At 41.4% G+C, this 110375-nt stretch overlaps 3 protein-coding genes across 4 annotated transcripts; all 3 read left to right on the forward strand.

Annotated features, from left to right (window-relative positions):
• The first annotated feature begins 10751 nt into the window (after positions 1-10751).
• Positions 10752-62993, forward strand: aqr (aquarius intron-binding spliceosomal factor). Its single transcript, XM_080480356.1, has 36 exons — positions 10752-10845; positions 11632-11736; positions 12247-12303; positions 12533-12573; positions 12674-12709; positions 12819-12939; positions 13056-13196; positions 13616-13684; positions 13849-13949; positions 14072-14148; positions 15037-15101; positions 19326-19442; positions 19540-19653; positions 20209-20312; positions 23074-23176; positions 25096-25216; positions 26006-26147; positions 26775-26953; positions 27678-27845; positions 30434-30603; positions 31568-31809; positions 32093-32242; positions 32724-32793; positions 33781-33891; positions 34270-34379; positions 37882-38017; positions 39259-39468; positions 41632-41769; positions 41916-41987; positions 43240-43427; positions 43527-43698; positions 48532-48702; positions 54984-55069; positions 60052-60226; positions 61538-61648; positions 62505-62993. The coding sequence occupies exons 2-36, from the start codon at positions 11653-11655 to the stop codon at positions 62790-62792; spliced, it is 4440 nt and encodes a 1479-aa protein (XP_080336482.1). The 5' UTR covers positions 10752-10845; positions 11632-11652; the 3' UTR covers positions 62793-62993.
• A 12026-nt stretch (positions 62994-75019) lies between these two features.
• LOC308120250 (actin, alpha cardiac muscle 1) lies at positions 75020-79958 on the forward strand. Of its 2 annotated transcripts, none has more exons than XM_080480749.1 (7): positions 75020-75110; positions 75597-75735; positions 76142-76466; positions 76544-76705; positions 76923-77114; positions 79265-79446; positions 79527-79958. In XM_080480749.1, exons 2-7 carry the CDS (start codon positions 75607-75609, stop codon positions 79668-79670), a joined length of 1134 nt encoding a protein of 377 aa, XP_080336875.1. In that variant the 5' UTR covers positions 75020-75110; positions 75597-75606; the 3' UTR covers positions 79671-79958. The 2 variants fall into 2 exon arrangements, with proteins under 2 accessions (XP_080336875.1, XP_080336876.1); XM_080480750.1 differs by having other exon boundaries at positions 75022-75110; positions 75567-75735.
• Positions 79959-81000: 1042 nt separating this feature from the next.
• Positions 81001-83522, forward strand: LOC308120281 (gap junction delta-2 protein). The gene is made up of 2 exons (XM_080480794.1): positions 81001-81380; positions 82194-83522. The coding sequence occupies exons 1-2, from the start codon at positions 81310-81312 to the stop codon at positions 83035-83037; spliced, it is 915 nt and encodes a 304-aa protein (XP_080336920.1). The 5' UTR covers positions 81001-81309; the 3' UTR covers positions 83038-83522.
• Positions 83523-110375: the final 26853 nt, after the last annotated feature.

Below are 110375 nucleotides of genomic sequence, written 5' to 3' on the forward strand. Positions count from 1 at the left end.
TGGATAAACTAACTTTTTTTTTTTTTTTTTTTTTTTAAATATATACTGCCTCCGATTTATGTGTGCGGTCATCCACAACATAGGTAAATTTTAGCAATGACACGTTATCATCAGATTTTCCATTACGGTGTTGGTAAAAGTGAAGATTTTATAAATGTTATCGGGTCATTGGTAACTGGAGCAAAAGCCGCTTTCTTCTCCACCCTTGACAAGCAATTTTTTCCCCCCCTTGATTATTGACTGCACAGGCTGCTTCCCTTAAACCATCGACTGACTCATCATTTGGCTGGAATCCGTTACCTTACAATGCATGCACAGCTCAAGTCCTCCAAGCCCGCCCCATGGGCGTTTTTATGGGTCACAGCCAATGCTCATCGGGTGATGAATCCAAAAAGTCAAAGGAGGAAAAGTAACACCTCGGGCGTTAGCCACCACGGCCTCGCAACTGCCGCCTTCAGACAGACGACACGGGGGCAAAATGTGACTGCACACCCCCCCCACCCCCCCGCTTTCATTTACTTGCGTTAGGATTCACAGCTGATCGACGTGACATATGGTTCAAATGAAACCTTTAAAACATCTTGTCTCAACTTGTTACTTACGATAGAGAGGTTCCCTTCAGGACGGGACCCTGCGAGCCAACAGAAACTTCTACTTAATAAAGTCGCGGGGTATTTCCGTGTTTTACTCAATGGATTGGATTTAACTGCTCATTGCAAAGTATGCTAATTGAAAAAAAGAAACTACAGGTGTGATGAAATTTGCTATATTTATCTTAAAAATAAACATTAAAAGCTGTTGAATGTACACCAAAAGGTTGCCATTAGACATCTACTGTTGTTTGGAAGTATTTGGACCTGTAAGGATTAACGTGATTGGATTCAACAAGATCCGCTCATATTCTATGATCTCAAAATAAATGACATTTCATGTAGACAGTGAGCTGTAAATAGAGCTCATCATTTCAATATTTACTCTAAAAGCTGCAATGTGACATGAAGAAGATACATGTCATATATTGACAGTGTTACGAAATGATTAATTCATTATTGGTATTAAGTTAAATTTAGGATGTAATGCAAGATGAAAACCACAGAAAAATGAAATAAAATTTAAGTTTCTTTTAATTGTTTTTATTGTTTGTCTGCCATCAAATTTTCCTAAAATGTCGGTTTGCGAGAAAACCAATGTGTTCGTATGACTTATATGATACCACAGAATCATGATATGTGTATTCACTGCTTTTTATCAATCGCAGAGCTGCTTTGAAGAAAGGTGAGGCAGCGCCCTCCTTCTGAGTTCCTCTGGCTCCACTGCACACCCTCAGTCCCTCGGCCTCCGCGTTTATTCTCCTTGGACTAAATTACCAATTTTCACGAGCCAACACTTGCTAATTACCACCTCGTTTACCGGTTAATGTGACCAGTTTGGGAGTCAGTGTAGCACAACTAAAAACCACTGGCTCTGGGCCTTGGCCACTGCTTAAAAGCCCCATAAACCCAGCAGGCATCGTCCATTCCACACAGGGCAAGCCTTTTCTTTGCTTTCCACCACACTTCACCGACACCCCGCCTTCTCTTCACTTAGGCTTCTCAATATTTATATATATCTCAATCTGTGCAAACAGCAACAAAAAAAAAAAAGAAAAGAAAAATTATAATAATGCTTGTTAATGTTTAGCGTGAAAGGGTAGTTTGTGGACATTAGTGATGGTCTGGTTTTTAAAACACATAGATTTAACAGCTTTTCAGCCCTCTGTGTTTGCTGTGAAGCAGAATAATGGCTGGTCCTCTTGGGTAGATGGTTAAGTCTCATCTAATGCTAATGTGATGGCTTTTTGAGTCTCACAGCCTCTGACCACCGGGCCTCTCAACAAGGCTCCCCGCGTCGCCCAAAGGAGGGAGGGGGGTGGGGGGTGGGGGGGCAAGAGACACCATGGGAAGGGGATTGCGTTTGTAATGGGATGTGCTCGTAGGATTTGTTGTGGATTTTACTAAAGCATTTATCGAGATTGGAGAAAAGAAGTCTGTCTTTACACGCTTTTCATTTAAAAAGAAATTTAAAATTTAAAAAAAACATACTGAATTGCATGGTCATTCATGTCACCTTAACCCCCCCTCGTGTCTCTCGTTCACACATGTATTCATGCCCGCATGCACAGACAGCGGAAGAGAGCCAAAGCGAGGGTGCAATTATTTCCTATCGGCCGGTACAAAGATTAAAACATCCTGACATGAAACAGGCCTGGGGAGCTCAAGGTATGATGAAGGGTGCGTTTCTTCTCTTAATGAAACCATCCTCTGTCTGTGATCTCCCTCGCTCGTTCAGTTGTCAGCGAGCCATCTCCAGAGGATCCTGCTTCCCGGGGTATGCTACATGCTCTGATAACACATATTTAGGCTTTTAATGCCCTTTAAAAAAAAAAAAAAAAAAGGCCTGCGTGCAAGTGGGAGCATTTTAAGCTGCAGCACATATTAGCTAATTAGGGTGTCGGGACTCTTTGTGGGAGTGTTTGGCGTGCTGGGTGTGCTTCAAATGAAAGAGAATGAGCTTTTTTGAAATGATGTTGGACTGACCTTATAATCTTTATGTCTTTATGACCATGTCACTTTTTTTTTCTTTTTTTTTTAAATAAGTTCACACACAAGTCAGATAGCAGTCCTAGAAGATTGATTTACTGGTAATTGTCTTACAAATTGCAATTTCCTTGTAAAATATGTTGTAAATATATTTAAGTTTATACTTGGAATAGTTTTTTTCCCAAATCGTGTTCCTGTATTGTGGAGATGCCTGTCCACAAAGACCACACCCAAGTCCCTTCCAACATGCTGTTAAATCAAAAGAAATCAGACAGGACAGTCAGCCATGAGACAGGAACACTTGTGACCAATTAGTGCACACAGCACAAGAGGGATGGAGCTAAATCCCAGCTGGCTGCTGCTAAATAGACAGCCTGTCATCAGGACCAGGCTCTGAGACACTCAATGAATTCTCACATGTCCACTGTCTGTCTGTAGTCCAGCCACACACAAACACTCATGCATACACTAACAACATGTCTCAGCTCCAGTAAAGCTGAGTGGCAGTCCCAACACAGCTTCCTAACATCCCAGCTCAGCAGGAGCAGAGGATCCATTCCTCGAGATACTCCCAACAAGCTGCTCTGTTGTCCAGAAGGGCAATCCCCCCCCCCCCCCCCCCCCCCCCTTTTCCTTATGTGTGTGTTTGGTTGTGTATAGATTGGTGTGCAACATTAGGAGGGGGAGGCTTGAGTTCAGGCCTTGCTGACCATATGTCCGCACTGCAGGAAAATGAATGGGGTGGGAGGGGGGTGAACGGCCACAATCTGCCAAGTATTTAAGAATGCCAATAATTTGTAAACATGTCCCCCACTCTCTGGTCAAAGGGGTTAAGTGCAGCCTCTGTTCTGGGACAGCCCCAGTGGGGAAAGCTATATTAGAGGCTAGTGCCCAGCTCCAGTTAAAGTTCTCATGAAACTAACACCTCCCTGTTCTTTTGCCCTCACCTCCTAATCTCTCTTCCCCACCTCTCCGTTTCAGGACTTGGGGAAACCTTCAAGCGCAGTCTGGCTGAATCCAGTCCAGCCGTGGCCCCGGTTCCAGTCCTGGACTTGCCTGACTCCCAGATCCTCCACCTGTCCTGCTGGCTCAGTTTATAGAACCACAGCCAGAGTCAACAACCCAACTCCAGCGACCCACAGCACTGGAATTCAGTGGGGCTTTTTTGAAGGAGTGCCTCTGACAGCCCATCACCCAGTGACTTACAACATGGCGTCAGCTGATGTGGGAAAGAAAAAAAACTGCATATCCCCACATTCATAATGGCCGTTTGCTACGGCTGATTGTTGAAAACGCAAAGCTGTCCACACGTGCCCTTTCATAGTGTTTAGTTTTGAGGATGTGTTTATTCCATCTCGCACCCCAGAACGCAGGCCTGTAATCCACTTTGTCATCCACAGGAGTTTAGGCTGCAGCAGCTGCTACTCTACCTCACAGACGAAGCTCGTGGAATGTCTTTAACCTACAGCTACATGCCATCAGACTGAAGACCGCAGTCTACAAAAAGAGACAGCAGCAGTGTCTCATTCCACGAGGCGATAAACTGTATCCCCTGATATCCCACCGTTTCGGGTGGAATTTCTCTTAGCACGCAAGCTAACACCCCTCGTAAAGGCCTAGCACCACCGCTGACACCATCTGTTCAGTTGTAAACCTATAGATTTACTGTGTGACTGCTTTGTGACCGTGTGTAATGTGTCGGGATGAGCCGAGTGTGTGTTCTCCCTCTCCCTCATGCTTCATGGGACTCAAGGTGTGTTATTATTGTGTAATAGGCAATCAGCAGCAAGCACCTGAAAAGATTAAGCCTCTTTATGTTTTCTATTGATTTTGGTGCAGCCTGGTTAATGGCAGCAGGGGGACACTGCCACACACAGCTGCAGGGCCCGTGTGGGTTTCTTCACTGCGTGTGTGTGTGTGTGTTTGCGTGCGTGCACTGGAGGCATCGTCAGCGGACACAGAAAATAACACAATTAACCATTGCTCCTGGAACATTTCTTTTCTCAAAGATCATGAACCGTATTGATAATCTGAGTTGGAATGCATCTCCACTCGGGCTATTCTCTTCATCGCACTCGTGATGGCACTGGAGTGGAGGGAGCTATTGATCCTCGCCCGCCGCCGTGTTGTTTTGAGTGTTGTTATCAAAAATTGAACAACAGAGGCAGCCAATAGAGCCTGGAGATTTTTTTTTTTTTATTCTTATTTTTTTTTTTTATTGAGCCCTGAAAAACACAAACAAGCAATTATTTATGAGAGGGAGCAAGACAATGCCCCATAAATATACAGTGTGTGTAACACCTGTTTTAAAGGGTCGCACCAGGCAGATTCTGATCTTTTGATTGATGCAGCTATAAGTGTTGTTGATGGAGTGCCTTTATGATGACGCCTATATGTCATTCATCAATTCTAATTGTTTTTAGCTCTCTTATTTCACTGCAAGAAGGTCCCTACTTTGACTTTAGGCTTCGAGGGCCCTTCCTGTGTGTAGTTTGCCTGCTCTGCCCATGTATATGTGGCTTCGGTCCGAGGACGCCGTTATCCTTTCACGGTCCAAAAAGATGAATTTCAGGTCTTTCTCTCTTCATTTTGTCTGTGATGGATCTTCTCCAGTCAATATGGATGGATCTGTATTTGATCATATTTTCATAATAAATTAATAGCTTTGCAGAAATTGCTTGTTTTAGGAAGTGTTCTTTATAAAAAAAACATTTGTCTACATCAGGAGTGTCAAACATAAAGCCTGTGGCACAGAAGAAGCTCCAATCTGACCCGCCAAACCATTCTGCAAGCTTCAAAGAAAACCTTGACTTGAGACCCGAGATGAGAATACGTTTTTTTAATTCTGGACATTTCACTGTATTTCGGACATTTCACTGTCAAACATAAAATGTGTTTGACACCCCTGAACCTAATCAACCTAAACCACTTTTACCAAGCAGCCTAATCGAGTGTGTTCAGAAACCTTGCATGTCCTCTATTAATTCTTAAAAGATATTTATCACTGAAAAATATGTAGAGGACCTGGATGATTACCTGGGTCATTAATACATTATAACTGAATCTGGGGACTGCAATCCTAGCCCACTCCTACCAAGAATGGATTTTGTGTGTGTGGGTTGTATAACCTATGTAGAGCATGGCTGGATGGATGGATATCTGAACCTGCAAATGTTCCAAAGTATTTCTGATGGTGGAATAACAGCAGAAATATTCAAATGGAATCCACAAGTCACAAAACATTTTATGAAAAGGATGAGCCCTTTTGTAAATACTAAGAAGCACCGGGGCTGGAATTCATTGCATGTCGACCACTTGTCAATTACTCGCTAAAATATTACATTTTGTTTTTGAGAAAGCGTGTTTTCATACTGACACGAGCAAAGCCACAAGTATATCTTCACTGCCTCATCGTAACCAATGTGATGGCCTCTGGCAGACACATCTCTTTGTGTCCTTACCACTGTGCCTCCTCACAAAATGAGTAAAGACAGGGTGACATTTATTTTTTTTTTTTTTCATGTGTTTTGTCAAATGTACATTTTTCCACAAAGCTGACCTGCAACCACTCTGCAAACAAACTGGCTGCTGTGGCTAATATTGTCCTTTGTGTGCAGTCTGAAAGCCTGCGGCTCTTGTCATTGTGGCCTTGCACATGGACTTTAACTGTGTGTTTCTTCCTCCAGGCAAACCCAAGCTGATGTGTGTGACTCTCTTTCCCCCATAGCGACCAGCTACAGCAGGGGAGCCAGCTCAGGAGCAGCCTCGCCACATGAAACGCCTCCTTACATTGTGGTCTGTGTGCCTCGCTGAATGTGGTTTTGTTTGTTTTCATCTTTCAATCCATTTTTTTGTTTGTCTATTTGTTTCATAATGTATTGTTTTCTTACCCTGACATTTTGTGAAAGCATGTCTTTATGGCCACAGCACTGACTTAACCAAACTTTGTCAGTCTGCTGAACTGGTGAGCCAACAAATGCCATTGGGCGGTGTTTGCTGACCTCTTGTGGTCAGTGTAAGAAGTGCAGTTTCTACTTAGGAGCGCTCAGTAACATTAGTACAAATTAATTCTTGTAAAAAATTTTTTTTAAAAAAGTCATATTCTCTCTACAAGAGTTTATGGATATTTTGTCTAAATTTAAACATGTGAAGGTTGTGCTTTACTAAATATTTATACATTCGTCAAACAAATGTTATACAAATGTCACAACTGGTTATTTCATTCTTTTCAGTGAAATGTGTGGGTATTTATGTTCAGTGTAGTAGTTCTCCTTTTGCATATTTGGGCTTTCTGGCAATCCAGTATCTCCCACAGTCCAAACACACTTGATACTTGATGATGACTGTGTCTGGATGGCGGATGGACGGGAAACTACATTTTCTTCCACAATTCGCGACACTTCAGGTTATTTCATCAGCCACTCTACTTGCTTTATCAAGGTAATAGTAACAGATTGAGAATATACCAACACTGTGTGAAACCCTGGAACAGCCCAATTCAACAGCTGATCACAGCTATAGGCAATTTAGAGTCACCACTTAAAATAACAAGCATGTCCAACCGGGACTTGAACCAAGGACCACTACACCACACTTAATCTAATTAATAATCAAAGCATAAAACCTGTGCTACTGCATTATAGCACATATCTCACAAACAATACTGGTGATATGGCCACAGACTATATTCAGAATTAAATGAATTTATATCATATCAGTCACTTCCTTTTACTCCTGGTACACAGCATCCTTGTTTCCATCTCGAATCATTAGAAACTCAGTCATGGCTTCAACAGTGGAAGCGTTAAGCAACAACTACTTTTCTTCCTTCCATTTGAATTCAAACGTTCACACTTTCTCCTTTTGTGCTTTGAACTGGCTTGTTACATGTTTTAACCCCTGCGAGGACGATTTATAGTTTCAGTGAAAGGATCAGTGTCAATAACTGTCAAATCCATCTGATATAAAAATTTCAACGAGATTTCATAGTGCTTCATATTTTATACAAGGTAGTTTCCGACTCAAATTGTAGTACAAGCTGATTTATGCTCTCGAGTTAATATGAAACTTGTGTATCGACACTGAAAAACATTGTAAAACAATATCAATAGTTATAGATAACAACAGTTGCAAATATATAAAAATAACACTTGTCTAAAAAAAATAAAACAGCCTCATAGATGAATGCTTTTTCTCTTTTTTACTCACAGGTGGCTAAACATTAAGCATGTTTGTAACAAGGATGGAGTCAGACGTTAGTGTTTCAAAGTCTACAGCACAAAGTAAAAGGGATTGTTAAAAAAAATTTTTAAATTAAAATGCAATTTCTGGGAAACGCTTAAGCCCAATTCTTTAAACGTGAGAACACTAAAGACTAAACCAAGCTTGAGAAAACGTTTCAGAAGGAACTGACTCAGATCAATACACAAGCTAAGCAACGTACAGCAGAAGTTCAGCTTCTCAGGACTTTTCCAAACAGAACTAAACTGAAAGAACACGAAACAGCATTATGTTGTGAATAACAATCTCACCTCACACGCGCTTTGAATTCAGGCTTTCAGGCCTTTCTGCGCTGCGTTTGCATGTTCTCCCTGTTCACGTTTGCATGTGTGAATGCTCTAGTTTCCCCGCACAGTCCTGAAACATGCTTTTGGGGTTGATTGGTGACTCTAAAATTGCTCCAGGTTTAAATGTGTACGTTTGGTTGACTGTCTCTCTGTGTTCGTCCTCTGGATCTCCATCCTCAAGCCAATTCTGGGTAAAGCGGTACAAAAAGATGAACGGATGGAGATAGGTGGCATAGGAAATGATGATGGAAAACATTAAAACAGGGTCCACCTTTAAAATCCTTTCAAATAACACTATGAGAAGAAACAGTGAAAACATTCATCAAAGCACCTCAATCAACGAGCTGATATCCAAGAATCACTGTTTGTCGTCCATCTCTGAGAAGTAAATTTCAAATATTTGGTTACTCACTCTACGATATGACAGAAGGAGCAAACGCTTCATATAAAAGGCTATGAACACAGACTGCTTAACATGATCTATGACTATATTCATACAGGAATGTTAAATACCAGCCAACTGCTGGAGAAGTGCATTTAAAAGCTTGCTTGCCGAGTTTGAGTGTGGATGCCGGAAAAGAGCAGTGAGAGACACAGTCTGCCTGTGGTCTTCATCAGACAATAGACAGAGAAGAGCGGGCAGTGCCAGGAACAGGCTCGAAAAAAGGAGAGTCGGGATTAATGAGGGGAAAGACAGAAGCAACATTGTAAACACACTACGAACTCCCACAGTTATTCATTCACTTCTGAGCCTTCCCTTTGAAATAAATGAGCTGGTTCAGGAGCCAAACAATGCAGCTCCACTTTTGTCACGACAGTCTATTTGTCTGAAAGTCACAGCAAGCGGTTAAGTGATGCCCTGATCCGCTCTGTGTTTGACATCCGATGAAGTCAAACCGTGTGAATGATGCGCCGCGTCTGATGACGGGACTTCACTGAAATGTTTGTTCTGCCTCAAAACAACTGTTTAAGCTTTAACCCTTGAAGAGACGAGTAACCATATATAGTCACTTTCAGTTTGTCTTGCTTATTTACAGCAGACTGATGGGAGTTATTAACAATTACAGAACGCTGATTGAAACAGTTTTTTTTCTGCAGGACACAAGCACCATGTGGAGAACAGGACGAGACATCAGGATGATGGAAGCTTAATGAAGACGTACGATGACTATCAGTTGTGAACTACAATGTCTTTTCAGTCAGTTTACAAGTTAAAATTTCCCCCTAAATTTGCATATAATTAACTATATTTGCTTTTTTTTTGAAGGACTAAGTCCACAAACTGAAGAAATTCAAAAAAGTACATCTTTGAATATTCTCCATTTCTAAATGTTTGACCTATAAAGGGTTATGGGATATTTGTGTGACCCTTAACCTTTAAAACATATTATCTTATTCACAGATGTGTGGGAAAATATTTCCTATTGCATGTACATTTCAGAACATACTAGCTGATAATCATGATGACTTTCTGTAATTTTAACGTTAAGTCTGAAATACCCTGTTTAAATTATGACAGTCTTATATAAATAACGATAGTATTATGTATATAAACAGGTTTTTAAATCCAAATGAATTAAGGAAGATATCTAAAACCTTTGGTGTCAGAGGATATAAAGATGTACTTTTCTGGAACTATATTGAAAGGGAAAAAAATACCTATTTTTCCAAAGACATTAAGTCATTTGGTGTTGCGTGTGCAACTGAGTTGAGATAGCCCTTAATCAGTTTTAATCAATGAGTGATAAAAACGTGTTTTAATTCTAATAAACTCATTTGGTGACTTTGTGAAAGTTTCTAATTATTTTCAGGACCTTTTTTCTTGACGCTGGTCCGTCTCGGTTTCTGGAAAGCTTGACCTCATACACCCGAACAGTGAATGTCAACTGGGCCACAGACAATTGAGAAAAAGTTGCTTGAAAAGAATCGGCAAACCCAAACTTTTCCTCACAGAGTTTTGACTTTTTTTCCATCAGTATCCTGACATTTTTCCTGACATTCAAGTCTTTGGCTGTCACTGAAATAAACAAAAACCTTTTTATAAAGAATTATGTCTATACATCCATTTTTATTTTTAAAGTGCTTTCACAAAACCATGGTTGAAAGTTGAAACATGAGGAGTATAACGTCAAAGAAAAGACATAAATCAACATAAGGAAAACAGTTATAGAATATAATGGAGACAGGAATAAAAAGACTAAACGAAACGTAAAATCAATAAAAAAAATGAAAATCAATTAACACCAGATCAATATCTGAGTAAAAGTAAGTATTCAGATGCATTTTAGAAGTACAGAAATAAGATGTCTGTATGTCTATATGAATTGTTTTGTAATTCTAAATTTAGTTGAATGTTAATAAATATATGTAAGAATGTGGGTAACTGAGCTAATATAATAATAAAAACACACGGGGATATTGAAATTCAACTTCTACCTACTCGTTTAATAACTTGTTTCTAAGTACGACTCGAAATAAAGTCATTAATTCATTATCACTTCATCCATTCATTTTATTTTTTTTTATTCTTTTTTTATTTGACAGACCCCGGAACGGACGACGAGTCGTGTGATTGTTTTCGGGGACGACCTTGTGGGACGTACCCATTCAGGAAGCCCGTCGCACTCGGCGCGTTGTGGTTGCTACATGCTGGTGATCGCTTCAACAACTTTTCTCACTGATGTTAAATAAACATTAAGGTTAGTGACTTTTACTCAGCACTCACTTTCGTGGCAGCATGCCATGGGACCGCCTGTAACGATATTATATATTTAGAAACCTTTTTATACACAGCTGCATCACAGTGCTAGCAATTAGCATAGCTCATTAGCTGCGTTATGAACATGTTGCACGGATAGGATGTTGATAATATCTATTTAGCGTAATTACATTATTACAATGGAGTTGAGCCTCAGTCATATCAATGAACACTACATATACTGCACTTTTAAGCCGAGCTGGATAACGTTTTCACCTCTCGCATGTTTTTAATCTCCACATTTATTAAAACAGTAGTTTCAGTTACGTCTTTCTCTATGTGTCACGGGAATGACTTCAAAATCTCACTCCTGGTCTATAAAGCTTCGAATGGTCTTTGGTTTTAATGAATCTCAGATTTATTTGTTGGAATATGAAACATCCAGACCCCCGAGGTTCTCGGGAAGAGGTTTCCAAAGTGTTTCAGAGTCAGAAGTAAACAAGGTGAAGCAGCTTTTACCCCCGTGGAACAAACTCCCTGAACACCTGGGAACTGCTGACACACTCACTTCTTTTAAATCCGATCTTAATACATTATTATTTGCTCAGGCTCGCCATTAAACAATAGATTTGACTTGTGTCTTAATAAAGATTTGAATTTATTTATTCTCATTTTTATGCCTTTCTCAGCCGCCTTGTTTGGATACATTTATTTTAATTTGGTATAAAGCTCTGTGAGTTACCCTGTGTCTGAATGACGCTCATTGCTTACTCTGTATTTATCGCAGGTGTCACTGAAGTTTGTTGAGATGGCCTCCACAGAGAAGGAGACCCCTGCTAAGAAGGCTGCAGCGCTGTCTGTTTCACAGATAAACGCAGAATATGTCACGCAGGTAATTGTGGGTTCAACTTTGACTGTGCTGTATGCTTTACTGGAGTAATGCCATAATTCACTGATTTATTTTAATCGGGCGAAATTATATATCATACATACAGTCATCCTGGGATTAAGTCAATCTAAAACAGAGAGGTGGTCTATCTCTGACTTGATACATCTTTGGTTTATGGGTTGTTGGTTTGCTTCATTTACATGTGTGCATGTTGATCCTCTTGCATATATAATTCTGTAAGATCATTCAGTTCTTTCATGTTTTCAAAGTGCTGGTTTTGTTTAATTGTCATTATCTCAGGCCCATTTGAAAAGCAGACTATCCTACAGAATTGTGTTTGAATTTACTTTTAGTTTCCTCATGAGGACCTGCCCAAAAATGTATTATGCCTGATTAACTAAACTAGAAACGGACAGTTTCAAACATTCACCAACATGTAATTATTTATGTTTATATCTTTTTCTATGTTCATAAATTGTGTCGAAACATGATTTTCTCATTTCTTGCTTTTAGTTGGCAAACAAATACTGGGCTCCACATGCAAAGAATAAACTACCGTTTGATCCCAAGGTGAGTTTTATACTTTTTGGTGTGTGTGTGTTTATTATTCTTAGTTTAACAACTTGATTGCCTCAAATAAATAATCAGTATACTTAGTGTATTAACAATCTGTCTTTCATTTATTTAACGGGATGAAAATGTTCCAAAAAGTGCAGCAAAGTTTGTCTCGCTTGGTCGTGTTTCCTTTCCTGCTCACCATTTTGATATATATATATATATATTTTTTTTAATCTCCAAGGTGATGGAGGATATTTATGATAAAGAGATTCTTCAGTCCAAGTAAGTTCATTTGTTGCATTTTTTTTCCTGAAATGTCTTTTCTAACCAAGCAAACTTGTTCGTTTGATTTATTTTCTTCTTCTTTTCATGTATTTTTCAGATTTGCCATCAGAAAAATTATGCTTCTTGAATTCAGGTGAAACATTTCAGCACCTCTTATATTCTCAACTTAAGAACATTCCACTCGAAAAGTGTCAACGCGCAATAAAATAGTGAATGTATTGAATCTTTGTGTTGTCTTTTAGCCAATACCTGGAAAACTACCTGTGGGTGAACTACACTCCGAAAGTGTCCAGCAATGCCTTTCTCATGTCCATCTGTTGTATCGTCAATGAGAAGTTCAGAGAAAACGTTCCAGCTTGGGAGGTAACAAAGAAAAATAGCCACTAATCTGTTTAGCCTAAATTTAATAAGCTGACTCCAGGGTATTATGTTCATATGGTTTATTTAAATACTGTGCCCATCTGCTTTACAAATACCAGGTGTTCAAGAAGGAACCCAGTCATTTCCCATTCTTCTTTAAATGTGTTATGGAAGCCGTGCTGGCAGGCGAGGAGGCTCTCCTCACTCTGAAGGAACAGACTGTTCTCCTTGTCTTCTTGGACCACTGCTTTAACAGTCTGGTATGTATCATGACGCCATATTCAGTAACATGACCAAATCTATGTGTCCAGAATAAGTTCAGACAAAGCAATGCCAAACAAAATGCATTGTGACACGTTCAAGATAGTTTAAGGCAATAGCCTGTAATGTCCACTAGGTGGCAATAGTACACAAGGCAGCTCAGTTTTGCCTTGCTCTGCCTCTTCACTTTCATAGCTGCATTGAACCACAGGGAAGCACTGCAGATGTCTCACTTTGAAATCTGCTGTGATGGCCCACTGCCCTTTGATTGTGTCCCATAAAGGCTTCTAAATATTTTAGTTGGAGACTTTTATAAGGAGCTGAAGTGTGATAAAAATCTGTCCTGCGCAGTGTTTTTTGACAACTCCCTCTCTCTCTCTCTCTCTCTCTCTCTCTCTCTTTGTGCTTCCTCCCTTAGGAGGTAGATTTGATCAGAGAGCAGGTGCAGCAGCTCATCTCTCTGCCTATGTGGACGTGCCTCTTACCAGTAAGACGTCAAAATATTACCCTAATTACGTTTGTGTGCTGGTTGGTGGCACACCAAGTAATGATGTTGTTTGATGATTTCACAGGAAAGAATTAGCTCCTTGCTGTCACACTAATCCTTTGTTCAACTGAGTGGGTCCTGATTAGTTTTTGTCATTTTCACAGTCCAGACTCCAGCACGAGCTGAAGAAGGTTCCAAAGCTGCAGAAGTTCTGGAATCTAATCAAGAAGAAATTTGATAAGATGGACGCGGAGGCAGCACAGCAGTAAAAATATTTTCTTCACTTGCTTGTTGAGAAGTTTTTGAAATACAGTTTTTATTTATTTTTTTCTTTATTCTTTGAGTTTCAAGACTTTGTCTGAATTACTTTCTTTGTGTCTTCCTCAGGGCAGTCAAGGAGAGGACCTTCCTCTCAGCTCTCATTAAAAAGTTTTTCGGAGTGCTCACGTCTATCCCCCCGACAGGTAAAAACAAAAAACCTCTGATTGGCCTCAGGATATCGTGCTCTCTTGCACAAGAGCATCTTAACAGACAGTGCCATGAACAAGGAATGATTGTTATATTTTGGTTATATTCTTATTTAGGAGAAGTTCATGTTGGTGTTTATCTTCAGTCAGTTATTTTTTTACAGTTTAATGTTTCTGTGTGCCTCTGAAACTTGAGTACAAATGTAGTTCTTAACATTCTATCTTGCCCGGGCCTTTTTAAGAGCTGGGAGAGTGTTAGATTCTGCCCCTATGAAATGCAAACAATCCTTTTCTCCTCACTGCTCGAGTTGCACCGCTTCCTCCTTATACTTTACGATTTGAGCAGCTGCCGAAGGAGCATGTGCTCCAGCTGCCGTGCAGCCACTGGCACTGAATCCTATGCTGTAATCCAGGCCGACATACAGGCCCCCCACCTGAATGCTAAAAACAGAATATGTGTATTTGTGTGTTTAGATAGAATTCAAACCTGACAGATTAGATTACAATCTCAAACCCAGCAGGAGCCACATCACTCTGATGCTTGCTGCATGCCTCAACTTTAAGCGCGCACACACACACACTTCCACACTTCCACACACCAGCATGCTTAATGAGGGCTGAGGTCCCAGCGTGCTGCTGTGCCGGCCATGCAGCCTCTCATAGTGACGCTCACGCACTCAGCATGTCACCTCAGTGTTGTCCACACGCGTTTGCTGTCCTCATGTCCTTGGTGAAAACGACTCCTCCTTCACACCACTCCATCCACCACATCCGGTCTCTCTTTGACCTTGTACGCTCACCAGATTGTGTTTTCCACTGATAACATCCATGTATTGATCCAAAGTGAAATGATAACTTTCTGATGCTTCCATCCGTTTTCCACAGGAGCTGTGTCTATGGACAAAGTGCATTACTGTGAGAGATTCATTGAGCTCATGATTGATCTAGAGGTAAGACGCTTCCTCCTCTCACAAAGACGACTCGGGAAATATTTCAGCCTTTTGCATTTGAGTTAGATCCATATCTGCTGTCTTGATGTCCACTATAAAGTCTCCACTGTCATGCTTATTAATGGTACCTTCATGAAGGAAGCGGTCTAGACCTGGATTTCTGCTGAGCCCATTTTCCGTTTGTCCTTCACATTTGGAACAACTCGGTTCAACAGACAGAATAAATGTCCAGTCACCGCTCCCCTCAGTTTGCCTCTGTCATTGTTGTCTGCAACTCTGTGCACTATTTGAGACAAGCAGACTTTGTGTATGGGAGAGGTTATATTCACCCTGATGACTTTTGGCATGTGCTCTGAAGTTTAATGTGCAGTGGCAGTTTGACATATTGGTAAGAAGTTGACATTAATTTTCCTTGAGGGATAACGAGTGTTTGACAAAACAGCTTGTAAAACGGGTTTCTATTATTGTTAATGACTTTGAACTTATTTGGGAGTGTTTGATCTGAAGGTTGAAATGTAGATCTTACCCGTGAAATACTCAACACATTGTTTTTAAAAGCCATTTTGAAACACTTGTCATTAGTATTATTAACTTTAATTTCTTTGGCTGTACAAAATGTCCTAAAGTTATTGTTCAAATATTTAAAATAAAAGTGATTGAGAAACAAAAATACCGCCCAGTCACAGCTGGTGTAAATTAGGCGTAAAGATCCCAATGCATAAAGACATGAACGTCATCTAATAAAGTGATTGGAGATCTTTGAAATCGTATCGTTATCACTACTTGACAGCATTATCGCATCTTTACCTCATTTTGTGTAGTCCCACGTTAATTATACAGGCGATCGCAATCTTAATCGAGACCCGTTTCAGACAAACATTCAAAATAACCTTTTGTTTGAAAAAGACCAACATCCAGTTTACATGTGTAGTAAAATAAGATTAACACAGTAAATTTAAGGACAAGTTTTAAATGCTACTAAAACATGAGTAAGCTCTGAAAAGTACTAAAATTAGATCCAGTTGTAAATTGTTTAAGGTGAAAGAAGCAAAGGGAATCTGGTAGTAGCTGTTTAAATATTTCTGTTTCTGATCTTTATTTCCGTTCTTTTATGTTGCTGTTCTTGGCCAAGCCCCTTTTATTAAACTTTTTCTTTTCTTTTTTTTTTCTCTTTTTTTTTTATCTCGGACCAGTTTTCCAGCCGATAAGCAGTTTTTAAATAAATATACAAGCTTCGGGATTTTTAATCTGCACAGTCTTCATAGAATTATTAACAAAACACACTTCTGAAGATCAGCCTGAGCAACACAGTGGGGATGTTCTCCCTGTGCATGTGTGCGATTTTCTCTGGCTACTTTATTTTCCCCTCCCACAGTTAAAAAGCTTGCACCCAAGGTTAATTGGTCATTCTAAATGTATCATAGGTGTGAATGTGTGTTTGGTGTCTTTCTGTCTGCGTGGGTGTGCGCAGCCTTTGCCAATAGTCAGCCATTCTGCAATAGATAAAGCAGTATAGAAGATTTGCGTGAAGACGTGATTAAATGTCGCCTCATATGGTCTGTTTTCTATCTGTGGTTGAATCTAAAGAGCGCTTTAAAAGCACGTCTTGGAGGGCGCAGCTTTCCTGCACTAGATTTATGTTCTGCATTGGGATTCATGATGCACTTCGGCTTTGCGGCTGAAGAACCGACTTGTAAACATTACGAGCTTTGATGAACCGTCAATACGTTGGTACGTTTAAAAAGAAACGATTAAGCAACGCCAAAGCTTGAGGTCGTCTTTCATCGAGCTCACCCCGCTAATGATGGCGCGAGCCTTCAGACCCAGTTTCACATGGAGTTGTTATTCCTGCCGCCGGAGCGGATCTCCTGTTACTAGCAAAGGAGCTCAATAGATTTCATCTGGCCGCCGCTGACAGGCCGGCCTTGCTGTTCCTGGCAGTGGCGAGTGGCCGGCCAGCTGACAGTCCCTAGAGACATCTCCTGTCCTTCAGTGCGATCCTTTTACAAAGCCTCAGTTGCATGAAATCCATACTTCCCCTCTCTGATGACGACCTGGAAATTAATGCAGAGAAAAGGATCCCTGTTATCATGCCTGTTTTATGCTGCCTGTCAGGGCTGAGTCGAGATCAAAGATGGCAGCGGGATATAAAGGTATCTATTCTCCCGGTGTTTAGGTATCACTTGCTGCACCTGCTGCCTTTGAAGAACCGTTTTCAAAGAATAAAATAGATAGTTCGTTTTGTTTGTGTTTTGCATTTGGGTAATCCATTTCATACTTCGGTTTCACAAAGCTGTTTTTCAGTTCTTCCAGTGTGGATCTGTAGGCATCGCTCACCCGCTCCTTCAGAATGCCGGTTCACCAACGTGTTCAGACTTTCTTTGTTATATTCCCACTGAGGCTGCCCTGTTATTTCACTTTGACAGCTTTCGTCTGTTCTTGCCTTCATGCTATGTTAACGTGCTCCAGACGGCAAGCAATCAAATAATAACTGTAGAGGCAGCGCCTTGCTGTCAGTTTGCCTTATGCCGTGTTTCAAAACAACCACAAGACAGGAAAAAGACACATATGGATAATGATACATACAGATGCGAGGAAGTAAAGTGGTTGTTTTTTTGGTGACCTCTGAGAAGTCCCAGCTCACCCAATACCTGTTTTTGTAAGTCAATTAATATTCAAAATATTAATCCAGATATAAGATGAAGCTTATTTATAAGGGCACTTTCACACCAAGTGGATCAGAGTTCCCCTCCTGGGATAGTCCACAACGTTAGTGCAGGTGGGAAACCTCATCCTCATCCGTGCTCTAGTATAGAACCAGGGAACTCTGGTCCAGCAGAAAACTGGACCTTGGTACATGAGCAAGTGACCTTGTGTACTGTGGGAAATGCCTGCGCACTATCCAGCAGAGCAAATGCAATAAATGGACCGAAGAGGGTGATGTAGAGCTCGTGGTGTATTTTGAGTAAGAAAAAAAGCCAACAGTCATAGCCGGAGGAAGCTGAGAAAATCAAAGAAATAGTTAGGAAAACATCTTGTGGGCAGACGTGGACTAATGGCAAGGTGACTATTTATCTAATGACTATTTATCACAGTTGGTTTTGGCCACCAAGAAGATCAATGATGTTTTTAAATTGCTCTGTTGTTTGTCGCTTGTGTGTTTTCGGGGGCGCCTGAAGCAGGCTGAATGGATGGGTTTCCATTTTCTGTCCTGGCCAATCAATGAGCCGGATCCTCTTCTTCCTTGTGCTTTTTAGTTTCCTCGTCATTGTTTTATTGGGAAAGAGCGCCCCCTCCACTAGCAGTTGTTGTAACTGCATGACCTTGTTGCAGCTTGCAAAAGTGCGGTGGCAAAGTGAACCAAGAAATTAACCAGCTCATTCCTTCTCCAGATGCAGATTTTACAGTTTCCCTGATACTAATGGAGCACCTTGTAAAAGTTAAGGCTTCTTTGGAGTGTGGAGTCACTTTCATGACATGGATTCTCTTTCAGAGTTTTGACTTTGTTGCTTCTTTTTGTGTGGAAAATTTGACTACATATCGTGCTGTAGCCCAGACTTATTGTATACATATTCCTTTGAGATACTCAAGACACCATCTTGTGGTGAAAACTTGTATTGCAGGACTAAATGAGCTGTGGCTTGTTGGAAAACTTGCAGCAGCACTTTACAGAATCATGTTTGATTTGTGATATCATGACTGTTGTTTGGCTTCATTTGATTAATTATGCTATGGTATACAGACCCTCATTAAACAAAAATGTATATTGCAATTTTGAATGATTAAAAAATTACCTTGAGGCTTCAAGGTAATGGATAAAAAACTTAAGAGCGGGAGTGAGAGTGTTCCCAAAAAAGAGAATTTGTTGCATGAAGCGGTCATTAACTTTTACATGCATATATGTTTCCTACTAATACACAGAAAAAATGTCACGATGACATATGTTGGCATATCTGATGACTTTAAAATGTCCATCATCACAATTAGATTAATTAGATTTAGTCATTTAGATATAACTACCGTGGGTATAAAAGGTGTGTGTTGCCAAATTAAAGCCTGTCTCTCATAGAAATAATTAAGGTGACATTAGTGATATTAATTCATTCTAGCTGCAGCAGGTCTTCTCTGGGAATTGCATGAATCATGAACGTGATGGCTGAATAGCGTGATTTTTAACATGAGCATGCAGCGCAGTACTGCTAACATGGTGTCCTGTGTGTCTAGGCTCTGCTGCCGACCAGACGCTGGTTCAACACGTTGCTGGACGACTCCCATCTGATGGTCAGCTGTAACCTGTCCAGCCTGAAGCTGAGAGAGAAGGAGGGGCACCTCTTCTGTCAGGTACAAAACACAACCAGACGTGCATGTGCAAAAGAAACAATGGCATATTCTGTAATTTTCATGTGTTTAATTTCTAAATGTCATCTCACATTTGCAGTTGCTGGACATGCTGAAGTTCTACACTGGTTTTGAGATCAATGACCAGACAGGAAATGCCCTGACTCAGAAAGAGATGACCAACCTGCACTATGACAAAATCACTTCACTGCAGGTAAATATACAGGAGCTTTTTAAAAATTCTTTCAAAGTGTCTTGCCGGTAAACTCACCTGCAGAACATTAAAATTTGGGACATGGTTGCTAGGCAACACGCGAGCACTCATTTGGTTAGATTAGACTTTGGCACAATCCCCAGTTATCTTACCTAAAAATCTCATCTACAAGAGGAAATTTTGCAAAATAGTGATTTTAAAATGCCAACACTATATCTGCAGATTTTAACATTTCACATTGTAACTACATGCTTTCTGTAGTTTTTTATTTACCACTCGTGGCATTTATTGAAATAATTTAGAATTCAACATTTTAACACTGCAGAATATAAGTTTTTGTTTTTACTTTTGGGGATTTTTGAAGTTAGTAAAACACAAAACATAGTTCTTGGCCATTTATATTGATCTGGAACTTCAGCAAAATCCTACATATTTGGTGTTGTGAAAAAAAAATTAATACCTGGAAAAGGTAAGAGATAACTTCGTCCATGTTCCGAGTTCTCATATTTTCCCAGTGATGGTTTGCATTTGTTTTACTCTCCTCTTGTCTTGCAGAGGGCCGCCTTCGCTCACTTTCCAGAGCTGCAGGACTTTTCTTTGTCCAGTGTGGCGGCAGTAGACACTCGAGAATCCTTGACCAAACAGTTTGGACATCTCAGGTAAATATAAATCGCATACCTAAATGACTGCTAATTAATTTGGTCGGCATATTTAGCGTCATTTAAAAAAATAATCTGCCTCATGTGCTTCTGATGCTTAGAAGCTCCATCCGACAATATAAAAAAAAGTGCAATAGGCATCTTAAAGCCTAAAAGTGCATTTTTCCTTTTAAAAAAAAAAAATACAAATTGATGTTAAAATGTAGACAAACACAGAATTGTCTTGCTCCTGTGTTGCACTGTAGCGGCACCACCACCGCTGCCTGATTTCCCTGCTAAACGGCTGCTAGTGAAGCCCTGAACAGGCAGCTGGTAGCAGCCAGAAAGAGGCACGCCTCATTAATTTAATCGATTTGCAGTGGCTTGAGAATAAACTCTTTGAACAGCTGTGTTTGTCAGATCATATTAGCTTGCCAAAGAGCCAAAAAGCGCCCTCACTTTGATGAACTGGCTCGTCCGCGTATGTGTGTTTTAACGTGCACACGAGTGGCTGGGAGGGAGAGCGCATTGATTCATTGCTAATTTGTAATTACTTCAAGGTCTAACCTTTCCTGGCGTCTGATATCATAATGACCCGTTAAAATTACCACCCGAACTGGCTGATTTACTCGATTGTTTGTACTTTGACTAACGTCGTTTGTCTCGGTTGCTCCGCTCGGTTTCCAAAACTCAAGACTTCCTCTTCGCTGTCCATGTGTTCACATCCATATTTTTTTGACTTCTGCGGTGGATTATAGACGCTTAAACCCCACAGTAAGTTTCTTTGAGTCAGGAAGAGGTTGATGAGCCAAGCTGAGCTGAATCAGGTAAAGACTTAGCTGAACCGTTTCATGTATTTCTCGGAAGCTCTGCTCCTTTTCCCAGAATTAGCTTTTTGAATATCGCAGGAACTTTATTGTTGCCTGCTCCACAACTGTCACCAAAGAGCTCCTGGGTGACTCCAAATATGCCGATCAGATTTAACGAGGCACTTTTCATCCAAACAACTCGCACTAATGCCAGTTTATTCCAGCAGTGCTACCCGTCGGCTAAGCTCCCAGTCACCCGCGGCTCTGAATTTATCCGCTAAGTCCCCCAAACGCACAAACGCAGCATTATTGCACAGCCTGCCCTCACTTATACACACTCATTCACTCACATGTACACCGACTCATCTTTCAGTCTCGCAAAACATGCCGAGTGTCATTTGAGGGCACAAAATGGGTGCGTGATCAAAAGCGTTGCTGTGAAATACGAGCGAAAACTGACGAGTCATTCAACACGAGAGGAAATGTAAAAATAATTGGCGTAATTGGTGTAATGGAGCTTTTTTTTTTTTCCACTGTAGTCTTGTCATCTGGAAGGATGTGTACAGATTTTTCATTCCGCTTTTCAATGAACTTAGAATTTTAAGCTGGAAACTTCGGAAAAGAAATGAAAAACGGTTAAAAGGATCTGCAAGCTTATAACGTCTGCATATTGAGGCGTCATAGATAAGATTTTAGACGCATTTTGTTTTGATTTTGTTGATTAGAAAATCTGTTTATAAAACAAGGGTGCGAGCGATGGTGTGGTGGTTAACACTCTTACCTCACGGTGCCAAAGTCCCCGGCTTTTAAATCTGTTTTGGGCTTTGGGGGCTTCTCTGTGTATGGTTGGAATGTTTTCCTTGTTTCCTCCCCGTCTAAAATCAAACATTGGTGACTAAATTCACCATAGCTGAAAATGTCATGATTGTTTGTCTCTCTGTGTTTGCTCTGTGATTGACCGTAAGTTTAATAAAGCAGATGAAAGGTGGATCAATAAAACTTTGGAGCTTCTCAGGTGGTTTGATATGAACAAAAGTGCTAACCAGACCAGTAAATTATACATCAAATGACCTTAATGAAATGGAGGTTTATCCAAACTTCTGGTCGCAGCAGCCTCTTTCTGGCTGAGTAAACTTATTGTAGTTTCTGTTAGATCTCCATCCCCACCTCACCCTGTCCGTGGCTCAGCTGTCAGCGGTGACCTGGTCCAGTCATCTCCATTACTCAGGAGTGAGTTGTTATGCTGCAGTTATTTTGTTGCTAAGGGAAGAAACGTCTACACGACCAATGCCAGGTCATCCACTGGGCCACCAAACTGCAACATTGGCAGAATTGCCACCCCACTGCCCAAGCGTGGCATCAAAGTAACCGAACGGATGCGCAGACACGGTTCCAGTTGGTCAGTGCCACGTGTGGCTGTCCAGGCCTGTCACAGCCTGTCCCGGCCCCGTCCTTCGCTGTGCACCAGAGCCCGCCTGTGTCACTGTGTGTCAGCCTGATTAAACAGGTCTGTATGCAGAGAGCCACGCCTCAGCTTTCCGAGACAGAGATGGGCTTTGATTTTCATAATCCTGTCTCATCAGGGCATCCCAGCTCCTTAACACACATGCTGACAGAGCAGGAGTGCAGTGTCAGAGCAAACACAATTGCCTTGTGCCGCAGTGCTAATAAGCACAGAGAAAATGATACGGCAGTGTAATTCTCTCACACTCAAAATCTCTCTCGGTAGGTCGTATCCAAAAATGTGCAAACTTGATGCACTGTCTCGACATATAATCTGTATTAAGCTGTCCCTGTCACAGATTCCATCTTCATTATCAGCATTAATAAACCATTGTATTTAGACAACAATTAATTATTACCCCGCGGTTGTCATCCCTGAGTTGGCTGAGACTTTCGGCTAAAAGCTGTAATCTGCAAATGCAGTTTTTCTAGCTGACTAACCCACTTGTTTCTCTATTTCTTTCATGCAGTCCCAACATGCTCCACCAGGTGGCCTCGTATCTGTGTCTGCTGCCAGAGCTGCCTGAAGGGCAGGACACCACCATTGAGAAAGAGGTTCTCCTTGAGTTGCTGGTAAATGTCATGTTAGCTTCACTTTCTGTTTAAGAATTTGAGTTTCTGATCACGAGTCCAGAATGGATGCTTCAATTATACAAATTTTAATTTGAAAAGCGTTTTTACAAAAGTTTTTACAGCTAACGCCATCTTTTTTTTTGTGCTTTCCTAAATTCAATACTCCGGGCAATTCATGCATTTTTCAATGCCTCACACCTTAATTGACAAAGCCATACATCAGGCATTGATTGTTTGTCAACCGACAATGTAAAAGATGTATAATTGGTGTTGTTGAATAGTTATTTTCCATAACATTAACTGGCCACTCAGCGTTACGGCATAATAGGTTTTGTGTTTCACATTTGAAGGTAATTAATTTAAGCCCTTGACCTTGGAAAATGTGTAGCATCCCTTCATCACTGCCCCCGTCCCTCTTGAATTTGCCTTCTTATCCAATTATGACTTTATGTGGCCATTTGTATGGTAAATTGAAGACAATGGCTGATGAAAGAGGGCTGTTTATTTTATTCTTTTTTTTTTTTTGTAGTATCTCTCGAAAAGCTTGAGTTAATTTGATTGTCCTCTCCAGTTGCCCTTCCTCTCACTCTCCTGATTTTGTTTTTGAAAACCTCTTCAGGAATCTGTTGGGCCCTTGTCCTTCCAGCCTCCCCAACACACACTCACACAATGCACTGCAGGCCTCTTCATCAGAGTGGGTGTTTCAAGGCTGTCCTGCAGTTATTCATAATTATCCATGAGAAGCGATGGAGAAGAGCCGTTTTGCAATTATCTGATTAAGTTGTTGCGGGAGACTATGTTGGGGAGGGGGGAGGGGGTCATTTGTATGTGCCCGAGGTTGCCCCAGACAACGAATATCTCTGACTGGGTAGATTTATTAGAACGAGACCACGCCGCAGGGCACATGTATCAAAACAATCATCCGTGCTATGGAACACAGTCATAAACACGCTCAGGGAGGACGAACTATCTTTTTTTTTTGCCTTTAGACCAGCTTTGCTGTTTGGGTAGTTCACTTTTTTTATTGGAACAAAAAAAGACTTAATGTGATTTATGTTGTTGCATAATGAACAGGATTTAATATGAGGGCATTGGTACAGCTAATGTCCGGTAAGGACAGCTGATATTGGACAGTTTGGTGGGAGACTAAAGGCCTAAACAAACTTCCTTTACATGAAGTGTCTTTCAAACAGTGTCATGGTTGTCGAACGATGTCGAGCAGAAGGCAGTGGAAGTTGTTGGTTTCATGTTGAATGTTTCAAACCCAAACGTCAATGAAACGGATTCAAAAATGTTAAAACTAAGTACTCGTGTCGAGAGTAGTATTTACATTTTCTGGGTGGATAATTTGTTGCCTTGTTTTCAACTTTGCTAGTGAAGACATCTGAAGCTTCTTTGTGAAGCTTCACAATGTCCCATCAAGGTAACGTCCTAGATGTACTTGGGTCCTCTCACACACTCGCACAGGGATCGTCATTTTCCGCTATCTTCCATGTTCTGTTGTCTCTTTTGTTCCTTTCGCTTGTCAGGCATGTGCTATACTGCACAACACTGCCCTTCACAGGTCACCAATGGTACTACTCATGCAATGAATACAGATGACAGAACGAAGGCTCCGTCCGTATACGTAAATGTATTCATCGTTGAGCACATTCGAGCCTTAAGATGTTGTCTTGCATGAACGAGAGATGATAGCTATGTAGAATCAAACAATGTGGAGAAGAGTAAGGCAAATGAGATGGTTCCAGGGATGTATTGAGGGGAGACATGCAAGTCATTGACTGAATGAAGTGTTGGATCAATATGATCCACTTTAGTAACCCCATGTCCGAATAAAAATGCAGAAAGACAAGAAAAGTGCAGTTCTCTTGGAACATTCAACACAATTTTCTCTCTCTTTCATTGTTTTCCACACACAGGTCTCCCGTCACGAGCGAAGAATCTCTCAGATCGAGCAGCTTAACTTGATGCCCCTTTATCCAACAGAGAAGATCATCTGGGATGAGAACATTGTCCCAACGGAGTACTACTCGGGCGAAGGTGCGCATTGTATATAGATTGTCACATGTGATTGTGTTACTGATTTGTCTAGTAGCTTTAATGAGCAGCAGAGCTCATGTCTACATACAGGGTCAGCAAGCATTGAGAAAATTAAAACTATTTCAATGGTAACCAGTTACAACTGATAAGAACTTGATGTGAAGAGGCGCAGGCAGTCATTAACATGCCAGGAAGTCCATTTAGAAATTTACTTCTGTTTCAACATTTGACTTTGATTGTTTCGTAGATATTTTCTTGATCATTTTGAATGAGGGAAATTTGTTAAAAATCACACCCGCTAAATAATTTTTTTAATATATCATCATTTTGGTATTGTTTACACTTTGAAATCATGTTGTTTATAGTATATTGTTCTCAGTTACCTCTGTACTGCCTTATGTTATCTGTTTAACCTTCTTAAAGCACGAGATATGGTACTTTCACATTGAAATCTCCAACTCCTTAATTTACTTGATGAACTTTAAAAAAAATTATTTTTTACTTTTGTTCTTTTTCAAGTACTAAAAATGAACGCCACGCCATGTCAGTTCTGTAAGATTGTTAATATATGCAATATTGACCAAATTCATATTCAATTTATAACGAGATTTGCTCTAAATAGGAAAATCAGTAAAATTTCACAAAATCCTTTTGCCACGTATGTCTTTAAAAGTTCCTGAAGTCTGACGTATGCAAAACCTCTGTCAAAGTTTAGCATAACTACAATATTGTGTGATATTGATTTCTATTCCAGACTGAATTTGCGTCACTGCATTTCTTCTTGTTTAGGCTGCCTGGCTCTCCCGAAGCTGAACCTTCAGTTTCTCACCCTCCATGACTACCTGTTGAGAAACTTCAACTTGTTTCGTCTGGAGTCCACCTACGAGATCAGACAAGACATAGAAGATGTGATTTGGCGCATGAAACCATGGTGAGATGTCCGTAGTGGTAATGGTGTCCAAGACAAGTTGGCTTCTTGTGTTCTGCTTGTTCATCATTTCAAAAAAAAAAAACCAACCAAACAAACACATTTTAAAGGCTTTTCTAAAAGCTGTGATTTGACCTGTTGTCTCTCTGAATCAATACTTAATTTTGTGCTTAGAATCTCCCACTGATGAGATTTTGTCAATCATTACTTCATTTTATGCTACATTGTACAAAGGGGATTTCATAAAATTTGGATTCTGAGATGCCCCAAAGCGCCTTAAATCTCCACGATCACTAACGTTGACTTAAATGAATGAAAATCTGTAATCTGTTTTTTTATATATATATATATATATATATATATATATATCTCCCATCGTAGCACAGCACATTGATCATCTTTTATTAAACGACTATGACATTTGGTACACCACATTTGGAAACCCATTGCTTAACATAATAAGTGCTCCCATTATGTCAAGAAGTGTAGCAACTTGCCTGTGTTGTTCCTCCAGAAGTAAATAAATAAGCAGTGCTGCCACGTCCTGCCCTGAATCCGACTGATTTTCAGTGCTGACAATCGCCCACAGCTCTTGTCTTAACTTCTTGTCGCGTCCGTCCTTCTTCACAGGCAGTCGGAGTACGGCGGCGTAGTGTTTGGCGGCTGGGCGAGGATGGCCCAGACCATCACCGCGTTCTCCATCGTAGAGGTCGCCAAGCCCAACATCGGAGAGGGCTGGCCGGCTCGGGTCCGCGCTGACGTCACCATCAACCTCAATGTCCAAGATCATATCAAAAATGAGTGGGAAGGTAAAATCATTCAGTAGTTTGTTTTCCAAAACCATTTTTTTTAATTCACTTTTCCTAAAGATTGTTTGTGTGAATCTAGACATTTGATACAATTCGTGAAAAGGAATGGCAGACAAATTGATGACAAAATACATAATGCATTATCAGCTCCTGCATATTGCTTTCCTACACCTCCACTCTTCCGGATTTTCATTTTATTGCATCTCTCAATTATTCTCCAGGGTAGTTTATAAGCTTCATGAGTCAGGTCAATAAACTGGATTAAATCCCACCAATTTTTCTTTCACCTATTAAATAAGAATAACCAGCTTCCTTTCCTTTGTATGCCAGAGTGTATTGAGCCAATTATTGTAGAAATTGTTTGCTGAGAAATTATTTATTATCCTTAGATTTAGTTAAAAAAAAAAAGTTGAGAATCGACCCTCTTTTTACAACTACTGTGAGTTTTTCTTTCTTTTCTTTTTTTTTTTGTGAGTGAGTTAAGGAAGTATAACTTCCATACTTTTCTCTCACTCACTGTTTCCCCCACCGGGAAGCTTCATGTTTTAAAGATCAGGCAAGTGCTGACAGGGCGGTTTGTCTCCCATCTCTCCACTCCTCCACACTGCTACTCCATCTCCCATCAAATCTTTCTCATTCATATTCCTGTCTCTGTTTCCCCCCTCGTCTCTCTATTTCTGGCTCCAATTTCTTTTACCCCTCTTTCACTCCACCCTTCCTACAGGCTTGCGGAAGCACGATGTTTGTTTTCTGGTCACTGTGAGGCCCAACCTGCTCTACGGCACACGATTCGACCGGCGGCAGCCCTTCGTGGACCAGACTGGCCTGGTGTACGTGAGAGGCTGCGAGGTGCAGGGCATGCTGGACGACAAGGGGCGTGTCATCGAGGAAGGTGTGTTCGATTGTTCCTCCGCCAACACACACACACACACACACACACACACACACACACAGTGGCACATGGCAGCCAGCTTCTCATCTGACTTGCACGCCATCATCTCTGGCAATTAATCTTGAGGACGGGGGTCAGACTGATGTTGCCATGGCGACGTTCAATGTGAGACCTGAACTGTTCCCATTAAAATACTATTAACCTAAGGTCAACAACAACATCTAAGAACTATGATCCTTGAACTTATCTTTATCTATTGGATTGAAGTATAGATTTGTATGTATACGTTGGTTTCAAAAGCAGAGCTTGAATAAGAATGTTCATTATGGTTCTCAATTCATATTTTGCAATGTATTTGCTTAAAATATAATATTTTTCCACCATATTTTTTTTCCCAATGATTTTCCAGGTGATGAGCTTTTCTTTCTAAAATCCCATGTTTTACATTGTAGGCTTTTAAACGGCTCTTTTTCAAGGCCTGAGCCACAAATTTGAATGCACATGTGCAATACACCAAACACACACAAATACAGAAGAGTTCTTCAGTAGACAATCTTTATATTAATGTAATTCAAACGTAGAAAAACGTATAGTACAAACATGGGATTTCAGCTCAAATTTGACATTTCATAGAGCCTCTTTCAGCCATGTTTCTCTATGAACTAATCGCATGACATCCATCATGCTAAATAATTTTGGCATTTATTATGTTGAATGACTTGTGGCATACTTGTCATGTATGTATAGCTTCCCAAACTACGGTGTTTTAAACTAGCTGCTCACATTAAGAGTGCATTCTGGTATTACAAAATTAATTTCATTACAGGATGAAATTATATGAACGAGTTACTATATTTGTCTCACAAAGGCTTTCAAAGGAGCTGTCATCAAATGCACAAGACTGTTTAGTCTGTCAAGACATGAAAAATAGCTTCCGAAACCAATTGAGATATCTGGTTTTTCCTGGAAAGTCAAATATATCGATACAGTTACACAACCTCAGTTTTCCATGTGGAGTTCTTCCATACAGCCCAAAGCAGCATCTCCAAGTGGTTGATTCACCCGAGTTTGCCTTCAAGTGTTTGCCTTTTCTCTCTGTCAGAACATGTGTCCATGTGCTGAAGCTCCCTTTCCCCTATCCTCTCTCATCTGTTTGGATTAAATATGCAGAGGGAAAGGTTATTTAAATAGACATTATGCCAAGCAACTGGCCCTGCCAATGTCGGCTTGGTTAAACTTTCACATCCCCAACAGGGATAAGTGCTACTTGGGCTACTGGGCTGATGTCATAAAAATCTCTGGGCACTTGGTGAAGATATGTAGGGAAATAGAATGAGATGTGCATTCGGAGACTCTGATAAATGACACACTATCTTATAAACAGGACAAAATAGGATATTGCAAATGTACATATTCGTTTTAACTTACATGACCGGTGCAGGTTATTCATCCCCTCCATTGAATAACTGACAGCTTAATAAGATGGCTCATGCGTGTTATACTCGTCTCACCCACCTTGGCCCAGCTGTCTACATTGTTACCACATAGTGTTGAGGTTGTAGCTTCCACTCTTAAGCGATCACCATGCTCATTTTAGTAAGGGGATTTGATGATCCCCACATAACGGTACACGTGCGCATGGGCGCACACATCAGAAGCAGAGAAGATTGATTTCACTCTACTGCTCTGCGCCCTGCAGCGCCACACGGGGTCTATTTAGAAATCTCTGAAATCTGCACTTGCTGCACCACGTAGGCTCCCGTTGGGAAAAAGCCTAAAGCCTGTGGCCTGTCAGTCAACATGTAATTCCTGTTCCTGAGAGGGACATGGTACTGCAGCGTGCAAGGCTTGGTCAGCTCTTTAAGCTTTTCTCTTTCTTTTGGATCCCAAAGCTGAAATTGCCTGTTGAAGTTGTAATTTTGTACCTTAGAAAATGCTAATGCCACACAGTGGTATAGTGGTTAGCACTGTCACCTCACAGAAAGACCAGTCCTGGTTTGAGTTCAAGGTTTTCAGCTTTCGGTGCAGATTGCATGATCTGAGTTTGCCAGTTTGTTTCCTCCAATAGTCCTCAAACATGTGTTTGAGGCTAATTTTGTCCTTTGAACGTGTGTGACTGTCTCATGTTGGCATACCGGTCCAGAGTGTACCCTACTTTGGCCCATTGTCAGCTTGGATCAGCTCCACATGAAGTTTCAGGATGAGCAGCAGAACTGCCAATGCCAAACAAACAATGTCTCTGCATATTCTAGCTTCTCCAGATGGGAGGCATCTCGAAGCAATTGAATCAGGTCAATTGGACTTGGTCATATGTCTCGGAAGATATTTCGAGACTTATCCAAATGGCATTATCAGTGAGCCTGAGACGGTCATGGTAACAACGTCAACTGATGAAGCCCCTTGGACAAAGACCAAGACATTTTCCAAGGCTTTAGACCAAGCCCAGCTGGCTTCATTCAGTTGCTTTGGAATGCCAAACAGCCGCTGAATCTTAAATGACGTTAAAATGACTTGAACTGACCTTTAACATTAGAAACTACAATCATGGAGTTCTAGTGACCACCAAAACCACGTGTTTCATGTTTTAGGACCGGAGCCGAAGCCCAAGTTGCGAGGAGACGCGAGGACGTTCCGTGTCTGGCTCGACCCGAACCAGTATCAGCAGGACATGACCAGCAGCATCCAGAGCGGCACTGAAGACCCCTATGAGACTTTCAACATCATCATGAGACGCAAGCCCAAGGAGAACAACTTCAAGGTTCGGATGCACTGATCAGGCCTCGCTGTATGTGGCATTAGAGTGCTTTATCTTCAGACCTTGAGCTCTGGTCACAGCAACACCACCTTGAGTGATCTATCACATGTATTATAGTCTCCAGGGTATTGGAGCTGTAAGGTTGGGGCCAGGGCAGCTCTGATATTGCCGCCCACTCAAGGCTCTCCCAGTGAAATCCACCCCTCTGTCTCCTTTAAGAATCCCCTTGTTACAGCTATAAAGTATGTCATAAGGTTGCAATGTTTTCTGTGGGAAATCCTGACTGCGCTACACAGTCGGTGGAACATGCAGGGCCCCTTCAGATTGTTAATAAAAAAAAAAAAAAGCATATCTGTGGTTATTAAGATTTTATGGCCTGTAGTTTATGGCAATTTTACAAAAGTTTTTCTTCAGGTCATGACTTAATTAACCATCTGCGTTTTTGACGGCGTTCTGGATGCTTTGCTTCATTTTGTTCAACATTCCCAGACTCTACAACCATGCATAAAACGTCTCGTCATCTCATTATGTCTTTGTCAAATCTGCTATCTCCAATTCTGAACACCCATTTCTGTCTTTCACAGCCTGTGCAATGACAGATGTTTTTGAAGTGGGCCTCTTTTTTTTCAGACCTTGAGAAATGCAGGAATTAATGGGTGTCCAAGAAACATTGTTGTGCATCTTTGATGTATGACACATAAAAGTAAACACGGTTCCCCACACAGTGTTTGATGAACAGGGTATTAGACAGTTTGCAGCTCATTAAAATATAATTGACAGACTTACAAATTACCTGCTGCCCCATCAGCCCGCCACAAAGTTATTTTTATCCTGCTAAACTACCTCTTGTGGAATGGTTGTCTTGTTTTGTGATGTGCCTTCATTCAGTTGGGTTTCCTCTCTCAGTTTTTTGTTCTCTGGAGTTTGATATATGTCCGTCTGTCGTTTCGTATCTTCGTGTTTTTAGGCTGTGCTGGAGACCATCAGACACCTGATGAACACTGAATGTGTGGTCCCAGACTGGCTTCACGACATCATCCTCGGCTATGGTGACCCCGGAAGTGCACATTATTCCAAAATGCCCAATCAAATATCCACTCTGGATTTCAATGACACCTTTCTGAATCTGGATCACTTGCGCTCGTGTTTCCCCGATCATATGATCGAGGTCACCGAGGAGAACCCTGAACTGCAAGTGCCCCCATTCAGGTAAAAGACAAACGCATTTTGTAATGATGCAATTAGTAAAAACATTTAGGTTATTTAAATTAGCTGGACTCAGTGTGAAGCTCACATTAATGAATTCACCTGTTACATTACGTGACGGCTTTTCAGATGCTGTATTTTTATTTATTTATTTTTTACAAAAGTTGCCTCTGAAGTCATTGCTACTTGCGCTTCTTATGCTTCCTGTTATAACCGTGACTTGAACCCAGTCTCCCCATCACATTGTATTTATCCCTTTCTTCCTGTCATGTGGCTGCCTCACTAGAATCAAATTCCCCATCACTACCAATGCCAACAAAGGGAAGAAGAGGAAGGCTGAGGAAGAAACAAAGGACAAAGAGGAAGACAGAACTCTGATTGTCGAACCCTTCGTTACTCCAAATCGTGGGCCATATCCCTACAACCAGCCCAAACGGTGAGAGGTCAAAACCTGGAGCTTTCCAGTCACAGTTAAGAGGAAGGGTCAGAAAATTGAAAAAGATTGAGCATTTTTCTTGCCGTTATCTTCGTTGAACAAAATCTGTTGAATAACGTTCAGTGTATTGTGATGCAGGACTCTAAGCTGTGTCTTTCTCTGAGCATCCCTGTTTTGTTTGCCTGCACTCATCTGCATCATATCTGATTTACTTGTTATGAAATGCAGTGTTGTTGTTTTGGTTGGTGCGATGCACAGATTTATTGATGAAAACTTTAGTGTGTTGATATTCGTATGCTAATCATAGAAAAAGAGTTTGTGGCATTATTGTTTTGCATTTTGAAAACACATGGTGTCAGAAAATTTAAGCTACCCTCAAAAAATTGAAACCGTTTGAACACAGATTGTGTAACTTTTAAAGCATATTCATTATTTCGTGGAGTTTGCTCAATTATAATAGAGAATTCAAATTTTCTTGCAGGAATACAATTCAGTTCACACCCACTCAGATCGAAGCCATTCGAGCCGGGATGCAGCCAGGACTAACCATGGTGAGAATTCAGCTTTATTTTTTTTTCTGCAAAATGTGCTTCTTTTCAGACAAACATATCTCCATTGTAGAGAAGTTGCATTGAAAACCCATCTGTTGTCTTGGCTACAGCATGAAATGAAATTTTAAAGAGCCACAGAGGCAACATTTTTATATGCGCATTCATAACAAAAGGTATTCCAGCCGACTGTTGTTATGTCAAGAGTAATGCAACATGTGCTGAGTGGACTCTTGTAGCTTGGCTGGAGTTATTTATTCTTCGGCCAGCTGAGGTAAATATGGCGAAGGAGCTATCAACGAGCGTTGTGAAACAACTCTGCATGCATACCTTTCTCTGAACCTCTCCTCACCCCTTCTAACCTTCTCTATTGGCATATGTCTCAGTCATTAGCAGCCATAACAAACACATACTACATCCTACACTGCCTGGCTTTCTGGGGGAAACCAAGGTGCTTATGATGCTCTGATTTATGCAGGAAGATGTAATTGTACCGACTAATTTTAGCGGCGATTACTCGCCTGAGACCCACACCAAGACCACCCTCGTTTCATGAATATTTATTCAGTTAATTAAATGTTCTGCTCTCCCCAGTTAAGAAAATGTGAGGCTTATTATCATGGTAACTTGTATACAGGGATGAATTGCTAATAACGATACAAAAAGGAGGCTTGAAAGGCTCTTATATTTATTTATTTTTTCCAATTTTTTTTTTTTTTTCCTATTGTTCTAGCTGTCCTGTCCTCGCAGGCCCAGTGACACCATATTACATTGGGTCTGTCTGACCAGGGCGAACAGTGGAGTTCTAGTCTGGCCTGTTGTGACATGCCCATGGTCTTGCTGTCACAACAACTACATTTTCTGCAAAGCAGTGCCTGTGTATTCACACATGGGATTGTGGTCATGTTATTGTGGCTTTTTTGTTCATGAAAGTCTTTTTTTTCTTTTTTCTAAACCCTTCTTACCACATCGCTCTCTCTGCCTCTCCAGGTTGTAGGACCTCCCGGCACAGGAAAGACCGATGTTGCAGTTCAGGTCATCTCAAACCTGTATCATAACTTTCCTGAGCAGAGGACCCTCATCGTAACACATTCGAATCAGGTAAACAATCCACACACAGCACTTCCACACAGGCTTTTGAATGTCCCAACCAAGCATCAGACTCGTTTACAGCCTGTGCTCTGAACTGCCCATTAATCAGTCATATTCAATCTATGAAGAAAAAAAAATCCCAGCTCCCTTGTGTGTCTGCCATTGGTATTTAATCATAAAGTAATCAGCTGCTGTTTTACACCAGAAGGACCCTTATCCACTGGAAGCACAGCTCTGCAATTATTCTCCTGCTACATACCCTGGCCATTTATATTCCCCGCAGAACTATACCTTCCATATACTTCACATCAAATAAACATATGGGGTGAAATAAAGGTTTCCATGTATGACAGTTTGTGCTGGCTTTTCTGGTTTCTTGATCACCAGGCTCTGAACCAGCTGTTTGAAAAAATCATGGCTCTTGACATTGATGAACGCCACCTCCTGCGTCTGGGCCACGGAGAGGAGGAGCTGGAGACCGAGAAGGACTTCAGCAGGTGAGGACAGCAGATGACAGGCGCAGCCAGGACACACAAGATTAGGTGCACCCAAACAAACAAACAAACAAACAAACACATGTGAAAAGTGAGACGACATGAATTCACACTTGCATGTGTGAAAGTGCATTCAGCAAATGAGCCGGCCAACTGTGCTGCTGCATTGCTGAGGCCAGTTGACCACACATGTACACACGTACACACACAGAGAACAGGGAAAGCAGCTGGCCACATGCATAATGAGTCCAAGCCAACCGAGTGACAGGGGCTATTCAGTCCTCTCATAGGCCAGGCCACAGTCCTGCTTTATCTTCATCAAGCATCACTGGACTCTCACAACTTAGCACCAGTGTAAAAGATCTTCCCCTGCAGCCCTGCACTTAGACGCAATGCACACCTGATCAACCCATTCATCACTATTCCCAAACACATGATCATCAGTTTGTTAGAGCTTTTTTGAGAAGTAAATGCCTTGGAAGTCTATGTTGAATTTTCACAGACATGAATGGCCTAAAAACAACCATATGAGTTTGATTATAAGACCACCCAGATAATAAAATGACTACGCCATTAACAACATATCTGGAAAAAGGTTTTGTTTTCCAATTCTTGTTTTTATAAAGACATGAGTATTATTTCCTAAAATAATGACAATAAAAGCGCATTAAATTAGCTGCTGTTAACAGTTTTAGCATTTAACATTTTTCTCCTGTTTCTGATGCACAACAGCATAAAAACGAGCTAAATATTAGACCTTGACTACAACATAACCCCAAATCCTTAGTGAAAATAGTGTTGCAGTCAGCCCAATACCATAACTGCGCATTGCTTTGAATAATGTAGAAATCATAGTAAGTTATTCTGAAAGTTTGGGGAATTGATTCTAATATGAAATATTAATCTAAGTTAGCCCAGTTCCATTTGTGTCAGTCTTATGAAGTCTTTCATATGAAGTGTGTAAGTATAATTTTAGAGGAAAATAGAAATAACTAATCTTAGAACTTATGAATAATGTACAGCAAAATAAGTGACCAATTAAATGAATAATTACATCTACAAATTTTCATCTCAATTTACTAGGACACAGTTTATTCAGCTCCTTTAATGAGGACGAAGCCATTGATGAAAGGAATTATCAGAATATAAACAGCACATTGTATAAACACAGATAAAACATAAATCTTTTTAAATATTTATACACTTTTAATATAAAAATAACAGGACAACAGGTATTCTGTGGTAGAGTAAGAAGTCTTTCTCATTTAAGTGTGTGTGTGTGTGTGTGTGTGTGTGTGTGTGTGTGTGTGTGTGTGTGTGTGTGTGTGTGTGTGTGTGTGTGTGTGTGTGTGTGTGTGTGTGTGTGTGTGTGTGTGTGTGTGTGTGTGTGTGTGTGTGTGTGTGTGTGTGTGTGTGTGTGTGTGTGTGTGTGTGTGTGTGTGTGTGTGTGTGTGTGTGTGTGTGTGTGTGTGTGTGTGTGTGTGTGTGTTGTAAAATGCCTTGAAGGAAAGTGACTCAGTCCTTACTATGGGATCGTTTGGGGACGGGGATAGCGAAGGTGGGGGCAGTGCTTTTTAAGCACTCCTGACAGACTTTAGAACGGCAGATTATCTCAAGATACCCACAACATTTACAGTTCTCCATGACTGCTGCTATATTTAACACAAGTATAGAATGAATCAGGGATGAGCCACCCTCCCCCTTTTACTAGTAAAGTGTTTTTAGCTCCCACTAAGTAAAAAAGTTAGCTAAGTGTCTTGAATATGAACACTCTTTTCATATTCTTACTATTTAAAGATTCCCTATCATCTACATTGTTAATAGCCACCCTATCCCTCTGTGGTAAATGAGCACAATGCACCCCGTAGCTTCTAGCATCAACTCCAAATGAAGAAGGGAGGGCTTGTACTCGTCTCTCATCTGCTCTACCCATAGTGACCCGAGCTCATCGTGAGTCCATGACTGTAGTATGAGTAGTGCCATGCGAAATCTGCGGTCTGCACATCCCTTACATTCCTAAATTATGCAGCGACACAGACATAAAAGAAAGAGCTTTCGCTAGCAGCATTTAATATGTTCCTGCCTGCCTCATAGCAACATGCAGACTCCACACTTCTTCCACCCCACTGACACCAGCGCGGGGAGAGACTCAGGAGAGTTTTAATTAACACTGTGTACAGGAAAAAAAAAAAAAAAAAGATGGTTGGCAGTGCTTCTCTGAATGCCTAACAAAGAGGAAGCTACAGCATCAATTAACAATACTTCCCTGCATTTCATTATGAATTTTGTTCAGTTTTAATGAGATTCTGACAGTAGAGCTTGGTGGCAGCATGGGGGAGACCGTATTTAGTTCTTGTTTCCGGGTCATTATGCCACTTTAGTTTAAGGGGATGAAATTTGCTGATATTTGCAAATTTGACATGTATTTGAAATGATAGTCTTTTCGGTCCATGCAGACTTGCACAATTTCTTTTTTTTTTTTTTTTTGTCTCATCGGATCCGTTCCAGGTGTGTCATCCAGACAATCAAGGTCGCTTGCCATTTTTATTTAATGTTATTCAGGCCAAACAGGCACAGTGGTGTCATCGTCTTTGAGTCACCTGCTGACTGAGAAACTTTGAAAAGGGTCTAAAAATAGTCCTCACCTCTGTCATTATCCCGTGCCACTCCTACTTCCCGTCTTTCTGTGTTTCGTCCCATTGCCGTCTGATAATTGCTTTTAAGCTGCATAATAATAAAATGCATAATAGAGACTCCACAAAAGGCAGTTGAGTACAGTCACTGTCCTTAGTAACCTCTGTACTAAATGAGTCATCATTAATAATAATTTCTTTTTTTAATGCATATTCTACTGAGTTTATGTCCTCAGGCAGCCACAACCAAGCAATTAAAATTCAACATAATTGATGAAAAATAAATCTCAAGACAACCCTGTTTGTTATATTTCTGAATTTAATTTTTTACATTCAATAATTTCATGGAATTGGATATGTATGTCTAGAGTTAACTAACTTGTTTTGTCCTAAAACTATGCAAAGTTTAAGTTTAGAAGTGAACAGTTTTAAATACATATACACAAAGTTTTATAGAGGTTCTCCTCATAACATTAGAATGTTATTGAAAAGATGTTTTATGGTGTATTTCCACACTCGGAATGTATGAACAAAAAGCATTTCTTCAAATCTTTATTGTATAATTTATACCCTGACTATAAGAATACGGTCCGATCTTACTCAATGAGATTAAAATACAACAATCTTTTTTTTTTTTTTTTTGCATGAGTTCAGTTTTTGTGTCATAAATCCACACTATATTGACGTTTCACTGTTTGAGATATTTCCTATTTTGTTACAATTAATTGAGATCCACCCATGTATTTTAATTATTCATGGGCAGCGCTGAGCAACTATAATTCAGATAAAGTTTCTCCTTCTGTTTTTTTGGTTGTTTTTTTTTCTTTCCCACTTTCATTTCTGACCTGCTGCACTATGTGCACTCTTTGCAGGTATGGGAGAGTGAACTACGTCCTGGCTAGAAGACTGGAGCTCCTCAGAGAGGTTGGGAGGTTACAGGAGAGCCTGGATGTTCCCGGAGACGTTTCTTACACCTGTGAGACCGCCGGGCACTTCTACCTCTACCAGGTGAGACTCTGACTTGGCATGTTTTAAACCTGTGTTTGGATTTTCTTATTGATTTACAGACAGCGCGTGTTAGAGGGATCCAGGAGAGATTTTGCAGAATTAATTACAATGGATTTCTGTAATGTCGGTCCTGTTGCTGAGACCCTTCATGCCAATCAAATACAGACATTATTGAAGTATCAATCCCCAAGACTCGCTGCTCTTTTCGCCTCGACTGCAAATATTTAGAAACCCGCTCAGCCCTGGCTGTTTAGTCACCTCATTATTACCGTCCCCTCAGACTGCAGCAGAATTGCTACTGCAGAAACTTGCCTTCCCCGTTCTTCACTGTAAGGCTTCTAAAATAGACATTTGTAGCATAAACAAGTGCAGGGTGTCATCTGCAGCAGAAGCTAGAGTAAGAAGCTGTTTATCGAGCTGTCACTTCAGTATCACTTTACAACAGCAACATGAGACATTTCGAAACAGAGTAAATATGCACGAGGCATTGCTTTGGTTGTCTATGCAGTTCATATTACATCCTATATCAGATAGTTTTCAGTGGAGTACCTTATAAATATGGTGATCATTGTTTAGTCGTATTTGCATTTTTATTATCCCACTGTTGTTCCTTGTTAACTATTCTTCACAGAAACTGGATTCACAACTCACCTTCGAGTTCTTGTTTTTATTTTTGCTCTCAAAATCCAACAATAGTGCCATTTGAAGACGTCCTAGACAGACTTCTTTGTCTTGTGCATATGTAGAGATGCTTCAGGTTTCCATGGTGGTCCTAATAGCCCATACAGACAGTCAGACACTTAACATGCAATTAAGTTGAGTCCTCCAGCAGTCTCATTAATGCTTTCCTTAAAGTTGTTTTTCACAGAGGTATTTATAGAACTAGGCTACCCTGCTGTTTGGTTTGAAGCTGGTTTATTAGGTACTCAGTGGGGGCGCTTCGCTAAGAGTGAAGCTATCTGTTCTCATTTGTTCATTTCTGTCTAGTGTTTTTTTTTCCCCATAAAAACAATACAAGATGCACCTCTCAGCTTAGCCTGGGCAGGACTCTGCTTGTGCTCATGCAGCATTTTTGTAGACAGCAACATCTTTCAAGCAATTAACACTTGCCGGGAAACTGCCTTCCTTTATTCGGAAGGCTTGTTTTTGTTTATGTCACGACACAAAAACAAGCAAAACTCCAAATATCACCACTGGGACTTATTTAAAGGGTGTTAAACGAATGTCGACTCTCTCCACAGGTGATATCACGCTGGGAGGAGTACACGAGCAAAGTCAGGCCCAAGCAAGGAAAAGAGGTGGAGGTGGAGGCTGTCGCCGCACACTTCCCCTTCCACAAGTACTTCTCCAATGCCCCGCAGCCTGTGTTCAAGGGTCGGTCCTATGATGAGGACATGGACATCGCAGAAGGCTGCTACCGCCACATCAAGAAAATCTTTACCCAGCTGGAGGTAAGAAGGTCACAGGCATGAGTGCGCCAAGTTTCCTCACTCCTCCTGAGCAACACCCAGTGGGAGATAAAGAGGTTATTCGAGAGCAATAAGGCGAGGTAATTCTATTTCTAGAGCTCGCATCATTGCACCTAAACATTTTATATGAAGATAGAAAGAGCAACAAGTATGCAGTTAACAAATCTAAGTCATCGGTCTGTCACGATGAGCAAAGGCATGTTAGCTTTTCAGTCCAGCAGAGGGCAAAAACAGAGAGGCAGGCTGTGACACACACTCACTCAAAACAAAATGCATGCTTGTGCTGTGGAAAGAGACCAAACCACAGAGAGAACATGCAAACCCCCACAAAAAGACCCCCAAGCTCAACCCAGACTCCCAACTGGGAATATTCTCAAATGCTAACCACTGGAGCGCTGTGAGGCCCAAACTTAAATGGGTGCTGGAGATTTTAGCTCTATTACTTCGTTTTGCTCCTGCAGAAGCTCTGCCAGATGTATTTGATCTCTCTTTCCTGCTACAGCTGCTTGTGCAGGTGTTGTGTCTTCTCTCATGCACACCGAGCTGCTTTCCTGTCTACCACACAAACAGATTGTTGCAGATTAATAGTGAGTGCTCTGACTCTTCCTGGTTGCATTTGCAGCCTGCAAGCTTTAGTCATCACCTGCCTCCTAGTTTCAGTCTCATCACATCAAGCGCACTGTACGTGTATTGTAAGCCGTGTATTTCAAATGGTGCTTGGCAGATCCCTGCTGAAATAACCGGCCAAACACAATGATGAAGCCTTTTACTGCTCACCTTTTATTCTGTCACTGCAGTCGCTCACTCCTTGAGATACTTTATTGTTCTTCCTCAGTCCATCGAATATTTCTATAGGGATAACAAAAACATTTCAGATTTATGGGAACACCAGGAAGGTCTCTGAAAAGCAATAAAGAAGTTATTGGCTGGAGGTAATATCCCAACATGTGTGGTGACCTTGATTTATCTGGCTGGCCTCTGTATCACTGCATCACCGCACCTCTCCCTCCTCCCTCAGCCTCACCCATGCTGCAGTGAAATCCGTACGCCCATTAAGAGGTATTGCTGTACGTGGTGCATTGTAACAAAAGAAATGTTGTGCTGAATGTGCATATCCGTCTACCTCTCAAATGCAAAAGCAGTTTTAAATAAGCATGTCATCGGGATATCCTCCCAATTTATTGCTAGACAGACAGTCGGAGACGTATTATGCCTCCCGGGCTCCGGCATAGACATGTTATTTTCACTTCTCTGCGTTCCCACTATATCCTTACCCCTTTTTAAGTTATTTTGGGTTTTGACTCCTCTTTTTCTCCTCAGTTTCTGCCAGTCCCCACCATCTTCCTTTCACACTTCAACCATTCTGGAGCCATGGGGGTTAAAAATAGACCTCATCAATATTGCACGTTTTGATTGGTTTGATATTAATGCAAAAATAGTAACACATCAAATATTTATATCCCAGTGCTGTCCGAGTCTTCTCCTCTCTCCCTCCCTCCGTCACTCCCTCCTTCCCTGCCCGACACGGCTTGTGTGGCGACCTGAAAATAGCCTGTTTACCCACATACCCCCTCTGTGCCTTCCCCACAGTGTTAGGGTTTTTTCTGTAGTGCCATGATTTCAGCTCTCTAAAGTGAATTGATTTGTAATTTTGAAAAATAAAGTATGTCTTCCTCATTTTTCCATAGCTGAATAAAATCTGTAGTAAAGCTGCGCCAAAGTTCTCCTCGAGCTGCTGTTATCGAACAACAAGCTGCATCCAGTGTATTCTCTGCAGAGGAGCCCCGTGGCTGGCTAGTCACTTAATCACTGCATCATGGGAAAAGATAGAGGCTCAGTTCTAATGAGAGTAGAAAGAAGTGGGATTATGTTAATGATATATCCCATTACAAAAGCAGGGTACTTGGTGTTGCTATCATTTAATTGTCTATTGTGACATTGCTGAAGTTCAGAGTCGTCCATCCTTTTGTCAGTTTGCCATTAAACTTTCTTCTCACAACATCAGGCCGCAAAAAAAAAAAATGAATACATGAATGCTTTATAAGTTGTGACCAACATAATTAGTCACTCCTACTTATAAGACACTACAGTGCATGCAGCCTTTCATCCTCTGATCCCTCGTCTTCTCCCCTGTGTGCCCAAAAGGAGTTCAGGGCCTTTGAGCTGCTGAGAAGTGGACTCGACCGCTCCAAGTATCTCCTCGTGAAGGAAGCCAAAATCATCGCCATGACCTGCACACACGCCGCCCTCAAACGGCACGATCTGGTGGAGCTGGGATTCAAGGTACACTTTCTTTAGGAGCCAAACCTCTCGCTGCTGTTTCTTCACTACTTGATTACGGTTTCTTTTTTCACTACTCCTCGCACGGCTGTACCTTTCACTATAGTTTGTGCTACATTTTTCTTTCTTTTTCTTTTTCTTTTCCCTAGTATGACAACATCTTGATGGAAGAAGCTGCACAGATCCTGGAGATCGAGACCTTCATCCCACTTTTGTTACAGGTTACGTATTGAACCTTATAATCCTGCTATGCTTTAGAATTAAGAGTAATTTCCAGGTATGTAAGGGATAAGCCACTTAATCAAGTTTCTACACCAGTCTTATCTACTACCTGACTTTCCTTGTTAGGGTGCACTGATCGACTGCAAGCATCGTAATGGAGTTTGTCTAAGTTGTGCTTAATTGTCTGAGATAGTGCTAATTTTTGTGTACAGATGAGATCGTTAAGCACATCAGCCGATCCAACAGGCCTGCCAGGGCTCCTCTCTTTATCTCTCTTTCCTGAGGAGAAACATTCAGAGCCTTCTGTCGGTTTCCTCCCACTCCTCTCCCCGTTCTTTATTCAGCCATCCAACCTGATCGCTGATTTCAATGAAGAAATCGGCTTTATAATTACAACGCTTTGAACATCAGTTCTGTATCAAGCCAGTCGCCAACTGAACATTTGATTAGTAATTTATCGGTAGAACATAGACAAGCGTACAACAGTATCTCCATCCTGGTTTTTAATGTGATCCCCCTGTTCTGAAAAATCAAGCAATTAAACAGATACTGTATTTTATGAACACCCTGATCATAAAACCTCCCTCCTGTTCCTAAAATAAAGACAATAAAGACAAACGAACTCCTGTCAACATTTCAATATGCCGTAATCGGACACAAATGCATGAGTGTGCACACACAAGCTTCACAATATAACTTTGCCAACTTCTCAGTTATTTCCTGGTTACATATAGTCTTGTAAACTCCTGTGACCTTGGCTGATTGCTCACACGGATTTCCAGGCTCGCTGGTTTCTCTCCAGCCATCATCCCTCTCATGCCTTTAAAGTCATTTGACATGCAGCATTTAAAGAATTTGAACAGGTTGTTAACAACGTTGAGCACTTCTTATCCCCCCGGGATGACCACCAAGTCACTGCTCATTTGATTGGCTCGGTCAGGTGTCCGCACTGCACATCTACTTGTCTTGTTTCTGAAGCCCCACATTCTGTGTGGAAGAATTCAACATAAAACCGGCCACTGAATATCAAACCCACATTATTAGATGAGCCTACTGTTTCCATGAAAACAAGTTTTGTATTTGGATTGATACGGTAATATGAATTAGGATTACATCTAACCTTGGTCAGACTTTACATATAAAATGTTGATTCTTACAGGTAAAATTATAATTCTAAATTAACTTTTATACGCGGTGTTTGATTAGCATCTCACCTTTTTTCAATAAAAAATGTCTTTCTGCTCTCTGCAGAACCCAGAAGATGGCTACAGCAGACTCAAGCGCTGGATCATGATTGGAGACCACCACCAGTTGCCCCCGGTCATCAAAAACATGGCTTTCCAGAAATACTCCAACATGGAGCAGTCTCTCTTCACCAGATTCGTGCGCCTGGGCGTGCCCACCATAGATCTCGATGCACAGGGCCGTGCCCGTGCGAGGTGGGTCGCCCTAGCACATCACATTTCGAAAATCACTGTAGATGAACTTTGTTTTTCAAAAAAAAAATGTATAAATGTTTCTCTCTCCTTGTCCTGCAGCTTGTGTAATCTGTACAACTGGCGCTATAAGCACTTGGGCAACCTGCCTCACGTCCAGCAACTTCCCGAGTTCCAGGTCCCCAACCCCGGCCTGACTTTCGACTTCCAGCTCATTAACGTGGAGGACTTTAATGGAGTTGGAGAATCTGAGCCCAATCCTTACTTTTACCAGGTCAGTATCACACAAATGAAGTCATTAGTATAAACATACCACGCTTGTCTCTTCAACAGCTCCGCTTTAAACGACAAACTGTAGTTGCATTTTGACTGCTTGTTTATGCAGCTATAGCATTGCGAGGCACATCGTACAGTTCTCTGCAGGCACAGCGCCAACTAGCAACCTGGTAGGCAAACCACAGTGTTTTCAACATTTCAGGCATTTGAGTGTGTTTGGCACATAGTTATCGTCGAATGGACAATATAAAGATCATGCGCCTTTGAGCTGATCTCTTTTCAACAGGACCCAACCGTCAAGCATACTGAGGAGCTCACACAGATTCACACTTGACCTTTTTCATTCCCCTTCTCGTTTGATTGTTATATTTAGACACTTAACATAGACCTTGTGCACATATGCTCTAAATTACAGTGACCCACTGTAAAACTATCCAATCACAGACGGGACTCACCAATGTGTCATTTATTTGTAACACAAGCTTTTCAGTTGTGTCAGAAGCACACAGTCATAATAAATAAATACCAGATATTGAAAGTTGAACTCATCTTAGAAAAGGGGGCAAAGCAATCACAGATTTATCATTTTTGACAATCCAACAACCTCAACATCCAAACAAATCAGGTCAGTCGGGTCATAAATAGTTAAAATTTGCAGAACTGTGAGCCCCCACTGCATAACATTAACACTTCAGTGACTGCCTGCACCACAAGAACATTCGGCTAGAATGTGACACGGTGTTGCACTTTCCAAACAGGGTTTATACACTCCTTTACACAGATCAACACTAATGCACCCAGAGTTCAACCAGAGAGCCATATATTCCTCCCTGGCCTCCATCTCATCTCAATTGGTTGTAATACAGCAGTTCATTCATCTTTAAATTTTAATGGTTTAGCTACCGGTCCATCTGATATATTCATCAGTCTGCTTAGTCTGCAGCTAACGCTGGCTGCCCAGCACAGACCAGTGGGTTTGTCCTTCACAACAGGGGCAAGATTGTGTTTCATCATGACATTGCTGAGACACCAAGACTGTGTGTGGGTGGAGGACAGGGCTGATAGGGGTGTTTGTTTTGGCACCGCACCAGCACAGCAGACTGAATGCTGGTGTCAAATATAACAGCAAAGCTATCCTGTAAACTAAGAAATTAACAGAAGATTGGAGGATTTTAAAGGATACAGAGGAGCACTTGGAAATGAGGAACATTAGAGTGAACATCAAAAATGTGGAACGTTTCAGTATCCAAGATAACACAAAACACAAGTTTTACAGTTTATATGCCATTTCTTTGAAGCTTGGTTTGATGTAAAAGTTGCGTAATAATTACAATATCAAACAGCCACGTCTGTATCTTTTAATAAAGATACGATCACACTGCTTCATGAATGCTACGCCCCCGTTTCATGTCCCTGAAGCTCCTTATTGTTTTTAAATCCAGACCATGTGCACTTCTCGAGGCACCAGGTCACATGAACCTCGACTCCATTGGCCTGTTGCCGTTTTCAGGCGCCTCAGGGGAATTGCCAGTATCGCTCACTGTGCCTGAGACACACATACACACTCGCACTCACACGCACGCGCACACATTTACTTTCCAAGGATATAAATTGGACACTAGAGAAGAAATTGTATCCAAGGCACACAGAGCACATGCACAGCTGAGCAAACACAGCCGCAATCACGGCTTTCTCACTTAGACGGTAGCCGCGCACAAAGTGTACAGCTCACACGGGTGAGTGTGTGTGTGCGCGCGCGCGCGCGCGTGTGCACCAGCAATACATTTTACAATAGTCTGTCTCACCTTCTTTGCCTCATTTACTAAAGCACTCTCCATATTGAGCCTCAGAGTTTAGTCATAGTACTTCGCTGTTGTCAAATGGCTCATGAAGAGTAAGATGCTTATCTAAATCCACATCTTTGGTTTGAAAATTGCCTCTCCATGCCACTATGCTTGTTAGCCTCGACTTTTCAAGCCGCATAAAAGGACACACTAGATTCACACCTCTTTCTATCCGTATCGTGCTTGTTTCTATCCTACAATATGGGGCTGTGCCTCTTTTGTCGCTCTCCCACCTTTTCATTCTCACTATTTCTTATGTTGCTACAGGCAGCTGACACAAACTTGGGTTGGATCTGACCTTGTTGTCATGGTTACAAACTTCTATCTGGTGTCGGGGCATTAGATCCTATTTATGTTAAACGTGCTCATGAGGCAGGCAACGCTGGAAATGTCAAACACGTTTGCTTGGATATTTTTACTGTGTGTGTTTGAGATACATTAGCATGTTTATGGTGCTTGTAATACTTTTTTTTGGTCACAGGAGACCGTAAAGCAACCTCATTAGTATATTTGATATATTCCGATGCAGGTTTGCAAATTACTAACATGTCTTTCACTTTCAAATAGATTTGAGTTTTTGTTTTTTTCTTAATTGGAAACATGACGACCACATAATGTCGTTCCATCCTCCCAAAATCACCTTTCACCTAGTGAGCAGATTCATCATTTTATCACTGACAAGCAGGTAATGTTAAAACATAACTGCGATTTTGTGAACATTCTTGTACTACAACTGCCCATAGCGAACACCAACAGTCACGAAAGCATTTTTTTTATTCAGTGAAAAAACATGGTGTGGTTATTAAATATGTGAATTTGTGCCATTTGAAAGCAGGTAACGGGGAAAAAGACCAAAGGCTGTCATTGTTTTTGATGTGTTGACTCCAGTGCAGCTGGATCAGGAACTGTTGATGAAGCTGCATAAATTATTATCAAAGATGTGAGGCTTGCAGTCCACATTTAATTGAATCTGGATGAATAATGCATACTGTTGGGTTGTTTTCTTCTTTCCTTTTTCGGTCACATTTGAAGGGCAGAGTTTGGCCTTGATGCCAGGATGCAAAAGCTGAAGAATGTGTTGATTGTGAAGTTGGTGAATAACGTAGCGTTTGCCTTTATATTTACCCACAATGGGTGAAAAACTCTGACGTCGTCCTGTGGACTGCATATTTGTAATTGGAAATAAGAAACAGTTGTATCTGCACCTCTCCATGGTGTTGTTATTATGCATTGGAAAAACATTGAATTTAAAGTCAGAGAAATATCGAATCATGCTTTTTGTGTCCCTTGCGAGGCAATTTTTTTTTTATATCCAAACATATAAAATCCTGAGAATTGCTTTAAATCAGTACCTTTTTATGCTTTTTTTTTTTTTTTTTGATAACAAAACTAGCACTTTCAAAACTGTGCTTCAGTATTATAAATTTCTATCTTCAAGCATGTTGCCCTTTTTACTCATTTTAACCTCAGAGATTTGTTACACAATTATTTTTTCCTCTGTATGTTGTATACTGTTTAAACTGTATATAATTTGAGGAGCTGAGGATTTAAAGCACTTGTTACACAGCTGTACACACTGTTTCAATTCACAGCCTCGTCACTTTACAGAGAAATACAGAAAGAATTCACGGCCTGTTCTTGTGCTTGGGTTGGATATTCAAATTCAAAAACGTCCTTAATATTTTTACATATATTGACTTGTTTTTAGTCGGGTCACATCAGATTTAGGATGCCTGTGGAAATATTTCCAGTATTTTGTCATGGAAAAATCATTTTCTTCCTGTCTCGACTGATAATTGTTCTCATTTAAAAATGTGCCTTATCCTGTTTTGTTACATGTTTTGTTTTATGTGTAAGGCAAACCATTTTTGCAGTATTTGTATAGTTTGATTATGTATGAATCAATTAATTTTCTTCTCTCTGGGGAGAAATTTGCCTCGGCGCAAGGGTTAACCGCACACATAGAATACAACAGATATCAGTTTGTGTCTATCTTTCACTACTGTATATATAATATATTTAATCTTTACTCAGTTACATTGATCTGTCTATGTGTTTCTTTCATCTAGAGATTTGAAAACATTTTGCACTCATGACACTTTTGATATTGCACACATTGGTCACACTTCTACAAGCCCATTTGCCTACCTCAAGGAGAAAAGACACCATTCATCCTTTTTGCTTTCATTTTTATTCTATCAGAATTTTGCCGTTGGAGGCTTTGTGGCGCTCTCTCTTCGATAATTTATTCCATCTCAAATCTCTATTCACACATGAATTACTTGAGCTTTTATCGACAGAGGCGTTGAAGATTTGAAAGGTTTATAGCAAGATGGTGCAGTGCGAAACAGAAACTCAAGGTTTTGAAAGGACCAGACAGTCAGTTGCTTCTTTTCATTTGAGTAATGCAGTCAAGTTGTTTCCTTCAGTAACAAAAATGTTTGATTCACTTTAAGTATCATGTGAACACAGTCACGCCAGCACCACTCTTATCTCGTTTGCACGTCTTCATGAAAACACTCTCTGTGCACAGTTGTCTTTTTTTATTTTTTTATTAAGGGTTGCCATAACATCATCATTGATCATCTACAAAATTACTGATGTTCCTCTTCTGCTCAACATCCTTTTCCCTACAAACACCAAACCATCACAATCTTGTCTCTCTCACCTTCCTGCCAACATAAGGCCTTCTAATGTATTCGGACACCTGTTCATTCTGTTCACTCCCAGTGTGAACCTCAACATCTTCAGGTCCGCCACCTCCATTTCTGAGATAGCAGCACTCATTCTTCCCCTGTCAACCAAGCTGTGACCATTCTGTCACCGATCATTCCTGACACTCATTTCCATCCACTCCACCCTGCCTGTACTTTCATTTCCCCTGCTCTTTTGCACTTTTTATATGCTAAACCCCAACGCCCCACCTCCACTCTCTTCATCCTCAGAATAATGTGAACTTAATACATCCTTTCTTTCTCCCTGTGCAGAACCTGGCAGAAGCAGAGTATTGTGTCGCTCTCTTCATGTACATGCGTCTGTTGGGCTACCCTGCCGACCGCATCAGCATCCTCACCACGTACAATGGACAGAAACACCTGATCAGAGACGTCATCAACCAGCGCTGTGGTGGAAATCCATTCTTTGGCCAGCCTAACAAGGTGAGCATGCAGCATATGGTAGTCGTCCAGTCAGAAATTGTCTTGTTCTGTGGCGCATACTAGCTGAAGCGTCAGTGAGCAGAGCATGCTAACAGTGCTGCACAAACTCTTAATGTTTGCGCTTGGAAAAACTCACTCCTTGACACTTCCACATGTGCTGCAGCATTTTAACACTGAAACACACCCGGCACTCTGAGCATTATCACTTGGGAGTGACACATTTCTTCTCTCCTGTCATGGAGATATGTTTTCACCTCATATATATATAGATGTGTGTGCAGGACTGGCACTAGTTTAAGCGGAAGGATGCATAACACACATGACACTTGCATGAGCAGCTTCTTCACACCTCCTCATCTCGGATGCAGTCAGTGTGACAACCTCTGATCCTTCGCTGTACATAAAGAAGCATGACAGCTCTAAATTTTGAAGAGGTTTCTCATGTCTCTTCCTCGCAATATTATGGATCCACACAATTGTCTCTTTTTCTGAAATCTGCGTCATTATTATTTTACCCCGCATTGCATCTACAGTAATATATGACTTAGGCGTATTTTGAATTATCCCTGTTGGGTGGAGCCGTGGTGTTTACACTGTTAAGGGCTTCTTCTTTTTTTTAAAAAAAAACAGTGGCTTTACTGTTCAGCTTCATTAGATAATTACACTGTTAAGAAGCCCACAGGTCATGAGACCAAACAGAGCAGGACAATTTTTACATACCAGCCAACTGCATACCTCGTGAATTAAAGTCACTGATGTGTCAGTGTGTTTGAGGAGGCATGCCGTTCGTGCGAGCGTGCAAGCTAAGACTATTTTAATGCTCGGTTCATTTCTGAAAGTTACCGTTGGACTGTTTTTGTGTCAGCCACATTAATCTGGTAGAGTTTTCCTCTTTCTACTCTGCATGTTTTGCTAAATAGTGTTACTCACTTTCGTCTCATTCTTTTCTCTTCAAATTTTTTGATCTGCACAGATCGAACTATGTTACAGGCTTGTTTTACCATTGCAGGAGAGCTGCAAGATTAGTGAAAATGTGTTATTTAAAGTATTAATATTCTTAATATACAACTTCAGAGGTGAGTAGACAAGACTTAAGCGTGTTGGTAATTGAGGATAATATTGTTCAAGTGAAAGAAGAATAGCCATCCCAAAAATTACTTGTTTAAGGCCACGTTTACACAACGTTTTCAAGTGAAAAAGCAAAAGTTTCATTGAGACTCATCACTTTGCCTTGCATGCTAACGATATATTTTTTTGTGTTTTTGCCCTTTGAGTGTAAATGGACCACATTTTCAAACCATTGCTGTCAACCCAAAACGTTTCTGAAACAAATAACGATTCCTTTTCACTTGAAACGTTGTCGTGTAACGAGACCGAAGAGTTATAAGATACTAGGATTGAAAACAACTCGTGTTGAATAACCTTGTTAACTTTATTAAATTAGAACATGCATCTTCAAATGCAATGAAACAAAAGTACTTTGTGACATTGGATAACACATTAATCAACTTAAAATACAAATACTTTGGTAATGATATATTTCGATTGCTTTTTTTTCTTTCAAAGTAAACACCTCTAACCAGGCACACTTCCAATAATACTTTTCTGGCCTTTGGATCCCAAACAGCTGCTGATTTTGAAAATATTTTGATGTGAAATTCTTGATAAAATGATAAAACTTAAATCATCTAAAACATCTTGGACTTAATCGTCTGAGTTTCATCATCAAGTGTCAAAGAAGAGCGCTCCAACAAGACAACATTTCTTTTGATTAGGACATCCACAAAATTATCATTTCTTTTTTTTTATGTTGAAACTACAGCTCTGGAAATAACAACTAAAGCTATCTTTACATTTTGTGTCATTTTGGTTTCTTCGCTTGCATGACCATCATAGAACATCAATGGATTGTGGGAGGTTTGTTTTTTTTTTTTTTTTTTTTTTTTTTTTTTTTTTTTTTTTAATACAACCAACTCTCTGAACATGTCTGTGACATTCAGCATCAAACCTTCTTGTTATTACGGAATAGCTCAACACCTAAAGGTCATTTAGTCCAGAAAGCAAGCAGGCAGGAAGTGGATCTCTCCGAGAGACTTCCGATTACAGTCTGAAATGATGGAGCCTTCTGCAGCCTGCTGGCTTGGAGTGTTTACGGATCCCCTCTTGTTGTGTCTGCATTTTGTGCAGCGCAACCCTACCTTGTTGCTTTGTCAAAGTATATTCTCCGTGCTGACAGCTAGTCAGAAATTGTGCTTAGCCATGTGAAATGTCCTGCAATGTTAAGACATGAAGCGTCATTCAGTGCGCTTTCGGCCTTAGTCAGTATGAATACACAGGAATAAAGTGACAGCAGTGACAGGCTGTTGGATTTGCTGAGATGAAAGATAGCCAGAGAGGGGCAGGCACCAAAAGAAAGAGGGGCTCTTGTGGGAAAACGTTGAGCAGCTGAAAGGTCATGATGCCAAGCACGGTGTCCACAGTGTGTCTGACAATGTGTCACAATGGCTAAAACCAAGGAAATGTCAACAGCCAACTTACTTCACTGTGAAGACTTTAATTAGACAGAAAAGGGAGAGGAAGGACGTGCAACACCAGCCACAGTTGTTAAAGCAGACATGAGGTTAAGCTTGAATCTAACAGTGTTAACAGTTCAGCTCACATGTTATTGTCAACAAGGTCAAGAAGGATAAAGTCATAAAAAGTATGCATGTTTGAGCTCTGAACTCTTTCAGGATTTAAGCCCCCAAAATTCATTTGCAGAGAGGAGAAACCTCTATTTCACAACAGAAAGCTGTTTGACCAAAACCAAGATGACTTATAATCAGATTGATGGAAAGCATGTTCCAACATTCCTGAGAGAAATGGAAAATCGTGAGACAAGTCACAAAGCTTCCAGCAAGAAGACATTACTCCCGTTAACTCTGCCAGCTCTTTGACATTCCTTGTGAAAAATTGAATAATCTGGCAGTCTGACTTCTGCACATTCTCGGGAGTAATTACCATGAATAAGACATAGGAGAATAGATAGAGGAAGAAAGAAAGAAAGGCGGGAGAGATCCATGACTGACCATTAGCTCTCATTGTCTTTATGACAATGGGATGGGAAAGACGAAAGCATCTATTAGCAACTGCCGGTGTGTGAGTGTATTTCATGTGTGTGTCCAAAAACATGCATGTGCAATGACATGACCTCTGTAACTCTCTCCCTGGAAGATTTCTCATAAATAACTAAACACCATGCAAAATGCTACGCCTTGGGGAGATTGTCGATCTGGCTTAATTGTCACTGTCTGCGGGCTAAGAATAACTCCCGACTCTTAAGCACCTCTCCCACCCCCTGCAAAAGCAAGATTCGCTGTTTCATGTGTGTAGACATGTGCGTGCTTGCATGCAAGGTTTGGTTTGACTCGAACATTGAACGTACAGCCCTCGACGTCTCATGGTACTGTAAAACCAGCATATTGTTGCCTCTGGTGCTGCACCTGTTCTGCTTTGCAACAGGGAGATCTAAATAAATACCTTATTAGCCCCCTTTGCTCTCCTCTTTTTGCACATTCATGTAAAACCTCACGACATTTCCGCTTTTTCCGAGAGGTTTGGAACTTTCAGGTTCACTGATGGCTGCAGGTGCTAATAGCTGGTAACCACTGCCATGTTATAATTTATTGATGGTGACTGGTTCATGCCTGCTGTAGTGCTGGACCTTTGTGGCTTGTGGATGGGAGTTGGTGTCCTATTGATTTGCTCTGGAGCATGGATCTATAGAGAGCAGCCCCACCTCTTTCTGCTGGCTTTGGCTTTTTCAGCATGTGGCGTTTGTGTCTACACTGTAGTTTTCACTGTGCTGTAGCAAATACAGAGGAGTTTGCGATCGCTGTCTTTTTTGGAAACTTCACCTCATTGAATAGTTTTACTTATCGTTTTTGGGGCTATCATTTAAAGTCACAGCAGATCTTGTAATGTAAATATTCCTATTGTAATAATCTTTCGCAACTCTGTTAGAGTCACCGACTTTGTGGCTTCATTGCTTTAATAAACTAATAAGTAATAGTTTGAGATTTTAAAATGGACAACTATCAACTTACAACTATCAAAATGACTACAGACAGGTGAAGAGATTAAAGCCAAAATCGGAACAGAAATTTGGATTCCATGCCATTTTCTGTCAAGTGTTCACACTGTTAGTGCCTCCTGATGGCAGAGGCAAAAAAGCTCACTGCTTTTGAATCTTTTAGGATTGTTGAGATACGTAAGCAAGGCATCTCACAATGTGCCATGGCTTCCAAGATTGGACGCAGAAAGACATCATTTTGAATTTCTTAAAAGATCCTGAGGCTTATGAAACAAAATAATATAGTGGTAGACCCCAAAAAAATCTCACCAGCGCTGAGCCAGAGAATCCAATTGGCATCAAAGGTGGAAGAAAGTTTTATTTTCTAATGAGAAAACATTGAACCTTGACAGTCCTGATGGCTTCCAATGTGACTGGCATGACAAGGAGACGCTACCCGAGATGTTTTCCACATGTCAGTGTATAGGGGGCGCCATCATGATCTGGGGTGCGTTTTTCTTCAATGGTACAACGGAGTGTCGTGTTGTGGAGGGGCGTCAAACAGCAGCTGGTGATGTGGAGATGTTGCAGCAGGCATCCCTCTTCTGTGTGTAACGATGGGGTTGGCCCGCCTGACAAAGGATTTCTTCCAGGAGAACAACGTCACTCTCTTGGGCTGTCCTGCGTGTTCCCCTGATCTAAATCTGATTGAGAACATTTAGGGACGGATGACAGGGAGAGTTTAAAAGAAATGGACATCAGTTCCAGATAGTAGAAGCCCTTTGTGAAGCCGTCTTCACCACATGCACCGTTCCCACTCGCCCTCTGGAAACACTTGCTATTACGGAGTTCTTTTTTAACACTTTATTTTCAGTTTTTTCGGGGGTGTTCAGTGTTTTGTTTTGGGTTTTGTTAGCTGGTCTTAAACTTTTAATAAGCTGATGAACAACCTGTTTCAGTTAAAATGTTGATTTCAATATATTGCCTGCTCTTCCTCCCATTTCTTCTTTTTGCATATTGAAGCTCTCCTTCGAACCTTTTTAAGATCCAACAGTGCAAAACGTAAATTCTTGCAATTTTGTAACTGGATGTTGATCAGTAGTGTATTAACAGCAAGTAAACATTTTGTCCTCAGAGCTGAGGTGTTACAAGCAGGAGAAGCATAATTATTTGAATAAGATTGACAAAGACCAGAAGACTGCATCAAATTATTTTGTGTGGCACCCATCACCATTAGTGTAAAGTGGTGTAAATGCACTATGCCAGTAAAAGTCCACTTACCGCCATCATCTTCAACAGTGCTGCTTTGTTGAGTGTTCTTGTGCAGTGGTCACTATGTAGGCCAAGGTAGGAAATTCAATGAACCGGCATCCGAAATGGAGCTCCAGTCTTGAAGAATCATCTGCGAACATCTCAGTTTCAGATAATGTCATCGTTAGAGTTTGACTAAAGTTCATACATCAATGGGTGATTGCCTTCATGACATCTGGTCATAATGTTATGGCTGATCAGTGCATGCTATGGGTGACGGGCTAAGCCTTTACAAGTTCCATGTCATCAGTATCCTTGCTCCTGCAGTTTCAAGTGCAAGTACTCAATGTTGTCTTTATTATGTAAGACGTAATCGACAAAGTCAGGACACAGCTCTGTTCTTCATGTAGGGGAATAAGAACGCTTCCCAGCAAGGCAGGATTATCGGGGTATAACACCAAATTGGCTGACACGACTTTCCTTTTGCTTTGAAAAAAAAAAAAATCCCACAGAGAGAAACCTCTCTTCCATTCTGTGTCTCCCTGAAATAATCTCTCAACCAGTCAAACTAGATGCCCCCCCACCCACGCAACCACCCCAGCACCTTGGCCTTGATTCTCAGGGGCCCAGGTAAGAGGCTAGTGGTGGCAAATGCCCTCTAAGCTGCATTAACCTCTCTCGTTGCCCATGTGGCCCACCGCGATAACGACGGTAACGAGTCAACACAGCTGCCGTCACTCACCCTCCCCTCGATAATACATTAAAAAAAGAAAAGAAAAAGACTTAATGGTCGGAAGGAAGCCTCGCTCGTGTTTCTAAACATTTCCGCCAAATCCCTGCATGTCCCTCAAATGCAAGCACTCGTTTATTTTGCAAAGTATATCAGCTGCCATGGCTCAGTTAGCATATCTTTCAATTTTTTTGTGTGTGTGTATTTGTGTTGTTTTGATGAATACTGAATGTGTCTGTGTCTACACAGGTTACAACGGTGGACAGGTTCCAGGGTCAGCAGAATGACTACATCATCCTCTCACTGGTTCGCACCAAAGCTGTGGGACACCTCAGGTAATTACTTCAGTGTTCCGTGCATGCCAAGCAGAAAAATGTACCTGATCCAAAATAGCCTTCAGCTCCAAGCAGCTATTTCACTATAAAAATACTTGTGTAATAAGGAGTACACATAAGATAAACATTCTCCAGGGAGACAACACAGCAGAAACGTTGGCACTGAAGTCTCTGGAGACGTCTTTTTGTCTTGTACAAGGACCGAGTGAAGTTTGCTGCAGAAAACGAGAGTGTCGGCGTGGTGAAGTATACACAATTTTACTGTCGGTGCGGCGAAGGGGAATAATCCTCCAGGAGAGAGGCACGTTTCAGTGGAGCTGACTGTTGAAAGAAGCCATTGTGTGCTGTGATGATCAACATGAGACTTTTAAACAAAGAGCTCAGTTTAGCTTGGAGGTGAAATACTGTATGTAGAAGTCTGTAAGCGATCGCTTTGATGTCTCTTCACTCATTTCTCTCTTCTTAGTCCTCACCTTATCTCTCCGCTCTCTTATACTCACACCACCAAACTCTACCTCACTTCACTGGATTATTTTACAGTCCATTGGCCTTCCGCTCCTCAGCGAATACAAAATCCCATTGAACTCCTTACACTTAATATGCTACTTATTTTGATATCATACAGTTGTGGTAAGAGTCTTATGGAGATATGAGACCAGGCACATGTATTCAGAGGTGACAGAAGCTAAAAGTGAAATGGTCAATGTTTGATGTATTTATAGCAGCGTAAAACAGAATTGGGGCAAGCACATTCACACCAAAGTTAGAAAGTCAAGGTGACATCTGGCAACACAAGACAAAACAATAACTCCTTCTATCATTAGACTGGAAACTTTTATATCAGGGGTGTCAAACATATGGCCAGCGGGCCAAAGCTGGCACACCAATGGGGGGGGGGGGGGGTCACCTTGAGAGTGTTAATAAATTACAAAAACATCAAAAGGAGTGGTTAAATCAAAGCATCTGCTCTTACTAACTCGGAAATAGCAGACGTGAAGTAACACTAACTCCGGAACGCATATTGAAAATGGAAGCCACACTGGATATCTAAATTAGTTTTATTTCACTTGAAATTTCCACCAAGGGGAAATTTTTTTTCAAAATGAATAGGTTGTGGTTGTCAGTAAACCAAACAAACAGAAATAGGTGGGAACCTTTGTCAGAACTGTCCACTATGAAACATCAATCTGAATTGTTTTGTCTTTTAATTCCGCACTCCTAACTTCTAAACGAAAATGTGTTTTAATTACTGAAATGAAAAGAACATCTGATATATTATGTGATTATATGAGCTATTAGAATATTTTAAGGTGAACCTTTTAATGCCAAATACAGAATTGTATCTGATACATTTAAAAAAAAAAAAAAAGGGTAGATTATTTTCTCTTTGGAATCCTCTATCCTAATTCTTCGTTGTATTCAGCTGACCCCACTTTGTTCGACAGAGAACGCCATGTTTTGCTGCGTTTCCCCATCTCACAGATGAAGCCGTGAATTGATGGAGCTGAGAATGAGAAAGTGCGGCGGGCCACACAAAGCGGTTGTTTATCTTGCTGGCAGTGCCCACTCTCCTCGCTGTATCTCTGTATCGTCCATTCGATCTTGTCTCACACTGGATATTACACTCGGCCTCAGTGCTGCAGGACACAATCGCAGTGAAGCTGAAGATGAAGAGCTCACGGCCTCGAGATTCCTCTCTTTCACTCGGCTTTTCGCTGAATGCCTCCAAGTTGTAACTTTTTGCTTTTGTTTTCTTTCATTGAACAGGTCGAGGGTTCTGACTATATGAACACTGTTACTCACTAGAGATTATTCAGCCTTTCTAAAGAAAGCCACGAGAAAAACCACCAGAATATCGAACGGATTTAAATCGTTAAGCGTTTAGAGCTCTGCGTCAAAATATGTAAGATGTAATAAATACTGAGATTTGGATTTTGCTTCCGTCTATAGAGTTTACCCAACTATTATTGTCCACACTTATTTATTTATTTTTTTAATACAGAGCTTTAATTAAGTTTTCTACACTATATATATTTTTAATAAAAGTCATATTTTCAAGGGAATGTTACATATAAAGTTTGATCATTTTGCATTTGGTAGGAACATTTTTATAATTTGGGTTTCGTTCATTTCAAGTGTTTGGTTAATCCCTCTTGTGATATTAATACCATACACTTTATTGTCCTCATTACTGAACTTATTTTGGGCAAACACAACACATAAAAGCATTCCAAATGTAAAAACACATTAAAAGCTTATTCGTTTATTAGTACAAACTTGTAGTCACCCGTCTCGTCTAAAACTGAACAACTAATTTGAAAAATAGTAATTTGACCATTTTGTTAACTAACAAACTGCAAACGTCCAAAACATTTTTTCACCCTCTTTTTCTGTAACAAATGTCTGTTGATAAACTGTGTTTTTCCTCACGCTGGGATCGCTGTGGCACGCCACTGACGTTCACCCAATCCTCCTCCTCCTCACCCTGGTCCCTGCATCGCTCTCATGGCAATCTGCTGCCGTGGCGACCACGGGGGACGCAGCTGACCATATGATGAGCTGACCCCTGGTCTGACAGGGGAAGCTTTCCTGCTGATACACACAGGCTCGCTCACATGCAGGAGCACACACTTTGACAGGAAAGCGCAGATTCTGACACGCACACACACACACACTCACACACACACACACACACACACACACACACACACACACACACACACACACACACACGTGCGCACACATTTTCCTAATTTGCCCCGTCATGTCACAGCACAGCCCAGGTGGGCGTCCACTGTCGTGCCATGTCCACAGGCTACCCTCCTCTATGATTGGTTCACCTCCTCTACAGCTCCGTGCTCATTGGTGCAGACCTGGTGGAGTTTGTCTCTGTGGGAATTTTACACTTTCCTCTTGGATTTTGCCTCAAATGTGCACAATAACGCACAGGCTGTTCACGTTGACTCATTCGGTGGCTTCCATAAGCCGTTCCCCCCCCATCCCTCCCTCTTTCTACACATCCATGGAACCCATCATGCATATTGCAAGGATTTAATCCTCTTAATCTCATGAAGCGCTCAGGTGGACCTCATATTCCACATTTTTGGCTGCGGGTTTAGTGTATGCATCCTGCGTGCTGCTGTGTATTTGGAAATGCATCTTCACAAACGTGATTGTGTGCCATATTCGCCTACATCAAAGACTGTTTTCACTCTTGAAAGCACTGCTTCAGTAAGCCAAAGACTTCTTGGTTTGTACATTCGGTCTCTTCATCCACACAATATGTTTTGTTTGAGTCAGACTTAGAAAGCAGCTGAATACTTGTATTTTGTTTCACAGACTGAAATAGTCTGAGAGGTGCGAATGCCGCATTGTATAATCGGTTGGTGTACCTTTTGACTTGTGTACACTCAGCATTCACACAATGGAGCAGGTAGATTAACACACGTCCGACTCGTCCTTCCCTAATCTCTTAATTCTACCCAATAAGGAAGAGGGAAAAAAGTAACCTTCTCCCCTCTTTGTCTCCTGTGCCCTTTGCCTTCCATTCTCTCCTTTCGCTCCTCGCCTCTATACTCGTCCCACTCACTGAGTGCTGCTTATCCTTTACTAAACCTCCCTCCTCCTACACTCGTTTCCTCTTCCCCTTCATCCTTTCACCGTGATCATTTTTACTTCAGTTTTGTTTTTGCCACTACACAAGATTTCCTCTCCTCCTTTCCGTCCCCGCGCCTTTACATCGCTCTGATTTTTCTGTGTTTCTCAAACCAGTTAGATTATTAGTTTTTTAGTCCTGAACTCTCTTATATTGATTTTACTTCTAGGAAATCATTTGACTGCTTGAGATCAATTTTATTTCTCAATTAACTGGTTTTCTTTTACATGAGAGAAAATTAGTTATCATCACCATTTAATGACTATTCTGATATCACCTATTAATGCACTTCTCATGTGAATCTGAAGCACCTTAATGTTTTGTAGGTTCATTTTACAATGTCCTTACATTAGTTACCATGAGTAATCCGATTAAATGCTAATCTGATTAAGTTCATCTCATGTAGACACTTCTATCTGATTAGATTGGCCGTATCTGATTGAAATTACAATCTGATCTGGGGAGTTGTACCGCTGTTTATGATCTGATCAGAGTTCATGTAAATGACACGTTTGTTTGTTGAACAACTAAAATGATCCCCTGTGAGGAAAGAATTTCTCTTCATTTAACTTATCTTATTTATAGCTATCCTTAATAATCTAGACTAGGAGCAGTGGGAAGATGCTGGAGGTCAAAGGTCTGGCTCAGGGATGCAGTTCTGAACTGTCAGCAGTGAGATTAAAACCTACACACCATTGAACACAAGCTTCTCTAATCTCAAAGCCACCGTTGCATCATGCCTGTTACATGTTAGAGGGGAAAACGGAGGTGGCAAAACAAAAGTGCTCGGTTCAGGGAACAATACTGCAACATCTGATGGAGGATCATGTTTCTTTGCTTAATTTTCTCAATTATTTCTGTATTTAATCTGGTGAACTGTGGCTTCAGTTCATTTTTCATATTTGATTCTATTGTTTTTTTGTTTTGTTTTTGTTTGTTTCTATCTTTCCCAGCTTGACATTTGCCGGGTCTCTTTCCCTGGTCATAAGTATTTTGAAAGAAACTGAACATAGCGCGTTTATATACATACAAAGCTTCATCTGACTGAAATTATCTCCCCACCTCTCAGAGATCTCTGTAATCTCTCAGCTACTTCAGGACTTCCTTATTACTTTATCTTAAAACTTCCTTCCTGTGTCTTTAACCTTGCAATTTTTACTCCTTTCTTCCGAACTGAAAGATTATTATTATTGTCGTTGTTGCAATTCTGCCTGTTTTCAGGTGATTGTTGAGTTTTATGATCTCAACTGTTCAGGACTGGAGGCTGGGAGTGAGCTCTTCCATCTGTAGAGGCTGCTGCTGAAATGGATTGTGTTCCCCTTCGCAGGGATGTGAGGCGTCTGGTGGTGGCCATGTCCAGAGCCAGACTGGGCCTGTACATCTTCGCCCGAGTGTCGCTGTTCCAGAACTGCTTCGAGCTGACGCCCGCCTTCAACCAGCTCACTGCCAGACCACTGCAGCTGCACATCAGACCTCACGAGTACTACAACCAGGAACAGCCTGTACGCAAACGCACACACACACACACACACACACACACACACACACACACACACACACACACACACACACACACACACACACACACACACACACACACACACACACACACACACACACACACACATTAATTTGTTGAAGCACAGTACTCTCATACTTCATTAAGTCTGTCTGATTATGTCATACTTGTTCACCGGATTGGATGATAGGAGATGAACTTAGTTTCTCACGTTCCCCTGCATTTCAATAACTGTTGCCATCTCCAGCATCCCATCGCATCAATGTCGCCACGGCCTTCTGGCTCCGTCTAATCCTGCCGCTATATTCTGAAAGGAATCCTCCCGCCCTTTGGTCTTCACTGGGCCCAAGTCTTTCCGCAGCTTTACCCCAGGGCCCCGGTCTGTTAACAGCATTGTGCACAGGGGGCCATCTGCGAGCATGGGAAACACGGGCCGGGCTATAATTAACCCCTGAAGGTCAGAAGGCAAAGCCACTCTCCCAAATCCCGCCTGGCCAGCATGAGACGACTGTTGTCTGGTCACTGTGTCTCAGTGACAGGCATGTGTGGCAACAGGGGTGTCTAAAATACCCCGCAGCCGCTGACACTTCCTCTGAGTCTGAAGTGTTCGTTCCCACAGGGGACAGCTCTTTCGGGCACACACATGCGGCCCCTGCTTAGCCGGCCTGTCTGGAGTCAGTGGATCCATGCTGCTTACACGCAGATGCGCAATAAAAGTCCAGTTTATGTGTCACTGTTTGACCAGGAAGCTGACTCTTTGATTAACATATTTACAGCACTGTTAAGATGAAGAATTGAGACGGTAAAGATTGATGTATAATCATGCTAAATCTCCAAAGAATCAATTAACGCTGATTTTTTTGGGTTTCGCTGCAATGAAACCTGCACTGTTAATTCCAAGAGTAACGAAGCGCGTGAGTCACTCGATTTGACGTGTGTGCATCCCCATCCATCTCCCCGGCTTCAGTTGAAACTGTAATACTCAGTCTGCATGTGCTAATATTGTCAAAATTACCTCCCGTGTATCCTTTTTTTTTTTTTTTTTTTTTGGAAGGTGTGTTTTGATCACTGATTGCTGCTGGAGAAAAAATAGTTTTCAATAAGAAGCAGCGAGCCGGGGAGGCAGTGTATTGTCATTTCCCAGCACACTTTGCCTTGGATCAATACTTCAGCAGGTGGTGCCTGAAAGGAGGAGGGCTCACAAGACTGATTTCTTCATTATTATTCCGTTCACATCCCATCCGGAATTCATAAGACTCGCTCTCACTCTTAATCTTTTGACTCTTCCCATCAGAGAGACGCGTCTGGACAGCCCGACCAGACTGTGAAGAACATGCCAGAGATGGCAAACCTGGTGTACAACATGTACATGCACATGATCCAGACCTCCCAGAAGTACAGACAGGTAAACCGTTTTTCGCAACTACACAGCTCCGCTGTGTCCAGGGAGTAAGACAGAACCAGCTGCACAGATGTGGCTGTAAATGAAATTTATGAACCGCAGCATCATAAACTGCACGATACATCCGAGGCAGTTAAAATCATGTACAAAGACGAACAATAACCTACGCACCCAAACAGACATCTTTAACTTTCTTAGAGCCCCAACAGCTGTCGCCCTTTATCTGCTTTGTATCTGGGTATTTTTAACTTTTACATGTTAATCCAGTACAGTAAATAGGTCAGATGTAAGAATTTGTTGCAGTTGCACATGTGGAGAATGAACGGGCCACAAGCCAAACACGAGTGAAGCTCCAGTGGGGGTTTTCTTTTTTTTTTTTCACTCTGCATTTGCAGTCTCGGTTAGAACTGGGCTTCCTTTTAACTCTTATTTGTATTCTTGTGTCCTCGGAATGATTACGTAAAGCAAAACTTGCATATCCTACACTGCAGACGTTTATGAGGTAACTGACTGACAGATCATCTGGTTATATTGAGTCATAAGGATTGTTAGGTGAAAGTCATTTTTGAGCAACATGTTGGAATATGGAATCGGTTTCAAAAAAAACAAAACACACCAATAAATTTCATTTATTTATACGAAAACTGAAAATGACAATTCGGTTCCATTTGTGACTGGAGTCATTCAAAGTGCTTTTCACAAACCTCTGAAAGGTTATTATGGCACCGTTTCACAACATGGTGAAATAGTGCCATAATAACCTAAATTGTTGTGAAATGCATTGTCCCTGATATATTATGAGTTATAATGAATAAAATCAGGTTGTTTTGATGGGTTTTACTTTCCTTTGACTTTGCAGCAGCAGAAGTCGCTGGCTTTGCCTCCTCAACAATCCAAGGCCGACACCGTGGAGGAGAAAGCTTCGGATCCGGCTCCGGCTCCGGCTCCAGCTCCTGCCGGCAGCAAGGAGCCGCAGGAAGAAACCCCCATGGAGCAGGAGGCCCCAGAGGAAGAGGCAAAACCAAAGCCAAGCTCAGAGGACGGCGGTGCAAAGGATGAAAAGCGGGATCCAGCCGACCACGGGAAGATGCCGGAGCATCCTGGCAGAGACAGCGACAGCGAGGAGGAGCAGGAGCAGGAGCAGTAGAGCGGCTTCATATGGGACTCTAGAGAAACTAAGACGATTCCTTTTAAAGAAAGTGTAAAAATGAGTTAGTGTCTAAATGTTTTCTACTGAATCCTGGTGTTTGAATGTTTTCCTTCTAAAAACATTTTGTACTTTGTTTCTGCATTTACTTTAATAAAAAAAATGACATTACTTGTGGATGACATGTCGACTAGACTCACACTGCTGCCGTCGCTGCTAATACTTTGATATATATGTTTATATCCCCCTCGCACGCATCCTCTAACAAGTAGTGTACAGTCAACATGTTTAGGCTTTGTTAGAATCTCTCTGTCATGATACGTCCATCCATTCATCTGCTGCCCTCCAATCTGATTGGCCCAGCCGACACAACTAAGCTGCATTTGTAGGTCACTGGCTTCACCCGAGGGCCAGTGTGCATGCTGGGGGATTTCAACTGGCCCCCTGGATGCACACAGTCACTCAGCCAGCAACCTCAAATCCTCTGCCATTCATTCATAATTTTGTGTGGAGTACTGCCAGTAAAATGTAAAATAGAGTAGTTTACAATAAATCTCGGGATTCAGTGACTAAACGGGACAATAATAGAAGAAACTGCCCAAAACACGGTAGTTGGAGCTTAAATAAATTACAATAATTAACGTAAAGAAGTTAACCCAGTTCACAAACCCTGCAGGTGAAAACACAGACTGGAAATTATCATGCACCAGAGGTTAGTCGTGGTTACATCAGACCTGAGGCGGGCTGATGGAGCGGGTCAGCTGCACAGCTGCTTGTGTCCAGGCCAGTTTAAGGATGGAGAACCACGTGTTGACGGATGTAGAGAGACACATTGTCCGCATTCACTCAAGTGTGGAGGAATGAAATGTCCGTTTTCCCCCTCATCTGAGCGGAGGGCACACCGGGGCTGGAGGTCATGCGAGACTTCTGTGGGCAACGCCTTTCTGTCCTATTGAGAAAAAGGGATTAGAAGGAGAAGTTGGATAAGAGAGATTATTATTTCCTTCAACATGGAGCCCGACTATACATTTCTTTTTGCATGAGATCATCAACTTGTTTAATAAAACCCTGGTCTGTGCTTTGCGACTCTCAAAAGATGTCCCGCCATATCACTAAATCTGAAACCCATGACACACTGCATACTTTTTTCAGTCACATGAATGTCTGCATTGTGTAATCTCCTTCCCCTCCTGAGAGGTTGACTTTCTGTTTCCTCTGAGCTCATGGCCTCATGTGAGTCCGGCTGCCTGTGGCACCTTGTTGTAGTAAATTGGAGCTAACTGGTGGGAAGTGGCTTCTGCTCACACTCGTCATCCTCGTCTGTGGAAGCCCTTTGTAGGATCTTGGAGAATTTGCTGCCAGCGAGTCAGGAAAGCAGACGCTCCATTCCTCCACAAGCTTTTTTTTTCCCCCCCGCTGAAAGGTGAACATGTCTTTTATACTCACTCGACAGGTATTCATTATGTTAATAGCTACTTGGTAAAGCTCTTTACTTCTAACCCTTGGTTTATCTCAGACTAACAGCATGCAACAAGTGAGCATTTTTACTTTGAATTATCTTCAGTATTTCTCGACGGTTGATGGCGAGTCAGAAATTTCAATGGGTTTATAATGTATGTAATAGTTAAAAGGTTAATAAGAATATTTCTAACGCTGAAAGAAGTGAGAGTTTTTTGCGTTAGAACTGAGGTTTGCACAGTGGAGTAGTGGATTGCTCTTCTGCTTCGTAGCAAGGAAGTCCCTGGTTTGAGTCCTCTCTCTGCAGGTTTTCTAATGGGATGCAAAACATGCATTTGAGGGTAACGGGTCACTGTAAATTGAGTGTGTTTCTGTGTTTGCCCTGTGGTGTTGTAAAGAAGTAAACAATATAGCCATAAGAAGCTCCAATCCGGCCCACAATGCCACTAAGCAAATTTTAGAAAATGACCAAAAACACTTTGTTGGGCAGTGCATCAGGAAGTATCAATAAAATTGGCTTTATACTGAGAGTGTAGTAATTTTTGGTATCCATTGTGAATCTTTCAAAATGTATACGCTGCACAATACTAAAGAGAAATAGTTTAAATCTAAAAGTTTCTTTGCCACTATTAAGAGTGAAGTAGTGGATTGTAACAGCGGTAGAAATGTGCTTGGTCGGGTGGTGCAGTGTAGAATAGTTGTGCTTTTGGTGGCTGATGTTTTCTTGCTTTGTTTTGTTTTTTTCTCTCTTGTTTAAATGTGAAGCCGTTTACCCAAAAGCACGGGACCCACCATGGGACGCACTCGTGTTGTGTGTGTGTGTAATTTATTGCCCAACCCTACGTGACAGTGGTGTCGCAACAGGAAATTACACTCCAGGCAGAGTCAAGACGGCGGTGCCTGGAGGGGAGGAGTGGGCTGAACAATGTGTCTTAAAGCCAAGACGCTCTTAGAAAATCAGCCTGTCGGCGTACAACACGTTCACACTCGTGAAACTTATCGCTTCCACCATCTCGACTTCAAGGATGGCCTCTGGGGCAGGTTTTTTTCGAGAGAATTTTATCCCTCCAAAAAAACATGTACGGTCATCCTCCTTTCCTTTCATATTGTATTTTATGTGAAAAAGAAACAAGTCTTCCAACTGTTTACTACTCATAAATGTTTCGAGAGATTCACACTAATTAGCAGGTCATCGTCGCGGATAACACAAACACGGCTCAGAATAGCGGCACATTTTACTCCGAAGCTGCTGTTTGTTATCAGCGTCGACAGTAATGCTTATTAGCGAAGGGAAGTTATGCATGATCTCTGCTCATCTGCTATTAGTGGGTGACTAATGTGCCAGCGCCGGTCTGCAGCACCATGTAAGTGGGCGGCCTGCTGACCCAAACTGGCAGACGGGGCTGCTGGTTGTTGCTTGAGGTTTGCCAGCTTATCATGCTTCGTGGAAGGCCACTGCCTAATCCCGACGGGTACATCCCAGATCATCAACAGGGCACGTTTCAATCTGATAATCTCCTATCATCACAGAAGAAGCACCGCTGCTCACGGGAAAACACTGATGCTATTGTTGTGACTGGCACACTATCGCCGGCGATCTAAAACGCCCCGCAGGCGGGCCTCCTCCGAAAATCTGTCATAGTTGTAGAAGAGCTTAACTCGGATCTGTCTGGCTTTGCAAAAGCATGTCAACATCCTCTCGGAGCCAGTTATCACTCATCCTAAACTTTGTCTCTCTCCTCCAGAGCAGGATGGCTAATTGCGGCACATGTTTCTGGTGCGTGGTTTGGCTGGTGGTCCTGCTGTGCATCGGCTGGCCGCTCAGCATCGTTCTCGGGGGTCTCTACGGTCTGGTCACCCCCCTCACCACCTGCCTGGGCCTGGACCGACTCTCCGATTTACTTCTGGAGGGGGCCAACATAGGTCGAACCTGTGCTAATAACATGAGGCACGGGAAGCCCCTGTGCTAACGTCCACCGCAACGCTGGAAATGGTTTCTCTTCAACGTCTGCCGGATGTGGGAGTACCCCGAGATGAACCTTTTGTAACAATACGGTCCAGAAGGTCTGGAGAATGGATTCTACTCCGACTGTTAACATGAAATTAACCATGGATTTCAAATTTCTTCGGGTTTGTCAGGAAGAAAATAGGCTTTGTGTCCACGGTCCGTGTTTGATGCTCTATTCAGGTCGACACTGCCTGCAAAAGATAAGAATGAAAATAGCTATTTAACAATGGAAATGTTTCGACTTATAAATGACTGTACGGGAACTTAATGCGATTAAAAAACGGCTTTGAACTTGCCCTCTGTGGTTGTTGACTGACTTATTGTACAAAGTGTTTTGCTGGAAAATCCCCGTGGTGAAATCTCAAGGTAAATAAAAAAGATAGGAGAAGCTGCAGATGTGATGCATTTAAGCTTATTTTTGTTTACCTGCTTTTCTTATTTGGCGACACAAGGGATCAGGGATTAACCTTTCAGGGAGACGATACACGGTGTTCATGTATACAATATATGGGAACGACGACTTCGTGAACGGGCCGATCAAAACGGTGACAACCTGGTCGGCCATTCGGTTTTGTTCTCTTCATGAACTGAACAAAGGTTTCGTGTAACATTCAAGTTCGGACAACTTAAAGTGAGAAAGAGAATTGAGATTTTTCAATTGTTGGATTGGTGGTGAAATGAGAAGACGAAAAACAAAAACAAAAAAACCGGACTGGACTCGCTCTGCCATGAGGACAATCAGGCACACACAGTAGAGGGTTCTCTGCTTGTCCCACTTCCAAAAGCACCAATAGTTTTAATATTGATCAGACTTTTATTTTTGTTTAACTGACTAGGCTTCTTTCAGACACAATCATCTCAATTATTCAACAAATCTAATGCAAAAAATAAGCCTTGGCACCTTTTCTGTACCCATTGTGGCTACAGAAAATGAAAAGAAAAAGAAAAAAAAAGCACTATAAACTGAATGCACAAAATTCCATGTTTACACTGTAGAACATAATAAAGTGCAATTTTTACTTTTCTAAAAGTCCAGATGAACTGCATTTTGACATGTGCAGAACGTTTTAGTTTTATTAAGTATTTATTGGTTAATTCCATGTTAAATCAGTGCACATTCAGCATTAAAATGTAAGTTAATTAGAATTTTCCAGAAGTAGTGGTAAATGAGTTCTTAAACATTTTAGCCTCAAACTTTCTCAAACCGTGTTATTCAGCCCAACACTACAAACTAGCACATGATTTATTAATGCAAAGCTTATCCAGTGGATCTGAATCATCTTCCAGTCATACAGAAACAAACTGATATGTTCTCAGATGCCGTTTTAGAGTTTAAATGAAAACTGAGAGGCACAGAAGGACTTTAACTTTGAAATTGCTGGTCACAGTTTCACAGCCTGCTGCAGTTATTGGCTGAAAGAGTTCAGTTTTTAGACATTTCATTCCAGAAGTACTCTGACCGTACTATGACAAATACACACAGATCGTTTGTGTCTGTCCAGCTAAGGACTCACAAAGTATGGATGAAAGTATTGTGAAAGTTTCCAGTTTCCGACTGTGCATGAAGTCTTCTGACCCGCTGGTTCAAAGACCTCGAAAAGCAATTTCTTTCCATTGTTTCTTCATAACGGCCTTTTAACTTCTTTCTGAGACTTCGATAGCTTGTTATGATAGTTTTGAAGTTTTTGGTTTAAGGTTTAGGCTTGACTACCCTCGCAAAAGAAGAAGATGAAGAAGAAGAAGAAGAAGAAAAAAAAAAAACAAACCTTGAAAGTTTCCACACACAAAGTTCTGTGAAGGAGTGTGATCCAGCGGCTCAAAGTGCTCGGCGGGTGCAATGGAGTTTTGACACCGAGGCTTCGTGCCTGAGAAAAGTTCTTGAACTTTGAAAGCCAACACCCGGAGGAAAGGGTGAAAAGTTCTCAGCTCAGAGGTTCGGATGTGAAGGGGGGGGGACTGGATTTGTGCACCAAGTCGAATTCAGCTGAGACTCTGCATCAGATATTTGGTTAATGGGCCTTTTTTTTTTTTTTTTTTTTTTCAGAAAGTGCAGCAAAACTTTCACACTATTTTAAAGACATGAGGACGAGAGGTAGTAAAATAAAAAAATAGATATATAAAATAAATTAAAATATGTGTATATATATATATATATATATATATATATATATATATATATATATATATATATATATATAAACATATAGAAAATGGTTATAGACTTTATAAAGACAAGTTTTTCTTTCTTCTGGCTGATTATAACCATTAGTCCACCCAATATTGTCTATGAAATGGTAAAATATCTTCTTGTACGTGTTTTTTTTATTGGTCTATCTGGAATAAAATATTTGTCAATGAGACTTACAAATCTGCAAATTTAACACAGCATGTCAGCTTTTTGAAATTACGATTGTCCACAACCAAATCTTCATTTATTCTTGACTCAAAGTTTTCCACTTCCTTTGTCTTTGATAAATCAAGAGCCATTGAGAGGTTTCTGACCCGAAGTCAAACCAGGTCTGTGCCGTTATCCCTGCAGTGTCTCATGGGGACAGCAGACCATGTTTAATTCCATTTCTTTAAGGCTAATTGTTAGTTTCAACCTCGGTGACTCGACCCGGCTCGCCCTCAGCTATCATGACAAACAGGGAAAGGGGGCCGCTTGTGCTTGACCAAATATTTTAGAGGGATATCATAGTAAATTACCATTTTTCATCCCTTAAGTACTAATTTAGTAACCTTAGCTCACCCTTTGCTGCATTACCCCAACTGGAATCAGCCCAGTTTGCTTTAGGAGAGCTTTGCTACTACTTTGCTCATAAATTGATGGTTTCATGAAAATAAAATAAAAAATTGTTTCTGCTTTAAAACAGCCAACTTATCTTGCAGTTAATTATCCAGTGGAAAGAAGAAAAAAATAAACCTATAATCACAAGGTAATCCCCCGGCTAGCTCAGTTGGTAGAGCATGAGACTAATTTCTAGGTAGTGGGTTCGTGTCCCATGCCGGGCGCCACCTTTCCGTCGGCTCACCACCTGCAGGAAGGTTCTTAATCGGTGCGATGCGATCTGGGTGACAGTGCTCAGACTGTCACCCCTGCGACCCGGAAATGGATAAGCGGAAGAAAATGGATGGATGGATGGATCAAAAGGTAACATGCTAGAAACGTCCATTTCAGCCTCATTGATGGGCGACTGCCATGACTCAACACAGGTGGAATAAAGCTGAGCTTTCTTTGTGCACTTCTCTCCATGCATCCGATTCCCTCCCACAGTGTAAAAACATTTGCTTGAGGTGAACTGGCAACTTTAAGTTGTATACAGCAACGGTTGGGTTTTCGTCAGCTGGTGATTGGCTCCTAAGAGGCATCAACACCATTAGAAGTTTGATCAGTCTGCCGCCTTGCGGATCACTTCTCAATCTTTCCCGAAATATCAAAGATATTCCAGATCTTTGCCCAATGGTCACTGTGAGCTTAGTGAGGAAGAAAGAAAAGGCTCACCGAGGCACCTTTCACACTTTTCTCTTAGAAGAATCTTTTGAAGCTGCTGGTGAGCAGAAGAGCAACACATGAAACAGAATAAAAGTTCAATAGCGTAAGCAGAAAAAAAAAAAAAAAGCAGAAAACTGATGTGGTCATGAAAAAGAAAGCTGCAACCAATCGGCACAGGAGTGTACAGCTGAAGTATTTACTGCAGTATTTTGCTTTATTGATTACTCAGAGGGAGTTTTGTTTGGAGGCTGCCTCAGATGTACCTTTTTTTATTTTTATTTTTTTATTATCAGCTTCTGTGAAGTCAGGATGCTGCAATACAAGCTGCATGTCGGAATGACTAATACGCTTTACATTGTGGAGGCTTCATTAAGCGCGACTATCAGAAAGTCCGTTTCGCTGAACTCCTCCAAACGGCGTGCAGTACTTTGCTTAAAAACTCCGAAGCTTCTCCTATCAGCTTCCACTCCTCATCCATCCTCAGCTACCACCAAAAATAGCTGAGGATTCAATACTTAGGAGGAAAACCCTATAAATACTTACCAAAAACTGCCCGTGCTGAGCTGCCTACCTACAAATCTGTGCAGCTGTCTATTTTGTAGCTTATTCAAATTCGAGTCATGAATATTTCATTATTCAATCCAAACTAGGGTTTTTTTTTTTTTTATCCTTGTTTCCTTCCACTCGCTGCTGACTGACACCCCCTGACAAAACCTCACTCATTCTTTTAATGCGGGCTATAATCTCTGACAAATTTCTTTTAAAATACAACAAGGGAGTCAATGCCAGGGTGCATAATGCAATATTTATGTAGGTATGAAATGAGACCTATTTTGATTGCTTGTTTGTTCCTGCCCTGAGAAATCTAGAGGAGGACCACATGCCCAAAAACATTGCATGATTTTAACACAACTTCATCTTGTTTTTCCTCCCAGAATTCCTGGCAGACGATGGAGGAGGCAACAGACCTTGATGCCAAGATGGCACTAAAACTAAAACCAAAACAGAGAGAGAGAGAGAGAGAGAGAGAGAGAGAGAGAGAGAGAGAGAGAGAGAGAGAGAGGAGGCAAGCTGGTGAATATTTCATTGGGGTCTGTGACTGGGAATGGAAGAAGCCTGCTCCTACCGGCTGCGAGGAAACCTGGGAGGCAGAGAGAGAGAGAGAGAGAGAGAGAGAGAGAGAGAGAGAGAGAGAGAGAGAGAGAGAGAGAGAAAGAGAGAGATAGAGAGATAGAAGATAAGTATAGGCCTCCCCATTCAATTAACCACATACTGTTCTGTAATTTCAGCCCCAAATACATGCACGTGCACGCATGCAAGGCAACACACAACGTGCAGCCGGCGCACTGCTCAATGGCTATATGAGGAAACGCCGGTTTGCCAGGGCTCGAAGTGGGCCACTTCTCCGCGAGCTCTCCACAAGAGGAAGAAGCTCCCCCGGTTTTCGGTTACCTAATGAGGGGATTTCAGGAGTTTCTTGTTGTTCTGGCTGGTGGAGGAGGAGGGAGGAGGACAATTTGGGACAAGATGGTTTGATAAAGTCGGCGCCGCTGAGCACAGCCGCCACTGAGGACACTGAAGTTCAACTATATATATATAGAAGCACCCAGTTGTAATTGACATGCATAGATTTTAAGCATTTTTTTGATGACTCTAAATTGCTGAGATTTAATGTGTCTTTCAGTATTTGCCCTTTGTGTGCTGACTTTGCATCATGTTCAGGCTCTGCAACTCTGAGTTTGATAAAGTTGTCACGTAAAACCCAAATGAGTAGAGCCTAAACAGGATGTTTCAATCTTTCCCCCTTTTAAATTGCTAAAGCTCACTTATTTATACAATTGTTTTTCAAAGCAAACTTAGTTTTAATTGGATGTATCTTAAAATTGTCATCCTCCTTTGTAACTAATGAAAAGAGGAGGATGAAGATGATGAAAATCACAATTACAGAAAAGACTCTAACACACCTTTAAGGGAATATGCCCCCAAATTTCTAAAATCTGAATAATTAACTTTGTTATTGATACAAAGCAGCCATATTTTTTTTTCAACGTGTCTTTGAAGTTGATATATTCACCAAATTACTGGAAGGTTCAATAATTCATGAACAATGCCTTTGTCCTTTTGCTCATTTGAAGTAAACTGACCTTTAGTGTTCGTCTTCATATGTTGCAGCCTCATGTGTTTGTGTGGCAAGATTCCCTTTTTATTGTAGTTATAGTCATAGAAACGTGTGTAGAAAGACTTGCAAAATGAGATTTCACTATTTTATTTGTGTAAACTTAACATGAATGGGTAGTTAGGAAATGGATTGTGATGAGACTTTATATCAGTAAAGCAAGTAAAAATTGAATTAAGTCCCGGTATGTTGTTTTCCCCCGCACATTCTGAAATATATTCTTAATATGTGGAATAAAGAAGAAGACAATCCACTGTGTCCATATACCAGTTAAAAGATGAACATGAGTAACTGTTTATAATAAGACAATCACACCAGAAGTTGCCTGCAAGCTTTTAGTATAATTTATGTTTCTAAAAGAATAGTATGTGCTTTTGGCGAACGGGACTTATTGGTGTAAAGTATCAGTGACCGTGAAAGAGCAAATGTTTACGGTATCACTTCAGCCATAGTGACAGTGATCCGGGCTCCATGCTCCTCTGAGGTACCCAGTGGAAGACTTTAACATAAGCCAACAGCTTGTCACTCAGTATTCGGTGCACGGGCCAGAAAGAGGACACCAAATTTTCACAGAGCAATATGTTTCATGTCTTCTCTCTGCTGTGACCTTTAAATGGCCCCTGACGCTCCACACAGATGCATGCGACATGTTAGAGGGAACAAAGTGCTTTCAGACCATTTGTATTGAGCGAGTTTTTGATGAACAGCTCATATGCTACAAGCACATTCTAATATATCTGCACACTATCGACTTAGGTGCAAAACCTTGCCCGCATCAGGCAAATGACTTCCCCTCGGGGTTCTTTAAAGGGATTTGTACTCTGTTTATGATGTGAAAATCCCATAGAAAATCAATATGTTTTTTTTTTGTACAGGACAGTTTTGTCCTTATTATCTCGTCTCTGCTGCTGAGTAATGAGGCCCATCTCCAGAGGGGCTTTAAGCAGGAGGAGAATGATTGTGCCACAATGATTTAATCTCAGTAGCAACTGCTAAAGCGAAAGTCACACTCCAGGACTGTTTGAGCTGCCTCCAAGTGTCCCAGTGTCTAATCCGGCAATGGCATGAGCCTTTCACACCCGTGGATGCTCTGTGAGCTAATATTTTACAGATCCCAATACCAGTACACATGGTGAGCTCCTGCTCTGCACTGCAGTGACAGTGCTCACAGTGATACGGGACAGCAGCAAACACTGATATGCCCTTTTTTTAAAAAGAAGTGATTTCATATTTTAACGCTTGAGGGCGAACTCAGACTGATCCCTTCTGATCTTTACAGCATTGTCCTCTGTGGAGACGTACAACTAAGCTATGGTCAAAAAACAATGTTAGGGATATTTGAATACTGGGGCAAAAGGATGCTCAAAGCAGACCACTGCCTACCATTTATTACATAAGAGCAAAACAAAGAGTCACACAGTGAAGGGTTATGGCTCCGGGTCGGGTGACAGCAGCATATGATTCATGGCTTGCTGTGCCCTTTTGTCTTCTCCTCCTTGTGGTTGGACTGTCCACTGCTCTTAGCCAATGTTATTTTACAGACTTCAGAGCTTGGGCTCGCTCTGTTTCAAGCAAACCGGCAATGTCATTTTTTGTGTCTACTTCTTTCCTCAGTGCAGGAATAAATAAAGAACATGGCACATGTCACAACAAGAGATGTTCCTTTTTCCTTATTGTTTCGATGTAGGAAACAACAAATACGATCAGCGTTCCAAAGGGTTTCTCGTACAAGAGAAAACATTATACGTACGACACATTCAATGTGCAGCGAAAAGCTTTGATATATGCAGGTGAAGCATTGGAGTGTTGTTTCCCACGAATTATTTGCTGAGTACACTGAATGCAAATGCAGAGAGAAGCTGCGATTTCACAATTCTCCATATGTTGCATAATCTCCACATCAGTAAGTTCCAAGAATTATAATTAGCGAAATTCGTCGATTTTATGCATACGAACGCTGCAAACGCACGGGCCGGAGCCTGCCTTCCATTACTCTGGACTGAGCCCGGCAGCATGTGGCGCACGTTTCTGAAATTAAATCAAGTAGTTGGGGGCTGATGGGGACACCCTCACACTGACTGCTCTGAAATGAGGAGGAGTGTTTGGTCTGCAGGATGGCTGCCCCTCTTTGGGATAAATTTGAAATGTGGGCTTTGGAGCAGCTGCTGCCACCAGCTGTGTGGCACAAGTGGTCTCGCCATTTGGTTCTGTCAGCCTGCATGTGCACTGCAGTCTAAATTGATATGTGGGTGACGGATATTTTAAGAAACACACACAAATAATACAAAACAAGAAGTTGTGGATGTGTGCTCGATGTTGGTCACGCTTGAATGTTTTAATGTAGAATTAGATAGGTGCCATAATCTGATTGCCTCTCCAAACAATTCTCATTTATTCTAGGTGATTATAACATTGAGGGAAGTGTCACTTCTCATTTTATCGGCGCTGTCTTGATAAGGGGAAATGGTGAATGGACTTCACTTACATTGAACATTTTAAAACAACTCATGAGCAGTCACACACAGCTGCCAGGCGAAGACACACAGGATTGGGAAAAAAAACTTGGGGCTTGGAGTGTTTTGTCTTGCCCACAGACACTTTGGCACATGTTGGCATGATGGGGATCCGAACCACCGACTTAGGAAATGAAAGTCAATCCTCTTCACCAGCTGCAGCCACTCTCAGATCAACTGAGCCACTTCCTCTCACAGGTTGTGGTATTAATATCAAAGTTTTCCTCTTGGGGCCCCCTGTGCCTTCACCCCTACTGCCATACAAATTCAATAGAGCCGTTCCTGATTAAATCTATCAATCTTATGTGGCTGTTCATCTTTCAGTTGGACAATTTTTTGTTTGAAGAGTAATTGTTGGTTCATATTGGAGAGCAGATTACACACCAAAGTTATTTTTTTTCGGAATATGATGAAGAGTAATCAGTGCGTAAAAGATCAAAATAAGGCAGTGATCGTCCTCCTGCCGGCGCAGAGTTCCCTCTCCCCGTCAAGCCTTTCATGGAGAGGCTGTTGTCAAAGGGGCGATGGGATACCAAATATGGAGAAGGGGTCGCACTGGTTGGCCCCATCTCACATCTCACAGACACTTGACCGAGTATAAATCGTCTCGACGCAGTGTTTCAGCACTCCTGGTTTACACACTCAGGATCCAACCCCGGGTGCTGATCTGGTGAGTACCGAAGGAGGATCAACCACTGTGGACTTATTACAAGAGGATGGGCACACGATTTTAACACACATGGCGTAACCTAACCAGATGTCATCTTCTAACTGTAAAACGGAGCATCTCCTCACGTCAACCTGCGGGAAATCAACTTTTTGAAATATATAACATTATCAAGGATTACATCAGCTTTTAATACTAACATTAATCATTAACGTCCAAATGACCAATGTTAGACACCCCATCAAGAAAAATCAGACTATATCACTTTTTTAATTTCTTTATCAGGGTATCATTTGGGTACAATTAAAAAAGACAATGAGACTCAGAAAGCATCCATACACCGGAAAACACCGCATTGTTTGTGTTATTAACAGCGTGTCAACGAAGACAAATCAATATCTTCTAAATCGCCCACCTCAAATACAAACAGGGATTTTAACAACCGATCTAACCGTGCAGATACACGCACGCACGCCTTTGTTTTTACAGAGCTCCAGCCATGTGCGACGACGACGAGACCACCGCCCTGGTGTGCGATAATGGCTCCGGCCTGGTGAAGGCTGGCTTCGCCGGCGATGACGCACCGCGCGCCGTCTTCCCTTCCATCGTTGGTCGACCCCGTCACCAGGTACGGAAAACACACCATTAACACAACAAATGTATCGGTTGTGACAGCCAGTACCACTTCGAACACTTTACAGTAAGGTTTAAACAGGGACAGCAGTTTGGAACCAGGATGCCCGGATAAGTTTGCGCACCATAATCACGCATTCCATTGCAGTTAGGAACTCTCTCTCTCTCTGTCTCTCTCTGTCTCTCTGTCTCTCTCTGTCTCTGTCTCTCTCTCTCTCTCTCTCTCTCTCTCTCTCTCTCTCTCTCTCTCTCTCTCTCTCTCTCTCTCTCTCTCTCTCTCTCTCTCTCTCTCTCTCTCTCTCTCTCTCTCTCTCTCTCTCTCTCTCAAAAAAAGTCTTATAGGTGTATCTGTGAGCGGACCATTTATTACACCATTGTTACTTTGTCTTTGCTATTTTCAGGGCGTCATGGTTGGTATGGGCCAAAAGGATTCGTACGTCGGCGACGAGGCCCAGAGCAAAAGAGGTATCCTGACCCTGAAGTACCCGATCGAACACGGCATCATCACCAACTGGGATGACATGGAGAAGATCTGGCACCATACATTTTACAACGAGCTGCGAGTGGCCCCTGAGGAGCACCCCACCCTGCTGACTGAGGCCCCGCTGAACCCAAAAGCCAACAGAGAGAAGATGACCCAGATCATGTTTGAGACATTTAACGTTCCCGCAATGTACGTGGCCATCCAGGCCGTGCTCTCCCTGTACGCATCCGGTCGTACCACAGGTATGCAGATCGAGTCATCACCTGAACGTTTGATGTCATCTCAATAAACTCATAACCACATTTTCATGATAATGTAGGTATTGTCCTGGACTCTGGTGACGGTGTGACCCACAACGTACCCATCTATGAGGGTTACGCTCTTCCTCACGCCATCATGCGTCTCGACCTGGCCGGTCGTGACCTCACGGATTACCTCATGAAGATCTTGACAGAGCGTGGATATTCCTTTGTCACAACAGGTGAGCGCAAAGGGATAATCACAAATGCCATAAATATACGGTTACGCGTTTTACGCATCGTCCCAATCAAGTGACGGCCACAAGTAAAAACAAATATTACAACATAAAATGGTTTTATGCTCAATCTAGTATTGAAAATCAACTTCAAACAGCCTCTAACGTGCCAATATTTTGAAGCATCTTCGACTCAGTAACATTCTCATTTGACGTCCTTCAGCTGAGCGCGAGATCGTGCGTGACATCAAGGAGAAGCTGTGCTACGTCGCGCTGGACTTCGAGAATGAGATGGCCACGGCCGCCTCCTCCTCCTCCCTGGAGAAGAGCTACGAGTTGCCCGACGGTCAGGTCATCACCATTGGGAATGAGCGTTTCCGCTGCCCGGAGACCGTCTTCCAGCCCTCATTCATTGGTGCGTAAAAGCAAAGGCGGACAACCACGCGCTGTAATTAGTGCCACTACGTTACAGTGAAGACACAGTAAATGAACTGTAAGAACTTTTAGTGTTTCGGGCTCTACCCAATGAAGACATTTTTTTTTTTTCTTGTCAGGGAGTAGTACTTTTCTGGTACTCATATAAATTATTCCCATTTAAAATCTTAAAGCTCCGAAAACCACATTTCAATTGGCACTAAAATGTACATGCAACACATATAATAAACTTGTTAGATTTGGTGCAGTAGTTTAAACTTAACTCTGTGGGATGGCTTCTAACCATAACAACATTAAATTGTTGCTTTCAAATGATTGCATCAGTAATTAATCGTGTAATACAGCCTAGCAGTTTCTAAGGAACCACTTTACATGATAGACAGTTTCTCTTTTGATACCAACAGTACATGCAGAGAATACTAAGACTCTGGAAGCAGACATTTTGCTTTATTTTTTGTTAAGGTTCACTTAACATCAACATTGAAACAGAAATTATTCTAGTATCCCTGAATACTACTTAAATAAAGAAATGAGAGTACATCTAATAAATTAGTTCTACACTTACTTACCGGGTAGTCTTGGTTCAGAGCATTCTGGAAACTTCAAAAATAACTGGGCATAATAACATACTCAATACTCATAAAAGTATTGCAGAATACTACTTAACTACAGTGATTGAAATAATTTTAAAGCGTCACATACACTTTAAGGTATCGTACAATTTGTTCTCGGAAACCTGAAACACAACATAAGTACAATCAAAGTTACATATTTCAAATATTCATTAAAATCTACCTCAATACTTCTTATTTATGTTAATACAAGTACTTCTATGTCACTACTTTCAAATGATCCAGTGTATTCTAACTTGAAACACAACTTAAATATGATCAAAATTGCATACTTAAACAAAAGTACAAGTTCCCCCAAATACTATAGATATAGTAATGTGAGTATGTAAGATATGTTTTTGTTTTGTTAATGAATGAAATAAAGATTAACTAACTAACTAACTAACTAACTAACTAACTAACTAACTAACTAACTAACTAACTAACTAACTAACTAACTAACTAACTAACTAACTAACATACCTTACTTCCACCACTGGTCACAGTCCAATGTAAACATGAAACATAAATTCAGTATGAGTAAAATTTTCAACATAATCCTAAAAGTACAAAAAATTTACTCAAAAGTTATTTGTAATAACGTGAGTATTTGTGTTTCGTTTCATCCAACCGTGGCCACGATCCAGAGTGTTATACAAACTTTTAACAATTTTAAAAAAGATATACTGATGAAAGTGAAATGACTCCAATATACAACTTAATAACAGTAATGTCAGTACTTCTAAGTATTTTTTCAACCACTGTTCAGTGTGGTGAGGAAATTTCAAGCATAACTTTTGAGTAAAGTTGCATACTCAGAATGTATTAATAAATGTACTAAAACGAGAATAGTACCTTTTTACAGTAATGTGAGTATTTTTGGTTACATCCAGCGTTGGCCACGGTAGGTATTTGAAAAAAAAAAAAAAATACTCATAAAAACCAAAATATCACTAAAATACATTATTGTGAGTGCTTGTAATTTACTACTTCCAACCCTGGTCACAATGTGTTCTAGAAACATGAAAACCTTGGGCAAACACGTACAGTACATTTTTTAGTGACATGAGATACATTTCCTACCAATTTGTAAAACTTAAATAAAACAATTTAACTTATTCTGATGTTCTCCATCCTGGATTAGGAACACTCTAATTAGTTTATTTACTTAGTTTATAACAAAGTGTTTGTACTCCCCTTGTGGAGGAGTAGTGACTCGACACCGACGAAACTTTTGAATGAGTGTTGTTTCTATCCTCTGATGGGTTTATTGGCCAAATCGCTGACTAATTGCGATCACCAACTGGAGGTCACAGTTAATCCATCTCAGATTTACCACCTCGCGCCCGATAAACAGCCGCCTGCGATGTGAGGCGCGCGCGCGCTGGCGGCGCGGGGCGCGCAGGGCTAACGGAGCTGTCCGTTTCAGCACCTGTCCTGACAGCTGACGGCGGTGTCAGATGTGTCGTGTGCTGCAGGGGCGATGAAACTCACAGAAATGTTCGCTGTGTTCGCACAGGCATGGAATCTGCTGGCATCCACGAAACCACATACAACAGCATCATGAAGTGCGACATTGACATCCGTAAGGATCTGTACGCCAACAACGTCCTCTCCGGGGGGACCACCATGTACCCGGGTATCGCTGACCGCATGCAGAAAGAGATCACCGCTCTGGCCCCAAGTACCATGAAGATTAAGGTAGCTTCAAGTCACAGTTTGTCATTACGCGGATATATCTACTTGCAGCTTCACAGATAAAGCAATGTGTTTGTGTTTAGATCATCGCCCCCCCTGAGAGGAAGTACTCCGTGTGGATCGGCGGCTCAATCCTCGCCTCTCTGTCCACCTTCCAGCAGATGTGGATCAGCAAACAGGAGTACGATGAGGCAGGACCCTCAATCGTCCACCGAAAGTGTTTCTAAGCGTCAAAACTGCTCTCGTCCTCACCATCTCAACTTCCCCTCACCGCTCCCCCTCGTCTGTGCCAACAACAAACGTTATGGCTCCAAAGCAGAAATCCATGTGCTGTCGTCCAATTATTTGTTTACACAAGTGCAATTTATATGTGGAAATGTATAGGTTTATAAATAAAGAAGTCCTGAGCCTCTTTCTTTCCTTTTTTTTTTTTTTATAAGATAAATTTCAAAGTGAAGAGATTCCAAAATACGCATCATGTTTCAAAGTTTTATTAACTGAAAACAACCCTACGGAAAAAAAAAAAGCAAAAAAAAAAAAAAAAGCAAAAGAACACAATGATTCATTGAGAGTTTATTTTAGGTACAAGGGCTTTCTGTGTGTAACTAGAGGTGTTCAAAGTATGTATTATTCACTACCGGGGCAATCCCACACATATCTCTGACTTGTAGCGCAAAATCACCCAGCGGTCTGATATTGGAGTGCACACAATGCAGAGCCATAAATTGAAATCGCAGAACAATATACAGGGCGGAGTCACATACTTCGCTTCTATTTTTAAACTTCCACACAGACACAGAGAGGCAGACAGGCAGGCTGCCTTGTAAAGCGATTAGCAACTCGGATGGTACTTTCACTCTGTCACTGTATCCACAGCGTCATCTCTGCCCGGGGTGAAAACAACAGCTCTGCCATCCGGGCCAGCAGCCGGCGACATGGGGTGGGATACCTCTGGGCATGTGAGGCTGTCCGCTCCAACAAAGAAAGGATTAGGTCAATTGTTAAAGCTGCGCACTGGTCGGGGATATGGAACAATAAATAAATCAAGCATACTTTAAATGTTTGCTATATGTATTATAAACTGCACGTGTTCAAGTGTGTGAGTGCATCACTGATAAGTTAAAAGCACAGGAAAGTCACCTTGACCCATGTCACCCGGACACGGATCATCCACAGGCTTTGCCTGGGAACGGCGCGTTGCTGGAGAGGTGTATATTTAGACCTCTTGCTGCGTTAGTTGCGTATGGAGCAACACGGTGTGGCTTGGCGCTCACCACGCACGAGGAAACACCCGTGCAAGAATGCATAAACTGAGTCTGCTGAATCGCTCACGCTATACAAAACAACAATATTGGAAATCAGAAGGGCAGGCTCTCCTGGCTGCGCTCCACCGACCTGTCTGTGCGTACGTGACGCATGGGGAGGGGGGAGACTACTTAAAGGCGGATTAACGCTGGCAAGACATTAAATCCAACCTCCCTCCATCCAGACGCTGCGCGCAGCCTATCAACCTGATCTGAAGATCGAAAATAGGAGGGCTTATAGTAATCAGCCCTCAGACTCTCATGACAAGGAAAAGTGTGGCAACGTTGTGGGAGCGCTCGGCACACACAGCAGGACGCTCACTGGCGCTGCGCGCTGAGCGCACAACCAACCAGAAAGCGCGCAGACACTCGCAGAGAGACGGGGACGGTAGCAGCATCCCGTGACGGATGCATTTTTTAGCTGAATTCGGACGCTTTGGAGACTGACAGCGAGGAAAAACAGAGAGAAGCTGGACGGGAAATAAACGTTTTTTTTTCCTTTTCTCTCGGAGGGATTTGAACACTTTGCTTTTTTACATTCGTCTTCTCCGGATGCTCAGAAATGGGGGAATGGACTATACTAGAGAGGCTCCTGGAGGCTGCTGTCCAGCAGCACTCTACTATGATAGGAAGGTAAGATGATCAGCAAAAACCAAGAACAACGAAGAAATGCAGCAGCCTCCAGGATCGTCTTTAGCATGGGCCCCCAGTCCCCCGTTTCTGTGTTTTGACTCCAGGATCTTCTGTAGCATGGTGCCCAGTGCGTCGTGTCTGTGTTGTGGATTTTTTTCCTGTCTTGTTTCACAGATTCCCCCTTTTGTCCTCCACCTAAACGAGACAGCTGAGTAAATCAGTTGACAAGCTGTCTTTCCAGAGCCTGGGATGGTGCTGCAAAGTATAACGAGCTAAACCACACTACAATTCATCTGTCGTTTCATGTATTCATTCATTCATCCACTTATCCATTTGATGTTCGTTGTGGTGAGTTTGAGTGGTGAATGTGCACTCACGGGTGGCAGGTGGAGACGGAGCGAGAGTCGAGAGAGAGCGCGAGAGCGAGAGCGAGCGAGATCACCTTTTCACATTAACAAAGCTCATACAGATATTGCCTACATGTCATTTCCATTACGTGAAAAACCAAAAAAACACAAGAAATACCGAGATACTGGTAAGCAAAACACACACACACACATACACCGCGTCCTGTTTCAGCACTGGACAGCTCCTTAAACCAACACCCAGATTGGACTCTGCGCTTCAGCGCGCGAAAGGCACCACACACACACACACACACACACACACACACACACACACACACACACACACACACACACACACACACACACACACACACACACACACACACACACACACACGCACACACACGCACGCATTCATAGATTTACACTTATTTTCACATTGTTTGTTTGTTTGCTTGCTTTTTAGGATCCTACTAACAGTGGTGGTCATCTTCCGGATTCTAATCGTAGCAATAGTTGGAGAGACTGTCTATGATGACGAGCAGACCATGTTTGTTTGTAACACCTTACAACCGGGCTGCAACCAAGCATGCTACGACAAGGCATTTCCCATTTCACACATTAGATATTGGGTTTTTCAAATCATCATGGTGTGCACCCCGAGTCTTTGTTTTATCACATACTCGGTGCATCAGTCGGCCAAGCAGAAGGAGCGGCGATACTCAACAGTCTATCTGACACTAGATAAGGATCAAGATTCCCTGAAGCGAGACGAGAGCAAAAAGATAAAGAACACCATTGTAAACGGAGTACTTCAAAACACGGAGAACTCCACCAAGGAAGCCGAGCCGGACTGCTTGGAAGTCAAAGAGATCCCTAATTCGGCCATGAGAACTACAAAGTCCAAAATGAGGCGACAAGAGGGCATCTCCAGGTTTTACATCATCCAGGTGGTTTTCAGAAACGCGCTGGAAATTGGCTTTTTGGTGGGTCAGTATTTCTTGTACGGATTCAACGTCCCGTCGGTGTACGAGTGCGATCGCTACCCCTGCATCAAAGACGTCGAGTGCTACGTGTCCAGACCCACGGAGAAGACAGTGTTCCTGGTCTTCATGTTCGCGGTCAGTGGGTTCTGTGTGGTGCTCAACCTGGCAGAACTCAATCATTTGGGCTGGAGGAAAATCAAAACGGCCGTGAGGGGCGTGCAGGCACGGAGGAAGTCCATCTATGAAATCAGAAATAAGGACTTGCCGAGGATGAGTGTGCCCAATTTTGGCCGCACTCAGTCCAGTGACTCTGCTTATGTGTGACACATGGGGGTGAAGAAGAAGTGAAAACATGTAAAAACAAACTAGAAATGATCATAACAATACCATGATGGACATGATGGACAGCTCCGCACGCCTAATTCGTGTCATGACTTTAAGAGTGGGCCGTTTTCTTTTCCTTTTATTTTTCAATTCTTTTAAGGACTTCATGGCAAGCGTGGATTACACGTTTGTTTACTTATTTATTAATGCACTGATGCAACTTTTTAGTAACGTTTATACTCTGTATAAGATGCTTAATGGAGACCATGTTAACGTGTTCACGCATTTACTCTTTGTGGGCTGTTCTGCTGTACTTGAAGGAGAGTAAATGCAAAAGAAAAATAATAAGAAAAAAAATTGCACTAAGAGGTGAACACCCGGGAGCCTGATCTTATCCAAATGTGCTACTGAACCTGACGGTGTTTTTAAGACATTTTCTTTCCACCTTTTTCTGGCACTAACCTAATTACCTGGCACCATTAAGGAAAAAAAAACAAAAAACAATCCAGATTTATATATATATGCATTAGATATATAAATCCTTACAGACAATGGTTAGTTCAAATACATCAGCTTAATTCATGTTTTTTGTTGCCTGTGTTGCACCACTGACCTTAACATATGTAACCATTCCATTGCTTAATAGCTGAACTTGCAAAACAGTATCTGGTGAATTTGCTGCAAACGCTAACGTCTGTGACTTCCTTAATTTATGACACACCAAAGCGCCCACTGCTTTTATTTGTGAAGTGTTTTCTTGCTTTTGTGTAATCAAGTGCCATACTTGTATATAAACATGATATATATATATATATGTATACATATGAATATATAAATATATAATACTCATCATAAAAGCTGATTCCCTGCTTGAATTATGCTGAATACCGCCCAGTTTTTGTTTTTTTTTAATTTGCTTTAAATGTGTTTGTTGTGATTTGAATGAAAAAGATAAGATATACCAAATCCTCTGTTTTTCTTTTGCAAACGACTGGAAAAAAATGAAGTGCTAGTCTTTTTTTTTTTTTTTTTTTTTAATATATCTATATACACAAAAATGGAGCATCAATCACAGCTGATCAAAACTGGGGGGAAAAAAAACAGCACAAATTGAAATTTTTATCAAAGAATGGGCAATACAAGTCTGCTCTGGTGCTACAGTTTTTCATAGAATGGTTTTAAATGTAACAGATCAGAAAAAAAACAACAAGCAAACATCTTTTTTCTTTTCTGTGGAAAATAAAAGTGGGATTCATGTACACCAGAAACGTGTGCGGTGCAGTATTTTGTGTCTGCTGCTGGAGCTGGATGTGACTGACCTATCACGGAGATATTCAGTGCAAGTTTTGCCTTGGTGCAGTGAAGATTATTAGCCACACCCACTCAGTTTTTTTTGTTTTTTTTAAGAAGCCTACTGCAGGACACACCTTGTGCAGGATCTCACCACTCTGCAATGTGTTGCAATACTGACGCTGCTTCCATGAGACACATCGATACTTATGCTCCAAAACGAAGTGGCCTGGGGGAACTGTTAGTCTATATGGCATGCATCAAATTAAAAAACTGTCCTGTATAATCACAGGATTTCAGAATGAACTTGATATGTGACTTTCCTTGTAGTCTGCCGGGAAGACAAAAAGCTGAACTCTTGAACATTGCAGGTGCTGCCCTTTCTGTTCATCCCTTCTCTTATTTAAGTAAGGAAGCAGAGGGGAGGGTTGGCGCTCCTTGTGAAGGTCAGAAAGAAAACAAAAGATGGGTAGTGGGAGAGAAAAAAAAAGGGCACAGTGCTCAACTATGAGACCACAGAAGGGAGAGTGTGAGAGGGACGAAACATTTGCAGGTCACGTTTGCAGGTGATCAGGGAAGGGCTGGTCTCCTTGTGAGTCTACTGCCGGGATGACTCTGCAAAGCCGGGAGAAATCGAACAGCAGCTGCACCTGCATCCATCTCCAACTCAGCAGGGACTCCAGATTTCTTCCTAAGTCATGAACTAGAAAAAAGAAAGGGAGAAGAAAGAAGAGCCGTTTGTCAACTTCACTGTGATGCAATGCAGTTCACAGCTGTGTGCACGTCTCTCTATGAATACTGGTTAATCCTGAAGTATCCTACAACAAAGCAAATGAAGTAAAACTGAAATCACTTTGGAGTATAAATATCCAAATGCTGCTATTTCATGTCTATAATTACCACAGCGTGCGCTGCAAAAGTCTTCAAGCTTTTGCTACAATATTACAAAAAAATCATCTGGAAATGTGTGAATGCAAAAAAGTGTATGTAGACATGCATTGATAATATGTGAGGACATAGCAGAGCTTAAAGTGTACCCGTAAATCTGTACTTCTAATGCTCACGGCAGCCTGCATACTGGCCACATAAAAGCTTTTAGCTGACAGTTTGAGAAATACACATGACAATTAACTGGTAGCAGATTTATGCATCTAAGACAAAGTGGATGTGCTGTACGTCAAAAAGGAGAAATCTCACAGACCTGTGCATTTATCTGCTGGCCTCAGCTACATTGCATCTACAGGAGAAGACAATAAGGCAGCATTTGAGCTATTTTAAGACGGCAGGAACACCTCCAATTTTGTGTGATTGCAGGTTCTCGGGATAAAGGCAGGGATTTGTAGTCACATTTCCTCCTTTAGTGTGACTCGCAGACAAAGAAATACGATCGCGCTGAAGGCACGGTTTGTTGTTTGCCTCCTCTGGTTGTCTTGTGTGGGGAGGAAGACATCGAGCTCATAAACAAACAGCTTTTTTATGAGCCGGGTGGACCTCTTCGTCATTATTCTTCCCATCTTGATTCAGGATGAAAAAAATATATATCTTGCTGCACATGCAGACAAGACAGAGACATAAATTGATCATCTTTATTGATCTCCCAGTATCATGGCTTGTTGCGTGAGCACATTCCTTTAGCACCGATTATTAAGGACAATTCATGTTATTTAAAATATTTTTGCATTCCCACAAATAGAGGGCTCATCTCCTTTGAGATACAGCTGAGATAATTTATCACAAAACCTTGATACTTTTTTCTTTCATTGACATGTGACTGTTCCGAGTGTGAACACATAAAATTGACATACTTAATAATGAAGCACAAACACCATGCATAAATGTAACAGCATTCATATTCAGGGCATGCCGAGACAATAAATAAAGGTGCCATGTTTGAGGTTAAATTTCATTGAAGCGACGAGGCTGTTGTCACGTCACCAGGCATGCTGCTCCAGTAGCTCCTGATATTAAGATTTAAAGCAGAGTGAACGCCCATGATTGTGTTTGTTATTCCGAAAGTAGATCAGGCATGTTTTCTATTTTTTAACATTGACCATTTAAATTGCATAGGCTTATGTTGCTGAGTGTAGCTCCGGCGTAGCTTCAGGCTGGTGGGTCTGTTTAAAAAGATGTGAAAAGACTGAGTGAGTTGTTCGGGGTTCAGTGAGCTCATCTGCTCAACCAGTGTCTCTTGGCACTTTCCTCCTGAGAAGGACAAAAAAGTGGTCTTTGTAGCTTGGAATTTGAGACGCGATGCATCCTGAGCTGTGCGTTTATACTTGGGGGACAAGCTCATAAGAACACATGAATGATGAAGTTGAGGACATTTTTATTTCATCATTTCTGCAGCTTACAGTGTCAAGAACAGAAATATGTGAAGTCTTATGAATTATCCGCACATGTTTGAATTGTATTTTGGAGAAAATACACCTAAGAACAACCACAATTTATTTTGAAATCATCCAGCCATCTTCCATAGTACTTCTATAGAATACTTAATACTTGCAAACATACAAATTGACATTGTTTTCCCGTTATTGGCCACCAACTAACCCAGATTGTCTCAACCCAGGACTTGAATCACATTATGTCTCCAAAAGCCCCATGCATGTTTTGTTTCAAGTAATAACTCATGGTTAATGTTGTGTTTGTGAGGGCAAAAAAAATTGTTCTATTAAAAAATACAAAGATAAAAAAAACAAAAACAATTTAAGCTATTTAAAAAAAAAAAAAGTGTCACTTCTTCCTCCCTTTTTCACATATATGAAGGTTAGCAGCTGTTGAGATCCACCGCTGAGCTCTACGGAAAACACTGAAACAAATGTCACTTGTTAAAGCTTCACTCAAACTGTTTCTTCTGACCATACTGATTACTACATTATGAATTTTGTTGCTCATGTTAAAATATTAGTCCGTCTTACACTGAATTATCAATGGACAAAATGCTTAAAACTCCAATCAGAAAAATGCACCCCCCCCCCCAAAAAAAAGCATGTTTTTAAAGCAAACCCAACATTTAATACGCTGTCCTTTGACTGTATTACTATATCATGGTTTAACAATATAACTCTGTGCAGAATAGAGTGTTTTTCCTGCTTTGTGTGGTCTTAAAAATGGAGATTAATCCAGAACTTTCACCTGAGAGTGAATCCTGCAATCCCTCTGCCCCCCTAAACAAGCACGGCCTCCCAATTTCTCCTCTTTCACCAATCTGAAAGCAGAAGGCTGGCTCTAGGCTCCTTAATTCTCCCTTTTTGCACAGATTACTGCATGAAATGTGGAGAGCAAACAGAAGAAAAACAGTGAGCGCTGGTCTTTTTGATCCACTCAGCCAGAAGCAATGAATTTAGCCTGGTTACGGCAGCACATATGCATGGTATAGCATGGTATGGGCAGATATGGCAAACACTGAAACAAAACGCACTTGATGTTTGCATCCATGTGGGGGAAGAGGCAGTAACGCATTTGCACAGTGTGACCAAGTTTGAAACTTTCTTTCCGCCAGGGGAGCGAAAGCATCCACTCCACTCCGGTGGTAAAGTAGGTTTCTCTGTCTCCAGCCACAGCCGCTCCTCTCCCTGCTCGCCGCGGAGCCGTGTAGCAGTTCAAAGAAGCAGAACAGCAACAACTCTTTTCCTTCTCTGATCTGTGCTATTGGGTATTTAGTTTTTTTTTTTCACCACTACTATAATAAAAATCTTCCACAGTAACAAGGACAGAGAGGACGGAGTGGAGAAAGAGGGATTTGGCTGGCTGCTTTGGTTGGTGGTAAGGTCATATTGGCCCATGCACGAGGATTTGGTTGAAAATAAGCACTGGCACCGACGAAATACACCTGACAGACCTGACAGCAGATTAATTTATCATCCATTTTTTTAATGTGACCCCAGGATTAAGAACATTAGCGGATTATACTCAGATTTGTCAACCAGAGGTTCACAGTGGGACAGTCGGCACCTGGGTGAGAACAAAATGCACCCAAAACCCAAAAACCCTGGATGCCTCCTCCTTTCTCTTGAGCAAAGAGAGGCCGGGTCGAGACAATGAGCGCAGGGGCGGCGCTTCGGTGGCGGTACGTTGGGGGACACCAGCTCGGATTGGATGAACCGTTTCTTCTCATTGCCATAGATGTAAGTGATTTCACTCATTGTGGTGAGTTGCCATCTGTCGTATTTAAAACTGGAAGTCGCATGAACGGGGAGTGCAGGACTCAAAATGTTGTCACTAGGAGGATATTTCGGCCTGTCCTCACTGTAAAGGCTGAAGGAAATGTTCCTTTTTACTGATTACTGACAATACTAAAATAGTCACATTTTGCGGCATTCTTCTGAAGGAATTATAACGAAACAGAGGTTAAAGTCAATAATATAACCATGGAGACATGTCCAACCTCATAATACTGTTGAAAGAGGAATACAAACAAGTAAGAAACAACAAACTTATCTAATAAAAGCGATCTCTGGATAAGCCCCCCCAAGTCACTTTAAAAAAGAGACCAAGAAATTTTAGTCATTTACATTTCTCCAAAATTTTTTCTTTAGATTCAGTGAATTTGCTGTTGTGTAGCGTCGGGATTTAAAGGTACAGCCCATGGGGTTACAGCAACTTTGTTTTTTGCCACACTGCACCAACTTCCTCTGGTAAACTAGTTCATCATTAATGCAAATCAGACAGGTTCAGGCCCCGCTGCAGCAAAAACAAACCATAAACAACTCCTTGCCTGTGACAACTTTAATTTCTCTCCAGTGGTGACAGTTCATTCTGACATCTACGGCTTGTTCGAACTTTCCACAGCCGCCCGCCTCCTCTGCGCTGCCTAATAGCTTGTACTACATACAGCCCATCGACCCTGATAAATGTTTAGGTTCTGCACCATTACACAGCCAATAAAAATCAGTGGCTGGCAAGTCTTAATCGGACACCGAGCCGGTGCCGGAGCCAATTGGACTGCGCTGATATACGGTGGGAGGCTGGGAGCAGCAATGTGCAAGACGGGAAAAGGCAGAGGCAGAGGTGTAGTGTTATTAATTTACAACTACCCACACTGAAATGCAATCACACATAGAGAAGACTATGAATCACTACAGTGTATTACAGAGGCTCACATGAATAGAAGATAATACCCATCTTGTAAGATTTGTGGGTGTAGAATAAAGGGACCACCTTTCAACTTGTCTGTGTCGCTGCCAGAGGAGCATGGAAGCAGCGGCGATGAAAGAAAAAAAGAAAAGAGATCACTTTATGAAATGCAAACAGAGAAAGAGAAGGGAGGAATTCAATAGAAATATCACCACTTTGATGATGATTTCCGCCGTTTCCAATTCCCGGGAGGAAACGCAAGATTACACAATGTGGGTTGGACTCAATGACCCTGCCACCGCTGCTTACTTCATACATGATCTGCCTCGCTGTAGTTTTACCTTTGCACTCTGCGTGAACCAGGCTCATCGCCGTCTGTCTTTTCTCTGTGGCTTTCCGGTGATTATCACAGTTTCTCGCTCCACACTCCCTTCTCCACGCATTCCCTCTCCCTCCCACTAAAGAATCTATACTTTTCTTTCTTCGACTGCCTCACTCTAATCTCCTTCTCTCACCCGCTCCTTAATTTGTCTGCCTACCTATTTGCTCATCCAACCGCCTCCTCCTCTCTCCTCTCTGATACCACTTGGCCGTGAATCACGTGGCTGTCGTTTTACAGGGCCTTTAAAAAAAAAAAAAAAAAAAAAAGGTATGAGATCACACATTGCAGCGTAGCTATTCAGAGGTTTTTTGTTTAATGCAGCATTGTTTGAAGCCATTGTGGTTGGATTAGATATAGTGATGCGACATTTAATTCATTTTCTACGTAAAAAGACACAACAAAAACATGTTCAATGGCTCAGGAATAGTAAATTCTAAATAAATTCCATTACTCCTGGGAGTCTTGTACCCAACGGAGCCATTTAGCTTGTGTTTGCATGTTGACGCTGCTGTGGCATATTTTCATGCTGCAGAGGAGCAAAATCATTTCAAACGTCAACAACGCAATACAAGCACAACAACAGAGCAAGGCCGTTCTGTACGCTTCAAATTGGAGTTTGGAGATTACATTCCCTGCCGCCCATAACTCTCCCACCACACATGTTTTTGTGTCAAGAAGTAATACGTTTTCATTTTTCTCTTCTCAATGCATTTCACATCAGGGAATAAAAGCATGGCTCCTCCTGTACTGTTACATGGAAAAAGCTGGTAAATCTCTCTTTGTAGTCTGCAACTGTCACAGTTAAATTGATTTTAAATTGTCTACAAAATAAAATAAATTCAGTTCTACTAATTGTTCTACTAAGTGGTTTTGATAAAATAACTCATAGTTATGCCATCCACAACTATTTCTTTTAATCATAATATCTTCCCAAAATTGCATATGGAAGAAATTATGCTGAAGAAAATCGATCGTCTTGACCCCTAGATGTGTCCTGGGTTGGAAAAACTACTCACCGTTACAAATTTTTACTCAATTCTTTCACAAAATTAAGAAATGACAAGTATATTAAAAATGGTCTTAAACTCATTTAAAATCATTGCAACCAAATAAGTACATTTGAAATAAACAGTAAAAAAAACCAAAAAAACCCTCTAAGGCAGAACTGTTGCATTTATGTGTTTCACGGTCTGTTTTGATTACCATTCATTTTTGCCTTAAAAGCCCTGCGAATGTAAACTCTTGAGACCGCTAAAAGAGGACAGAAATGTGTAAATATGTCCCATATTCACTCTCAAAACACATGAAAATAACAACAACCTCAGACCGTCTGTTTGCCTCAAAACAACATATTGAATTCTTTCATCTTTGTGCATTTTTGGCCCCGTGATACAGACGGTCGCAATAAACCCGAGTTGACTACTGCCTGCAAACCTTAAAAACTCCCAATAGTTTGTCACAATTTGCCCAAAATGACCCATGAAATGACACACGCGCCCGCTCTGCTCCCAGAAGCCTGCGAGCACACATGCTGTGCTGCTCCCTGGCTGGGTACTTCAAATAAAAAAACAAGGCTGCTGGGAAATTTGCAAAGAAACGTATGCCGCCGTTGTTGCCGAGGCGTTAATTAGACTGAGAAATCTCGTCTTTCGACCCTCCTTCCAAGCCGTCCAGTTTCACACAAACACAAAACACCTCCCCCGCCACGCTGCAGAGATACGGCGCCGGGTGTGCCAGAAGAGGTCTTGAAACGTGCTTCACGAGATTCCTCAAATTAATGAGAGATCAGTTGTAATCTGAGTCATTCAGTTCTGTTAGTGTAGATTTGTGATCTGGGCCTTTTGCCGCGAGGCTTTGACACGCAGCAACTGATTCTCGGCTTTCTGCCGCCAACTCGCCTTTACAGCCAAAGGTAACGCTGTCATGATTTCATAACATAAATACCAGCTGTATGTCGATTCAGAGACAGGAAAATAGAAAGATATGCATGCGATTTAGAAATGAAAAATATAGCATTCCCCAAGGGAAATCAATGGATAGCGCTTCTAACCAATGCATGCCACAATTAACGCAGACTGATATGACTGGGCTGAAGAGACTTGCAAGCCAAAAATCATTACAGAGGTGATCGGGGAGGGGGGGGGGGGGGGGGGGGGGGGGCAATACTGGACGGGCACAAGGACAGCCGGGCCAAGGTTCAGCACTGCAGCTTCACTCTGCTGATGCTGTGAAATACTTAAAGAAATAGCCTAATGGAATTCGAGGATCAATACGCCGGCAGCGAACAGATGGGCTCTACCTGACGAAGGTCTGTTTCTCCTGACTCCAGCTGATTTATGATATCAATCTTAAGACGTTATTTTATTCTAGTGCGGTCTGATCATTTATCTTACGTCCTCCACAACTTCATTTGTTAGAAAACTCGCTGTTGCATTTTTCAAAAAACCAAATCAATTCAAAATACATTTTTTTAAACTTCTTAGTACATTTGATTGTTGGACTTTTTCTGTCTCAGCAGGGGTTAAACTAGTTGAAGCAGTTGGATTACACAATATTGATGAACTATTGATGAGTTTGAACCATCAGACAGAATCTGTACTCACTTTTAAAGATACAGCTATAGATGAAATAAACTGCATTCCAATAATATTGATGCATGGTAGTTCAGTTGTCGGCAAAACCTCACAGCCAGAAGAAACCAGCTCCGAATCTGAGTTAGGGCGACTTTCTTTCTTTCTTTGGTGATACAGTTTCTACCCACGGCCCAAACACATGCCATAAGGTTAATTGGTCTCGAGATTGTACAGGGGTCGTCAACCTTTTTTTTTAATCCAAGAGCTACTTAAATGGTACCGAGTAATTTCAGGGGCGACAAATCTTCGTAATGATTAGATTTTCAAATCACATTATTTGTACCATTATACTATTTTTAGAACATGCCGTTTTTTTTTAGATCCGCGCCAGCTTCCTTAAGTCCCTCAAGTTGGATAAAGTGGGAGAAGAAGACAGGTGGAAGGACGGACAGATGGATGCAAATCACAAAAACACATTGGACATTGTATACCGACAGAATGTGGAGCAACCTCAGGAGCTTCTTTGTCTGTTTGTTTCAGAGGATTTCTAAAGAATAAAATCTCAGTGTACGCAGTGATTAGTGTCCCTGATCGTAACAGAAAACATATCGAAGTGAAACAATCAAGATGTTCAATTCACTTCAAAACGCACACACACTCGCATTCAAATGCACCCACAAACCCATTTTTATATTCTATCCAAAATTGTGAGGAATTTGTGGATACAACTTGACAATATTGGCATTCTTTTCTTTTCTTTCCATCCATCCATCCAAACATCCATCCATACGCTCATTTATTTCTATGTTTAAAAAAAAATAGGAGGAATAACCTAGAATATGAGCTACTGTTTACTCTGAACCCCTTATAATATTTCTAATGCTTAATAAACACCAATGTCTAAACATTTTAAAGTGTGGGACTATATGAATAATGGATTTATGGAATTACAGTAAAATAACAAATTCAATCATATAATTGACATAATACATTAACCCAAACCTTGGCACAGTAGAACACACTGTTTATGTCACAATAACTGAAAAATAGAGCATGCTGAAAAATTTGCATGCTGTTTACTTTAAACTATCATTCAGTATCAATCTGGTAACATAACATTTTATCTCTACTTAATGCCACTGATTGAAGAATTATCAGTTATTCACAATATATTTTCTATTTGTCAATGCATTACACAATAATGTGTTTTAAACTATAATTTTTCCCAAATGTTCTTCCTGTCTTTCCTCTCTGCCATGGAAGAGAAGAGGAATACACTGCCTCTGCAGTGCAAGCTGCTCCGGCTGGTCTGAACCCTCTCCCATTGGCCTTAGGAGGCGCAACTGGAGACAAGCTGGTCTCCCTCCAAACAGAGATTCGGGTTCACGCAACCTGAGTGAGCAGCTGTCCCCCACAGCCCCCCCCACCCCCACCCCCCTGAAGCACTGGGAATGTCCTCCATGCAGAAGCTCTGCTCAATGCAGGCCATGGCATGACCACAACAGCATGATTTCTCTCTCTCTGTGACACACAGACTCTTGGATTACATTTATTCACAAGCTCAGCGCAAGGGAGATCAGATCTGTGATTGTGTGTGTTCTAAGTTTTGGACCACACAAAAAGAACATGCACAATGTCGTGCACTGCCCATATTGACTTCCTGGATGAATATTGAGGAAACGCTGGTTGGTAGCTTGCCAAGTCATCACAGAGACTAAAGTGGAAGCTTGTTAAACACCCAGAAGGCATTCGAACTAAGAACAAGCATGAAATTCAACTTGGATGAAAATTTCAAAGCAAAATCACAAACAATGCTAAAAACTGTATGAATACGTTTGTTTTTTTTTAAAGCCATTTTTAATCAAGTAACCTCCTAATTGTTTCTTCAAATGAATATTAATGAAATGGATAATACCCGAAGAGAAAACTTAAATAGATGCTGCTTGTGTCGGATTTTTGTCCCAGTAATAACAAAGAATGATAATTTGACTTCAAAGGTTGTTTTAGATTAAGTAAATACCTTCAATTATTTAAATGAACAGGTCATGAGAAGGAAATGAAGACATGTTGACAATTGAAGTTGATAGTGTCTCGAAAATAGGTTACTGGTAAAAACTGCTGGATAATTAATTTCAAATATATCAATGGATCATATATGTAGTATTTCTGTAGTAATTTTACTTTATTGCCCTACTTCATGTGGCAAATGAAAGGAGAAAGGCCTCAAGCCTGATTTATTTCAATGGAGTCCACACAATGGAAATGGAATATTACTTTGCATCATCCTGTTTAAGGTGAAGTAAATTGTTTAAACTGTATCTAGTGATCCTGTGGATTTTCTTTCTATAAATGGAGACCAGACAAATCCCTGGTCTACATGTGAGCTGCACAGTGCGTAGCTCATTAGTGGATGAACAATCCAATGACAAATTGAAGCGTTTCAGTGAGTTCCCTCAAGGGTTAAAATTGAAGCGTGTCATGACTTGGGTGGTCCACTGCCACCTTGTACATATAATGGAAATGAACCACCTGGTGTTTTAACACTGACTGACTGTGTTCATGGGAGGTTACTGTCTCTCCACACCAACAATCTTTGAATACTACGTGTCCAGCAGACAAAAATCACTTCCGCTCGTACTGATTTCTGCTGCATGGCTGATTCATGTGGCAATCAAAACTTCAGCTGCTCTCCCGCCTCACGGCCACGATAACGCCGCGCACGACAAATTGATGCTGTCTGCATTTGAGAGACAGGAGCCATCAATTGTGTCCCCTGTGCTTATGTACAGTATGTCATCCCAGCTAAAGGCATGTTGCGTGTGCGTGTGGCGTGACTAAGGGGAGGGGGGGCCCCTTGGATTGGTTATCCATCAAGGCTGTCTAGCCTCCCTCTCTCGTCTCCTCTTTCTCTGTCTTTTTGATCGCCTGGACATGAGGGAAGGTTTTAATTATGCTTTCTTTTATTCAAACGATTAATCCTGAAGCACAGTGCACCAGGGTTCCCCCTCGGGAGCGTCACACATCTGGCAAAGACCGTCCTGCGATCATCACTGTATGTCTCTCTGGGTTACACAAGCTCCCTTTTATTTTTGTCTCTTTCCCAATAAAGAAATGTCCATTAACAAAACATTCACATACTGTGACTGAGTCTGATAATCAAAAGAAACCAATTGACAATAATTTTCTTTATCATCAATCATGATACAATGATGATGATTGTGAGTTGAACATTTTACAAATGTTTAAGATCAGAATGTTCCAGTGCAGTAAACACTATATTGCAATAATCAATGTATGCAAATATATGGAAATGGATTCATTGCATAAAACATGTGAGGTGAACTGAAATGAAATTTATGGCTCCCTCCATATGTTTAATGTCCTCAACATTCTATAATAATTGAGGAATCATAACCTATGCAAAACAGTTTATAGAAGGACCTGCATCTGAGGTTACTTTTGCATTCAAGATATACAAGTTAAAGGAGATTTTTTTTGTTTTTTCTTTTCTTGCACTGGTAATTCAACCAGCTTTGTGTAATGACACACACAGTTTTCATTATTTCATAGGCAGGCTGAAGAACTGTATAACCAAAACTACTTGATTAAAAAGTACAAGCCTTTACTTTCTCATCTTAATGATAATCTGATGTGAGACACACACACACACACACACACACACACACACACACACACACACACACACACACACACACACACACACACACACACACACACACACACGCACGCACACACACGCACTCACACACACACACACACGCACACGCACACGCACACGCACACACACACACATACACACACATCCATACCTATTTCATGAAAACACCCAGTCAATCCCTGTTTCACACTGGCTGAAATAGAGTGTGAAATCTCTGTTCAAACATTCATGAGCGCAGACCTGCATTACATCACCTCTGTACCTCGTACTGGGTGCCATGAATCAGAACAAGACCAGCACAACGGAGACGAAAGGAAAGGTAAGTGGAGGTAAAATTACACCTGAGAGATGATGGGAGGGGGGATATGCAGAGGAAGAAAAAGGAAAAGAAATGAGTGCTGGATAGTTCCACTGCTGTCTCTTTCAGGCAGACAGACATGACTTCACCACAGCTTCCTTGTTTGCAGATATGATCTCACTCATGCAGACAGAGGCTATGCCAGCCGGCATTAGCAACGAGCAGGCGAGCACTTTTGATTCGAGTTGCTCTCCTTCTCTGCGGGAAACCTTCTGCAGTCATACAAGCTGTTTCTAGCCTTTGATAAATCATGCAGTGTTTACTACTACACCGGGTACAGAGGAGAAACCCAAATCCCCCAAAAACGTTTGGGATGATCCTCAACTGCATAATTCATCAGACCTGAGGTGCAACTGTGCTCCAGCATGAAGGTATCTGGCTGAACATATCTTTCGCTACACCTTCAGAGGTGAGGCTTGTTTTCATTTACAGTCCTGTTCTGCACAGTGCTGTAGAGGAAATATCTTGCACATGACGTGTGCAAATGAAGCAATGCAGGAGGTGTAATTCCTCTTCACAAATGGCAATGGCTCTTTATGAAGATGGATCCCAATAGATATAACTCTAAATGTGAAACACACAAAGGTCAGCTCGTGTTAAAAACGGCAGTTCAAAGTGTAAAAAGCCAAGTGTGAGGTGGGATTAGGGTGAAATGCAGCAGCCTCACTTAACACATCCACTGGAGGTTGTTGCAATGCTTGTTTATTGTTTTGTGCTAAATTGAAAAACAAAAACACATCTTGAAAACAGAAGAAAAAAAATATCTATATGCATTTTTCTCAAAATTAAAAACAAGAAAAAACAGAGCCCAAAAAGTTTTAGAAATATTATATTTTTTTCAATAATTGAGACAAATTTAGATATATTATTTTTGAATGAATTTGAATTCATGTCAAAATTTTGAAAAAGCAAAACAAAACAGAATGTCTAAGTTAATCTCGATGTAGAAAAGCAGCTCAGACATTCATATAAGTTTTCTTAAATTGAAGAGTCAAATAGTTGTTATATTATATCACGTAAAAGTCATATTTGGGTATTAATATCTTTGTCTTATGTGATTGCTGAAAATAATTAAATTGTTTCTGAGACCATTTAAATAAGCAGTTATACCCAGAGTTTAACAATATGTAAAATCATATAAAACTTTAGTAAAAACAGAGGCCAAAAAAGTTTATCACTAATTTATCTTCTATTTAAAAATAATATTTAGTATAGTTTTTTTGAAAACAACAAAAAATTTTGGGGGAAAAAACAACAGGAGCAATCTAATGTTTTCATATGAATTGACTGTATCAATGATATAAACAAAGGGGGTCACATCCAAACTTACTTCTTTAATTGAGAAAATCCCTTTCTGAGGCCAATTCATTCTCTTGTCTTACAGTATGTTGACAGAATTAATAAAATCAACATATTTGTTTCTTTTACCAGTTCAGAAAACACAAGCTCAGTCTTTTACTACCTGAAATGCTGAAATGTTACATTTTGCTCATCGTCTTCAAGTCACTGAAACATCTCTGCACGCATAGATTGAAATGTCACTTTCTAAAAACTGCAACCGTCACCTGGAAAACCTTTCTACCCTGACATAGTTTGGACAGTGACACAGTTTGCGTGACCTTGTTTGTTGTCCCCATCCCAGCACATCTTTTTGCCACTCCGGCCGCTCTCTGCTCACCCACCTCCGGGTGCCCGTGTCTGCCAACCAACCAAACACTCACTGTCAGTCATTCTTCCCGTCAGAAGGCTGCGAGCTTTCCCTCAGGGCTGACAGCTCCAATCAGCCAACAAGTTGCCCCCTCTCTCCCAGTGTACATGCCCCACTTTGGCCTCACAAAGGTGACAGCGGACAACAGAATGGAGGTCTGAGATGTATGCATATAGAAAAAGAGAGCGAGAGAAAGGTGGTTTGCTGATGCCGAGAGACAACTGGTGACGCGGGATGTCCTGGAGTCCATCTCCAGAGAGATGAATGCAGGTAGGACTGAATGAGAGGAAGTGATGATTCATTGATGGTTTCAGTCTGGCACTCATGGGAGCCACGCCTGAGTCACTTCATCGCTCACCTGAGACTTTGCAGCCGGTGACACACTTTCTATTCACTTCTTTTCTTTTGTATTCGAACAATTGAGAAAACTGAGTGTTGAAGCACTTGTAGCACATAGGGACTCCTTTTTTTTTTTTCCTCGAACATTTTCTACAAAAGAGGTCAGGCCTCTCACAGATAAGGATGATTTCATGAGGCCGGCTCAAAGATCAAAGCTACTCGTGGAATTATATCAGCAATTTTCAAGGTGGAAAATGTTATTTACTACACCATAGCTCATATCTCTGGAATCCGTTCTGTGTTAAACAGGAAATAATACCTGTGCTGCATTATGTCACACAGGTCAGAATTATCAGTGATCCAGCACATTGTCTGTTTGAAATGCTGCTTTCAGCTAAACTCTACAGTCTGATGAGAATCCAGACAAAGAGTTGACGGACCAGCAGTACTTTAAATAAGGATGACATGGACATTATTCATTTTGAAATGAATTTCAATTAAATTCCATTTATATAGCGCCAGTCATCTCAAAGCACTAATACAGAGCACGAGAGAGCATAGGAGACGCCGGAAAGGAAAAAACTCTGCAGAATCAGTCTCAGAGAAGAAAGCTTTCTGTGGTTTTGTTTGAGGTTAGAGGATAGAGAGGAAAGGTTTGGACAGAGACGGAGAGCAAGAAGCAAACAAAGAATGTGTCATCAAATGGCTACTCCACTCGCTGCAGACTTGCTGGGGGCAGGAGGCTCAAAGTTTCACCTCAGCTGTCGGATATTCTGCAGGAAGGTACAGATTACATAGAACAGACACAATGTTAAGGACATGTAATGTTGAAATATGAATTTATGGATAAGTGGGGAAGGAGAGACAGGAGACACAGCAAAGATCTCCCAGCAGTCTAAACCTACAGCAACTTCACTCGAAAATGGTACCGGGTGTCCTGAACCATTTTTAACATTTGAGTTTTAATTAAAAATGTCAAACCAAATCTCAGAAAAGAGAGTGTGATAGTCTCCCTGACTAAAACTGTGAGTTGATTCCAGATCAGAGGAGTCTGTTTAGTTTCCAAAGAGTTATTTTTATACTCTTACAATATTTGAGTCCAGAAGTGAGAAACGGATTAGTTTGTTAGTGTCACACTGAGCAAACAACTGTCTTGATTTAAGGACATCAAGGAGGTTTCTATGTTTGCTAAATATCCAACATTTACCTTATAATATCCATCCTTGGTGCTTTTCAAATCTTCATATCTTGATGATTATCTCACAGCCTAAATATTTCAATTTGAATGATTAAATTCATGTGTACTATTACTGCTGCTGTATTTATTAGACATACAGTACATCGGTACAGGAAGGGAGCAGCACCTGTAATTTCAGTATAGGGTGATATATAATGTCAATAACGCTATTTGTTCATTGATAATACATGCATCTATTCTCCCAGACGTCCTGACTTACAATGCACAGCCTATGTAAATAACAATCACCTTTCCTGCTCTATTCTTATGGCTGTTGTCAAAATGATTCTTTTATCCGTCAGTCATAAATGTCCATTGTGCTCTATATGGGCCACACCTTTCTACACGTACACACCAGAAGCTGCTAAACAATAAGACCACGAGCAGTTTCTAAACTCATTTCAAAGGCTTTTAACACCTACTGCATCATTCAGAGCTTGACACATCTGAGTTAGTAACACATGTGACTCCTGCACAATGGGCTCCCAAATGCACCGGCTCAGCTTGTTGTTGTTTGTGTCAGCAGGCTAAGGTGCCACACGCCGTCCTGGCTGCCAATTATAGGACGGAAATGAGGGCTGCTGGGCGGCTTTCTCACACTCCATTAGGTGACTCGAGATGAAGAACCTGTGATCTTTTCTTCTATGTTTTCCCACAATGATAACATGGGAAACATAGGAGCACCAATAGACAGACACAAATCTGACAGTTGTCCAGTGACAGATTATGCCTATCGCCCACTACTGTCAGGACAGACCACTAAAGCAGTGCAGTGAAGACACCACGGAATACCCTTCCTTCTCCATCCTTCGTTAGTTCCTTCCGATCACAAACCTGGAGCATCTTCTCTTCTTCACGTCTGTTTGATTACTTGTTTGCTCATCAGTGCCAGTGCTCAGCTGTGGCCACTGCGCCTTCCTCATCTCTCATCCTGGACTCAATTTTTGAGGGCCGCCCGAGGCTATTCAGGCTGCAAACATACTACACTGCGCAAACAAGCAAGCACTCGGGAGTACGCACCTACATGTACAAATATTGTTGTGCTCACTTACGGGTGATACACACCGGGCAGACGATTCTTGTTCTCATCGCCCTGCATGCATAGGATGGAGACAAAATGTGTAATTAAGCTTAAACATTAAACTTTATACATGTTTGGCTATAATTTTGCAGGAGTAATGATAGACATGTTTTGATTGAACTGAACTTTGGCTGATCAGTATAACACATGAATATACATGGAAAAATAGATTTGTGTATCGTTTGCATAGCAATGGACGTTAACGCTAGAATATTTCATAGAGAAAGCATGTACAATTTGAAAAGTATTGTCCTGGTACAGAACCCTGGTGGAACTCCTAGGTCAACTTCAGTCTGAGCTGAAGAGTCATCGCGAACATGAAGAAAGTGCAATTAATCTGATGATTATAATTGACACCACTAACTGTCGTCCCTTTAATCCCAGGGACGTGTTTCATCATCTGTAGTACAATGTTATGATCGATGGGATCAAATGCAGCACTGAGATACTGACAGGACAAGAACAGAGAGCAGTCCATTGTCTGAGGCCGTGAGAAGATCATTTGTAACTTTGACTATGTGCTATGATGAACTCTTAATCCCTACTGAAAAGCCTTAACTATGTAATTTGTGTGTAAATGGTGACACAACTGCCTTCCAGAAGCTTTTTCCAGGATTTATTTTTTTCATTTTTAATAATGGGTAAGTTAGATATTGAATCAAGGGTTGTTATAAGACACAAATGTATCTGCTGATCTGTGGGAAAATGTCTTTTAAACTTTGATATCTGATTTCATTGACATTTTGCCGGTTTTAATGAAGACAAAATTGAGGATAAGAGATAAGCGAGCTCTGTAGAATGTAGGCTGTACATCAGGTTGTACTGGCATTTCTCAAGATGTGGTTGATAGATCTGTTTATCAACTTTGGTTCCAGGCCATCAACGCACTTCTAATTGAATTAGACAACATTTCTTCACCAATTGTTGTGTTGACCCCTTTAATGTTGGCAATTATATAATGGAGCCAGCCTCCTTTGAGTTTTTTCTTTTATCTTCATGGGGGCAATAGAACGAGGCTGTTTCACAAATCTACAAAAAAATTCTACCTTTCAATTTCATCCCAGTTAACCACTCAATGTCAATTCCGACGATATCAGAAACTGGTGGGAGAACAGAGGGCTGTGAAGAAAAAGTATTTGATTGATCAATCTTTTGCCATAGGTCAAGGATGTAATTAAAATAATGAGTGGGTTTATCCACCTTCAGCAAAAATAATAATGAACTAAATGCAGCGTTGAGACTGTTCTTTCCAAAATTGACATAAATGTTCGAGATCTGGCTTTTGAGAGGGAGCTTTTTAAATGACTTTTTTTGTTTTTTTGTCTGGGACTGATAAGAAGCCTAGAGTTATGGAGCAATGCTGGTACCGTTTGGATATCCTGCGGTTGAATGACAACATGTCATCATTGATCATATTGGGTAGAGGACAGAGACAGAGAGCCAAAGCAAAAGAAAAAAAACAACAAACAAACAAGTTCAATCACATCACTGAATCTGGATTCACACTCACCCTTCTAAATGAATGCAAATTAGGCATGAGGAGCGGCGCTCCGACGGATCGAGAAACAACTGCACAGCTTATCTCTCGCCTCAAATGTTGTCATGAATACTTTTTGCTGAACTGTTTAGTACTAAAAGAGAAAGTTTGTGACAGCGCCGCCATCTTGATGCGGCAGCAGCCGCCGGCTCTCTTTCCGGTTCTCTTGCAGGTGCAGGCAGGTGTGATGTAGTTTATTGATGGGACTCGCTCACCAAGCGGGAGATTTTCAGATGCGGCGTGTTTTGATCGGGGAAAAAATGCTCCAGTGGACATGGACCATAATGTGTTGTCGATGCGGGCTGCCCTGCCAGGTTTGACAGTGCCCGCTTTAAGTGTAGTGCTCACTGTATATTTATGGAGCACATTAAAAACAAATGTATTGGCTGTGCTACCATATTGTTATAAGCTACTATTCGAGCCACACAACTAAAGCTTGACAAGACGCATGTGGCTCACAAGCCGCGCAATGAGTATCGATGCTATAGACAAACAATTCTTTATATGTGGTTGTTATGAGTCTTTAATGACATATCAGCCTCATGTTTCCAATCCGAAGGCATCTGTGAACATCATTAACACATTCACATTGTATGTCATGTCAAAGCAGTTCGAACGATTAATTTGACACAACTGAGTAAATAGGACTTCTTATAATGCAGTAGCTGTCCGAGCAGTGGTCTGGTGCAATCCAATTGATTGATGTTTGGATTGAGGCCCTGTTACCTTTTGCATTTGAACCAAAAGCAACTGTGAGCCAGAAATTTATGGGGGAACATAAAAAAAATACAGTCGAAGCTTGTTTCTCCCAATAGTGACATGGAGTTTCCAGCTTTGATTCACACCAAATATTTGATATATTGTGCATGTGCAAGATTTATTATTTAGTTTCTTCCATATACTGTAATTCCTTTGTGCTCATATACACAAGTACTAAATGAAACAACAGTAAAGTTATACCTGCTCATAGATGTGTGCGTGTGTGTGTGTGTGTGTGTGTGTGTGTGTGTGTGTGTGTGTGTGTGTGTGTGTGTGTGGGTGTACTCTGTGTTTGCTTATGTATATGTCATTTGAAAATCATATTTACACTTATGCCAATTAAGTGTTGATTTGGCAGCATTGATTTTCAAGCTGCTTAACACATAAGGAATACTATTAAGCCACAATGACTAATAAAAAGGGAACATTTTTTATTTTTTCATGAAATTATGTGTGTGATTGAGACATTTCTAAAACTTTGTCATATTATGTAATAGGTACTTTATAGCAGTAAGAGGTTGCTATGGTTTCCATTTCTTTCCACTTAACCTTTGTTTCCCTCTTCATCATGTCTGTTTTCGATGTAAGCCTGTGTTTGTGCACCTGCTAAAGATTAAAGCGTGGTCGATGGTCCGGGGCTCTTTTCAAAGTGGCGGGGGCCGAGAAGCCTGTTTCCATTAGCAAACCTGGATATGTGTGCTCAGTACTCAGCGTCCTCTGCCTTTCTCACTTTTTCCTCTCCTCTTAGTCCCTCGACCTCTCTGCAGCGCGTCAGACCTGAAAACGGCCCTGCACGCTGAATATCTACACTAAAACTTGAATCTCACCATTTCAAAACCCATTTAAAGATTGCCGTTTTTTCTAAAAGCCATTTCCCTTCTGAAACATCTTCAGAAACGTCTTGTTTGGATCTCCGTTCTGACACACGCTGCAGTGTCCTTTTCTGCCCTCTCATCCTAATGCAGTAGTTGATATTCTACACAGCAAGGCTTCGGTTCGATGTAATACAGAAATATCATTCAGCTTCATGCCTCTTTCTCAAACATTACCATACAAATAAACGTGAACAGGAGAACAGAAGAAGCAGAATTTATGCACAGTAAAAATATAAAGTATCGCTTGTGAGATCCTCATGCGTCACAACTCCCCTAATAATAATGATAAAAGGAATATAAAGTGGTCTTTGCCTAACATGCAAGATATGGATTGCTCCAAATTAACCTAATAAATTATTCCCTCTTATTGGTAAGTACTCAGTGAGGGAAATTAAATATACATTACTACATTGCTGTATAAAGTTTGTTTGTTTTCCAGAAGTTTACATCTCAGGTTCGAGAGTTCAGTTCAAACCCTTATAATGAAAATAATTAACAGGAAACGGGAAGAAAGTAAACATTTTTTTTTTTGAATTTCACTAAATATGCATGCACACATACTGTATTTACATATTTTGTCTGTTTGTCTGACAGCATATTACTGTACAACTTTAAACAGGTATTAGTTGAAATGGAACATGTATACTTCTGTTATGTTGTATCCAAAATAATTCTCTCACAGTAATCTGACATTAAGATATGAACTTCTGTTGTCAAGAGATATTGGGATCCATTTGCGAAAAAAAGGAAAAGGAAATAAAAGGAGGTAGGTGTTTATATCGGCATGTTTGGACATTTTGCAAGTGTTTGATTCCTCCACAGCCACAATCTAGTGCATCATGCTATCGGGATGCCTGGCCAGGTGTGCGGTGTTATTATAAAAATGTGGCCATTTTTAGACAGAGAGGAGCACTGGTTGAAAATATGCTCATTTATTTTAATGACACCACTCATTTTGGTGCAGTCAGAGTCAGAAAAAACAAGAATCACATTGTGATATCTTCTGGCAAGGTGGCCAATTAAGCAGACGTACAATGTCAGTACTTGATAATGGCCAATTTTCAATGCTCACCTCACACGACTGTTGGGAAATGGCTGCCACTGCGGTAAGCGTCAGTTGTGATCAGCATAACACTGATTACCTTATGGCAATGTTTGCAGCAGACTCAACCAGCCAGAACTCCAGGAATGCTTTTAGAGAGACATTAATGTTCAACATAAGCTATCTCATTCAGGAGTGGGGTTTCAGGGCAGTTGGGGTGGCCGTTGTCATGCCAGGAACCCGGCCAAAGGGGAGCAAGGGTCTGACCTGTTACGATACACTGGTTTCTACGCCATCAGTGATTGAAATGCTGGGAAGGAGGCTTCTTGGTGACTATGGCCCAGTTTATCCGACAATATCCTGTAGTGACAAAGTAAAAGTTTCGTTGTATTTTGTGGGTCTGTTTAATATAACAGCGGTGATCAGAGAAAAAAACTAACTTTTAAAAACGACTCACAAGGTTGAACTTTTTTTCCAAGGCTCCAACTTTTTCTCTACGTAAACTGGGAAAACACAACTTTCTGAAAACGCTCAGACGCAGTCGCGGCGTAGACGGCCTAATCACTGCCGCAGTGCATCACTTGGAACAACCAATTTTCGAATTCTCGAAACTATATACTCTAACTGTATTGAAAGCAAGTGTCATAATGCTAATAGCTCAAGTCTTCTGCTGTCTTAAAAGTGAACTACTTTTGCAGCCCCCACAAATAATCCCCCACAACAATGACATAAAGTTCTCCACTATCAGGTTCCCTAGTCAAGACAATTGTCCTAGTTTGAGTAACTTCAGTCTTAACTGTACAAAAAAAAAAAAAAATACAGTAGTCTTCAGCATGTTGGATTTTAGGTTAATTGCTGACTCACAATTACCTCTAGATGTGGATGTGAAATGGACTGGAAGCCTGTCCCTACCTTCTTCATTAGTTTACTCGGATCAATTCCAGCGTTCACACCCGTGACCACGAACTGGAAAGAGAAAAGGGATGAGGAGCTGTCTTGCATCAGTAGCTCATCTCTTTTCTCATTCACGATTAGTCTAAGTCATGCAAATGCACATTATTAAAGAAAAGTGTACTTTTACCAAGATCAGTGGAGAATATGCTTGATCTTTTACCCCACTCCAAGCCTGGCCCTAACTTGTTCCACAAGAGATCACTATTATTGGTCAATTGGCGGTGTCTTGGTAGGTACTGTCTCCACACAACAAAGCCAAGTCAACAGGGATTGGCTCCAGAGCCCCCGTGGTCCTAATTTGGATAAAGCACAACGGAAAAGAATGTATGGATGGTATTTGCTAAAAGACAAATGTGTAGTGACAATCATGTGTACACATAAACTAAGAAGATGCAAATAAAGCCCATTCAGTTGGTGAGGAATCACCCTTTGTTCTTTATATTTGGTCGTTTTTGGTATTTCCAGAGACAAAGATTGTGCAGATGAGGCAAAAACAGGATACAGTGCAGTACACAGACATTTCCATTGATGTTCAAGATCAGTACTTCACAAGGGTTATTTTGGTCCAAGTAAATTCCAACTCCCACCCCCAGCCCAAAAAAGTCAGCACAATAGATGGAGAATATGCGGCTGTTGAGACTTTAAAGAGCTGTAAAATTTTGGGATTCAACACACAAAAAACGTCTGATCCACACTATCTCCCTCTCCTCATTTGGAGCATGGCTTAACCGCGCCGAATGAAAAGCAACACTATCTCATTGTTTCAAAAGCAGATTATCTGTGACTTCAAAACCCCCCACTTTAGGCAATGCAACACATTGGCACGCTGTATCTGAGCCACTACTCTATTTCACACCATGAAAGATTCAGAAGGAAGAGGAGTGTTAATCTCTTTCCCAATGCAAACCCACTGGAGGAAGGTGGAAGCTGCCTGTTTTGAATTGGACAATGATCTGCAGTATAACACAGACTTGCATACATTAAATGGTATATGTAGGTGGGTAACGCGTGCAAGCATGACTGTCTGAGTGTAAGTGAATCTGCCAAAGGAATCACTACCGCTTGTCATCCTGTGGGTATCAAGAGATCAACTGCTGAAGCATACTGCCACGAGTGTGAATTTATGCTTGTATGTGGGTACGGATATGTGTACCATCGTGTGTAACAAATGCATGCTCAGCGGTACATCGGACTCATTTGGTCGCTACGTCACATGCCAGATCTCTTTGGCGCTTTCGTCTTCCTTTGAGCATTTTTGCTGTTACCATTTAAGTCAACTCTTCTCTGTCTCCAAGCATGAAGGATTACCAAATGTCAGGAAACTTGGATAATACAGTTGTACATAGCTAGTTTTAGACCCCATTTACACAACATTTCAAGTGGAAATGTATCATTTTTGTGTTTTCGTTTCCGAAAAGTTTTGCATTTACACGGCAATGTTATGAAAACGATGTCCGTCCACGCGGCAGAAACACTGAAAACAACGTCGATTTCATGTTGGGCCACAAGTGGGTGCTGTTGTTTGTTTTTGTAATGAAACCTAAACATTAACAAAGGCAAGTACATGAACATTCAACATGGACAGACAACAAAGTTGGATGGCTATCACAGGTGACATCTCAACTATAAAACTACCAAGTCCCAGGAGAATGTGGACTGGGAGTTATGACACTCTGGAGGCCGCCATTGTCCATCTACTTGCACGTGTGCAGAAGAACTATTTACTACGGCGGCGGTGCACTTGTGCAGTAGCAGCGTTTCTGCCATGCAGATGGAGACGGAGGGCAAGCATTTTCAAAAAGTTCCATCTTGAGGGCCGTTTTCAAAAAGTTGTGTTTTCAGTGGCTCCAAGCACCATTGTTGTTTAAACAGAAGCTCAAAGCAACGAAAGTTTATTATTTTCACTTTGAAATGTTGCCATGTAAAGAGGCTTTATATGTAAGACAATCATCAATGTCCAGACGCAACATGCAAATGATGACAGGTGAAAGTAAACAAAGACAAACATCTCATTGTTGTTTATTTCTATTCTCAAATTTGCTCTTCAAACCAACTTGCACAGCTGCTTCCTTAATGTTGCCCAGAAGTGTTTCTGCACACATGGTGAGAAATGTACTGACTTCTAACATTTGTAAAACTATCCAACCATCCATCAATCTCCTGCTTTATTCAAGTTAAAGCCCCGAGTGAGATGGGAGATGGAAGTTATCATGGTTAAAAGCTTCAGAGCCATACGTTTGATTCAGTGACGCAAAGCCAGTTTTGCAACACGTATCGATCTGTTTCTTTTTTTTTTTTTTTGCACTCACTTTTTTTACCTTTAGTGTATTATATTCAAAACTGTCAGCATGGCCAACATTTCAGTGATAAAAAATGTCCTTCCTGCTAAGTTCCTCTGTATATAATCTGCTAGAATACTGCAGTGTTCTGCTGTGTCACTCTGTCTCACTTCCTCACAGCCTTTGCCTCCTCCCCGCCTCAGAAACAGATATATCTTTATTCAGAACTGGCCCCGTCCAGGGGCAGGACATCAATCCGCTTTGTGTTTGCAGCCTCTGCTTCACTGTGTCTCCCTATACTCCTGCTTCCTGCTTCACTGGGTGGAGCCTAGTTATTGAATTGTCAGCTGCTTTTGTTTTGGCTGGAAATCGCTGCGTTTTTTTTTTTTTTTTTCTTCTTTGCTCCAAAATCATGGCCCATTTATTCTAACCCAATTATTATTGAAGCCTGGCTGGGCAGAGTGATAGATGGTATTTTCTCGGAGCAGAGCTATTCGAATGTCCTGCTTCTGCCAGTTAAACGTAGTGACACTGATTAGTCACACATGCACATGAAGACCAGAAATTATCCTAATTTATGAGGGATGACAAATTTATTAATTAACACGATCGCGTGAGGCAGTAAAAAAAGATGTGAACATGAGCGGCATAGCTAATTGGTGAGGGAGTGTGGGGGAGGGCTCGTGTTTTATTGTGTGTGCTTTGTTTCGACATAGCTCATAAGTCACAGCACAAAAGGCCTCGACGACAAGGTGTGACTGAGAAAATTTATGTGTGACAGTGAAAAGAGAAGAAACCACCAAACTCGTGTCGACAAAGACAACAAATCTATCTGGAGAACAAAAAAAACCAAAAACCTCACAACAAACCCAGAGTGAACTCTGAAGGTAGGTTTAATCAGCAGATTTCTCTGACCCACTCATGATTCACGCCGCACATGTTTAAGAGATTGCTTGGCTGTGCTAATCCTGCTGGATGATCCTGTCTGCTTGTTAGACTCAAACAGACTGGAATCACATCACAATGACCTTCTCTCTACCTACATCACTAACTAGCTCTCTGTTCCGCTGTCTCTTCAAACGAGGCCATCGCACACATGTGTGTTCCCAGCTGTCGCTTTGTGGGGGTTTTTGAGGTTCTGTGCTGCCAGTCCTACACAGAATCAACACGGGGATGTTTTGACCAGAACAAAGTCAAGCTGGTGGGATTTTGCATTTCTATTATGTGGTGATAAATCCCTTCAGAGACCACAGTCACCAATGACTGTATTTCACTAACAACCTCTGCTTGTTAAGCCAAATCCTGGGACCGGGTATTACATGCATCCGCACCGACTGTCATCCGAAAACACACGCATGTGAGAAGTGAGTGAATCTTTATTTTATCACCAAATAATTTGTGAAACCTCTCGCTATTTTGAATATTTCTTCAAACTTGTTCTGCTGAAGTCAGGAAATGAACTGCTAAACGATCCTGTCAATAAAAGTCCTAAAAAACAAAAATGAGAAAGAAAAAGCTGTGAAGCTTTACATTTATAAAATACATTGTTTTCTTTTTCTTTTCATAGTAGGGTGAGCCAATGACCTGCCCTGCTTAAAATGTATCACATTAATAGTTTTTAGTTTTCAAAAATAAATCCAACAGAGATGATTACAAGAGGTGAAACCATTCATGATTTGTGATTTTCTATCTTCCTCCCGTATTTTAACTCACCACTGGCTTTGTTGAATCGGATTGTGGTGAGTTGTAAGTCAGCCTAATGTTAACCTCTCCAAGGGCAGAGAGGAATGACAAGAAGTCAGCATGTAATGAACATATGGCCATCATAGCTTGTGAGTGAACGGCCTCCCAGCTTCCTCCGGAGTGAAGCTTACTTCCCCGGACTGGAGGAGAAGCACTGCCTGCATGTCAATGAGCCCGATTCCCGGCGAACCGTCTGAGCGCACAGGGTCTCTTGTCTCACACACATTGGCTGCCATCTGCACCCTGAATGGGCCGCTGTGAGGGTGTGTGTGACTCTGTGTATATGTGTGTTTATATGTGTGTATGAGAGGGCGGGCGGGGGGGGGAGGGGGGCTCTTTAGAGCCTGGGCTGCAGTTAACCCTGTGCACATGCCTGTCTTGCAGCCTCCTGCTTTCAGAAGCTGGAGCGATCATTGAGAAAAAGGT

The sequence above is a fragment of the Lipophrys pholis genome, assembly GCF_963383615.2.
Source record: "Lipophrys pholis genome assembly, chromosome: 14".
Lineage (NCBI taxonomy): Eukaryota > Metazoa > Chordata > Actinopteri > Blenniiformes > Blenniidae > Lipophrys > Lipophrys pholis.

Excerpts from the sequence above, each read along its gene's own strand:
- aqr (XM_080480356.1), top strand. The coding sequence starts at position 11,653 with ATGGCCTCCACAGAGAAGGAGACCCCTGCTAAGAAGGCTGCAGCGCTG. Across the intron at positions 19,443-19,539 it reads AGGGGCACCTCTTCTGTCAG|TTGCTGGACATGCTGAAGTT; the intron begins GTACAAAACACA and ends TCACATTTGCAG. Across the intron at positions 32,243-32,723 it reads CCCTACAACCAGCCCAAACG|GAATACAATTCAGTTCACAC; the intron begins GTGAGAGGTCAA and ends ATTTTCTTGCAG.
- LOC308120250 (XM_080480749.1), top strand. The coding sequence starts at position 75,607 with ATGTGCGACGACGACGAGACCACCGCCCTGGTGTGCGATAATGGCTCC. Across the intron at positions 77,115-79,264 it reads CTTCCAGCCCTCATTCATTG|GCATGGAATCTGCTGGCATC; the intron begins GTGCGTAAAAGC and ends GTGTTCGCACAG. Across the intron at positions 79,447-79,526 it reads CAAGTACCATGAAGATTAAG|ATCATCGCCCCCCCTGAGAG; the intron begins GTAGCTTCAAGT and ends GTTTGTGTTTAG.
- LOC308120281 (XM_080480794.1), top strand. The coding sequence starts at position 81,310 with ATGGGGGAATGGACTATACTAGAGAGGCTCCTGGAGGCTGCTGTCCAG. Across the intron at positions 81,381-82,193 it reads CACTCTACTATGATAGGAAG|GATCCTACTAACAGTGGTGG; the intron begins GTAAGATGATCA and ends CTTGCTTTTTAG.